The 144,179-nt window shown below is 44.9% G+C and overlaps 1 non-coding gene across 1 annotated transcript; it reads left to right on the top strand.

The window, feature by feature from the left end:
* The first annotated feature begins 136,770 nt into the window (after positions 1-136,770).
* On the top strand, positions 136,771-136,968 carry LOC122933581. Its single transcript, XR_006388519.1, has one exon. It is a non-coding gene; the product is annotated as a U2 spliceosomal RNA (small nuclear RNA).
* The last annotated feature ends 7,211 nt before the right edge of the window (positions 136,969-144,179 follow it).

Raw genomic sequence — 144,179 nt, 5'->3', positions numbered from 1 at the left:
ACCCAGCGGACTCGCGGACGCGGAGGCAGAGCGTGCAGGGCGGGCGCAGGCTGGCTGAGTGTGGCAGCCGCAGAGATGAGTTGACGACTTGACGTCACAGTCGTCAACAAGTAAAGCTGCGCTGCTGCGTGCCTTCCCGGTTCCCGCCCGCCCGAACAGACTTTGCAAACTGCTGCGCTGCCAAGTGCCACAAGTGAGTGAGTAGTGTTCTCTCTGCTCCTGGACCTGTCCTGCGTGCTGCGTCACTCTGCTAGGCTAGCTACTAGTGACTTCTTAGACTGTGTTGTGATTGTGAGCCAGCGGCTGTCTGAGCCCTCAGCCTGGCCCTGACCTCACCGGGCTGTCTTCTACAGGTGGTGCCCACTGTCTAGGGCTAGACGGCCTAGCCCCAGCTTGGACTGTCAGGAGAGGAGGAGGACTGGAGAGTGGAGACAGGAGTGGACTGTGGCATTGCAACCTCTCAACTCTGCCTGAAAAAGTAAGAATAAAAAGTTAAAAAAAAAGTATGTACCCATTTATCCCCACTACCTCGCCTTATGGCCTGCCCTGAGCCCTCCCTCCTTCTTGGTTTGCGCCCAGCCCCTCCTCAACCTGTCCCTGATACGGTTACCCCTATAACTTAGGGTATCATGGTACATTATACAGGGGTAATATAACTAAGGACCCCTGTATAATGTCCCCACTCCCCTGATGGCACTGAGTCCTCCTCAGTTATATTACCCTTGTATAATGTACCCTGATGATACCCCTTAGTTATATTACCCATAATGTCCCCTGATTGATACCCCTCAGTTATATAACTTAGGGTAATCAGGGTACATTATACAGGGGGTAATATAACTTATATTACCACCGTTCCACTGTATAATGCCTGATAGACCTACTGAGTTATATTACCCATGTATAATTATGTACCCGGATACCCCTTAGTTATATGATCTCGGCGGGGTCATATAACTAAGGGGTATCAGGGTACATTTATTATACATGGGTAATATAACTCAGGAGGCCTATCAGGCATTATACGGTGGTAATATAGCTTACATTACCCCTGTATAATGTCCCATGATAGCCCTCCTCAGTTATATTATCAATACCCTTGTATAATGTACCCTGATACCCCTCAGTTATATTACCCCTGTGTAATGTACCCTAATATCCATTAGTTATATAATATAACTAAGGGGTATCAGGGTGCATTATACAGGGGTAACATAACTGAGGAGTGCTATCCTATCAGGGACGTAATACAGGGGTAATGAAAGCTATATTACTAGGCGGCGCAGGCGAGTGACGTCAGTGAGTGAGCGCCGCCCGCCCGCACTGCCTGCTGTTACCATTGCCGGAGCTAAGACAGAGTAAGGTATCCAAATCCAATCCAAGTAAAGAGATCAGCAATGTCAATGATTAAAGTTAAAGTTACTGATTAGTTTATAAATGTACTTCTGTGAGCGTCGGGGAGGGGGATCTGTGGATGGCACTGGGGGGGGCCCATAAAATTATTTTTGCTATGGGGCCCATGCATTTCTAGCTACGCCCCTGATGTTACCCGTCTAGTTCTGACTGGTTTTGAGCCGCCATGCTATTCAGTTAATGTTTAGAAAAAATATATATGGATACAGAGTTATCATTGTGACTGTTTGCAAAAGATGCAAAAAATAAATTACAAGTACACTTTAGTCCCCTGGTGGCATACAAATTCACGGAATATGATTTTGACAAATGGTGTGTGACATTTTGTAAATTTGTTGCAAAAAAAGATTTAAAAAACAAACTCTCAAAATTGGAAGCTTACTCCATCTATAGGGTTAGTAAACCTGCTCCAGTGAACTACAGTAGATGGTTTCTGTCACTTTAAATAGTAATACCTAGGGGTTACACACACACTGGCACTTGAACAAAGTAATGTATTAACACATTACCCCCTTTACTTTACCCATTTTTATTTTGTGCCATAGTTATGAACAGTGCGTTATTTGTTTAAATGTTTCATAAATTGTGAATGATGCGTTAAAGGTTGTTAAATGCGCCCAGGATTGGGAAGATCTTTTCTCAGTCTAAGGCAGTCTGTAGAAAAGATGTGACACACCGTACTGCACCATATGGCAAAACACCACAGGGATGCCAACACAGATATGGAATTAGACCACATTTTTAACACTATTTTACACCATTTTTTATACCACCTTGGAGCTGGTATATTTTTTGATACAGCATGACCTAGGCAAGGCCAGGACTTGGCACAAATTATGTGTAGATAAAAAAAGGTCAGAAAAATTGGCTTGAATAAAGGCATGACTAATATGGAGCACTTCACAGCACTTTTAGAAACAGCACTTTAATATATGCCATGCAACAGACAAACGACAAAAAAACAGGCACAATGGCCGATGGATTCCAAACAGAAGTACTATAATATGTCTGCTCCACTGTATTCACAAGTTGTTATTCACAATCTACTTGTACTGGAGATTGAAAGGGGTTGTTCACATTCAGAGCTCTTTTGAGCAGACCACAAGTGAGCAGACCTGCGGAGGAAAGTATACTTACCTGGACCCAGCCACAGGATTTTGCCTTCTTCACTTCCTTTCCACTGCTTTCTTGCTCAGGTCCCCATGTGTCAACATCCTGTTTGGCCATTCAGGTAAAGACTGACCGCAGTGGGGACGTTACCCCAAGCGTCAGGCGATCCAGTGACTTAACACACATGGGACTTGTCACAGGTTCAGGGGGGGGGGGGGGGGGTCGAAGGAGACGGAACCCAGTGGCAAGGAGAAGGCAAGTATGCTTCCCTCTGCAGGTTTGGGCATGTGGGGGTTAGGGTTACTGGCAGAAAGGCTGACTTCTGCATAACGGATACCTGACAGATCCATCCGAATGCTGGCCATTGACTTCTATTATGATGGAATGCATAACAGAATGCCTCTACAGGTGTTCCGTTATGCATTCCATCATGGAATTATGTTATGGTCCGTGGTAACGGAATCCATAACGCAATTTATCATATACGCGAACCCAAACTTCAAAAGTTGGCTTATCTCTACTTATAAACACTGTGTATAGAAGGGAACACCCATGGTCATGTACAACCCCATTTTCTAAGAAATTTATTTGCAAATTTATGAGGAACCAAGAAATGTCCTTATATGATGCTTACATAGCATTTTTTATTATTGGCCACTGAAATGTGTTGCGAGAGGTATTTTTTGTCCCTGAAGTGGCAGCTTAAATCTTGGATTCAATCTGAATGGGCGGTAATATCCTGGCAGGGAGATCGCTGTGAGTGAGAAGTTCATCGCTTGCAAACACAGTAATTACTTTTACAGATCATGGATAACCTACGACATTTCATGCTTGGGTTTTCTTTCTTAAACATGAAGGCTTGGACAAATGTATTATTTATCAAGTAGCAATCAATAAGAAAAGGCTCCAAAATGTGCAGCAATAACACAAATCTGACTGATCATACTCCCCGCTGTTTTACTATATAGAAAGAAAATGTATACAAAGCAATTCTTACGGCGTTTGCCCATGGTCTAAATTCCAGAGTGAAAAGTGGTAAATAATAACCCTCTTTAGGACTCTTGAACCTGGACATATCACTGCTTTGTACCTACCGTTATATGGTGTCTATGGAGCTATACTGTAGCTCTGTATGCCACTGGCATAAACCTGACATTCCTGTATTGTATTTTTTAACCTAGTAACAATTGCCACGGCTTGGGAGGAGCAGAGTGGAAGATGGGAGTGGTAATGGCTCTAGCTGCAACAGTTATTCACATAAATCACAGTGGCAATCCTCACACCTATGTTCCCTAATAGTGTTGAGCAAATCGAAGTTCACTTTCCAAATTTCAGGAAAAATTTGATTCGCCACAAAGCCTAATTTCATCATGAATCTCGGTAGCAAATCAATTTTCCATGAAATGGAATTAAAAAAATTATACTAACATACTACTCCATCCATTTGTTTGCTGGATCTTAAAGCTAAATGGCCTGGCCATTTAGCTTTAAGTTCCCACGCGAAATCTCGTGTGTGGTGACATATGGCGTCACCTTGCCAGCCGATGTGATGACGTCATCACGGGGCACGCAAGATTTCACGCTGGATCTTAAAGCAAGATGGCCACGGCGGCCTCTTTACGATCAAATGGATGAGGTAAGTACAATTTATTTTTATTGCAAACACTAAAATACTTTAAAATGAATCTCAGTTGCAGCGATCAGCGATGAACACGTCATCTGAGGGGTTCAATGACGGGGAGCGGCGCAATCGCAGTTCCCTGTCATTGCACCCACTATTTACAAAGAAATGCAGCTAAACAACCAAATAGAATTTTAGAGAACTTTTTTCATCTCTAATCTCTAAGGCCAGGCAGCGAAAGGAGGGTGCACCCTTTCTTCTCTCGGGGCACATCCTGATGTTGGGACTCCTGTCTGATGGTAGTTTGGGGTATCCGCCGTGTTATGCATTTGGTACGGATGTAAAGCAGGAGATGTAGGTGCTTTGGCCGGCGAATGGTGCTGGAGTCAGTAACCAGACCAGTTGTAGAAGCAATCTGGCCTGAGTTAACAGCCTTTAGAACTATTCTATGCCACCCTGGACCATCGACACAATAGGCTGTAGGGAAGGCATTGACTAGTTTTCTAGGCATGCTCTGTGACCGGTGCACAGTGTCGGAGTGGGATGCTTAGGACCCACTAATTCTCGGGCCCACTGCTGAATTACTCTTGACTTAAACTACAATCTTCTTAGCTATATAAGACAGGGGCAAATGTTCAGTCAGCATCAGATTGCAGCCTACAAGATGATTAAAGAGAATCTGTCAGCTCCAAAACACCCCCCAAACTAGAGGAAGTAGTGTATAATGTAAGTGGGTCTGACTGTGTAAATTTCATCTTCACACTTGATTGCATTCTGACACCGTGCTCCCACCGACCAGCAGTAAATCAATATTGAGAGGACTCCACTCCATTTTGTGCATGAGAACTGGAGGGCATTTTACTTTTTATATAGATGGGTAGGCTGATTAAAGAATATCTGCAGAGAAAACTTCATCATGCCTGGCTCGGTCAATCAAAGTGGAGAGGGTGAGGCAGTGTAACGGCAACATCCCACTTGTTCCTAAAGGCTCATTTGCATTAATAAAACGTAATTTTTCTCAGCAATGAGGGCTCATATGAACATGGGACCAACACAGATGTCTTCTGCTTACAAGCGCACATGTAACAGGTCAGCCAGTGTCATAGGGACAAATCTGCTCACAGATGACCTTAAAGGTGTTTTTCTCTGTCTATCTATGTAGTCCGTCTACTATGCCATGGACCACTTGTGCAGGGGGTGGGGGATTAGGGCCCCCATTCTAGCACAGGGGCTCATGTGGGGATTTACCCACTTTCCTGTAGGCCAGTCTGAGCCTGAGCGCAGATGTCATTGTACAAGGAAGGTAGGGATCGGAAGTACCGATATTATCAGCCGATATTCAGGATTTTGTACATTATCGGCATCTAACCTTGCCGATTTACCAATAATGCGTATAAAGCGAATACTAGTGAGCTACACACTAGTATGCATCAGGTGCCGGGAGTGGAAAAGATACTCACCCTCCCATGTCTTCTTTGATGGCACCCCGAACAGCATCAGGACGTAGTGCGCGCGTCGATGTTAGGTGACAGTGCATCGTGGGCCAGAGAAGACAGGGGAGCGAGACACCGGATCCGGAGATGAATAGGAGCCGCGGCGCAGGAGAGGTGAGAAGTTTTTTATTTTATTCATTTTGTTCACTGATAGGGGTTAATAAAGGTCTGATCTGAGGTCTGATAGAGGTTAATAAAGGTCTGATCTGAGGTCTGATAGGGATTAATAAAGGTCTGATCTGAGGTCTGAAAGGGGTTAATAAAGGGCTGATCTGAGGTCGGAGAGGGGTTGATAAAGGGCTGATCGAAGGTCTGATAGGGGTTAATAAAAGGCTGATCTGAGGTCTGATAGGGGTTAATAAAGGGCTGATCTGAGGTCTGATAGGGGTTAATAAAGTCAGTGAGGAGGGGGGGGATGGTGTGGAAATTGGCATTTTGCACTAGTATATTATAAATGTAAATTAGAAATTGACTACCAACTAAGGGCTTTATAAATTTATTTATAATATACTAGTGCCAAATGCAAATTTCCACCACCTCAGTGACTACCAATTAATATAATATATATTATGAGATATAAAATATTGGTATAAATTATCGGCTATCGGCCTGAAAGTTCACAGATTATCAGTATCGGTTCTAAAAAATCTATATCGGTCGATCACTAAAAGAAGGAGTAGTTAAGATGTGACCTTTTTGAATGGTGGATCCCATGTTATCTGTATAAAAATATATATATATAACTTTTCAGCATTCACCTCATTATCATAATAGGCAGGATTAAAATGACCGATTTTATATATATATATATATATATATATATATATAATTGTAATCTTGCCTATGATGAGATCAAGAAGTGCCACCTATTATTCGGCTTAGTGGTCAGTGTGAAAACTGCAGGATTTTAGGATTTCTTTAAAACATAGCGGCATGGAAAATAATAAAAACATTCCTAAAAAGTCTTTAAAAATATGCCAAAATCAGAAGTGTTCTGATGTGACAAATACAAATTATAATAGCGCAGTGTGTACAGATATATGTTGTCAGTTATATATTATGATCATTGTGTGAGATAGATGACATAATAGTGGTTGTTAATGTCTGCAGTACTATATATTATGAGTAAAAATAGGTAATGGGGTGCAAATGAAGAGAACGGAGGAAGACCTCCTCTTCCTCTTACCACTCCACTCTTGCTTCTCCAAGCTGCTGGAGGATGAAGGACCTGTGATTATGATCTGTGCAGTCCCTTTACTAGATGTACAAGACCTGTGATGATGATGTCATCAGATATCCTGGCAGATGCTCCTATCTAACCTGGGGACTACACCATGCTCTATGCAGTTCCTTTACTAGATGTACAGGACATGTGATGAAGCCTTTTTTTTTGTTTTCCGGCATTGAGTTCCATCACAGGGGCTCAATACCGGAAAAGAACTGATCCGTTTTATCCTAATGCATTCTGAATGGAGAGCAATCCGTTTAGGATGCATCAGTTCAGTCCCTTTTACATTTTTTGGCTGGAGAAAATACCGCAGTATGCTGCAGTTTTCTCTCCGGCCAAAAATACTGATCAATTGCCGGAATTCTGGATCCGACATTACGTTACATTGAAGTGTATTAGTGCCAGATCAGGCATTAAGTGATCTGGCAAAACGGATCTGGCTTTCCGGTCTGCGCATGCGCAGACCTTTAAAAATACAAAAAATATTAATACCGGATCCGTTTTTCCGGATGACACCGGAGAGACGGATCTGGTATTTCAATGCATTTGTCAGACAGATCCGCATCCAGATCCGTATGACAAATGCCATCTGTTTGCGTTCAGATTGCCGGAATCCTCTGCCACAAGTGTGAAAGTACCTTAATGGATGATAAAAAAGAAAATGGCTGCACACCATTATACATACAAACAATAGAGCTAAAAGAGATATCATAGGCTACTTTCACACTTGCGGCAGGACGGATCCGACATGCTGTTCACCATGTCGGATCCGTCCTGCGGCTATTTCGCCGTGCCCGCGGACCGCCGCTCCTTCCCCATTGACTATAATGGGGACGGGGCGGAGCTACGGCGCAGCACGGCGGTGCACGGCGAAAGGCCGCCGGACTAAAATTACTGCATGTAAGGCTTTTTAGTCCGGCAGCTTTCGCCGTGCACCGCCGTGCTACGCCGGAGCTCCGCCCCCGTCCCCATTATAGTCAATGGGGACGGAGCGGCTGTCCGGCGGCACGGCAAAATAGCCGCAGGACGGATCTGACATGGTGAACGACATGGTTGAATGAGTCAATGGAAGCTCTTAGTGCACATATTTGATCAAACGTGTGTCGGTACCATAATGAGTGTAATTAGGGGCCGGGGCCTTTGGTTCACTGCCGACCCTTTTCCCCACAGACCCTATAGTAGCTGCGTGGTCTGCTCTATTGGAGGTACGCCACTGTTCACCAGACAAACAAATGTAGTGTTTTTTAATGTTTAAATATGCATTACCCATGTGCTGAAGGTCATGCCATTTGCATGGTTCAACCATAGACTTTGCACTTTAATTGGTGGCCTTCTAGTTCTAACGTATGGCTAGAAATCCCCTTTTTAGTCTCTTGAAGTAATGCATACACAAATAGATGTGGCTAAACTCCCTGAGAGCATCCAACCAAGGACTACCGAGGACAAGTTAGAGACCCACTACACAGTGGAGGTACCAAGTGGATCAAGTTGAAACTTACTGGAACCATGAGCTAACTAAAGTCACACCTGTCCGTAATTGCCAAACAAGCTAGAGGACCTGTGAAAGCTATTGTGGAACCACAAGTACCAGCCACATGCTGATAAGTAAGCAAGCAATCACTCTGCATTAGAAACATTATTATGCAATGAGAGACTACCTTTTTATTGGAAGATTGGATGCCTCTGTAATTAAAAGGGAACCAATACTCTCTGTGCACAAATATATAGATTTACTCAGTTTCTCCAGCTTCCTTTTCATTTGGATGGACCCATCAACAACACCTGCCAGAAACAGTCCAGCAATGAGTCATCGCCATCCACAGAGCAGAGAGCCGGAACAATCGGCCATATTGGACACTTAGATAAAAAGTACCTAAGGGAGAATATCTCCGTAAAACATACAAAATGAACTGACGGGAAAGCTCTGGAGGCAGCTCCTCTGATCACTACCGAAATGGCTGTATTCCACCCCTTTCCGGAGACTGTAATAATCATGATTTTTCTCTGTTGAGATGAAACTGAGCACAAGCAGGCAGGAGACATTTTTCAGATGGAGCTGTGAAATTGTCCAATGTCCCTCCAGACACCAATATATCAAAGAAGAAAGGAGTTTACCATCATCCACTTCACATGTAGCACCACGTATTGACCCACACAGTTTTAGGGTGCCTTCACAGGCAATACATTTTGTTGCAGAAACATTCTCCCACTAAAATTCTGTTTCATTCATCTGAATGGGGCTTGCAGATATTCCATCTGTTACCCGCCCAAAAAAAAACATTCAGAAGAATGGAACTGCAATTTTATAACAAGACACGGAGGCTCATATTGCATCTCTTCCTTTACTGAAAATCCATAGCAGCAAGAAGAGTAACCATGGTAACATAAAAGAAACACCCCAAAGGGTAACCCCTCCCACCAACCAGTCCATAAATAGTCTCTCTTCAGTGACATCTTCCTCTTTCTTTGCTGCTCCATGGCAGATAAGTAGTCTTGGGTTATTATAATATATATATATTGCTCTTCTTATATTCTTCCCATTTTATTTCTTCCCTTTTGTCTGGGTGGTCTCATCCCCCCCCCCCTTTTTGCTGGGTCGGTTGGTTCCCTTATTGTTTTATTTCATTTCTCTATATTTTGTCCGTGCCGCGTTTCCCGTTATTTCTTCAGGTTCTAATCTCCCTGCGGTATCGCCGCAGGCGCCTTGCCCTTTCCCTCACCCTTCTCCACGCTCCGGCTCGTTTCTTACTTCTCTTTTGGGAGTTCGGCGCCATTTTCCCCCCTCCTGTGGTTTGGTCAGCCCGGTCTCCTTGTTGCGTCCAAGACCTCACGAGTTGCGGGATTCCGGGCGCCATCTTGGATTTCCTCGGCAGCACTCGGGAGTCGCTTCCCGGGGCGGTGTCTTCTTGGGGGCGGCTCCAGTCTTCTCTCCCTCCGATTGGCTCCTTGTTGGGGTGGGGGGCGTGTCCCCCCTGCATTTCGCGGCCGCTCACCTTTGTCAGTCACCATTTTGTCTGTTCCTCATCTTCTTTTCTCTTCTGGAGTGACTAACTCCTATCGGTCAGACCATGTCTCATCCTGCCCAGGATTCTATCCCCTCAGTGGTCAGTTCTCTAGTCCCCATAACCTAGGGTTCTTCCCATGCCCCTGGTGCTTTGGCTATGCCCTCAGCAGATGCCCAGGCTTTAGCCTTGCAGCAGTCAATATCCCAGGCCCTTGCTTCTGCTATGGGATCTATGTCCTCAATTATCTCCCAATCCATTTTGCAGGCCTTGATCCCTCTGGGCTCCCCCAACATTCCCCCACCTGCTGCTGCTGCCTCCAGAAATCCAGTTAATGATAGCGCAGTTCTAGCAAAAGAGCCTGTTCACACCAGGCAGAAAAGTCGCGTCCGTGGAAGTCTGCTCGCACTCAGCCCGAGCATAGTTCTAACTCTGAGATGGAGTCTGATGGAGTCTGATGAGGAGGCATTGAGTTACCACCTGGGTGGTTCAGATAATGAGATTGAGGGCATTATGGTGGATCCTGATGTGGACGATGACGTCTTTTTGTCCCGGCCTTCTACTAGTGGGGCCACGGGTGCTGCCCCTTTAGGTGATGCTCCCCTTACTGATCCTACTGGGGAATCCCTGTTTGATCCTGATAGTCTGCACCATCCTAGGTCTGCAGAGTGGATCCCCGCCCCACATGTGGCCTATTATCTAGAGGCCAGAATTAGAACGCCCTTATGTAAGGAGACCCGTAACAAGTTAAGGGCGGAATGCCCGCGCCCCGTAATACCTAATAAGGTCTGTGAGACCCCTAATGTGGACCCTAAAATGGTCCAATTTCTGGCCAAGACAGGCTTTAACCCCCGCAGGGGCCTAGATTCGGCGCTTCACGCTTGCCAAGATAAGCTCTTGGATATCTTAGGACCGCTTACTAAGATTTTTGATCTTGCGGAATCTGCTAGGGTGGACGGCACGCCGATTGACCCAGAGAAGCTCAGGGGATGGGTGCAGCGTGCTTTGCGGGGAACGTAAATATTTCCCTTGCTATTGAGATGAGGAAGGCAATCCTCATGAAGATAGAGCCAAAACTGGTCACGGTCCCTTTAACCAACACCAAGCGTTTCAAGACCAGAGACAGCAGTCTTCTTTCTTCCCATCCAGAGGCGCCTTCGGAAGGTCCAGAGGTTTCAGAGGAGCTCCGGGTTCCCGACGTCCTTTTGGTAAGTCCTCAAACTCTCCCTCTGTCTTCTTCCCTTTGCATAGGAGGCAGACTCCAACATTTTTTACATGCCTGGTCTCTCATCACCTCCGACCCGTGGGTCCTGTCCAGGTCTTCTCAATGTCCACGCGGATTGGAGTTCTCGTTACATCTCGGACTTCAGCGACTGGAGATTGGAGTCGACGGTGTTCTCCTCCATCGGGTCCCTTTACCTTGGACCTGTTTGCTTCACGTTGGAACGCCCAGTTGGCCAGGTATTACAGTTGGAGGCCGGACCCTCAGTCGGAGGCAGTGGACTCACTTCTCCAGGATTGGTCAGGCACCCTCTCTTATGCTTTTCCACCCTTCGCTTTGATTCCTCGGGTGCTATCTCAGGTACGTCGCCAAGCGGCGGAGATAGTTCTGGTGGCCCCCTTCTGACATGCCCAGGTATGGTTTCCCCAGCTTCTGGAGCTGTTGATCGCAGACCCGTATCTTCTTCCGCCACTGCCGGATCTTCTTTTGGGCCCGATGGGTCAGCACCACCCCCTCTTGATGGACGGCTCGCTTCGTCTTCTGGTGTGCAAGGTCTCGGGGGTCGCTGGGACATCGCTGGAATATCGGAGACAGCTAGATTCCTCCTGGAGAGTGCTTGGGCCCCCGGTACCAGACGGGCCTACCGGGTGGCCTGGGGATCTTGGTCTTGTTAGTGCTTGGAACGGAACCTGGATTCCGTTACGGCACCTGTAGAGGATGTTTTACAGTTCCTGTCCTCTCTTTTTGAGGACGGCTAGGCGTATCGTACTATTAATTTGTACAGGTCTGCTATTTCCTCCAATCATCAGGGTTTCTCTGGTTGCCCGGCGGGTCAGCATCCACTGGTGCGCCGTTTGCTCAAGGGTTCTCGTCTCTCTAGACCTCCTAGGCCCCGGTTCTCCTCTTTGTGGGACGTGTCTTTGGTCATTGATTTCCTTTCTCATTGGCCTCTTAATTCAGATCTTTCTCTAGGTCAGCTTTCGGCGAAACTCTTCACTTTATTTTGCCTGATGTCTTGTAAACGGGTTTCTGATGTCCGCGCTTTGGACTTTGACGCAGTTTCCTTCACCCCCGAGGGGGTATCTTTCAACATTGCTCGCCGTATTAAAACCGGTATTACTTCAGTCTCCTACCCTGCCTTTCCTGAGTCCCCCGCAGTTTGTCCGGTTTCATGTTTCAGGGAGTACCTTTCCCGGACTGCGTCCCTGCGTCCCGCGGACTCTCCTCAACTTTTCCTTTCCTTTCTTAGACCTTTTACTCCAGTTGCCAGTGTTATCTCGCTGGGTCAAGTGGATTCTGTCTTTCGCGGGCATCGATACTCCTGTCTTCACGGCCCTTTCGGTTCGGGGTGCTTCGGCCACGTCTATGGCAGTCTCGGGAGCCCATCTGGAGGATATTTTGAGATTAGCGGACTGGTCCAGGGCCTCTACGTTTAGGGATTTTTATTTTAGACCTTGTCCTCATGCTTTTTCGTCGGTTATTTCTCCGCTTTGAACTTGCAATATGAGCCTTCGTGTCTTGTTATAAAATTGTATGATTTTCCTAGTTTATGACGTAAAGTCATGATTTTATTAAAGACACGGAGGCGAGTATTGCCCTCCCGTCCCTCCCTGGGGTTGCTGGGTTCCTGCTATTTTTCTCTTGGAATGTGTATTTCTAGTTCTTATTTATGGTGTTATGTTCTCTTTTAGAGTATGCAATTATATAAACTATATTTTGCCAATCTTTGCCACAGTTATGGTATTGTTTATTTTACTTTATTTTTTGTTCTCCGTTTTTTCCTTAGGTTGAGTCCCCTGGTTCCGGAGCATATCCGTACAGTTCTATACAGTCATGTTTCATGACGGTCACTACAGTTTGGATCGGGGTTATAATTGTCTCCCGTTGGAGTGCACAGGTTTGTGAAGTTCCAGTGGCTCGTTTGGGGTCCGTTAGTGCTACAGTTGGACAAAGAAAGAGGAAGATATCACTGAAGAGGGCCTATTTATGGACTGGTTGGTGGGAGGGGTTACCCTTTGGGGTGTTTTATGTTACCATGGTTACTCTTCTTGCTGCTATGGATTTTCTGTAAAGGAAGAGATGCAATACTCGCCTCCGTGTCTTTAATAAAACCATGACTTTACGTCATAAACTAGGAAAATCATACAATTTTCTGCAACCAAATTTGGTGTGTCAAGGTGCCCTTAAAAGTGCAAATTTCTCTGTCAATTGACTCCCATTATTTATAGCTATCAATAAGCAAATACACCCTGCTGTACTATTTTAATAGACAATTCATATAGGAAGTTTGCGTCTCTAATATAGTCACCCCAAAGAAGGTTTTATACATACAAAATAAATAGCTACAATATTTTTTTAAAAAGTAACCAATCACATTTACTAAGATTTAGACAGCACACATTTAGGACTAGAAAATCAAAAAATGTGCAGATTTTGCAGTGGCTGATGTTCTGCCACAGTTTTGTCTATTATCTATCTATCTATTTATCTATCTATTTATCTATCTACTGTATCTATCTCTACTTATCTACCTATGTACAGCCATTGTTTATTGTTTTTTGTCTATATAGTATTTGCTTGAGGGAGTGGCTGTCACGGAATGTGTACAGGTAACAAGGCAAAGCAACATGTATAAACGACTCGCTGGATCCAAAAACTAAGGAACCAAGGGAGACCCCTGCAGAAGACCTGGCACTTTCCCTGGCTGCTCAGCCTATGCAAAGATCCTAATGGTGGAGGTTTGCATATCCACGAACCTTGACTATAAAGCCCTGAGCACCCTACTATAGTGAGGGGACACGACCACCGGCTCCCTACACAAGACACGGAGGGAGTCAGGGTCATCTGGGATCCAGCAAACAGATATTAACATATAAAAGTACACTTAGCTTTGAAGCAAACAGGAGGACAGATCAGCGTGCACACACACTCCAGGAAGAAATATAAGCCGCCCAGAAAAGCATTCTGGGGAGGCATTTAAAGGGAAGCAATTAAGACATGACAGCTGAGAGAGGCTGACGAGAGGAGGAGCTGAATACCACAACACAGAAATTCAAGGAGGAGGTTCTGAAAGGCCTCTGTCAGAGCTTCTCAGCTGTCTGGTTGTGACAGTACCCCTCCCTCTACGAGTGGACTCCGGACACTCAGAGCCCACCTTCTCAGGATGGGACCTATGGAATGCCCTGATGAGACGAGAGGCCTTAATGTCCGTCACTGGGACCCACATCCTCTCCTCAGGACCATACCCCTCCCACTGAACAAGGTACTGAAGAGAACCGCGGACAAGACGAGAATCCACAATCCTAGAGACCTGAAATTCAAGATTCCCATCAACCATAATCGGAGGAGGAGGCAAAGGCGAGGGTACAATGGGTTGAACATAAGGTTTCAATAAGGACTTATGAAAAACATTATGGATCTTCCAAGTCTGAGGAAGATCAAGACGGTATGCAACAGGATTGATGACAGACAGGATTTTGTAAGGCCCAATAAACCTAGGACCCAACTTCCAGGAGGGAACCTTCAATTTGATATTCTTGGTAGACAACCACACCAGATCACCAACATTCAGGTCCGGACCAAGCACACGTCTCTTATCAGCCACACGCTTATATCTCTCACTCATGCTCTTTAGATTATCTTGAATCTTTTGCCAAATAGATGACAAAGACGAGGAGAATCTGTCCTCATCAGGTAAACCAGAAGACCCCTCTCCCGAGAAAGTCCCAAACTGTGGATGAAACCCATATGCACCAAAAAATGGTGACTTATCAGAGGACTCCTGACGACGGTTATTTAAAGCAAACTCAGCAAGGGACAAAAAAGAACACCAATCCTCTTGATTCTCCGCCACAAAACAACGCAGATATGTCTCCAGATTCTGATTGACGCGCTCTGTCTGGCCATTCGACTGCGGGTGGAAAGCAGAAGAGAATGACAACCGAACCCCCAAGCGAGAACAGAAAGCCTTCCAGAATCTGGAAACAAACTGCGTGCCCCTATCAGAGACTATGTCTGAAGGAATACCGTGCAACTTGACAATGTGATCAACAAATGCCTGCGCCAGCGTCTTAGCATTGGGCAAACCAGGAAAAGGGATGAAATGCACCATTTTGCTAAAACGGTCCACCACCACCAGAATCACAGTCTTCCCCGAGGAACGAGGCAGGTCCGTGATAAAGTCCATGGACAGATGTGTCCAAGGACGGGAAGGAATGGGTAAGGGAAGGAGAGGACCTGATGGCCGTGAATGAGGGACCTTGGCACGAGCGCAAGTCTCGCAGGCTGCCACAAAACCCTCAACCGACTTACGAAGCGCAGGCCACCAGAATCTCCGAGCGATGAGATCCAGTGTGGCTCTTACCCCCGGGTGCCCAGCAAGGACCGTATCGTGGTGTTCTTTAAAAATCTTGTGTCTTAAAGCGAGAGGCACAAACAACCTCCCAGGAGGACAAAGATCAGGAGCCTCTGACTGGGCTGCCTGCACCTCTGCCTCCAATTCAGGAAAAAGAGCAGAGACCACCACACCTTCAGCCAAAATGGGACCCGGGTCTTCAAAATTCCCGCCTCCCGGAAAACAACGTGACAGGGCATCTGCCTTCACATTCTTAACTCCAGGGCGGAACGTGACAACAAAATTAAACCTAGAAAAGAACAACGACCATCTGGCCTGTCTCGGGTTCAGACGCTTGGCTGACTCCAAGTAGGCCAGATTTTTATGGTCGGTAAATACGGTAATAGGATGTCTGGCCCCCTCTAGCCAATGGCGCCATTCCTCAAAAGCCAACTTGATGGCCAACAATTCCCTATCTCCCACATCGTAATTTCTCTCTGCGGAGGAGAGTTTTCTTGAGAAAAAGGCGCACGGTCGCCAATTGGCAGGAGAGGAACCCTGAGACAAGACCGCCCCCACACCCACCTCAGAAGCATCAACCTCAACTATGAAGGGTAATGAAACATCAGGTTGCACCAAGATGGGAGCGGAAGCAAAACTCTCCTTGATATCAGAAAAGGCCTTACGCACCTCTACTGACCAAGAAGAAAAATCTACCCCCTTTCTGGTCATATCAGTGAGTGGTTTAACAATAGAAGAATAATTCAAAATGAACTTCCTGTAATAATTGGCAAAGCCCAAAAAACGCATCAGCGCCTTTTGATTCTCAGGAAGCTCCCACTCAAGCACAGCGCGGACCTTCTCGGGGTCCATGCGAAAACCAGAAGCGGAGAGAAGAAACCCCAGAAATTGAATTTCTGGAACCGCAAACACACATTTTTCCAGTTTCGCATATAATTTATTCTCCCGCAGGATGAGCAAGACCTGACGTAAATGTTCCTTATGAGTTTTGAAATCGGGAGAAAAAATCAAAATGTCATCCAAATACACCAATACAAATTTTCCCATCAAATGATAAAAAATGCTGTTCACGAAATGCTGAAAAACGGCTGGGGCATTCATCAACCCAAAAGGCATAACCAAATTCTCAAAATGGCCCTCAGGGGTATTGAAGGCCGTCTTCCATTCGTCCCCTTCTCTGACCCTGACCAGGTTGTATGCCCCTCTTAAATCTAATTTGGAAAAGACTTTAGCCCCAACAACCTGGTTAAACAGGTCCGGGATCAGAGGAAGCGGATAAGGGTCACGAATTGTGATATTGTTCAGCTCCCTGAAATCCAGACAAGGTCTTAAAGAACCATCTTTTTTCTTAACAAAGAAAAAACCAGCGGCAACAGGTGACTTTGAGGGTCGTATGTGTCCCTTTCTCAGACTCTCAGAGATATAAGTACGCATAGCGATCCTCTCAGGTTGGGAAAGATTGTATAAACGAGATTTAGGCAGCTTGGCGTCTGGGATGAGATTAATAGGGCAATCGTACTCCCTGTGCGGGGGCAAATCCTGAACTCCACTCTCAGAGAAGACATCCGAAAATTCAGAGAGAAAAGATGGTACAGTCTTAGTAGCAACCTCAGAAACAGATGTCGTGAGGCAATTCTCTCTGCAAAAGTCACTCCAACCATTTATTTGCCTTGCTTGCCAATCAATGGTGGGGTTATGTTTAGTGAGCCAGGGTAGCCCCAACACTAGAGGAGTCGGCAAACCGCTAAGGACGAAACATGACACATCCTCAACATGAGCATCACTCACAATTAAACGGATATTGTGAACTATGCCCTTTAATGACTTCTGAGAAAGTGGAGCGGAATCGATAGAAAACACAGGAATATCCTTTCTCAAAGCGCACACCTGGAAACCATGAGTTATCGCAAAGTGATTATCAATGAGATTAACCGCTGCTCCACTATCCACAAAAATCTCACAAAAAATGTTCTTGCTCTCTAGCGCCACCCTAGCCGGCAGGACAAAACGGGAACTACAAGCAAACGGAAAATCTTCAATTTCCGCCTCAATCCTGCCAATAGTAACAGACGGAACATTTTTCAAAGATTTTTTCCTCTTTGTTTCTTTATTATACCCAGAGAACTGCCTGAATCTCCTAGAGGGACAAATATTTGCCAAATGATTAATACCTCCACAACAAAAACAAACCCTCTCATGCGGGCTGAATCTTCTATTGTCAGAAGCAATCAACCCCAGCTGCATGGACTCCTGCTCAGAAGGGGCTGACAGCGACTGAGACCCCTGCGCAGAGAATGGGACTGCTGCACAGTCCTGGGACCGAGTATGACAGGAAAGAGAGATCTCTCCTCTCTCTCTAAGACGCCTGTCAATACGAACGGCCTGAGACATAGCAGAGTCCAAAGAAATAGGCCTTTCATGAAAGGCAAATGCATCTTTCAATCCCTCTGAAAGACCATGGCAAAATTGACTTCGGAGCGCAGCATCATTCCAACCAGTATCAACTGCCCATCTCCGAAATTCTGAGCAGTATATTTCTGCGGATTGTTTACCCTGGCATAGGAGACGTAGTCTAGACTCCGCCAGAGCAATACGATCCGGATCATCATATATCTGACCCAGGGCTAAAAAGAATTCATCCACTGAACGGAGGGGCCGTGCCCCCTCCGGCAGCGAAAAGGCCCAGGACTGAGCGTTACCCCTGAGCAGCGATATAATGATCCCCACCCTCCGTTCCTCATCACCAGAAGAATGGGGAAGAAGGCGAAAATGGAGTTTGCAAGCCTCTCTAAAACGCACAAAATTCTCACTACCCCCGGAGAACGTATCCGGGAGCGAGATCTTAGGCTCAGAACAAGCTCCATGAACGCAAGCTGAACCGGTCACTTGAAGCTGAGACAAAGTCTTACGGAGGTCAGCTACCTCCAATGAAAGACCCTGGAAGCGTTCAGCCAAAAGTGAAACCGGATCCATGCTTAAGACGGTTTTGGCGGCTTATAATGTCACGGAATGTGTACAGGTAACAAGGCAAAGCAACATGTATAAACGACTCGCTGGATCCAAAAACTAAGGAACCAAGGGAGACCCCTGCAGAAGACCTGGCACTTTCCCTGGCTGCTCAGCCTATGCAAAGATCCTAATGGTGGAGGTTTGCATATCCACGAACCTTGACTATAAAGCCCTGAGCACCCTACTATAGTGAGGGGACACGACCACCGGCTCCCTACACAAGACACGGAGGGAGTCAGGGTCATCTGGGATCCAGCAAACAGATATTAACATATAAAAGTACACTTAGCTTTGAAGCAAACAGGAGGACAGATCAGCGTGCACACACACTCCAGGAAGAAATATAAGCCGCCCAGAAAAGCATTCTGGGGAGGCATTTAAAGGGAAGCAATTAAGACATGACAGCTGAGAGAGGCTGACGAGAGGAGGAGCTGAATACCACAACACAGAAATTCAAGGAGGAGGTTCTGAAAGGCCTCTGTCAGAGCTTCTCAGCTGTCTGGTTGTGACAGTGGCACCTTCAAGTGTGAATGCGCACCTATTTTATCTTGGGTGTAGCATTCCTCTGCACTTTTGCCCTTCCTATCCAATAGAGCGCCTTAATTAGGTGGTATATATGGCTGTGCTTGCTCCTCCTCCCATCGGTTGCTTGATGCACATGGAGGTGACTAGGAGCAGCACACCATATGTGCGGCATCTGCGCTCCTGAACATAGAAGCCCAACGGCTTAGGTAGGTTTAGCGTAGGACCCGTCTGACCTGAGACAACCTTGGCGTTCGGTAGGCGGGCTTAGATGTGTTTTGATCAAAATATATCGACTAAGTGTGTCAGATATTATCATATCAGAGTGAGGACTTTGTCCATATATAGTGCTTGCATCTACTTTACTAAGTGCATTATTATCTTATTTCTGTGGTTTATTTCAATAATATGGCCAGGGACATCCGCACATTTGTATTATATCGTGCAGGATGTTTTTATCTTAGTTTTTTATTGTTGCTCACCCAAAATAAGCTTTCCATGGCAAGTGTGGTGGATAAATAACAGGAAGAAAACAATGTGGATGGAATGTAGAAATATAATTTTCTATCCTGTTCAGACTGACAACTATGCCTTTCATTTAATTATTGGAAGGTGTCTTTCATCTGACTTCATCTCCCAGAAGAATGGTCCACTGATTTAGAAGCCAGAAGCAGCTTGACTGTTCCTCTGCTTCTTCCGTTCCTAAGCCAATTGCCGTTTCTCCCCTCACATGGCAAAATACCATATCTCTCGTTTTATTTCAACCTTCCTCTTCTATAAGGAGCAAGACATGTATTATGGACACAGAGCCAATGATTTGTCATTGCCAGCTTTCTACAGCACTGATCAGGACGGTTATGTTCCTGTCTTCTAAGCCATGGCTAGGAGACATAGAACAGTTAGTTTTTAGACAAAATTAATACAAGTAGCAGTGTTTGGGCATATTGTCATGAGAGAATACAATTGGTGGTGATTCATATCTGGAAGAAGCCACCTTGGGACATTAAACAAAGCCAACAAAAACAGATGGCTCGGAGCAATTCTCAACCTACTGTAGGTAGGGTGGAAGCTACGAGAAGGAGATGTATTTTTTGTTTTGTCATAATAATTATATAAAATAAGAACTATATTACATATATCTATTTTAATATAAATAGCTGGAAGGCTATCTCAAATATCTGTCAAGTAAACTTTGGCAGGTTACCCAATCATAGGTTCTTTATCACTTTTTGGTCTTCCTCCTTATCTGTATCAGCAATGCCTCTGGATATATAATACATTCGGAAATTCTTCACACCGTTTCACTTATTTCACATTTTGTTATGTTGTGGCCTTGTGCTAAAATAAAAGTTCAAATTATTTCCCATCATTCTGCACTCAAGACCCCATAATGACAAAGTGACAAACAGAATGTTAGAAATTTTTTGCTAATTTATTGGAAAGGAAAAATGAAAATCTTGCACTGACATAAGTATTTAGACCCTTTATTCAGGACTTAGTTAAAGCACCTTTGGCAGCGATTACAGCCTCAAGTCTTCTTGGGTATGATGCCCCAAAGTTTGCACACCTGGATTTGGGGATTTTCTGCCATTTTTTTCTACTGATCTCAACAAGCTCCAGCAGGTTGGATAGGGACAGTCAGTGGAGAGCCATTTTCAGGGATTTCCCTCACCTCTGACCAGTCTCCCTGTCCCAGAAGCTGAAAAGACACCCCCACAGCATGATGCTGCCACTACCATGATTCACTGTAGGGAATGTATTAGACAGTGCCTGGTTTTAGAACTGAGGGCAAAAAAAAAAATCCTGGTTTCATCAGACAACAGAATTTTGTTTCTCACAGTTAGAGAGTCCTTTAGGTGCTTTTTTTTTTTGCATATCTTCATGTGTCTTTTACTGGGAGTCTTCTTTGGGACATTCTGCCATTAAGCCAAGATTGATGGAGTGCTCCAGTGATCGCTGACCTTCTTGAAGTTTTTCCTATCTGCACACAGAATCTTTGGAACTCAAAGTGACCATTGGGTTCTTAGTTACCTTTCTTACCTAGGCCTTTTACTCTGATTACTTAGTTTAGTAGGGCAGCCAGCTCCAGAAAGAGTTCTGGTTGTTCCAAATTTCTTCAATTTATTTATGGATGGAGACCTTTGTAGTCTTGGGAACTTTCAGTGCTGCAGAATGTTTTTGTAACCTTCTCCAGATCTGTGCATCAGCACGATCCTGTCTCTGAGCTCTACAGGCAGTTCTTTCCTCTTCAAGGCATGTTTTTGCTCTAATATGCATTGTCAGCTACGAGACCTTATATAGACAGTGCTGTGTCTTTCTACATCATGTACAATCAACTGAATTTACCACAGATGGGCTCCAGTCAAGGTGTAGATACTTCTCCAAGATGATCAGGAGAAATGGTAGGCCCCATGAGCTAAATTTCAAGTGTCATAGCAAAGGGTCTAAATACTTCCGTGCATGCAAAATTTCAGTTTTTCCTTTTAAATAAATTTGCAAACAGTTCTAAAATCTGTTTTTACTTTCTCATCATGAGAGATTGAGTGCAGATTGATGGGGAAACTTAGATAAAAAAAAAAAAAAATTGCACAAGACTGCAGCATAACAAAATGTAAAAAAAAAAGTTAAAGGGTGTGAAGACTTTCTGAATGCACGTAGCTTCGCCGAGGAGTTTGGGTAGTGAACATGTGCACACATGATAGCAAAAATAATTTATTTTAAGTTAGGTACTAGAACCCCATATTTGTTTATGATGAAAACATTCTTCAAATATATATTTTCAGTACCCTTACACAGCGACATCCCCAGTGCTGGGATAACTGCATATGTCACAATAAATGGAAAAATGAAAAGATCAAGGGTGTCAAAAATGAAAGTTCACTAATTATGCCCATGACTGAGAATAAAGTTTTTTCAGCTGGAAATGCATAAGCATCTCTTTAGGATGTCCTTCTGTACATTGCACTTTTTAATGTAAACAAAGAAATTTAATTGGTTTTATTTCCCCTCTTTAGATAAATGCTGGATATACTTCTTTTAGATCTGAGCACAATACTGTGATGCAGTGCTAGCCACAGACATTTTATAGTAGACACAATGCATTACAAAATGTTAGTGAGTTTAATGACCTTGTCTATACATCTGCATTGACTAGTTAAGAGAGAGCCCTAAATTTCTGACCTTGTGGTACTCTGACATACAGTACTATCTGGACTCATTGTATGGCATAATTTGCTTATCTGATCAATAGTGATGGACGAACATCGCCCAGGACGATTCACGAACGCGAGTTCACGATTAAATGTTCACAAACCGCACGTTCGCGGCGGGCCCTATTCACTTTAATGGCAGGCGAACCTGAAAAACCTTCAGCTCATATTTGCAGCCAGCAAACACTTGCTAGAAGTACACAAATAGTCCACAACATGGACAGTGATATACCAGAGGGGGATCATTGGCAAAAATTCCCACAAAAAATATGTATTTTAATCCAGGTCCATTTTTATGCGTCTTAAAGGGAAACCTTAAAGAATGTGCCCTGCTGGAGCCTAGAAGAATGTTATTTCCTATCGGTTCGATGTATACAAATGTACAGCACTCCACGTTTTTGTATCCTGCAGAGTCCATTAAAAAAATGCATATGTTAACGTAATTTTTTTTTCTACCATGGAACTGTATGGTGAACAGACGCCACTATACGGCATCAGTCTGAGGCATCTGTTAACGCATACATTTCTGGTATACATTAAATAGATGGCAAAAATAGGATGTGAACCCAGCCCTAGTGTCAGAATAAGCACCAGTACACAGCGGAGCAGCATGGCGGAGAGGGGAGGCCGCCATGTACTGACAGAGCGCTAACTGGTCCTAGTGGTCAGAGATGAGGTCTGTGTTTCCCAAGGATCATTTTCTACTGGGAAATACAGGACACAGTATAATACACTAGAATCTATATAATATAAAGATATTACCCTACCCCCGAATAATAATACAATTAGGTGGTCATTTATTATAGAGAAATACGTCTATGTTAGGTGCATTTCTGACACAGATTGTGGCGCAAAGGTCCTTAGCACTGCAAACTGCATATTTTTCCCGCTCATGCCAAGTCTAAAAAAGGATGGCGTGGGCAGGGAAAGGGATACAGTTATGGCCATCCAGTTATTGGCTACCACCCCCAAACATTGACCTGATAAAAGGATATAAGAGTGCACAGTCCGGGGTGAGGGGTACAGTACAGGGTGGGGGGCACAGTCACATGACCCTGTGACAATGGAAGGTCCTTATGGTGAATGCGGGTCATACGCCACCATAATGAGAGGCAGAGTGACATAGGGGTGTGCTTATGTGGCTAGAGACAAAAATGGAACTGTCGGCCAGTACAGGCCCCAAAAATTAGGCAATAGGCATTCACCTGACAGCAAAGAACTTTGGATTCTGTGGATGGAGTTACATTAGGCGGTCACAGGATAAATATGTAACTGTCGGCCAGTACAGGCCCCAAAAATGAGGCATTCACCTGACATAAAAGGCCTTTTATGCCGCTGTATATACATAAAGCAAGGACCATTCTTTGTTCTGTGATGACCAATTACATCTGGTTATCACAGGTGTTGAATTCCTCCGAGATACATTCCTCATTAATTTTAAAAAATGTGAGGTAGTCCACACTGTTGTGAGCTAGGCATGTGCGCTTATTGGTCATGATCCCCCCTGTTGCGCTGAACGTCCTTTCAGACAGGACACTTGACGAGGGGCAAGCCAAGAGTTCCATGGCAAATTGTGCCAACTCTGGCAGCAGGTCAAGCCTGCACCCACAGTAGTCAAGGGGTTCCTCACTTCTCAGAGCGTCCACATCGGACAGTTAATCCGATTTAGTCGGACACCTGTCAGTCTAGGCGTTCCCTGAGGCTGGATCCAGAGGGCGGCTGTCGATGGGTTGGCTGCAAGAATGATCTCATATCCGAAGTGACCAACACATCTTCAAACCGCCCTCTTTTTGAAGGCGCGGTATGATTGGTACCCGCACCTGTTTTGCTCTCGCTGGAAATTTCTCTGCCAGTGCCCGCAACCGCATAATGCAGCATCTCTCACAGCAAGGCCTGGAAATGCTGCATTCTGACAACCCACTGTGATGCTGGTAACATGTCCGCCATTTTGTGTTTGTACCGGGGGTCTAGGTACAGTACAGGTCCTTGCCCTTTATGCTTTTTATACGGGGGTCCATCTAAAAACACTGGAGCATGAAGGCCCCTATTTGTACTAAATTGGAAGCAGTGGAGCGGCCTGGCTCCTGCTCCTTCTCCCAGGAAATTGTTGTCCTCGGTCTCCTCCCCCCAGCCACGGACAACACCAGGGATCCCCGAAAAGTGTTAAGGCTGCTCTTCTTGCTCCTCCTCCTCCTCCCAGCCACCATCCTCCTCTGACTTCTCTTCAGACTGCTGCTGACTTGTCCCTGGGAATTCATTCAGCCTTGCGACTTCCGCATCTTCCAGCTCCTGCTCCTCGATGGCCTGATCAATGACACAATGCAATGCATGCTCCAGAAAGAAGGCGTAAGGTACAATGTCACTGATGGCGCCCTGGCTACGACTGATCAGTTTGGTGATCACATGAAATAGCCACAGAAGTCTGTATGCATCGTGCATAAGCAGCCACTGGGGCGGTGAAAAGAAACCAAGCTCCCAAAGAACCTGTCCTGCCACAGAGTTCGCACAGGTAGTCACTAATGCCATGTTTCTGCTGGAGCAGTCTATCAAGAGTATACAAGGTGGGGTTCCAGCTCGTCGGACGGGCAAGTGGTGTCACCGCTGAACGTCAGCAAGGCGAGCCATGGCCGTGTAAGACCTTCTAAAATGGCCAGAGATTTTCCTGGCCTACCACAAGACGTCCTGGACCCCGGTGGGTATTTGGCAACGAATCACTGCACGACTAAGTTCAAGACGTGTGCCATGTATGGCACGTGTGTCATTTTGCCCTGTTTCAGCACGCATGTCGAATAGGTTCTGGGGAGCTTGGGGGTGCAGCGGAAGAGGTGGTAGCAGTGGAAAAGAAGGAGTCAGGCGAGGAGGAGACAGAGGATGGAGTAGGAGGAAGAGAAGAAGAGTCCGGTCTGCATGCAATCCGTGGCGGTAACACCAAATCCACACGGGTGCCACGGGTTACATGCTTGATGGCCGTCAGAAGGTTCACCCAGTGGGCAGTGAAAGATATGTACCTTCCCTTCCCGTGTTTGCTAGACCACGTGTCTGTGGTCAGATGTATCTTGGCACCGACACTGTGTGCCAGAGATATATTAACTTTCCGCTAAACGTGGGCAAATAGTTCAGGGATGCCCTTCCAGGAGAAATATTTCCTTCTGGGGACCTTCCATTGCGGTGTGCAAATGGCCACAAATTTTCTAAAGGCCTCCGAGTCCACCAATTTATATGACAGTAGTTGGAGAGCTAGCAGTTCCGACAAGCCAGCGGTCGGCCGTTGGGCAAGAGGATTATCCGGCACCATCTATTTTTTTTATGCTCGAACATTTGGGCCATGGAAGCTTACCTTGTGCCAGATGAACGCGATAAAGGAACGTTGGAAGGTGGAGTGGAGGACAAATGGGAGGAGAGAGGAGAAGGAGAAGAGGCACGATGTGGCACTCCGGGAGTGTGGCTTTGTGGGTTCTGACGGCGTTGCTCCCACTGGGTTCGGTGATAGGAGGCCAGGTGCCTTCTTTAGGCGGTCATCCCTAGGTGAGTGTTGGGCTTAAAGCGACATGCGTTGACAGCACAGGTTGCAGATGGCAACACTATTGTCAGCAGCTGACATGTTAAAAAAGCCCACACTGCGGAGCGATGTGCCAGCGTCCTGGGAGCACCAGATGTGACCGTGCATGGTGGATGGCTCGCTCCCGATACATTTGCAGTTTGCTTTTTGCCTCCTGTGCACTGCGAGTTCTGCCTGCTTTTCCTCCCTATCTGCTGCTCTGTCTCTCCTTATGAACTCCCCTCCTCTTCCTCTGTTGTGGGCACCCACGTGACATCCATCGTCACGTCATCATCGTCACCTTCACCACCACTGACATTAGAGATCTCAGAGCTGGCAGCAACAGCGGGGACCACCCTCTGTGTACTGTTGTCAGACCGCTGGGTGGTGGCCGTTGCTACCTCCTCTTCCTCATCCGATGCCAAGAATGGCTGCGCATCGGTAAGGTCTGGGAATTGATGGGAAAATAATTCCTCTGACTCGAGTGGAGGGGCTATGGTAGTGGTGGTGTCTTTGGGGGTGCACACAACAGAAAGTGAGGAGGGTGCAGATACAGAGGATGAGCAGGGTGCAGAGGAGGAAGGCTGAGTGAGCCACTCAACCAACTCTGGTGCATTCTTTGACATAATCGCACGCACCTTCTCCAACTTCCCACTTAGGCTCCGGCCTGGGGCACCTGCCCAACCCCTACCACTCCTGCGGAACGGCCTGCCTCTTTCTCTGCTTTCTCTGCTTTCCCTGTGCCAAAGTCCCTAGAAAAGAGCAGTATTTAGTTGAAGCAGGTATATTACCCTCAAGCAGTAATTTTGTGGACGCTGGTATATGGAAAACCTTTATCACTATTTTGTGGCAGCTGATATATGGCAGGCCTCAATCAGTTGTTAGTTGAAGCTGTCATATCACCCTCAAGCAGTAATTTTGTGGACGCAGGTATATGGAAAACCTCTATCACTATTTTATGGAACCTGATATATGGCAGGCATCAATCAGTTGTTAGTTGAAACAGGTATATCACCCTCAAGAAGTAATTTTGTGGACGCAGGTATATGGAAAACTTATATTACTATTTTGTGGAAGCTGATATATGGAAGGCCTCAATCAGTTGTTAGTTGAAGCTAGTATATCACCCTCAAGCTGTAATTTTGTGGATGCAGGTATATGGATAATCTCTATCACTATTTTGTGGAAGCTGATATATGGCAGGCCTCAATCAGTTGTTAGTTAAAGCTGGCATAACACCCTCAAGCAGTAATTTTGTGGACGCAGTTATATGGAAAACCTGTATCACTATTTTGTGGAAGCTGATATATCGCAGCACTCAATCAGTATTTTTTGGAAGCATACAAATGCACTATGATATACTTTCTATGTTAGATAGTAAATTATAAGTATATCACACCCCTCTGTGTATCACACCTATTGATAGCACAAAGTTACCAGTCCTTAAAAAGATTTTTGTGGCCCTATAAGCTAGCGTTTGGTGTCCCTAAGTTCCTAACAGCCTGTCTCTGCTCCAAAACGCGACGTCTTCCTACAATGGCAAAACACATAATGTAAAATGGCGGCCAGATCAGGCTCTGTAATAGGGTTGGGGGTGTGTCCATGTGCTGAAAGGTCTCAATTGGCTGTCCTGTCCCACCTGATGGATGTGTCATGGTTCAGAGGTCGGCGCGCGTGGACATCGCCATATGTTCGCATGTTCAGCTGATCGCGAACGCGCAAAGTTCGCCGCAAACCGACCGCCGGGCGAACCGCAAGGCCATCACTACTGATCAATACTTTTTAAACTTGTCCTTTGAATGTATAGAAAATCTGTTACAGTCTATATCCAGGTGTATAGACTGTAACACCTGTACAAAGTATATTAATAAATTGGCAAAATGTATTGCAAATAGTTACTAACTGTGTGGAAGAACTAAATCTAAAAATCACTTTCAATTAAATTTTGTCTTATTTTTGCCTAAATTTATTATTTAAAAAGGGTTTTCTGGGAGTACAATATTAATGTTACAGCCTCTGTTGTGTTCGCCGTGAAATGGTTGCCGAGCATGCTGTTGCCAGCGGCAACGTGTTGATGTTGCAGCATGTTGGTTCATCCTCCTTTCTCCTCGAGCCTTCCCTGTCTGGTGCTGGAGGGGTTAATTATCTGTCTGGTGGGGATCTAGGTGTGTCCTGGGTGTGGCCTCTTGGCTCTTCATGTTGTGGAGTTTAGAGTCTGAGGTCAGTTGCCATTCAGCCTTTGTGTGAGCTGGAGTGCTGCTCCTATCCTGCAGATACCATGTGTTCAGTGGGAGGGCCTCCTTGCTAGGCATACTGTCACAGTGGGGAGTGTGGGTAACTCCCCACCATACAATTAGGTGGGTATATGGGAATATAACTAGGCCTGGATGCTGGGATCATGGAGCAGGAAACCTCCTAAAGCCGCCCTAATCCTGGCCCTGACTCCTAACAGTATAAGCAGACCCAGATAGTAGGTGGGCTCATACAAAGGAACCTAGGACCCTGAGTCGCCCTGAAGATCCTTAAAATAAGGTTATGAGACGCGGGTGAACAGGAGTCTCCACCAGCTTAGCTGCAAGGAAAGGGACAGCCAGTGAACAGCCACGGGATCAGCAAGTAAGAGCCCAGAAGCAACACGTACCTACCTGCCACTGCCACAATGACGACCGGACTGCCATACAGACAGGAAGCATGGCGGACCCCGACAGAGCTGCTCACCTAGTGATTCTCCCGCCAGGGAACCCGGACACCCCTTCCAGAGGTACAACAGACAGGGGAAATGTCTAGCAACCATGCTGGATTACAACACCAAACATACCGGACATGGAACACCACACTAGACATTACAACACCAACCATACAAACCACACCACACATATAAGAGGGGAAGAGAAGGGAAAGTAAAGACATAGGGAACATAGGGGAGACATCATGGTGACATTGGTGTCTAGCAAGAAGGCCCTCCCACTCGACAGATGGTATCTCCAGGATAGGAGCAGCACTCCAGCTCACACAAAGGCTGAACGGCAACTGAACTCAGACTCTAAACACCACAATATGAAGAGCCAAGAGGCCACACCCAGGACACACCTAGATCCCCACCAGACAATTAGCCCCTCCAGCACCAGACAGGGAAGGCCCCAGGAGAAAGGAGGAGGAACCGACATGCTGCAGCAACAACACGTTGCCGCTGGCAACAGCATGCTCGGCAACCATGTCACGGCGAACACAACAGAGGCTGTAACATTAATATTGTACTCCCAGAAAACCCTTTAAAATAATACATTTAGTTTAAAATAAGACAAAATGTAATCGAAAGTGATTTTTAGATTTAGTTCTTCCACACAGTTGGTAACTATTGGCAATGCATTTTGCCAATTTATTAATATACTTTGTACGCCTGGATATATTTTTCCCCCAAAAATTTTTTTCAATGTGCATTTCTGATTTGCAGTGAGGAACTTTCTTTGGTGCCCTAAGTGAAATCTTGGACTAAAGTTCATGCTTAATTTATGAGGCTTATCATCAGGATACAAATGAATTTTGGGAAGTTAATCCTTTATGCTGCACACCCTGTTGGAGGACTAAACAGCCAAAAGATACATTCCTTGGCCTTGTAATTTATGGATTATTTTGATTTACTTGTGTCTCTGATTGATTTTCCATAAAGATGATCTAGAAGCAGGAGTAACAAACAGCTTCGTGTTCATCCTCTGAGACACTTCCATAATCACATTCCAGACAGTGCACTTTGCAACAAAGAACTCATAAAACATACACTAGCAAAAAATGTTTATATTTTTTTTGTAGTCAAGGGATCCTCCATGATTTGCATCATATGCCTTGTTTAAGAAATGGTGATTAATACATCTTTAAGGTTGGAGGAAAGATCTAGTATATATGAAGGGCTTCTATGACAAGCATGGGTTCGTTGAGGTTTTCTTAGGCTTAGATGTTGACACCCCCAATCTGTAGACACCCAACGCTCTCTACAGAACCTTTGGCATGCAATGGGGTTCTTGTTAAATGTTTCTGCAAATTCTTGGGCTTAGGGGTGCAGATTTAATATTTGGCTCTAACAGCAGTAAGGTCTTTCCGCATCAAAATAAAAACAACATTGCATAATACCAAGCTTACTAACTCCAGCTCATGTCCTTGTAGATTCTGGACCTTCTGATGTTCCTTCTCTCTGGAGCACTTTTGATGATAAAGTTGCTCCATTGTGCAGTACACCAAAGCTGGGGGTACATGTGATTGTTATGAAATGTTATATTAAAGGGGTAAGCCAACACTAACAAATGCTCTCCCATCTGCCAGGCCCTTCACACTGATTCTACTTACCTGGATGCCCACTCTCTGCGCTGCTCCTGGTCTCCGCACCACCACAGCTGCTTCTCCCCATGCGTGGATGAAAACATCTGGTGGGGGGGGGGGCAGCCAATGGCAGGCGGTGACGAGATTCGCTAGTATCGAAAGGGACACTATAGAGGCTCGTCCCCGTCACCACCTGCCATTTGCTGCCACCCCCCCCCCCCCCCGGCACTGGATGTTTTCATCTCCGCGCACAGGGAGTAGCAGCTGCGGCGGTGCGAGGGCCAGGAGCACCACAGGGAGTGCGGAGCCAGGTAAGTAGAATCAGTGTGAGGGGTCCAGCATATGGGGGAGCATTTGGTAGTGTTGGATAACCCCTTTAATGTTATGCCATGTATGCATACCAGCATGTAGAGGTATGGTTGTCAGTTAACCACCTTGTTCCTCCTCTCTTGAGCTGGTCCTGTTTCTGCTAGCAGGGAGAGTTCTAGCTAGGATTGTAAAGAGGAAGGAAGCACGTCTAATTGCACTGACTCCAAGGGTCTAACGGACCATCAAGTGACCCTTGTTCCTGTGAGGCTACTACTGCAGAGAGACTGCAAGAGCAACTAGCTTTCCCAATGGCTACAGTGTTTTTTAGACCGCAGAGTTACCAGCAAGTCACAGATTTTGCTGCAGGTGAGGGAATACAGTTTGGACACCTATCATAGGCCAGAAGAGCTCCGGGCTCGCATTATGCAGCACCTATAACCAAAAGTACCAGCTTATAGCTGTTAGCCAGACGTGCAAGGGAGAGTCATTGGCAAGATAGCTAATCTGACTTTTTTATACTTTTACTTCTGGCCTTATTCTTCAAACCACCTTTCCACTGCACTGACCCAAAGGAAGCAATGGTCTAAGGGAGTACAACATCTCATCAGGGTCACTACTACTCCCATCCTCTGTACCAGCTCCCCAGGGGCTCCCTGCACTTGGCTGTAGAAGTTTTAGAAATGAATGTTTAGTGGGCTTGGGTCTATCTCTGAGGAGCTTGCTCATGTAGATGTAACGGGCAGTGGGTGTGGGCCCACTGTGCTAACTAACCACTTTGACTTTGGGCTAAACCTAAGGACGTTGTCTTTGTGGTTTCATGTTTTTCAGCCTTTAGTCCCTGTACAGGGATCTGGACTTAGCCACAGGGACCAACCAGGCCGCTACTTCCTGGAGTAGTCCTGGTTTAGTTAGCTGCTAACCCACTAGGGTCAGAGACACCGGTGAAAATAACAAAGGAATCAGGCTAAAGACGTAGTCTGAATACAGTCCAAGATCTGGGTAAGCTGAGTATGTGTTGTAAGGAACTGTACTCACTTGACCAGTATACAGAGGCAGGGACACCACAAAGTTCATCAAAGTGTTCTTTATTTAGAATTGTCCAAATACCTACAGCCGATAAATCCGGATCACAGCCGGGTCCAACAAACACAGCACATACTGACAGTGTTACCTCACACTGTATACCTTCTTCCCCAGACTGAGACACACCTAAGTCCAGCAGCAGGATTAAATAGAATTCCTGAACATGAGCATGCCCCAAGTCCCTGACTGGAGCATGGAGAACAGGCACCCACCCAGCACATTGCCTGTTCCCCGAAAAAGGCCGACCCGGACTAGCTAGAAACCAGCTATGCTATCTATCATGGTGTCCACCAACTACCTTAGTGGACACCTAATCTAGGGGCTTCCTGCAGCATTCTGGGTGACACATATCTCCCATCATAAATGACTCCTGTCACTGCCTCACAGGGTGCATTACAGATAGCAATTCCAAGTTCAGGGCAGCCAGTAAGGAGCATAATTGATAGTCAGGCAAGGTACAGTACATGGGTAGTCAGATGAGAGAACAAACCTTTGAGGTTACTAGACACTAGACATGCTCAAAGCTCATACCAGGAAGTGAATACAGAGCTCAGCTAAATAGGAAGGTTGATTATATCCTTAATCAAAAGCTGGGCTGGGAGTACTAGAAGAAGATTAACTCTCACCGTGCTGAAAGGAAGTTCATTCAGAGCTAGTCTCAATACACACAGGGAAGGTACAGCAACATCTGTGCCTGCCTGGGACAGCAAGACAGCAGTGGGCAAGGATCTTCATTGTTCCTCAAGGAGAACTATACTGACTAACTATCTTTACAGGGGAAGAGCCAGGTCCATCTCATGGCAACCTACCAGGCGTTAAGCCTAAATTGTCCATGCAAGTCCATGCCATTAAGTATACAAATAGAACAAATCACATAGAAGCCAGAGAACTGCCGTATATATGATAGTAAAGGACCCCCTAAAGCTTGTTTTAGGAATAGGCTATCAATGTTTCAAGCTAGCCATACACGGCATAACATTGGCCCAACCTGCCGATTTCACCAGATTAGCTGACCATGTAATGTTCATGGGGTCCTTCCAACTTTCCACTGACGACAACTATCAGGGGAAAGAAGAGCTGTTGGATTTCAACCTGTCTGATCCCTTTGTTCTCAGGGAATATAAGCTGCCACTTTTCCCACTAGATGTGTCTAGCAGTTACTTATTCCACTCTGCCCATAGAGAATGCGTGCATGCCAAGCCAAACACACTTGGCATGCACGCCATATTTTATACTACATAGTAATTGATAAAATTGCCATTTCAATTTATAGCAGAAAATATGTGTATTTTAATTAACACTGGTTAGTCTGGAATGAGTTTTGACAGCTACGGTATAATTTTTGATTAGAGGGTAGTTGATGTAATGTGTTAAACAATACATTAGTTGTTTGTTACTGCACTGCTTTAATTAACGGGGCATGATGTTAATATAAAATGACAGTTGCCTAACAAATAAAGGAAGGGGTTTGACATAAAAGTATATAAAGCACCTAATTCAGATTGATTACAAGCTAGGTTTCTTAAAAGCACATCCGTGATTTTTAGGTATTTGCTACTTTTCTGAAAGCAGCAGAGTATTAGAGTAAAGTTACATTAATGCACCTAATAGGATTCAGATGCTAGACTAATGATAAATTCTATGTATGGACCACTATATCATGTTATGCCTTTGTATCACAGTGCATTATGAATGTAATATTATGGTTTTTATTTTTTTGTAATTATTGGAACTCTTTTTCATTGCCCATTAGAATCCCAATGAAGACACATAATTGGAAGATGCAGCATCGTATGAGTTGGTAAAGGAGTTGTTTCCTCAAATTTAAACCAGATTTAGTGTAAGTCGATCCAAAAATAAGCTAGGGGAAGCTGATTCTGTAGTGTTACAGGTTGGCCATTGAAATTATGGTCTTTCTATGAGCACATTGGAGACCTCAAATATGCTAGCTTCTTCGAATATTGTTTACAAACAAATTTAAAGTGGTTGTGTCACAAAACATATTCTAAGTTTTTTCAAACCAGTACCTGAATCTGGAAACTTTTGTAATTGCATGTAATTACAAATGTAGTATAGCCACTAAGCTATTCAATAAAATGTATCTGTATAGCGCCACCTGCTGTTTGTTCTTTTACTTATTTTTTTGTTTTTTTTTGCCGAGCTGGTCGAACATGCTCAGTTTAAATCTTCAACTGTCACCGGCCATATGCTCTGTTAGAAACTGTGTCAGATACAGGGAATGAGCTGCAGCAGAAAGGACATGCCTCCCTAAGATACCAAGCTGAAGATAATCTAGCAGAAGAATAAGAGCAAGGAATTGGGAGATCTCTGTCCGGTTTTAGCTTTGTTAGAAAGAGATAGTCATGTACTATATTATGTCTGATTTTCATTTTTACATCAATCATGGCATAAACCCTTTAATGATAGAAATGTGGCAGATGTTATGGGCACAAACACCGTGAAAAGTCAAATCTAGCTCTGCTACATCTGCATCTTACGTGACAAGCTGAAAAATAGTAATAACGTGAGGAGTCTCATTGCTGTGATGTTCAAGGTTTTCTACAATTTAGCAATTTTATAGTATTTAAATATATAATATGAGTTTCAAGAGAGTTCTAAAAATTCAAGCCAAAAGTAGTCTGATTTTACAAGGCACGTCCAATCATTTTATATGCTTTAAACCGCTTACTTCCTTTAAGCACATGGAAAAAAAGCACAAAAAATGAATTTGCACTAGTTAATTAAGCTTGAACTGGTGTGTTCCCAGCTGGCATTACGGTGACTGTGAGTCAACATTAGTCGAATGACCTCATCATCAGGGTTTTGTGCTTCTTCTGCTCAGGCTTACAGTAAAGTAGGATTCACACAGCTGGGAGTTGTTTCTGTTTGCTTTCTATTTGCTAAAATAGTATACAGAGACGTTACAATGAAGCACATTAAACAAGACAACCCCCTATTATATTAATTGTAAAACATACTAATTAGAGATGAGTGAATCAATTCTAAACTAAAAAAACTCATTATGAATTTCCCATAAAAACTGTATTCTAGCAAGCTTTTATGATTCGTTTTGGACAAATCGCTCCAAATGGCAGCCTCCATTTTACAGCTCAGAAGAAAGAGAGAGGAAGGAGTCTGTTATCAAAAAGGGATATTTTTTGGACTGTTTTTCAATTAAAAAATAGCAAAATAAGACCGTCCCCTGTTATTTAGGAATTCCATTATGACGAAATTTTAGGTCCTAATACATGTCTATGGGCACATATAGCAGTTCCATTTTGTTCCATTATACATAATGGAAAAAATAGTTCTGTCAACTGGAACCTATAATGGAATTCCATAATTCCAGTGTGAAACTGCCCTGAGACTGTTTGTTACCACCTCCTCCCATCCGTTTACCCATAGATATATATGTCACTGTCACTCTGATATTACTAATACTGTAAAAGGGGTTGGATACAGTCCTAGGAGACCTAAAAATATCATACACAAATTATTAGGGCCCTTGGGGCACTTTCGATTCGGGCTGAATTTATTCAGACCCAAATCGAATCTGAAGACTGATTCATGTAAATCAGGGCCAAGATGAATTTGAAGAAATTCACACATTGCTAATACTAATACTAATCTTAAATATGCCCCTTAACTAAGTGGCTCAGTTGACTGGTTGCCGAAAAAGGCATACTTTCTTTTGTCACTGCAATTTAGGACAAGTCCCAAACTATGGGACTTCACCTGGTTGCCTGTGGGATTCAAATTAAGAATCAAACAGCAAGACACCATGCTAATTAAAGGATTCTCTGCCTGGTAACTCCCATAGAGCCAATTTTATTAGTTGTACATTGAGAATCTAGCCACCACCCCTTTAACCATCATTTTTATTATGACCAATCAGAATCATTTAATAAAGTAACCAATCAGAAATAAAGAGACAGAATACAGAAATAAATTCAGACACCTACATGCTAAAATATAAAATCTAAATATATATGTTCTGAAATATTGCTGTCTCAAGCAGGTTCTTCCTATTTGCAAAATTCAAGCTTGATTTATTGTTCCTATAAATGATAGTTTCATAATTGGTTAATGAAAAACAACAAACTCTTTACTTCAAAAGTACCAATACAAAATGGGGAAGGAGACAAAATGGATGTCTCTTGAAGTACAACTGTGTTCAACTCAAACCATTTTCTCTCACACTTTTCATTTCAATAAGCATTGTGTCTCTACTCAAAGGACTGTCCTCTTTATTGGTAATGTAAACTAATATATATTAATGATTATTATATGTTACTCTCTACTACGCTGTATCTAAAGTTCTGTCTGCTTGCATGGCCAGCCTTCTGACCTGTCTAGACATTGCTCATGTCTAGGGATGAGCGAACTCGAACTGTATAGTTCGGGTTCGTACCGAATTTTGGGGTGTCCGTGACACGGACCCGAACCCGGACATTTTCGTAAAAGTCCGGGTTCGGGTTCGGTGTTCGTCGCTTTCTTGGCGCTTTTGTGACACTTTCTTGGCGCTTTTTGAAAGGCTGCAAAGCAGCCAATCAACAAGCGTCATACTACTTGCCCCAAGAGGCCATCACAGCCATGCCTACTATTGGCATGGCTGTGATTGGCCAGAGCACCATGTGACCCAGCCTCTATTTAAGCTGGAGTCACATAGCGCCGCCCGTCACTCTGCTCTGATTAGCGTAGGGAGAGGTTGCGGCCTGCGACAGTAGGGCGAGATTAGGCAGATTAACTCCTCCAAAGGACTTGATTATTGATCGATCTGCAGCTGTGGGTCATTGAGCTGCTGATACTCAATTGCTCACTGTTTTTAGGCTGCCCAGACCGTTTGTCAGTCACATTTTTCTGGGGTGATCGGCGGCCATTTTGTGTCTTGTGGTGCGCCAGCACAAGCTGCGACCAAGTGCATTTAACCCTCAATGGTGTGGTTGTTTTTTGGCTAAAGCCTACATCAGGGTGAAGCTGTCACACCAAGTGCATTTAACCAGCAATAGTCTGTTTATTTTTTGGCCATATACTACATCAGGGGCAAGCTGCGCCTGTCACCAAGTGCATTTAACCCTCAATGGTGTGGTTGGTTTTTGGCTAAAGCCTACATCAGGGTGAAGCTGTCACACCAAGTGCATTTAACCAGCAATAGTCTGTTTATTTTTTGGCCATATACTACATCAGGGGCAAGCTGCGCCCGTCAACAAGTGCATTTAACCCTCAGTAGTGTGGTTGGTCAAGCTATCACACCAAGTGCATTTAACCAGCAATAGTCTGTTCATTTTTTGGCCATATACTAAATCAGGGGCAAGCTGCGCCCGTCACCAAGTGCATTTAACCAGCAATAGTCTGTTCATTTTTTGGCCATATACTACATCAGGGGCAAGCTGCGCCCGTCACCAAGTGCATTTAACCCTCAGTAGTGTGGTTGGTCAAGCTGTGACACCAAGTGCATTTAACCAGCAATAGTCTGTTCATTTTTTGGCCATATACTACATCAGGGGCAAGCTGCGCCCGTCACCAAGTGCATTTAACCCTCAGTAGTGTGGTTGGTCAAGCTATCACACCAAGTGCATTTAACGAGCAATAGTCTGTTCATTTTTTGGCCATATACTAAATCAGGGGCAAGCTGCGCCCGTCACCAAGTGCATTTAACCAGCAATAGTCTGTTCATTTTTTGGCCATATACTACATCAGGGGCAAGCTGCGCCCGTCACCAAGTGCATTTAACCCTCAGTAGTGTGGTTGGTCAAGCTATCACACCAAGTGCATTTAACCAGCAATAGTCTGTTCATTTTTTGGCCATATACTAAATCAGGGGCAAGCTGCGCCCGTCACCAAGTGCATTTAACCAGCAATAGTCTGTTCATTTTTTGGCCATATACTACATCAGGGGCAAGCTGCGCCTGTCACCAAGTCCATTTAACCCTCAGTAGTGTGGTTGGTCAAGCTATCACACCAAGTGCATTTAACCAGCAATAGTCTGTTCATTTTTTGGCCATATACTAAATCAGGGGCAAGCTGCGCCTGTCACCAAGTGCATTTAACCAGCAATAGTCTGTTCATTTTTTGGCCATATACTACATCAGGGGCAAGCTGCGCCCGTCACCAAGTGCATTTAACCCTCAGTAGTGTGGTTGGTCAAGCTGTGACACCAAGTGCATTTAACCAGCAATAGTCTGTTCATTTTTTGGCCATATACTACATCAGGGGCAAGCTGCGCCCGTCACCAAGTGCATTTAACCCTCAGTAGTGTGGTTGGTCAAGCTATCACACCAAGTGCATTTAACCAGCAATAGTCTGTTCATTTTTTGGCCATATACTACATCAGGGGCAAGCTGCGCCCGTCACCAAGTCCATTTAACCAGCAATAGTCTGTTCATTTTTTGGCCATATACTACATCAGGGGCAAGCTGCGCCCGTCACCAAGTGCATTTAACCCTCAGTAGTGTGGTTGGTCAAGCTGTGACACCAAGTGCATTTAACCAGCAATAGTCTGTTCATTTTTTGGCCATATACTACATCAGGGGCAAGCTGCGCCCGTCACCAAGTGCATTTAACCCTCAGTAGTGTGGTTGGTCAAGCTATCACACCAAGTGCATTTAACCAGCAATAGTCTGTTCATTTTTTGGCCATATACTACATCAGGGGCAAGCTGCGCCCGTCACCAAGTGCATTTAACCAGCAATAGTGTGGTTATTTTTTGGCCATATCCCAGTCTAATTCTGTCACTAAATCTATACCGGTATCTGTGAAGAAGTGAGGAACCGCACTCTCGAATGTTGATACCGGTGCCAATCAAGGGCTTATTAGGCCGTATCCAGGTAATTAAATATTGAGGCACTCAGTCTGGAACTTATGCAAATAAAGTAATTTATTCTTTCATTTTTTCTATGCCATCCATAGGCCCGTTATATGTTAAAGGGTAACAGATTAATTTCTGACCAGACGTTTCGGTCATGGTAGACCTTCCTCAGTGGTCATGTTATCTGGAACATTATCAAATACATATATATATATATAAGGTACTTTTACACGGATGGCAGAGTATGAAATTACATAGATATAAACAAAATAAATAATAGGACAATGAACAATATACAAGTAATATGCGATATTTGATAGCACTCTAGCAGCAGAGTAAATAGGGGTCCAGAGATTACATATATATATAAAAAAATTATATACACATGTATAAATTCATATTCACAAACATGAATGTATGCAAGGAAAACATGATTCTATGTCAACGTAAAAAATGGCAAAATTATACTTATTGTCAACACATGATATCTACATAGAATATGGAAAATTACATAAATGAATTAATAGACATGATTGTATAGGTAAATGCAAGGAAAAACATGATTCTATTGGGATTCCCTGAAAATATAGTTTAGAATGTGGTTGCGTCGTCTATGTCCACCACACTTGGTATTAGCATAGAATGTGGCAATGTTTGCGGAGGTTTACTAGTTAAAATTGTATATATCGGACTCCATGATTGTTTGTGTGGTTGGCATAGACGATTAACCACACGCTAACGACATTTAAAGCTGATAGGAGAGGAGCAGAGAGGTTACTACATAAATCGGTTGTCATATGGATATAAAGGAATACTGAAGACAATAGCTAAAGACTCATATGGTATAATCTGCATATAGGAGTTGGCAGGCCTGGAGATATCCCATGATATTACTATGGCCGCATAGCTGATCAACATAGTCAGGAGAAATGACATCATTATGGCAACCTGTGAGAGAAGGAGTAGAGGTGGTTAGTTACCTGTGTGTGAAGAGTATGGGTTTGCCTGGGCGCTGGATGCAAAGATGTGTAGGTTCTGGGACGCTATTTAAGTACCATGCTGGCCGGTGTGAGGGGTCACATGACGGGAAATTGTGCGCTGTGCGGAACGCACGTTTGCGTTTCACAGGGCGGAAGTACTGGATAATGTACTGGAACTTGGTGATTCCGGTACCCTGGCCGGAAGTGGTGCATGTTGTGTGGAGCGCACGCATGCGTTCCACCGCACGGAGGTGCTGGCTGATGCAGTGGGGGATGGCAATTCCGGTCATGTGACCGGAAGTGGTGTGATCTAGTGGTGTTCATGCGTTCCATGTGATGTCATGTGAGTGGAGTCAGTGTAATTAATGCGTTCCACAGTGGATAAAACAGAGTCTACAGGTCCTTCTAAAAAAATTAGCATATTGTGATAAAGTTCATTATTTTCTGTAATGTACTGATAAACATTAGACTTTCATATATTTTAGATTCATTACACACCAACTGAAGTAGTTCAAGCGTTTTATTGTTTTAATATTGATGATTTTGGCATACAGCTCATGAAAACCCCAAATTCCTATCTAAAAAAATTAGCATATCATGAAAATGTTCTCTAAACGAGCTATTAACCTAATCATCTGAATCAACTAATTAACTCTAAACACCTGCAAAAGATTCCTGAGGCTTTTAAAAACTTCCAGCCTGGTTCATTACTCAAAACCGCAATCATGGGTAAGACTGCTGACCTGACTGCTGTCCAGAAGGCCATCATTGACACCCTCAAGCAAGAGGGTAAGACACAGAAAGAAATTTCTGAACGAATAGGCTGTTCCCAGAGTGCTGTATCAAGGCACCTCAGTGGGAAGTCTGTGGGAAGGAAAAAGTGTGGCAGAAAACGCTGCACAACGAGAAGAGGTGACCGGACCCTGAGGAAGATTGTGGAGAAGGACCGATTCCAGACCTTGGGGGACCTGCGGAAGCAGTGGACTGAGTCTGGAGTAGAAACATCCAGAGCCACCGTGTACAGGCGTGTGCAGGAAATAAGCTACAGGTGCCGCATTCCCCAGGTCAAGCCACTTTTGAACCAGAAACAGCGGCAGAAGCGCCTGACCTGGGCTACAGAGAAGCAGCACTGGACTGTTGCTCAGTGGTCCAAAGTACTTTTTTCGGATGAAAGCAAATTTTGCATGTCATTCGGAAATCAAAGTGCCAGAGTCTGGAGGAAGACTGGGGAGAGGGAAATGCCAAAATGCCTGAAGTCCAGTGTCAAGTACCCACAGTCAGTGATGGTCTGGGTGCCATGTCAGCTGCTGGTGTTGGTCCACTGTGTTTATCAAGGGCAGGGTCAATGCAGCTAGCTATCAGGAGATTTTGGAGCACTTCATGCTTCCATCTGCTTAAAAGCTTTATGGAGATTAAGATTTCATTTTTCAGCACGACCTGGCACCTGCTCACAGTGCCAAAACCACTGGTAAATGGTTTACTGACCATGGTATTACTGTGCTCAATTGGCCTGCCAACTCTCCTGACCTGAACCCCATAGAGAATCTGTGGGATATTGGGAAGAGAAAGTTGAGAGACGCAAGACCCAACACTCTGGATGAGCTTAAGGCTGCTATCGAAGCATCCTGGGCCTCCATAACACCTCAGCAGTGCCACAGGCTGAATGCCTCCATGCCACGCCGCATTGAAGCAGTCATTTCTGCAAAAGGATTCCCGACCAAGTATTGAGTGCATAACTGAACATAATTGTTTGAAGGTTGCCTTTTTTTTTTATTAAAAACACTTTTCTTTTATTGGTCGGATGAAATATGCTAATTTTTTGAGATAGGAAATTTGAGTTTTCTTGAGCTGTATGCCAAAATCATCAATATTAAAACAATAAAAGGCTTGAACTACTTCAGTTGGTGTGTAATGAATCTAAAATATATGAAAGTCTAATGTTTATCAGTACATTACAGAAAATAATGAACTTTATCACAATATGCTAATTTTTTGAGAAGGACCTGTATGTATATATACATGTTTTATTTAATTAGTATGTTGTTAGATTGTGCTGTAACATCCGGTTTGGGATGGGGAATAAGGGGAATATGGGAGATATGGTAAAATCTGGAGGGGGGGAGTGGCGTAAGTCAGGGATTAGATGTAAATAATGGATATTGGGTGAAAGTATAGTACTAAGGGGTGGTAGGTGGCTCACTTGGTTTTAATTATATAGTTGACTCTCTCGGCTCTTTATGAAGAACAATATCATAGTACATTGTAAAATATAATGTTATCTGGATAAGAAAAGGTTCCGAGGGAGAGGGGGGGGGGGGGTTGGGGGGGTTGTGTTAAGGGGGGGGGGGGAAGGGAAAGGTTGGAGAAGGAACGGTTGGAGGGTTGAGGGGGGAATGGAAAGGGAAGGGGAGGAAGGAAGGTGGGGTAGCGGGGAAAAAGGGGGAAGAGGGGGGGGGGGAAAGGGGGGGAAAAAAGGGAGAGGGGGGGAGGAGAACATGAAGGGGTCATTGGGAACAGGGGCCAATACATCACCCTCACCCGTTGTAGACAATTCAATGCGTCTGTAAAGAAAGTGAGAGACATATATGTTAATATACATTAATATTGTTACAGGTTTATAAAGAAGTCGCATTCACGATTCAGGCCAAGACGAGGAGGACCAGGAGGGGCGGGAGGAAATCAAGAAGGACGCATCCAGACACGCTCCCAGGTAAGGAGGACAACCTAGTTATCAACATTTCATCCTCTAACCTATCACCGACACAAATCACAATTCTGCAGAAGGGTCTATCATTCTGTCCTACACCTTTATTCAATACGTTCTCACTAGAACAAGAGTTGCAAAAGTTCTACCGAACTATAAGGCTAAAAGCCCATTTTCAAGAACTAAGACCAGAACAATCGACCCTTGATACCACATCAGGACCCCTCTCAATCAAAAATCTGGGACTCAGGAACAAAAGTTCCTACATGCCCCCTAAGAACAAACATCCAATTGAGACATATATTTCTCTCTCCCAGAAACTAGTGGGTGACATCCTCACAGCAAACATAGAGGGCCATTTCAAACACACTAACAATTTGTCCCAAGAAGAGAAGATAGCATTAAACTCATTACAACAAAATAAGGACATAATTATCAAACCGGCAGATAAGGGTGGGGCCCTCGTGGTCATGGATAAAAAGGATTATCTTACAGAAATCTACAGACAACTGTCTGACACTGAGACGTATGAAATTTTACCCAGAGATCCCACACCACAAATACAGGAACTTATCACACACACCATCAATTCATACTCAACCGCAGGCATTTTAGATCCCAAAACTGCCAGTTTCTTAACGAAACAGGACCCCATCACCCCGGTATTTTATACTTTACCGAAAATACACAAAGATCTAACTAAACCACCAGGGCGTCCTATTGTGGCTTCTACCGAATCTATCTTCTCTCCCCTAGCAATTTATTTAGAAAAAATCCTGACCCCCCTGATCAAAACGTCTAAATCATTTATATTAGACACCTCAGATTTTTTACAAAAACTACACAATATGGATGTCCCAATTGATTGTAACCTGCTGACATTGGATGTTAATAGCCTCTATACATCCATTACTCATGAGAAAGGCATACAGGCCACAGCCAATCTCCTTACCAAACATTCTACCCTCAGCAACACACAACAAGAATGTTGTTTAAAACTACTTGAAATTTTACTGACCAAAAATTTTTTTCTCTTTGGGGACACTTATTATGGCCAGAAGAGGGGTACCGCCATGGGGTCAAATGTGGCCCCTCCATATGCAAATGCATTTATGATTAATTTCGAGGAAGACCACGTCTATACACATCCCCTGTTTCAATTACATGCCCACATATAACTCCGTTTTATAGACGATATTTTTTGCATTTGGAAAGGCCCAACCTCCACCATAGACAGTTTCATCAAAGATCTCAATCACATCCATAGCGAACTAGGATTCACCTCACATACCAGCCAAAAGGAAATCAGTTTTCTCGACACCCTTGTTAAAATAGACCAGCCAGGGTCACTTAATATAGACCTCTACCATAAACCCACAGACCGTAACAGCCTCCTCCTCTACAATAGCTGTCATCCAAGAGCCACCAAAAAATCACTACCACGGTCACAATTTGCTCGGGTCAATCGGATAGTCACAGACACTACTACAAAAAACATCAGGTTCGACAACATGACCGACAAGTTTATACAAAGAGGTTACCCAAAAGCCATGCTAGATAAATCTCTCCAGGATCTCAAAAACCAATCTATGTTACCCCAAACCAAACAGGATAAATCCAAAAGGATAGCTTGCATAACCACCTATCATCCCCTTATGCCCAAAATACAGCAGGCCCTCAAAAGGAACTGGTCATTACTTTCCAAAGCCTATCCTGACATTTTAGAATTCCAACAATATCCATTGACTTGTTACAAAAGACCAGCCAACATTAAGGACAAACTGATTAAAGCAGATGTAGGCAGTTTCTTAAGACCCCCGAAACAAACATTTTTACGCAGTAGAAGACAAGGGACATATCCATGCCTACACTGTGCCCACTGCTCAAGCGTGATTAAAGGTGAATACGCCACGCACCCACGCACCGGAAAAACTTTGGCAATTAAAGGTTTTTACACTTGCGAATCAAGCTTTGTGGTTTACTTAATAAAATGTCCCTGCGGCCTTGGATACGTCGGCGAAACGACTCAACACATCAGGGATCGGATAAGTAAACACAAGTCCACTATCAGACTAGGCCATACTTTTCTTCCCATACCTCAACATTTTTTGGAAAAGAAACACCAGATTTCCCAATTGCGCTTCCAGATCTTGGAACAAATCGATCCACCAAGGAGAGGAGGAAACCGTATACTCCTCCTGAGACAGAGAGAGGCCTACTGGATTCATAAGCTGGGGACACTAACACCACATGGCCTGAATCGTGAATGCGACTTCTTTATAAACCTGTAACAATATTAATGTATATTAACATATATGTCTCTCACTTTCTTTACAGACGCATTGAATTGTCTACAACGGGTGAGGGTGATGTATTGGCCCCTGTTCCCAATGACCCCTTCATGTTCTCCTCCCCCCCTCTCCCTTTTTCCCCCCCCTTTTCCCCCCCCCCCCCTCTTCCCCCTTTTTCCCCCGCTACCCCACCTTCCTTCCTCCCCTTCCCTTTCCATTCCCCCCTCAACCCTCCAACCGTTCCTTCTCCAACCCTTCCCTTCCCCCCCCCCCTTAACACAACCCCCCCAACCCCCCCCCCCTCTCCCTCGGAACCTTTTCTTATCCAGATAACATTATATTTTACAATGTACTATGATATTGTTCTTCATAAAGAGCCGAGAGAGTCAACTATATAATTAAAACCAAGTGAGCCACCTACCACCCCTTAGTACTATACTTTCACCCAATATCCATTATTTACATCTAATCCCTGACTTACGCCACTCCCCCCCTCCAGATTTTACCATATCTCCCATATTCCCCTTATTCCCCATCCCAAACCGGATGTTACAGCACAATCTAACAACATACTAATTAAATAAAACATGTATATATACATAGACTCTGTTTTATCCACTGTGGAACGCATTAATTACACTGACTCCACCCACATGACATCACATGGAACGCATGAACACCACTAGATCACACCACTTCCGGCCACATGACCGGAATTGCCATCCCCCACTGCATCAGCCAGCACCTCCGTGCGGTGGAACGCATGCGTGCGCTCCACACAACATGCACCACTTCCGGCCAGGGTACCGGAATCACCAAGTTCCAGTACATTATCCAGTACTTCCGCCCTGTGAAACGCAAACGTGCGTTCCACACAGCGCACAATTTCCCGTCATGTGACCCCTCACACCGGCCAGCATGGTACTTAAATAGCGTCCCAGAACCTACACATCTTTGCATCCAGCGCCCAGGCAAACCCATACTCTTCACACACAGGTAACTAACCACCTCTACTCCTTCTCTCACAGGTTGCCATAATGATGTCATTTCTCCTGACTATGTTGATCAGCTATGCGGCCATAGTAATATCATGGGATATCTCCAGGCCTGCCAACTCCTATATGCAGATTATACCATATGAGTCTTTAGCTATTGTCTTCAGTATTCCTTTATATCCATATGACAACCGATTTATGTAGTAACCTCTCTGCTCCTCTCCTATCAGCTTTAAATGTCGTTAGCGTGTGGTTAATCGTCTATGCCAACCACACAAACAATCATGGAGTCCGATATATACAATTTTAACTAGTAAACCTCCGCAAACATTGCCACATTCTATGCTAATACCAAGTGTGGTGGACATAGACGACGCAACCACATTCTAAACTATATTTTCAGGGAATCCCAATAGAATCATGTTTTTCCTTGCATTTACCTATACAATCATGTCTATTAATTCATTTATGTAATTTTCCATATTCTATGTAGATATCATGTGTTGACAATAAGTATAATTTTGCCATTTTTTACGTTGACATAGAATCATGTTTTCCTTGCATACATTCATGTTTGTGAATATGAATTTATACATGTGTATATAATTTTTTTATATATATATGTAATCTCTGGACCCCTATTTACTCTGCTGCTAGAGTGCTATCAAATATCGCATATTACTTGTATATTGTTCATTGTCCTATTATTTATTTTGTTTATATCTATGTAATTTCATACTCTGCCATCCGTGTAAAAGTACCTTATACAGTCATGTGAAAAAATTAGGACACCCTTTGAAAGCATGTGGTTTTTTGTAACATTTTTAATAAAAGGTTATTTCATCTCCGTTTCAACAATACAGAGAGATTAAAGTAATCCGACTAAACAAAGAAAACTGAAGAAAAGTCTTTTCAAGATCTTCTGTAAATGTCATTCTACAAAAATGCCTATTCTAACTGAGGAAAAAGATAGGACACCCTTGCCCCTAATAGCGAGTGTTACCTCCTTTGGCTGAAATAACTGCAGTGAGACGGTTCTTGTAGCCATCTACCAGTCTTCGACATCGGTCTGAGGAAATTTTACCCCACTCCTCAATGCAGAACTTTTTCAGCTGTGAGATGTTTGAGGGGTTTCTTGCACGTACAGCCCTTTTCAAGTCACCCCACAGCATCTCAATGGGATTCAAATCTGGACTTTGACTTGGCCATTCCAGGACTCTCCATTTCTTCTTTTTCAGCCAATCTTTGGTTGATTTACTAGTATGTTTTGGGTCATTGTCATGTTGCATGGTCCAGTTCCGCTTCAGCTTTAATTTTCTAACTGATGGTCTCACATGTTCTTCAAGCACCTTCTGATACACAGTAGAATTCATCGTGGATTCTATGATGGTGAGCTGACCAGGTCCTGCTGCAGCAAAGCAGCCCCAAACCATGACACTTCCACCTCCATGCTTCACAGTTGGTATGAGGTTCTTTTCTTGGAATGCTGTGTTTGGTTTACGCCAAACATGTCCTCTGCTGTTGTGTCCAAATAATTCAATTTTGGACTCATCTGTCCAAAGAACATTATTCCAGAAGTCCTGGTCTTTGTCAACTTTATCTCTAGCAAATATCAGTCTGTCCTCGATGTTTCTCTTGGAAAGCAAAGGTTTCCTCCTTGCACACCTCCCATGCAAGTTAAACTTGTACAGTCTCTTTCTGATTGTAGAGGCATGTACTTCTACATCAACAGTAGCCAGAGCCTGCTGTAGTTCTCGAGATGACACTTTAGGGTTTTTGGAGACCTCTTTTAGCATCTTGCGGTCTGCTCTTGGGGTGAACTTGCTGGGGCGACCAGTCCTGGGCATGTTGGCAGTTGTTTTGAAAGCTCTCCACTTGTAGACTATCTTCCGGACAGTGGAATGGCTGATTTCAAAATCTTTTGAGATCTTTTTAAATCCCTTCCCAGACTCATAGGCTGCTACAATCTTTTTTCTGAAGTCCTCTGACAGCTCTTTTGCTCTCACCATGGTGCTCACTCTCACTTCAACAGTCAGGAGCACACCAAACTAAATGTCTGAGGTTTAAATAGGGCAAGCCTCATTCAACATGCAGAGTAACGATCTACTAATTATGTGCACCTGGTGTGATATACCTGTGTGAGATCTGAGCCAATTTAAGAGGGAATACATGTGAGGGTGTCCTATCTTTTTCCTCAGTTAGAATAGGCATTTTTGTAGAATGACATTTACAGAAGATCTTGAAAAGACTTTTCTTCAGTTTTCTTTGTTTAGTTGGATTACTTTAATCTCTCTGTATTGTTGAAACGGAGATGAAATAACCTTTTATTAAAAATGTTACAAAAAACCACATGCTTTCAAAGGGTGTCCTAATTTTTTCACATGACTGTATATATATATATGTATTTGATAATGTTCCAGATAACATGACCACTGAGGAAGGTCTACCATGACCGAAACGTCTGGTCAGAAATTAATCTGTTACCCTTTAACATATAACGGGCCTATGGATGGCATAGAAAAAATGAAAGAATAAATTACTTTATTTGCATAAGTTCCAGACTGAGTGCCTCAATATTTAATTACCTAAATCCATACCGGTCACCCAGCGCCTAAATACTAGGCCTCAAATTTATATCCCGCTAAATCTGTCGTTACCGCTGTACTGTTGTGGCTGGGCAAGTTATTTAGTGTCCGTCAAAGCACATTTTTTGTTCTGGGTTGAAATACAATTCCCAATTTAGCAATTTCATAATTTAGTGGTTTCTGCTATATCAGAGCTATTTGAAATCTATCCCTAAAAGGGTATATAATATTCAAGGTGCACATAGGGTCATTCAGAATAACTTCACACACACGCTACTGTGCATTTCCAAGTCTAATTCTGTCGCTAAATCCATACCGGTCACCCAGCGCCTAAATACTAGGCCTCAAATTTATATCCCGCTAAATCTCTCGTTACCGCTGTCCTGTTGTGGCTGGGAAAGTTATTTAGTGTCCGTCAAAGCACATTTTTTGTTCTGGGTTGAAATACAATTCCCAATTTAGCAATTTCATAATTTAGTGGTTTCTGCTATATCAGAGCTATTTGAAATCTATCCCTAAAAGGGTATATAATATTCAAGGTGCACATAGGGTCATTCAGAATAACTTCACACACACGCTACTGTGCATTTCCAAGTCTAATTCTGTCACTAAATCCATACCGGTCACCCAGCGCCTAAATACTAGGCCTCAAATTTATATCCCGCTGAATTTGAATACAATACATTGGGCCAAATAATATTTTTGTTGTTGTGGTGAACGATAACAATGAGGAAAACATCTAGTAAGGGACGCGGACGTGGACATGGTCGTGGTGGTGTTAGTGGACGCTCTGGTGCTGGGAGAGGACGTGGCCGTTCTGCCACATCCACACGTCCTAGTGTACCAACTACCTCAGGTCCCAGTAGCCGCCAGAATTTACAGCGATATATGGTGGGGCCCAATGCCGTTCTAAGGATGGTAAGGCCTGAGCAGGTACAGGCATTAGTCAATTGGGTGGCCGACAGTGGATCCAGCACGTTCACATTATCTCCCACCCAGTATTCTGCAGAAAGCGCACAGATGGCGCCTGAAAACCAACCCCATCAGTCTGTCACATCACCCCCATGCATACCAGGGAAACTGTCTCAGCCTCAAGTTATGCAGCAGTCTCTTATGCTGTTTGAAGACTCCGCTGGCAGGGTTTCCCAAGGGCATCCACCTAGCCCTTCCCCAGCGGTGAAAGACATAGAATGCACTGACGCACAACCACTTATGTTTCCTGATGATGAGGACATGGGAATACCACCTCAGCATGTCTCTGATGATGACGAAACACAGGTGCCAACTGCTGCGTCTTTCTGCAGTGTGCAGACTGAACAGGAGGTCAGGGATCAAGACTGGGTGGAAGACGATGCAGGGGACGATGAGGTCCTAGACCCCACATGGAATGAAGGTCGTGCCACTGACTTTCACAGTTCGGAGGAAGAGGCAGTGGTGAGACCGAGCCAACAGCGTAGCAAAAGAGGGAGCAGTGGGCAAAAGCAGAACACCCGCCGCCAAGAGACTCCGCCTGCTACTGACCGCCACCATCTGGGACCGAGCACCCCAAAGGCAGCTTCAAGGAGTTCCCTGGCATGGCACTTCTTCAAACAATGTGCTGACGACAAGACCCGAGTGGTTTGCACGCTGTGCCATCAGAGCCTGAAGCGAGGCATTAACGTTCTGAACCTGAGCACAACCTGCATGACCAGGCACCTGCATGCAAAGCATGAACTGCAGTGAAGTAAACACCTTAAAACCAAGGAAGTCACTCAGGCTCCCCCTGCTACCTCTTCTGCTGCTGCCGCCTCGGCCTCTTCTGCTGCTGCCGCCTCGGCCTCTTCCTCCGCCTCTGGAGGAACGTTGGCACCTGCTGCCCAGCAAACAGGGGATGTACCACCAACACCACCACCACCACCTCCGTCACCAAGCGTCTCAACCATGTCACACGGCAGCGTTCAGCTCTCCATCTCACAAACATTTGAGAGAAAGCGTAAATTCCCACCTAGCCACCCTCGATCCCTGGCCCTGAATGCCAGCATTTCTAAACTACTGGCCTATGAAATGCTGTCATTTAGGCTGGTGGACACAGACAGCTTCAAACAGCTCATGTCGCTTGCTGTCCCACAGTATGTTGTTCCCAGCCGCCACTACTTCTCCAAGAGAGCCGTGCCTTCCCTGCACAACCAAGTATCCGATAAAATCAAGTGTGCACTGCGCAACGCCATCTGTAGCAAGGTCCACCTAACCACAGATACGTGGACCAGTAAGCACGGCCAGGGACGCTATATCTCCCTAACTGCACACTGGGTAAATGTAGTGGCAGCTGGGCCCCAGGCGGAGAGCTGTTTGGCGCACGTCCTTGCGCCGCCAAGGATCGCAGGGCAACATTCTTTGCCTCCTGTTGCCACGTCCTCCTTCTCGGCTTCCTCCTCCTCTTCTTCCACCTGCTCATCCAGTCAGCCACACACCTTCACCACCAACTTCAGCACAGCCCGGGGTAAACGTCAGCAGGCCATTCTGAAACTCATATGTTTGGGGGACAGGCCCCACACCGCACAGGAGTTGTGGCGGGGTATAGAACAACAGACCGACGAGTGGTTGCTGCCGGTGAGCCTCAAGCCCGGCCTGGTGGTGTGTGATAATGGGCAAAATCTCATTGCAGCTCTGGGACTAGCCAATTTGACGCACATCCCTTGCTTGGCGCATGTGCTGAATTTGGTGGTGCAGAAGTTCATTCACAACTACCCCGACATGTCAGAGCTGCTGCATAAAGTGCGGGCCGTCTGTTCGCGCTTCCGGCGTTCACATTCTGCTGCTGCTCGCCTGTCTGCGCTACAGCGTAACTTCGGCCTTCCCGCTCACCGCCTCATATGCGACGTGCCCACCAGGTGGAACTCCACCTTGCACATGCTGGACAGACTGTGCGAGCAGCAGCAGGCCATAGTGGAGTTTCAGCTGCAGCACGCACGGGTCAGTCGCACTACAGAACAGCACCACTTCACCACCAATGACTGGGCCTCCATGCGAGACCTGTGTGCCCTGTTGCGCTGTTTCGAGTACTCCACCAACATGGCCAGTGGCGATGACGCCGTTATCAGCGTTACAATACCACTTCTATGTCTCCTTGAGAAAACACTTAGGGCGATGATGGAAGAGGAGGTGGCCCAGGAGGAGGAGGAGGAGGAGGAAGAGGGGTCATTTTTAGCACTTTCAGGCCAGTCTCTTCGAAGTGACTCAGAGGGAGGTTTTTTGCAACAGCAGAGGCCAGGTACAAATGTGGCCAGCCAGGGCCCACTACTGGAGGACGAGGAGGACGAGGATGAGGAGGAGGTGGAGGAGGATGAGGATGAAGCATGGTCACAGCGGGGTGGCACCCAACGCAGCTCGGGTCCATCACTGGTGCGTGGCTGGGGGGAAAGGCAGGACAATGACGATACGCCTCCCACAGAGGACAGCTTGTCCTTACCCCTGGGCAGCCTGGCACACATGAGCGACTACATGCTGCAGTGCCTGCGCAACGACAGCAGAGTTGCCCACATTTTAACCTGTGCGGACTACTGGGTTGCCACCCTGCTGGATCCACGCTACAAAGACAATGTGCCCACCTTACTTCCTGCACTGGAGCGTGATAGGAAGATGCGCGAGTACAAGCGCACGTTGGTAGACGCGCTACTGAGAGCATTCCCAAATGTCACAGGGGAACAAGTGGAAGCCCAAGGCCAAGGCAGAGGAGGAGCAAGAGGTCGCCAAGGCAGCTGTGTCACGGCCAGCTCCTCTGAGGGCAGGGTTAGCATGGCAGAGATGTGGAAAACTTTTGTCAACACGCCACAGCTAACTGCACCACCACCTGATACGCACGTGTTAGCAGGAGGCAACATTTCACTAACATGGTGGAACAGTACGTGTGCACACCCCTCCACGTACTGACTGATGGTTCGGCCCCATTCAACTTCTGGGTCTCTAAATTGTCCACGTGGCCAGAGCTAGCCTTTTATGCCTTGGAGGTGCTGGCCTGCCCGGCGGCCAGTGTTTTGTCTGAACGTGTATTCAGCACGGCAGGGGGCGTCATTACAGACAAACGCAGCCGCCTGTCTACAGCCAATGTGGACAAGCTGACGTTCATAAAAATGAACCAGGCATGGATCCCACAGGATCTGTCCGTCCCTTGTCCAGATTAGACATTAACTACCTCCCCATAACCATATATTATTGGACTCCAGGGCACTTCCTCATTCAATCCTATTTTTATTTTCATTTTACCATTATATTGCGAGGCTACCCAAAGTTGAATGAACCTCTCCTCTGTCTGGGTGCCGGGGCCTAAATATCTGCCAATGGACTGTTCCAATGTTGGGTGACGTGAAGCCTGATTCTCTGCTATGACATGCAGACTGATTCTTTGCTGACATGAAGCCAGATCCTCTGTTACGGGACCTCTCTCCTCTGCCTGGGTGCTGGGCCTAAATTTATGAAAATGGACTCTTACAGTGGTGGGTGACGTGAAGCCTGATTCTCTGCTATGATATGAAGACTGATTCTCTGCTGACATGAAGCCAGATTGTCTGTTACGGGACCTCTCTCCTCTGCCTGGGTGCTGGGCCTAAATATATGCCAATGGACTGTTGCAGTGGTGGCTGACGTGAAGCCTCATTCTCTGCTATGACATGCAGACTAATTCTCTGCTGACATGAAGCCAGATCCTCTGTTACGGGACCTCTCTCCTCTGCCTGGGTGCTGGGCCTAAACTTATGAAAATGGACTCTTACAGTGGTGGGTGACGTGAAGCCTGATTCTCTGCTATGACATGAAGACTGATTCTCTGCTGACATGAAGCCAGATTGTCTGTTACGGGACCTCTCTCCTCTGCCTGGGTGCTGGGCCTAAATATATGCCAATGGACTGTTGCAGTGGTGGCTGACGTGAAGCCTCATTCTCTGCTATGACATGCAGACTGATTCTCTGCTGACATGAAGCCAGATTGTCTGTTACGGGACCTCTCTCCTCTGCCTGGGTGCTGGGCCTAAATATATGCCAATGGACTGTTGCAGTGGTGGCTGACGTGAAGCCTCATTCTCTGCTATGACATGCAGACTAATTCTCTGCTGACATGAAGCCAGATTGTCTGTTACGGGACCTCTCTCCTCTGCCTGGGTGCTGGGCCTAAACTTATGAAAATGGACTCTTACAGTGGTGGCTGACGTGAAGCCTCATTCTCTGCTATGACATGCAGACTAATTCTCTGCTGACATGAAGCCAGATTGTCTGTTACGGGACCTCTCTCCTCTGCCTGGGTGCTGGGCCTAAATTTATGACAATGGACTGTTGCAGTGGTGGGTGACGTGAAGCCTCATTCTCTGCTATGACATGAAGACTGATTCTCTGCTGACATGAAGCCAGATCCTCTGTTACGGGACCTCTCTCCTCTGCCTGGGTGCTGGGCCTAAACTTATGAAAATGGACTCTTACAGTGGTGGGTGACGTGAAGCCTCATTCTCTGCTATGACATGCAGACTAATTCTCTGCTGACATGAAGACAGATTGTCTGTTACGGGACCTCTCTCCTCTGCCTGGGTGCTGGGCCTAAATTTATGACAATGGACTGTTGCAGTGGTGGGTGACGTGAAGCCTCATTCTCTGCTATGACATGCAGACTAATTCTCTGCTGACATGAAGCCAGATTGTCTGTTACGGGACCTCTCTCCTCTGCCTGGGTGCTGGGCCTAAATATATGCCAATGGACTGTTGCAGTGGTGGCTGACGTGAAGCCTGATTCTCTGCTATGACATGCAGACTGATTCTCTGCTGACATGAAGCCAGATTGTCTGTTACGGGACCTCTCTCCTCTGCCTGGGTGCTGGGCCTAAATATATGCCAATGGACTGTTGCAGTGGTGGCTGACGTGAAGCCTCATTCTCTGCTATGACATGCAGACTAATTCTCTGCTGACATGAAGCCAGATCCTCTGTTACGGGACCTCTCTCCTCTACCTGGGTGCTGGGCCTAAATTTATGAAAATGGACTCTTACAGTGGTGGGTGACGTGAAGCCTGATTCTCTGCTATGACATGAAGACTGATTCTCTGCTGACATGAAGCCAGATTGTCTGTTACGGGACCTCTCTCCTCTGCCTGGGTTCCGGGGCCTAAATATCTGAGAATGGACTGTTCCAGTGGTGGGTGACGGGAAGCCAGGTTCTTTGCTATGGGACCTCTCTCCAATTGATTTTGGTTAATTTTTATTTATTTAATTTTTATTTTAATTAATTTCCCTATCCACATTTGTTTGCAGGGGATTTACCTACATGTTGCTGCCTTTTGCAGCCCTCTAGCCCTTTCCTGGGCTGTTTTACAGCCTTTTTAGTGCCGAAAAGTTCGGGTCCCCATTGACTTCAATGGGGTTCGGGACGAAGTTCGGATCGGGTTCGGATCCCGAACCCGAACATTTTCGGGAAGTTCGGCCGAACTTCTCGAACCCGAACATCCAGGTGTTCGCTCAACTCTACTCATGTCCAAATGATGGGTGAGGATGAAGGAGTATTTGATGAGACACATCATTCCACTTTTTACACTCTATCATGTCTCATCACATGTCCTGTCATCTGCAGCCATCTTATACATAGGAGCACCATCTGAATGGGACACAAGGAGTGACTTCAAAAAGTGGAACACAACTTCAAAAAAGCAAATCAGCAAGTAGCATAATTTTATCATTAACTTACACCAGTTTACATTAGCAATGAAGTGGCCAACAGCTCCAAAAAGTTCCACATTTTGTAGTGGCCATGGCGTCAGACCAAAACTGTGATCAGCAGTTACCATTGGACAGCTACTTCTCAGTCTATGTTGCTTGAATGGAGAGAGAGCAAAATGTCGATATCAACGTGTTCTCTCCATTTACAAAAAACACGAAAAGTAAGAAAATACGAAATAAAGATACTAAAAGGAAATGAAAGAAAACAAAAAGAAAGTAATAAAGGAAGGAAGGGGAAAAAAGAAAATAAATTAGCAAGAGAAAAAAGAAAGGAAAACAGGAATAGAAAAAATTAAGAAAACAAATAAATAAAAAGAAAAAAAGGAAGAAAATACAAAAAGAAAAAAGAGAAAAAGAATAGCTAGATAATAGATGTTGGTCAGGTGAACATTTAATAGAGTGAAGTATTTTTGGACTTGTATATCTTTGGTATCTGGTGCATAATCCACTGCATTCAATATTTCAGATAAATTCTATGCATGTGAAAGTCCGTTGTAATGGGAAATATGTAAGACTAACATTAAAGAAAATAAATGATGTGACTGAGTAAAAACTTGGTTATTTTCTAATGTACCCAGGCTTTCTACTGTGATAAAAATTGGCTCTTCTACTGGAATGTAATACTGGTGAGAACATTCTTCAAAGCCTGTTTTAGAAGCACAGCCAAATATTCAGAGAATGTATATTTTCATCTTTACATTCAATAAAAAGCCATCAAAAACATGTAAAAATATTAATTGACAGCCACATAATATTTTTCCCTAGATATAAAATGAGATAATTAATGCTCGATTATTACTTGCATTTGTATTTTCCACTAATGTGCTCCACCACACCAAAACACAATACACAGCATACAATTGATCTAAGGAAATATTTTATTCATCACATATAAGAAAGATAAATATATGAAAAAGTAGCAGTGGCATACAAACACAGAAGAGAAAAAGAACCACAAATAATAAGTCAGACCCCTAGATAAATGGTGCTGGTATTAAATCTCTCTTGCCCACAGTAAAGGATAATGAAAGTATCACGAATCACAGTTGCAAGTGCAAGTTTTACATATTCCAAATGGAGAAACACACAAATTACGGGAGAAAATCCAATTACCACAAACAATGTATAAATCCAAAGTGCCTAGTGCCATACATCCTATACAAAATCCATCAAGGAGTACTTAGTGGAATAAATAATACTGACTAGTGTGGTTCAGACCCGACGCGCATTTCGTGTTTCACTTCCTCAGGGAATTAGTGCATACTGTGCTCACTGGCCTTATATACCATGCCAATTAGTGTAAGCTAAAAAATCTGTGAAAATACCTCTACAAATTTGGCCCCAAATGTGCCTCCAGGCTGTTCATGGCGTGCTCTCCACACTGGAACACATGACATCACATCCTAGTAGGGACCTCCTACATGCTCAACTAACCCTGTTTGGCAAAAAAAAATCAAAATAAGAATTAACATATATAGAGAACAGGGAAGAGAAGGACAATACATACACCCATGTACAAAAAAAACTGTACCGACAGATGGGAGCGATTATAGAGTTATGGCCGGACTGAGGGGCGCAGCCTTAGGGGAGGGCATCATGACGGGGGTTTGGTTTAGGGAGACCCCAGTTAGTTGGTTAGGTGGTGTTTTTAGAGGTGATGGGAGGAGTAAGGTGTGATGAGGGATGATTGGGTGGTTTAAGTATAGGGGTGTGGTTAAGGGGTTAAATAGGGAAGCTGAGGGGAGACCGGGGGCCATTTTGGGTGAACCTGAAAAGAGCTAGTACCCGTTACCTGTACTGAGCTGGCGAGCGTGATGGAGCAGCTTGAAGACACCATCGCGCGGTTGAGGGCGGCAGCGGAGGTCTGCGGCGCTGACTGGGTCCAGAGGCAAGTGCAGCAGATGCTCCAGGGGGCGGCTGAGGCTCCGGCCGGGCCTCAGCCAGTTTTGAACCAGCCGCGGCGGGGCAGGCCGCCGGCGCGCTACAGCCCGCAGGCTTTTCAGTCTGCCCAGCCCCCTTCCAAGGCTCGGCGCCGCAAACGGAGCCCCTCCAGGGACCCTCCACGTCGGGGGTCGACGGGGACCGCTTCCTCCAGTACTCCCCGGCGTGGGAGGAATCCGGCGAGTAGGCGGAGCCTGCGAGGTGGCCGGGCCCGGTCACCTCGTTCTGCAGTGACGGACGGCGTGGGAGAGGGACCAGGAGCGGGGGTATCCAGCCCAGGATCGGAGGCTGAGACCCCCCAGCGTGAACGGGACGGCGGGAGGAACGGGGCTGCTGCAGTCGCATCGGGGTTCGGCAGCAGGCCCCTGTCTTCAGGGATCGCAGCGCATGGAGGAAGAAGCCCCGCCCACTCACTCGCAGCCCGGGAAGATGGAGAGCTGGACGTCTCTAGCCTGGGCCTGGCTAGGGGACTGGAAGATGAGGCGGCGACGCAGAGGAGTGTGCAGCTGGGATCCGGATCGGCGGCTGGTGGGGACACAGCACCCAGGCAGCCAGGTGAGGCCTCTTGGGGAACGTTAGCGCAGTTTGCTGGGGGGGCTGGGTGTGTTAGGGGGTCCCCAGTGGATGTTAGCAGGGGTTTAGGGCAACTGTTGGGGGGGTTAGCAGGTTTGCTGGCGGGATGGGGGATGGGGGGAGTGTCTCCGTTGCCGGCGTGGGGGGTGTCCGGGCCCTCTGGGGGTGCGAGTGCGGCTGGGGGGGCCGGTGCGAGTGTGGGGTCTGCGATGGCGTCGGTGCAGACGCAGGCGGGGGGCACGGTGGAGGAGGAGACGGTTCGGATGGACGATAGCGCAAGGGGGGAGGTGTATGTCTGCTTTGAGGGCCCATTGGGGGCACATTTGAAGCAGGAGGTAAGGGAAAAAATTTGGAGGGGGGAGTATGTGGAGATTTTTTCTTTGCTTCCGTTAGACAAATTTAATCTTGATAGGGTGAGACGGGATGAGGGTAAGAAGGAGGAGGAAGAGAAGCGGAGGTACCGCCTGATACCGCGGACGTTTGCAAACTGGCTGCAGGCATTCGCGATATTAGCGAGTGTCATTGGGGAGAAGGCGCCGGAGTGCTGTTCGGCGTTGTTCTGTTATTTGGATGCGGTGGGGGAGGCGTACAGGGTGTATGGGGGGATAGCGTGGCTGCGGCCTGAAATTAAGTGGGATCACAAGGACATTGCTTTGTGGTTGAAGGTTACGGCGCCGGTGAGACAGGGCCAGTCCTTTCGGGGGGAGGCAAGTGGTAGCGGGCAGCCCAATGTGGCGTCAGCTTCGGCGAAGGGGTTGTGTTTCGCATTTAATGACGGAACATGTAAATTTGGAGCAAAGTGTAAATTTAAACACGAGTGCTCGGTGTGCGGAGGTTCACATGGGGCAGCGCGGTGCTTTAGGGGTAATAGACAGAGGGGGGGGGATTTTAATAGCAAAGGGGGAGACTCCGGTGCATCTGGAAAGGATGGGCCCGTTTCTCGACAGGTATCCGGATAGGGAGGCGGCTGCGTTGTTGCGGGACGGTTTTTCAGTTGGTTTTCGGATCCCGTTTGTTCAGTGTGAGGCGGTGTTGGTTAGGAAAAATTTGAGGTCGGCGTTGGAGCATCCGGAGGTGGTGGCTGAGAAACTGGCCAAGGAGGTTAGTCTAGGCAGGATGGCGGGCCCGTTTTCGGCTCCACCATTGCCGAGCTTACGGGTATCACCTTTGGGGGTGGTTCCGAAGAAGGAGACGAATACGTTTCGGCTTATTCATCATCTGTCTTTCCCGAAGGGCTCGTCGGTCAATGATGGTATAGACCCCGCCTTATGTTCGGTGGTTTATACCTCATTTGATGCGGCAGTGCAGTGGGTTAAGAAGTTTGGGAGGGGGGCGCTATTAGCTAAGACTGATATCGAGGCTGCGTTTCGGTTGCTGCCAGTTCACCCTGATTGTTTGCACTTGTTGGGGTGTTGTTGGGGGGGGGAGTTTTTTGTGGATAGGTGTTTGCCTATGGGCTGTTCCCTGTCCTGCGCGTACTTTGAGGCGTTTAGCTCATTTTTAGAATGGGCGGTGGCGGATTCGTCGGGGTGTGAGTCCATTATTCATTACTTGGACGATTTCCTTTGTATTGGTCCGCCGGGTTCTAGGGTGTGCGCCTTGTTGTTGCATACGTTGGAGTCGTTGTTTGGGGTTTTTGGGGTCCCGTTGGCCGCAGATAAGACGGTGGGGCCGGTTACGGAGTTGAGTTTTTTAGGGATAGTGATTGACACGGAGAAGATGGAATGTAGGTTGCCCTCAGATAAGTTGGAGGATTTAAAGGGGGTGGTGGCGAGGGCGTCTCGTTTAAAAAAACTACAGTTGCGGGAGCTGCAGTCGCTACTTGGGAAACTCAATTTTGCGTGCCGGATCATGCCTATGGGGAGGGTGTTCTGTAGGAGGTTGGCTATGGCAACGGGGGGGGGGGGTGGTTTCACCGCATCATTATGTGCGCTTAGGGAAGGAGTTGAGAGCGGACTTGAGGGTGTGGAGTTCCTTCTTGGAACGTTATAACGGTCGCTCGTTGTTTATGGGGGATGTGGTGAATTCTTTTGATTTTGAGTTGTTTTCGGATGCAGCGGGCAGCGAGGGTTTTGGGGTCTATTGCCGGGGGCAGTGGTGTGCGGGTCGGTGGCCGGACAGTTGGGTGGAACGAGGTTGGGTGAAGAACGTGGCTCTGTTGGAACTGTTTCCTATTGTGGCGGCGGTGGTGTTGTGGGGGGATGTGTTCCGGGATAGAAAGGTTAGGTTTCACTGTGATAACCTGGGGTGGTGCAGGCGATAAACGGGTTGTCAGCTTCGTCAGAGTTGGTGGTGCGGTTGTTACAACGGTTGGTGTTGGAGTGTCTGTTGATCAACGCATGGGTGGTGGCGGTTCATGTGCCGGGAGTGGATAATGGCATAGCTGACTCTCTTTCTCGTTCACAGTGGATCCGTTTCCGGCAGTTGGCTCCAGACGCGGAGGAGTTTGGGAGGGAGTGCCCGAGTTGGCTTTGGGAGGTACTGGAAGAACGGTAGCAAGTCTCATTCAGGCATCGCTGGCACCTAGGACGTGGGAGTTGTATCAGAAAGCGTGGCGGTACTGGGAGGATTGGTGCAGTAAGTTGGGGGTTGGGGACGGGGAGTTAGAGGTTCCGATGTTGTTGTTCGTGGGTCACTGTAGGGATGAGGGCTGGTCTGTGGCAAGGATGAATAGCTGCATGGCCGGGTTGGCGTTCGGGTTTAAGTGTAGGCAGAGGCCAGATGTGACTAAGTCGTTTTTGGTGATGCGGGCGTTGAAAGGGTGGCGAAGGGCGTGTACGGGGGGAGATAGTAGGAGACCCGTGTCCTTCGGGTTATTGTTGAGGCTGGGGGTGCAGCTGGGGGTAGTGTGTTGTTCTGCCTTCGGTTGTTTCGGTTAGCCTTTTCGTTGGCGTTTTTCGGGGCGTTACGGGTAGGGGAGTTGGTGAGTCCGTCGGGGCGTAGGGCTGGGGGGTTGCAGAGGGCGGATGTGGAGCTCTTCCAGGACAGGTTGGAGTTCGTTATTCGCCGGTCCAAGACGGATGCGGAAGGGCGAGGGAGGAGAGTAGTGTTGTTTGGGGTCCCGGATTGCGCCATGTGCCCGGTGGGGAGTTTGCGGGATTATTGGAACGGCAGGAGGAGCGGGATGTTGCCGTTGTTGGTGCATGAGGATGATTCCTTTTTGTCGCGTTTTCAGTTTGCGGCGGTTTTTTCAAAGTGTTTGGTTCGGTTAGGTTTGGGGCCTGAGGGGTACTCGAGTCATTCTTTTCGGATAGGGCGGCAACGGAAGCGGCAAGGTGGGGGCTGGGTGACGAGATTATAAAGCGGATTGGGCGATGGGAATCTAGGCGTTTTAGGTCATACATTAGATTGCACAGTTTGTAGGGGATGGATGGGGGGGGCAGGTAGGATGGGACGATGGTGTTGAAAGCAATGTATTATTGTTTGTTTTTGGGTTTTGTTTTTCGTTGCAGATGCAGTGCCGGCCCTAGTGTGGATCCTCGGACATTCCTATGTCTTTTGGGGGGCTGTCCGGGCAGCGGTTCGGCCGGATAGTCAGCAGCTGGGGTTCTCGAGGTACGTGGCGGTGGTGAGATGGCTAGGGCGGAGAGGTATGGTTTGGGCCGGGGTGTTACCGGAGATTCACAGGTTTGTGAGACAGGATAGGGCACCCGAGGTTCTGGTATTGCATGTGGGAGGGAATGACCTGGTGGTGCGCCCGTTCCGCGAGCTGTTGCAGGGTATCAAGTTTGACTTGCTGCGGATATGGGCCTTGTTCCCGCAGATGGTGACGGTTTGGTCGGACATAGTTCCTAGGATGGTGTGGAGAGAGGCACGGTCGGTGGTGGGTGTGAACAGGGCACGTGTTAAGGTGAATAGGGCTATGGGTCGGTTCATGGCAAGGAATGGAGCGGTGGCGGTGCGGCATTTGGAGCTTGAGAAGGGAGTTGGGGGGTTCTGGCGGGCGGATGGTGTGCATTTGAATGCAGTGGGATTGGATATGTGGAGCCTTGCGATCCAGGAGGGGATTGAAATAGCCTTACGTTTGTGGAGGAACGCGCAGGCTTAAGGTGGTCAAGTCTGCGCGTTGGTGGCGGGGGGAGGTCCTTGAAGTTGGTCTGATTCACAGAGGAGGATGCTGGGAGGGCTCCATGGTTGGGGCTGGACTCCCAGTGGTGACGGATTTTAAAGGGGCCATTCAGTGGTGCTTCTGAGCTGAAGGGCAACGGCTGGAAGCAAGATGGCTCACCCACTGGGGTATTTGCGGTTGTTTGGGGGCTTCAAGGACCTCCCCTCGGGGGGGGGGAGAGAATTGTTATTTATTATATGTTATGTTTATGTTGATAAAAGACGGCTGCTGTGGCCGATTTATTCCAAGCTCGGTGTCCGTGTGTCATTTTGGGGTGTGCTGGTGAGAAGAGGGTTATGGGTGGAGGTAGAACACGTGGGTTTGGGGGGAAAAGAGTGGGTAGGTATAGGGGTCGGACGGCTGATAACCAATACCACCGTCAAGTTATGGCCGGACTGAGGGGCGCAGCCTTAGGGGAGGGCATCATGACGGGGTTTGGTTTAGGGAGACCCCAGTTAGTTGGTTAGGTGGTGTTTTTAGAGGTGATGGGAGGAGTAAGGTGTGATGAGGGATGATTGGGTGGTTTAAGTATAGGGGTGTGGTTAAGGGGTTAAATAGGGAAGCTGAGGGGAGACCGGGGGCCATTTTGGGTGAACCTGAAAAGAGCTCCCGCCCACCCTCCCTTTATGTATTTCAAGGGATTGGGGGGTGAGGTTGCACAGGGTCATGTGGCCGGTGGGGTAGTGTAGGTGTCACGGTGGCTGTGGCGGGGGGAGGTCCTTGAAGTTGGTCTGATTCACAGAGGAGGATGCTGGGAGGGCTCCATGGTTGGGGCTGGACTCCCAGTGGTGACGGATTTTAAAGGGGCCATTCAGTGGTGCTTCTGAGCTGGAGGGCAACGGCTGGAACCAAGATGGCTCACCCACTGGGGTATTTGCGGTTGTTTGGGGGCTTCAAGGACCTCCCCTCGGGGGGGAAGAGAATTGTTATTTATTATATGTTATGTTTATGTTAATAAAAGACGGCTGCTGTGGCCGATTTATTCCAAGCTCGGTGTCCGTGTGTCATTTTGGGGTGTGCTGGTGAGAAGAGGGTTATGGGTGGAGGTAGGACACGGGGGTTTGGGGGGAAAAGAGTGGGTAGGTATAGGGGTCGGACGGCTGATAACCAATACCACCGTCATGGGAGCGCGAACCGTACAGCCGGATATCCAGCATGCGCTCCACGCTGGCGCCTGTGGAACGCATCCCGGAAGCTCATTTGTATATGCACAGCATCTATCCAGTTTGGAGCTATTGCAATTTTTGTGTAGATTTTATACTAATGTGTTGCCCAATGTTATATCTTCCTAGAGAGGCAATGATAGAGCTGCAATGCTGATTCTGACTTAAGAATTTTAAAAGTAATTCAGAATAAAATATGTGTATAGACAGTCTGTTTAAAACGTACTTCTTTAAAAAAAAATTATAACTTTGCAGTGCTTAAATCCTCACGTATGGAGCATATCTCATTTTCTCCATTGGTGCCGCTACTTCTCTTGTCTCCAAGTTCGCTAGTAGGAAGTTATCATTGTCTGCTATGTTGTAGATACAGTAGAGCTGCAGCCCAGTCATGGTAACTGTGACTACCAGCCTGTCAGCAAACATTAAAACGACCCTCCGACTCCAAAAAACATCACATTAACTGCGAAATGAATAGAACACTTATCTGGTGACCTCTTTGTCATCTTTTCAGCTAGAGATCCTTGAATTCCCATGTTCCTCTTCTTCCATTCAAAATGGCTGTACCTCTTCTCAGACTACCTAGTACATACTGTGCTGGCCTCAGATTGGCCAGAACTGTTTACAGGAGCAGTGCTGGTCATTCCAAGAGCAAGGCGAGACAAGCAGGAAGTGTCTTGGACTACTGATGAACATTGTGCACCATGTAGTCTGAGAAGCGGTTCCACCATCTTGGATGATAGAAGAAAAGCCATCAAAATCGATGGATCTGCAGCAGAAAATATTAAAAGGAGGTCACAATGTAAATGTTCTGATCATTTCCCAGTAAGTGTAATTATTTTTTCTTGAACCGGAGGGTCGCTTTAACACTTTTGCTGTCAGGTGTTATAAGACATTTTGCACGTCTTGTAGATACTTTTCACACGTTTCACAAGCACAAATAAACTGTAAAAAACAACAGAAAAATATCATACTACTACTAACCTAAACATACCTATATATTCTCTGAAAGTTGATACCTAGTACATTGTCAAAATGCCACTTAGCACATATACACAGGCTTTTTCATGAATTTTGTGCCAAATTGTACATTTTCATAAACATCACATAAAAGTTATTAGCAGACAAAATTCTGATCCAAGCAGAACATTATATGCAGCACACATATTAAAAAGTATAAAATCAACATATATAGAGTTCATACATTACAATAAGGCCTAAATTTACCTGCAGATATCTTCATAAAATCACCAGAACTGGAAATACTAACAATCTGTTTTCAAGCAGAGATTAATAGAAAGGTAAAAACCTATAAAATACAGTGATTACATACATGGAAAAGTAACTGATTGCCACCAACCTATATATTTTCGGAAATCCTACAGCCTGATGATTGCAAATGCCCTGATGGGCTGTTGACTGCCATGTCCACCTTCATGTAAGTTTGTGATTAAAGATGAGAGAAGTTTAGAAAAGTTTGATTTGGCAGCTTGGCGAAGTTTGACAAGAAATGTGATCTGTTTGATTGGAATTAATTTGTTATGATTCGCTATGTTAACTCCCCATTCATCCTATCAATCAATGGGACAGTTTTTAACAGCTGCTTACAGAAGTGCACCCGTCTAACGGCCGTTAAAAATGGTAATACGCTAGTGCAATATGGCCTTTTGGGTTTAAAAAAAGAGAAAAAAAAAATCACTCACCCTATCCATTTGCTCACGTAGAGGCAGTCTGCTCCTCTACTGATTGAAGGACCTGCGCTGAGCGCAATGACGTCACCAGACGCACCCAGCGTGAGAACTTGGTGACGCCATTCTAGGAAAAAATGGTTTGTTACCACGAAGTGCTAGGAAATTCAGGTTAGTTTAGAAAAAATAAATCCAAATTCCACTTCGGGTGCTTTGCTTCACTCAAAACAATTTGTGATAACCAGGAATTATTTAACAAAAAAAACCCATCAAATCAAACAATGCACCTGAGACTCATATCCAAGCAGAAGTTTACATACAAAAACAATGTAAAAATAATATGTAATGGGCAGCACAGTTTATATACCGTATACCACAAGCACATGTGTCAGCATCAGCTTGTCCTCTCAAACACGCAGATACAAAGGCCATTCAATATTTGGCCATCATCCACAAATGTGTTCAAGATGAATGCTGTAAATGTGTGTTACCAAAATCTACATTATAACAAATCACACAGAGTACCCAGTATAAAAATAATAATTGCACACACAACCACCTTCATGCAACTTTGCAGTGATCAGTAAGGTATAAGCAAAAATTGCCTGAAAGTTTAGATTTGCAAAGAAAACCTGTAATCTAGTAGAGTTGTAAAATATACTCTGCAAAAAATGCTAGATGTGAGGAGTTCATACCACATGTCTACATTTACCGCTGCAAGTGTTGAAGAAATGCAAGAATCACAGAAGTGTGCCAACCAACTTTTGCATACAAATATATAGGTATATAATTTTCCATCCCCCTATATGCAAAGAGGTATCTTCCAGGGAAAGAGAACCATCTCATTAGCACCACCTTCTAGAAATTGCTCCCTATGAGTCAAAGTCCACCTTTTCAAAAAGCTTTGGAACATGACAAAAGAAAATATCCAAGCCAAATATCCATCCATAGACAGCAGTTTGGGGGTGTTTGCCCCTTATCAGTACAAAGTAAGATTCTGTCTGGCTAAGTGCGATGACTTGAAGATAGCTAAGACAGGGTACTGGATCTCCTTAAAGAGACCAGTTGTGTATGGATACTTATTGGCAATGCTCCATGGGAAAAAATATTCAAAGAGGTATCTCCCAGGGAATGGCTCCCAATCTCACTAGTGTCACCTTCTGGAAGTGGCTGCCTATGAGTCAAAGTCTGACTTTTTAACAGGAAGGAGCAATCGGTTTTCCTGTATAGTTTGCTAGAAACTGGATCAAAATCCTCCAAAATGATGCAAAATGAAGATTAGAAATATGATGCGGCCATTATAGAAAAAGCAAGTCCTTATAAGGAATATATAATATATAAATTCTGGGAAAACTGCTCGAAGCTGCATATCAGTTTCTATGTAGATAACAGGAGCTTCTTCAGGGTCCCGTAGAGCACAAATAATTTTAATAAAAAAAGGTGCTGCCCTCATTTGGTGTCCAAAGGAACAGCACAGATAAAGAACAGTAAAGAATATGTAGTACTTGCTGTATTGTAAAGAAGTTCTACTAGACAGCCAATTAGTGCATCACTTCAGTAATACAGGGGTTTTACCAGTGAAATAAATTAAATCTTTCAATCACATGTGGCTCAGAATGGCACTGTTACAATGGGCCGGGAAAGTCCATTATTTGCCTAAAATTTTGTAACATGAGGACGTTATAACTTGAGGAAGCACAATGCATTCTTAATAGTAATTGTCGTATGTTGTAGAATCCATTCTACCTTCATGCTTTATCAACCATTGTTACCATTCTTGTTACCAAGACTAGTTTCACACTTTTTCTAACGCAATTTGACAGGCTGTTCTAATAGAGGAACAGCCTGCTGGAGTTCGCCAGCATAGCCGGTTAGAACCATGTGCACACTGGACCCCATAGACTAAGGGCCCTATCCCTGCTGCTTCTGGTCATTTGTGGATTGGAAGTGTTATGTCCTGTCCCTCATTACATGCATCTTTGCCGCCCTTCACTGGGCTCAGCAGTGATGTGTCCCTTAGGTTTCGTTCACATCACCGTTCAGCCTTTCCGTTCTCCTGCTCCGTTTAGGAGCAGGAGAACGGAAAGGACGGAGAAGGCACATAACTGAGCCAAACAGAGCCCTTAGGATCCCATAGACTATAATGGGGTCCGTTAAGTTTCCGCTCAGAAGATGATTTTGAAGCGGAGACAAAAGTCCTGCATGCACAACTTTTGTCTCCGCTCCAAAATCATCTTCTGAGCGGAAAGATAACAGACCCCATTATAGTCTATGGGGTCCTTAGGCTCCATTTGGCTCAGTTATGTGCCTTCTCCGTCCTTTCCGTTCTCCTGCTCCTAAACAGAGCAGGAGAACGGAAAGGCTGAACGCTGATGTGAACGAAGCCTAAGTGGCACATTACTGATGAATGTGTAAACTGAAAACGGGTTGCTGGTGGCTCACCTGGCCAGTACAATGTGTAGGTGCTCTAGGTTTGACTGATTTACCCAATCAGGAAGCAAGAGTATGCAATAAGGCTAGTTTCACACTGAAGGGGCTCACGAGCGGACCCGAACGCTTCCGTCCAGCCCTGATGCAGTCTGAATGGATGCGGATCCACTCAGACTGCATCAGTCTGGCAGCGTTCAGCCTCCGCTCCGCTCAGCAGGCGGACACCTGAACGCTGCTTGCAGCGTTCGGGTGTCCGCCTGGCTGTGCGGAGGCGTGCGGATCCGTCCAGACTTACAATGTAAGTCAATGGGGACGGATCCGTTTGAAGATGCCACAATATGGCTCAATCTTCAAACGGATCTGTCCCCCATTGACTTTCAATGTAAAAGTCTGGACGGATCCGCTCAGGCTAATTTCACACTTAGCTTTTTTTTGCCAATATAATGCAGACGGATGCGTACTGAACGGAGCCTCCGTCTGCATTAATATGATCGGATCCGTTCAGAACGGATTCGATCGAACGCTAGTGTGAAAGTAGCCTAAAATGTATGTGGAAAACCGGCACTCTTCTCCTGGTAGTGCACTACAAAGAATTTATGCACACGATCCCCCCTCCCATTATATTATATACATCTTATTAGTGATATTGATATTTAATAAATACATATTTTTACCCATCAACCTGTCTACATTGCTCTTTGTAGTGCACTACCAGCTGAAGAGTGCAGGTTTTCCACATACACATTACTGATGAAGCCAATGAATGGCTCCAGTGGTGCATGTGATGAGGGATGGAAAATCTCAGTTCTCGTCCATCCGGTTCAGAAAGGAGAAGACTAGAGATGAGCAAATTGATTTGTATGACAGGACTGGACATCTCATTTGCACTGCTACTTGGAACAGCAACACAGCCATGAGACAAGACCTTTGACACTGGAACAGGGCACCAGTAACTATATAAGGTTTTCTTTTTGGCAGAGCAGTTTCAGGACCTCAACTGCAATCGTAGTGAGGGTTGGACAACCCCTTTAAGAACTCAATAGCATTACTGTGCATCCCCACTCTAACTCCCACTCTCAATCCTGGTCACAGCTCTAATGTCTCCTAGTGATGGATATGGGCCTTAATATCTCTCTTCTTGAAGTTGTAGATCTTGCAAACTCATCACTTCCTCCTTGCTGCTCCCTCTTGGGGACAAGAAGCCAGTCACTACCTCTTTTAGTCACTCCTGAGCTAAGAACCACTGATCTAATTCCCAATAAACAACCTAGAATAAAGTCAGTCTATTACTTTTCCAACATCACAATGTGGCAGAATAGATGCAAGGACCTACACTGTTTATAGGGATGTAGAGGGAAGGTGATTATCAAATTCATATATTATAATTTTTTTATCTCCTGGGCTTTTTATTACAATGTTAACATAAGCTTTTTTTATGTGTATTTCTGGTAATTCCACTTTTTGTTTTTGTTATATAATAACTGGCAACACAAATTTATCAAAACAAGCCAGAAATCTTGTCATCCATATTGTTATAATATAAGCTGTGGCTGAACTTCCCTTTAGAAGTGACAGCATTGATTTATTTGGACCTACTGTATTCATATAGCCTGTCACTAAAAACAGGCATCTACATGGCTGCAAGTTAGACTAGGGTGACCATAAATCTGCCACTGCCAAAAACAGGCACCATCCATCTATTTATATTTAACAGAACTGTTCACAACCAGTAGAAGTCAGACGATTGTGTTTATTCTCATGCCAGAATCTGTTAGCAAACCCATTCATTCTAAAAGCAATAGAGGTTCATTGAAGCGGTAAATACACTGCCTACAAGAGAATGCGAAAAAATATTAACAAAGAGCAGGGAAATAAAAAAAGGCAAATATATAGGAATGTGTCATTCCTCCACTGGTTTTGTAAATTTTTACCTGTTTACAGTGTTAAGCTGTAGTGTCTAGGGCCCACCACTGAAACACAATTTGGGGACCCATGCAAATATCATCTGACCCCCATTTGTAACTTCTTAAAACTATGGCAAATAAAAAATGTCAGTAGTAGACCACTGCCTAGCCTGTGCCTCCAACTGTTCTGTCCTGTAGCCTACTGACTTTTGCGTGTACCAACAGTGGTCAAAACAAGGACAGTGGTAGGCAAATGAATCAGTTGTTAATTGGCAGGATGTAAAAAACATTTTTTTGCCATTTATTAATGGGGCTCCAACAAATCAGTGGCATGTCACTCAAAATTTAGAATGTAGTTTTACTATGGAATCTTTCACAGTGTCGTTACCAAATTGTGCTTAAATAAATAATGCTGTTTATTACAAAAAAGGTCCATTTAGAGAGGGCTATTTGAAAGCTAAGGAACTGCAGTTCTTGAAATCTCTAAAATTGCCCTCCCCTCCCACAACAGATTATTAGTGTTACATCTGCAGTCTGTGTCCGTCGCTGCTCTACCACTTTTGTTAAGAACATTATTAATTGAACTACTACAACTCCCATTCTTGCCTTCACTACTGCTACACTCTCATCCTTGCTCTATGTGCTGCTACACAGCTGTTTCTAATAAGCTTCTGCTATAACTCTGTGATGCTGACCTCATTTCCTTGCCTGAGCAATAAGGTTTCTAGCTTGCTAGGTTCCTTACAAAGCTGTGCTATTTACTGTTGTCTGCCCTTTTAACAACCTGTGCCTGTTTATTGTTGTGATTACCTGCTGCCAGCCCTGACGTTGGACCTGTTTCACAAATTCGCACAGACTGCATGCCCTGACCTTGGCCTATTACTTGTTACTTTGTTGCATTGCAATGGTATCTCTGATCCCCGTAGTTCAGCTGTCAACCACATTGGGACCAGTCCAAGAGGTAGCAGTCTGGTGCTTCCCTGCAGCTAATTCCGGATTCCTGTATAGGGACAGAAGGTGAAAACCAGGGAGCCGCCAAGATAACACCCTTAGGTTTAGCCCAAAGTTAAAACTGGTTGACATAGAGGTTCCACACCTATTGCTATAACAGCTGGCTATATTATACATCAATCTATAGACTGTGAATTAGCTAATAAAGCTCCGTCTGACAGAGGAGGGAAATGGAAAATTTTGATATACTATAACAGTGCTTTGAGCAAAAGTATTCTACTTTGGGTAACAAAACATGAACCCATTATTACTCAAATCTTCAAAGTGTACTGAAGCTTTTAACAAAAATTCCCAAGAGTATCCCTGATAAAACATTAATTTTTTTAAATGACAATGGGATCATTCAGTTAAAATGACAAAGGAAAGATTCAGTTTTTTTTTGTGACTACTCCTGTCACAAATGGAATTATTATTTCTCTGTATTATTTGCTTGCTTTTTTTTTTTTTTTTACTAATCGCTATTTACTATATTTTTCTATGCCATTAGCTTTTTACCTACATTGGGTAAAAGAGACTTTCTGATACATGGTTTCAGTTAATGAAGGAAAAAGTTTGGGAAATACTGGGCAGAAACATTGTTACATAGACCATTTTTAGGGGAGTATTATAAAATGTGTGTTTACATACATATTTTTACTATTTTTTACATACATATTTAACACATTTTTCTAGTGTATGTGTTTTTATTTATTCATATGATTTTATCAATGTCTAAAAATTATATTTTTATATTTGTCATTTCATGAACATTTTCAAATATACTCACAGAAAAGTAGATAATATCTTTGGAAAAGCAAAAGATTTTTTCACATTATCAGAGTTTATTAGACCACCACCATTGCAAAATAGTTGAAATATTCTTGGAATGGGAAATGTATGTTGCATTTCTGGGGATCATTTTCCTGGTCATATCAATGTTCCTTACTTTTGATGAGGACAACTTTTAACTGTTTTATGACATTATTTTTTCCATTCCTCCTTTCTGACTTAGGCCTAAAAAATAGATTTCTTTCAATAGAAATAATAAATCTGAATAATTGTAGAAGTTGCAGTTTCTAATCAAAACACCCTTATTACAATCAACACCTTATTTATTTTCATCGGATTTCTTTGTTAAGTGGACACAGCTGTAAGATGTAAGGTCTTCCAAAAACCCCAGGGTGGTCTAGCAGAAATTATACAAAAGAAGAAAATAAGAAATTAAATGAATTACAAAAGGTTCCTCATTTGTACATTTCTACAGTCCGTGATAGAGAATATTCTGTGTGAAGTTTATGTTAGTTTTAAGCCAGAATCCTGAGAAAATATTGAAAGATTATGTTTATCCTTGGTGAAAGTCTGAAGTTTCAAAATTCCTTTGGACATAGCAAACTTGGTTTCATTTTACTTCTCTTAATTTCTAAGGAATTATTCTTGGAAACATCTAGTGTGTTCTGTAGTTAATATTTATATGTAGATTGCTGGGCTGGGTGCAATTCATGTGAAACTAGACATGCTACAAGGGACCTAACAGTTTGGAGAAGAAATTATGGACAATTTAATTTTTTTAATTAAATTTTAAGTTGAAATTTTAACTTATGGCAGTAACATGGAGAGTTAAGAATTTATTGGTGGAAATGTCAGTAAAGTAGCCCATCTCATACAGTTCATTGAATCTAAGCCAAGGTCTCATACACAATTTCTTTTGGCTTTGTATTATGTCCATAGTTAGTCGGTGCCTAATATGGAGCCAAGCTTAATGTATCCAGCTATGCATAGCTTGTATAGATATCCACACATGTATATATATTTTTTCATTATGCAGCATGTCCCCATGGATGCTGAATTACAAAGTTTATTCCTCATAGATGCACTGTTTTGAGAGCTTCTAAGAGGAAATGGCACCAGATTAGGGAAGCACATTTCAATCTGGTAATGGTATGGCAGGAAAGTAAGCAAATGAAGAAAATACCTGGAAAGCTTTATAGTGTCTAAGGTATAAATGAAAGATAATGTATTTAAAATCTGTACTTTATAGTACATTAAAGAAGCTCAATTTCAAGATGTGACAGAAAGAAAGGATAAAATAATGGTAGAACTGCAACAGAAACTACCAGTGATTTTACAGGGAAATTAAATATTTGACAAAAAGAAGTTTCAGACTGGTCCACCAAAGGACTATAGATTATCCATGTTGGGCCATAATTCTTATATATTATATGAAACCAATGACAACCATTTGTAATGCTCTTTTCTCACAAAGAGACTCAAAGCATAGGGATAGTTGCTTGGCGGGGGTGACTCGCTGGGAAGTCAATGGCTGCCATATAGGTGCTCGACCTCAGCACACAACACACACCCTAGTAATTTCATAAAAAGCCAATTTGCATATGCGCATAATTTTTGGAGCGTAATAGAAAACCATAATACTTAGAGGAAACCCGTGCAACTGTGTGGACATACAAACTCCATGCAGATGTTGTCATTGGTCAGATTTAAACCCAAGACTAATTGTCACAACCTGACAGCTGAGAAGCTCTGACAGAAGCCTTTCAGAACCTCCTCCTTGAGTTGCTTTGTTGTGATGTTCAGTTCCTCATCTCGTTAGCCTCTCTCAGCTGTCATGTAGTTGGACTAATTGCATCCCTTTAAATTCCGCCCCATAATGCATTACTGGGCGGCTTATACTACTTCCTGGAGTGTGTGTGCATGCTGATCTTGTTTTCCAGTCTGCTACAAAGTTAAGTGCTGAACATTTATCTGTTATTTTCTGTTTGCTGGATCCCAGGTGACCCTGACTCCCTCCGTGTCTGGTGTAGGGAGCCGGTGGTCGTGTCCCCTCACTATTGTAGGGTGTTCAGGGGTTATATAGTCGAGGTACGTGGATATGCAACCATCCACCTCTGGGATCTTTGCATAGGCTGAGCAGCCAGGGAAAGTCTCAGGTCTTGTGCAGGGGTCTCCCTTTTGGTTCCTTAGCTTTGGATCCAGTGAGTCATATATGCATGTTGCTGTGTCTTGTTTCCTGTACACCGTCCGTGACATTATAAGCCGCCAAAACCGCCTCAAGCATGGATCCGGTTTCACTTTTGGCTGAACGCTTCCAGGGTCTTTCATTGGAGGTAGCTGATCTCCGTAAGACTTTTTCTCAGCTTCAGGTGACCGGTTCAGCTTGCGTTCATGGAGTTTGTTCTGAGCCTAAGATCTCGCTCCCGGATACGTTCTCCGGGGGTAGTGAGAATTTTGTGCGTTTTAGAGAGGCTTGCAAACTCCATTTTCGTCTTCTTCCCCATTCCTCTGGTGATGAGGAACGGAGGGTGGGGATCATTATATCGCTGCTCAGGGGTAACGCTCAGTCTTGGGCCTTTTCGCTGCCGGAGGGGGCACGGCCTCTCCGTTCAGTGGATGAATTCTTTTTAGCCCTGGGTCAGATATGATCCGGATCGTATTGCTCTGGCTGAGTCTAGACTACGTCTATTATGCCAGGGTAAACAATCCGCAGAAATATACTGCTCAGAATTTGGGAGATGGGCAGCTGATACTGGTTGGAATGATGCTGCACTCTGAAGTCAATTTTGCCATGGTCTTTCAGAGGGATTGAAAGATGCATTTGCCTTTCATGAGAGGCCTATTTCTTTGGACTCTGCTATGTCTCAGGCCGTTCGTATTGACAGGCGTCTTAGAGAGAGAGGAGAGATGTCCCCTTCCTGTCATACTCAGTCCCAGGACAGTGCAGCGGTCTCATTCTGTGCGCAGGGGTCTCGGTCGCTGTCAGCCCCTTCTGAGCAGGAGCCCATGCAGCTGGGGTTGATTGCTTCTGACAATAGAAGATTCAGCTCGCATGGGAGGGTTTATTTTTGTTGTGGAGGTATAAATCATTTGGCAAATGTTTGTCCTTCTAGGAGATTCAGGCAGTTTTCTGGGAGTAATAAAGAAACAAACAGGAAAAAATCTTTTAAAAATGTTCCGTCTGTTACTATTGGCAGGGTTGAGGCGGAAATTGAAGGTTTTCCGTTTGCTTGTAGTTCCCGTTTTGTCCTGCCTGCTAGGGTGGCGCTAGAGAGCAAGAGCATTTTTTGTGAGATTTTTGTGGATAGTGGAGCAGCTGTCAATCTCATTGATAATCAATTTGCAATAACTCATGGTTTCCAGGTGCGCACTTTGGGAAAGGATATTCCTGTTTTTGCTATTGATTCCGCTCCACTTTCTCAGAAATCATTAAAGGGCATAGTTCACAATATCCGTTTAATTGTGAGTGATGCTCATGTTGAGGATGTGTCATGTTTCGTCCTTAGCGGTTTGCCTACTCCTCTAGTGTTGGGGCTACCCTGGCTCACTAAACATAACCCCACCATTGATTGGCAAGCGAGGCAAATAAATGGTTGGAGTGACTTTTGCAGAGAGAATTGCCTCACGACATCTGTTTCTGAGGTTGCTACTAAGACTGTACCATCTTTTCTCTATGAATTTTCGGATGTCTTCTCTGAGAGTGGAGTTCAGGATTTGCCCCCGCACAGGGAGTACGATTGCCCTATTAATCTCATCCCAGGCGCCAAACTGCCTAAATCTCGTTTATACAATCTTTCCCAACCTGAGAGGATCGCTATGCGTGCTTATATCTCTGAGAGTCTGAGAAAAGGACACATACGACCCTCGAAGTCACCTGTTGCCGCTGGTTTTTTCTTTGTTAAGAAAAAAGATGGTTCTTTAAGACCTTGTCTAGATTTCAGGGAGCTGAACAGTATCACTATTCGTGACCCTTATCCGCTTCCTCTGATCCCGTACCTGTTTAACCAGGTTGTTGGTGCTAAAGTATTTTCCAAATTAGATCTAAGAGGGGCATACAACCTGGTCAGGGTCAGAGAAGGAGACAATGGAAGACGGCCTTCAATACCCCTGAGGGCCATTTTGAGAATTTGGTTATGCCTTTTGGTTTGATGAATGCCCCAGCCGTTTTTCAGCATTTCGTGAACAGCATTTTTTATCATTTGATGGGAAAATTTGTATTAGTGTATTTGGATGACATTTTGATTTTTTCTCCTGATTTCAAAACTCATAAGGAACATTTACGTCAGGTCTTGCTCATCCTGCGGGAGAATAAATTATATGCGAAACTGGAAAAATGTGTGTTTGCGGTTCCAGAAATTCAATTTCTGGGGTTTCTTCTCTCCGCTTCTGGTTTTCGCATGGACCCCGAGAAGGTCCGCGCTGTGCTTGAGTGGGAGCTTCCTGAGAATCAGAAGGCGCTGATAAGTTTTTTGGGCTTTGCCAATTATTACAGGAAGTTTATTTTGAATTATTCCTCTATTGTTAAACCACTCACTGATATGACCAGAAAGGGGGTAGATTTTTCATCCTGGTCAGTAGAGGCGCGTAAGGCTTTTTCTAATATCAAGGAGAGTTTTGCTTCCGCTCCCGTCTTGGTGCAACCTGATATTTCTTTACCCTTCATAGTTGAGGTTGATGCTTCTGAGGTGGGTGTGGGGGCGGTCTTGTCTCAGGGTTCCTCTCCTGCCAAATGGCGACCGTGTGCCTTTTTCTCGAAAAAACTCTCCTCCGCAGAGAGAAATTACGATGTGGGAGATAGGGAATTGTTGGCCATCAAGTTGGCTTTTGAGGAATGGCGCCATTGGCTAGAGGGAGCCAGACACCCTATTACCGTATTTACTGACCTATAAAAATCTGGCCTACTTGGAGTCAGCCAAGCGTCTGAACCCGAGACAGGCCAGATGGTCTTTGTTCTTTTCTAGGTTTAATTTTGTTGTCACATTCCGCCCTGGAGTTAAGAATGTGAAGGCAGATGCCCTGTCACGTTGTTTTCCGGGAGGCGGGAATTTTGAAGACCCGGGTCCCATTTTGGCTGAAGGTGTGGTGGTCTCTGCTCTTTTTTCTGAATTGGAGGCAGAGGTGCAGGCAGCCCAGTCAGAGGCTCCTGATCTTTGTCCTCCTGGGAGGTTGTTTGTGCCTATCGTTTTAAGACACAAGATTTTTAAGGAACACCACGATACGGTCCTTGCTGGGCACCCGGGGGCAAGAGCCACACTGGATCTCATCGCTCAGAGATTCTGGTGGCCTGCGCTTCGTAAGTCGGTTGAGGGTTTTGTGGCAGCCTGCGAGACTTGCGCTCGTGCCAAAGTCCCTCATTCACGGCCATCAGATCCTCTCCTTCCCTTACCCATTCCTTCCCGTCCTTGGACACATCTGTCCATGGACTTCATAACGGACCTGCCTCGTTCCTCAGGGAAGACTGTGATTCTGGTGGTGGTGGACCGTTTTAGCAAAATGGTGCATTTCATCCCTTTTCCTGGTTTGCCCAATGCTAAGACGCTGGCGCAGGCATTTATTGATCACATTGTCAAATTGCACGGTATTCCTTCAGACATAGTCTCTGATAGGGGCACGCAGTTTGTTTCCAGATTCTGGAAGGCTTTCTGTTCTCGCTTGGGGGTTCGGTTGTCATTCTCTTCTGCTTTCCACCCGCAGTCGAATGGCCAGACAGAGCGCGTCAATCAGAATCTGGAGACATATCTGCGCTGTTTTGTGGCGGAGAATCAAGAGGATTGGTGTTCTTTTTTGTCCCTTGCTGAGTTTGCTTTAAATAACCGTCATCAGGAGTCCTCTGATAAGTCACCATTTTTTGGTGCATATGGGTTTCATCCGCAGTTTGGGACTTTCTCGGGAGAGGGGTCTTCTGGTTTACCTGATGAGGACAGATTCTCCTCGTCTTTGTCATCTATTTGGCAAAAGATTCAGGATAATCTAAAGAGCATGAGTGAGAGATATAAGCGTGTGGCAGATAAGAGACGTGTGCTTGGTCCGGACCTGAATGTTGGTGATCTGGTGTGGTTGTCTACCAAGAATATCAAATTGAAGGTTCCCTTCTGGAAGTTGGGTCCTAGGTTTATTGGGCCTTACAAAATCCTGTCTGTCATCAATCCTGTTGCCTACCGTCTTGATCTTCCTCAGACTTGGAAGATCCATAATGTTTTTCATAAGTCCTTATTGAAACCTTATGTTCAACCCATTGTACCCTCGCCTTTGCCTCCTCCGCCGATTATGGTTGATGGGAATCTTGAATTTCAGGTCTCTAGGATTGTGGATTCTCGGCTTGTCCGCGGTTCTCTCCAGTACCTTGTTCATTGGGAGGGTTATGGTCCTGAGGAGAGGATGTGGGTCCCAGTGACGGACATTAAGGCCTCTCGTCTCATCAGGGCTTTCCATAGGTCCCATCCTGAAAAGGTGGGCTCTGAGTGTCCGGAGTCCACTCGTAGAGGGAGGGGTACTGTCACAACCAGACAGCTGAGAAGCTCTGACAGAAGCATTTCAGAACCTCCTCCTTGAGTTGCTTTGTTGTGATGTTCAGTTCCTCATCTCGTTAGCCTCTCTCAGCTGTCATCTAGTTGGACTAATTGCATCCCTTTAAATTCCGCCCCATAATGCATTACTGGGCGGCTTATACTACTTCCTGGAGTGTGTGTGCATGCTGATCTTGTTTTCCAGTCTGCTACAAAGTTAAGTGCTGAACATTTATCTGTTATTTTCTGTTTGCTGGATCCCAGGTGACCCTGACTCCCTCCGTGTCTGGTGTAGGGAGCCGGTGGTCGTGTCCCCTCACTATTGTAGGGTGTTCAGGGGTTATATAGTCGAGGTATGTGGATATGCAACCATCCACCTCTGGGATCTTTGCATAGGCTGAGCAGCCAGGGAAAGTCTCAGGTCTTGGTTCCTTAGCTTTGGATCCAGTGAGTCATATATGCATGTTGCTGTGTCTTGTTTCCTGTACACAGTCCGTGACACTAATGTTGAGCGAATCAAAGTATCTGAAGTGGACGTGTTTGTCACCTCACTGGCCGGGCGCGGTGATGTGATGAGATGACTTGATGAGAGTTTTTTCACAATGTCCTCAATCAAGATGGTTGTGAAAAGATGTGTATTTTTTATTTTTTATTGGTTTAGATCCTGAAAAGCCTTAATTTTAATCTCAGATGCCGTGATCAGCGATGAATGCAGCATCTGAGGGGTTCAATGATGGGGGTGGCACAATCGCTGTTTCCCGTCATTGTGACCGCTACATTCAAAGGAATGCGCTTAGTGACTAATGAGTAATTTGTCACAAATCGAATTTCTTTGTGAAATTTGTTGAAATTCGGTGAAGCAAGCGAATCGAATTTTTCATAACTTCACTCATCTCTACCCAAGACCCCAGCACTGCAGGGAACCAGTGCTAATGACTGAGCACTAAGAAGGTCACTTGTTGATATGTTCTGTCATTTTCTTTAGGCTAATTAAAAAATAATACATAGTGATATTGCTTATGTGCAATGTTGGCAAAATATGCTAAACCTGGACATCAAATTATTAAAAATATGAAAAATCACTGCCAATAAAATACGGTCCAAGGTCTAATAGTGTTTTGATAGCGTTTTTTTTTTTAAATAAAAGCGTTGTGGACTATGAAGGACCATGGATAAGAAGTAATTTTACCTTGCAGTTTTCGAAAATTAAAGGGATTGTCTACCTTGGACAATTGTTTATTATCATAAGGTTCTTACAATGAAATAATCATTACAGGGTTTGCTGCTAGGACACCTAATGATCAGCTGCAATCTGTCAACAGATTTTATAGTATATGCTCAATTTCCCTGCAGTAGTGACGGAAGAACATCAGCCAGGATGGTTTGCGAATGCGATCGCGCAAGTTTGCGGCGGGCCCCATTCACTTTAATGGCAGGCGAACTTGAAAAACCTTCAGCTCATATTTGCAGCCACCAAATACTTAGTAGAAGTGTACAAATAGTCCCACAACATGGACAGTGACATACTAGAGGGGGATCAATGACAAAAATTCCAACATAAAATCTGTATCTTAATCAGGGGACCTTTTTTTAGCATCTTAAAGGGAAATTCTCTGAAATGCGCCATGTTGGAGTCTAGAAAAACACAAATACATATGTTTAAATGAACTAAAAATATAAAATTGTATTAAAAATATGGCCTTCTTGAAAAAAAATCTAATAATAATAGTTGAAATTCGATAACACGTGGTCGCCACTGGTGTTGAATTCCTCCGAGGCCGCAACAATTATTGATTCACAGTACAGAAAAGAACAAGCAACTATGTGGCTGGAGGTAGATTACACCGTCATTGGATATCAATTTTCCAGCAGGCAAGTGTACTACAGGCCCCAAAAATTATGCATTCAGCGAACATAAAAGAACAAGCAAGTATGTGGCTGGATGTACATTACACAGTCATTGGATATGAATTTTCCAGCAGGCCAGTGTACTACAGCTCCCAAAAATTATGCATTCAGCGTACATAAAAGAACAAGTAAGTATGTGGCTTGAGGTAGATTACACGGTCATTGGATATCAATTTTACAGCAGGCCAGTGTACTACAGGCCCCAAAAATTATACATTCAGCATACATAAAAAAACAAGTAAGTATGTGGCTTGAGGTAGATTACACGGTCATTGGATATCAATTTTACAGCAGGCCAGTGTACTACAGGCCCCAAAAATTATGCATTCAGCGTACATAAAAGAACAAGTAAGTATGTGGCTGGAGGTCTATTAGACGGTCAATGGATATCAAATTTACTCAAGGCCAGTACAAATAGAAGTCAAATACATATGTTTAAAATAACTAAAAATATAAAATTGGATTAAAAACATGGATAACAAAATCCCCCCTCTTGAAAAAAAACCTAATGATAATAGTTGAAACACGTGGTCATAACAGGTGTTGATTTCCTCCGGGGCCCAAAACATTAGACATTCAATGGACAGAAAAGGCCTTTTATGATGCTGTATTTACCTAAGACAAAAACCAATATTTGTTCTGCCTGGTGATAAATATTTGTGGGCTGGCATGAGGAAATTCAATTTAACGTGGTCGTCAGAGGTGTTGAATTCCTCCGCGATCCATGCCACATAAATTTTTAGAAATGTGAGGTAGTCCACACTGTCTTGAGCTAGGCGAGTGCTGTGTTGGCTGCAAGAATGATCTCATATCCGAAGTGACCAACACATCTTCAAACCGCTCTCTTATTGCATGCGCTGTTGGATTGGTACCCGCAACTGTTTCTCTGTGAGTGGAAATTCCTCTACCAGCGCCCGCAAAAGCAGAATGCAGCATTTCTCGAAGCAAGGCCTGGAAGTTCTGCATTCTGACAGCCCTCTGTGATGATGGTAACATGTCCACCATTTTGTGTTTGTATCGGGGTCTAAGTACATTGTCACCCAGTATTGGTCCTTGCCCTTTATGCTTTTTATACGAGGGTCCCTCTTCAAACAATGGAGCATGAAGGACCCCATTTGCACTAAACTGGAAGCAGTGGAGTGTCCGGGCTCCTGCTCATCGTCCAGGATAATGTCATCCTTGGTCTCCTCCGCCTATCCATGGACAACACCAGCGATCCCAGAAATGTTTAAAGCATGCTCTTCTTGCTCCTCCTCCACCCCGGCACCATCCTCCTCTGACTCCCCTTCAGACTCCTGTTGACTTGTCTCAGATGGAGTAGCCCCCCCCCCTGGAAATTCATTCAGCATTGCGACTTCCTAATCTTCCTGCTCCTGCAACTCGACGGCTTGATCAATGACACGATGCAATGCACACTCCAGAAATAAGGCGTAAGGTACAATGTCACTGATGGCGCCCTGGCTGCAATTGACCAGTTTGGTGATCTCATCAAATAGCCGCAAAAGTCTGCATGCATCGTGCATGAGCAGCCACTGGCGTGGTGAAAATAAAACAAGCTCCCCAGAACCTGTCCTGAGTTCATACAGGTAGTCGTTAACGGCACGTTTCTGCTGGAGCAGCCTTTCAAGTATATACAAGGTGGAGTTTCAGTGTGTGGGGCAGTCACAAATCAGACGTCTGACAGGCAGGAGGTGTCGCCGCTGAACGTCATCAAGGCGAGCCATGGCCGTGTAAGATCTAAAATGGACAGAAATTTTCCTGGCCTGCCGCAAGACGTCCTGGACCCCAGAGTATTTGGAAATGAATCGCTGCACGACTAAGTTCAGGACGTGTGCCATGCATGGCACATGCGTCATTTTGCCCTGTTTCAGCACGATGAGCAGATTGGCCCCATTGTCGCACACCACTTTACCAACTGTCAAATTGAGCAGGGTTAGCCACTGAAAGGCTTGTGACCGCAAAGCTGAAAGGAGTGCAGGGCCAGTGTGGCTCTTTGTTTCCAGGCACAACAGTTGCAGCACATCATGGCAATGTCTCACCTGGCACGTCAAATAGGTTATGGGGAGCTTGGGGGGCGCAGCGGAAGAGGCGGTAGCAGTGGAAAAAGAGGAGTCAACTGAGGAGGAGATGGAGGATGGAGTAGGAGGAGCAGAAGAAGAGGCAGACCTGCATGCAATCCGTGGTAACTCCAAATCCACATGGGTGCCATGGTTTGCATGCTTGACCCAGTTGGCAGTAAAAGTTATATACCTTCCCTGCCCGTGTTTGCTAGACCATGTGTCTGTGGCCAGATGCATCCTGGCACCGACACTGTGTGCCAGTGATACATTCACTTGTTCACTTACCGCTGAACGTGGCCATATAGCTCTAGATGACCTTCTGGGAGAAATATTTCCTTCCGGGGACATTCCATTCTAAAGGCCTCCAAGTCCACCAGTTTATATGGCAGTAGTTGGTGGGCTAGCAGTTCCGACAAGCCAGCAGTCAGCCGTTGGGAAGAGGGTTATCCGGCGTCATCATCTTTTTTTGCTCGAACATTTGGGCCATGGAAGCCTGCCTTTTGCCAGATGAACGCAACATCGGCACAGTGGAAGGTGGAGTGGAGGACAAATGGGAGGAGAGAGGAAAAGGAAAAGAGGCAGGACGTGGAGCACGGGGAGTGTGTCGTTGTGAGTTCTGACGGTGTTGCCTTCTAAAGGCGGTCGTTCCTAGGTGAGTGTTGGGCTTACCATGACTTATGCGTTGACAGCACAGGCTGCAGATGGCAACACTATTGTCAGCAGCGGACACGTTAAAAAAAGCCCACACTGCGGAGCCATGTTTCGGCTTCCTGGGAGCACTAGAAGTGACCGTGCATGGTGGATGGCTCATTCCAGATACATTAGCAGTCTGCTTTTTACCTCCTGTGCAATGCGAGTTCAGCCTGCGTCTCCTCCTTCTCCTCCCTATCTGCTGCTCCATCTCTCCCTCTGAACTCCCCTGCTCTTTCTCTCTTGTGGGCTCCCATGTGACGTCCATCGACACGTCATCATCGTCACTTTCACCACCATTGACATTAAAGATCTCGGAGTAGGCAGCAACAGCGGGGACCACCCTCTTTGGGCTGATCTGGGTACTGTCGCCAGACTGCTGGGTGGTGACCGTTGATACCTCCTCTTCCTGATCCGATGCAAAGAATGGCTGCGCATCAGTAAGGTCTTATAATGGATGGGAAAATAATTCCTCTGACGTGAGCAGAGGGATGGTGGTGTCTTTGGGGGTGCACACAGCAGAGAGTGAAGAGAGTGCAGATAGAGAGGATGAGGAGGGTGCAGAAGCTTAAGGCTGAGTGAGCCACTCAACCAAGTCTGTTGCGTCCTTTGACGTAATCGCACGCACCTTCTGCAACTTCCCACTTATGCTCTGGCCTTGTGCACCTGCCAGACCCCTATGACCCCTGCGGAGTGGCCTGCCTCCGTCTCTGTCTGTAATTTTCAAAATGACCCTGTGACAAAAGTCCCTAGAGAAGAGCAGTATTTGTGGAAGAAGGTATATTACACCCCTGCTTCAATCAGATTTTTTGGGGGGCAACTGGTATATCACACCAGTTGAAATTATTTGTTCCAATAGCGTTTGTCACTATCTGTAGCTCCGGTAACGCAGCAAAACCGCAAACAAATGCTGCACTACCCAAATGCACTATATAGAAAGTATATAATTTGTATATAGCACCCCAGCTTCAATCAGTTTTTTTGGGGGGGCAACTGGTATATCACACCAGTAGAAATTATTTGTTCCAAAGGCGTTTGTCACTAACTATGTGTAGCTGCGGTAACGCATCAAAACCGCAAACAAATGCTGCACTACCTAAATGCACTATATAGAAAGTATATTATTGGTATATAACACCCCTGCTTCAATGCTGTTTTTTGGGGGGGATGACGAATACCATCCCTTGTGCCCGCTTGACGTCAACTATGTCGAGCTCACGAGATACGGTATGGTCACTGGTTACTAAGGCGTGATGTTACACTCTTCCGGAGGAGCGGGTAAGGTCAACTTGGTAGAGTTTACACCGACTCCTCCTGTCAACACGGGCACAGAGAGGCAACAAGCGCTTCCTCAGCCCGGAAAATCTGCCTCCAGCTTCTCGTTTGATATAAGCCCGGTCCGCTAACGGGATTATATAGGGTGAGAAACCAACCCGCAGTAGGTTACAACTACTCGTGTGATATACCAGTTGCCCCCTGTCAGGAATATGGATTATCGTTTAATGGCAGCCATGATTTTTATTTAAATCACCTTGGTTAGTGTACATGCAAAATAAGTTCTCACTTCAACCCTCGGCTTGTCAGATAGCAGAGGTAGTAAACTCCACAGGCGTCCTGGCTTCAAGCAAGCCACTTGTTTACAAATTCACACGTCCTCCAGTCAGCCAAGAACCAAGCTGATGTAACAGGAAGAATCTCTCAGCATGGGGTCTTAGCCCCTGCCCAGATCTATCATTTCCCCCCAGACATCATGGAACCGGCAGTTCGATAAGGAATTATGAATCGTCTGTCCATCGCAGGCATGAGTCAAATATATATTTGCGATCCTGTGACCAAGACGGTCAGTCTCCTACTCTTAGCTTGGTAATAGGATGCCTGGGAGGGGAGATTTACAAACCAATGCTACACTACCCAAATGCACTATATAGAAAGTATATAATCGGTATATAACACACCTGCTTCAATAAGTTTTTGGGGAGTCAACTGGTATATCACACCAGTAGAAATTATTTGTTCCAATGTCGTTTGTCACTATCTGTAGCTGCGGTAACGCAGCAAAACCGCAAACAAATGCTGCACTACCTAAATGCACAATATAGAAAGTATAATATTGGTATATAACACCCCTGCTTCAAACAGTTTTTTGGGGGGGCAACTGGTATATCACACCAGTAGAAATTATTTGTTCCAATGGTGTTTGTCACTATCTGTAGCTGCGGTAACGCAGCAAAACCGCAAAAAATGCTGCACTACCCAAATGCACTATATAGAAAGTATATAATTGGTATATAACACCCCTGCTTCAATCAGTTTTTTTGGGGGGCAACTGGTATATCACACCAGTAGAAATTATTTGTTCCAATAGCGTTTGGCACTCTGTGTAGCTTCAGTATCGCAGCAGAACCACACACAACTGCTGCACAATAAAAATGCACTATAATATATTCCCTAGAGCAAAAGAATCTCTTTGAAGTTGCTGTCTGTTCTGGTTTAGAAAATGATGCTGTACAAACACATACATTTTATTTAGTTAAACGCTCTACATACAGTACCATCATAATGAATCAAATAATAAGTAGGTAAAAATTTATAATCAATATAGTTATGAGGTTCTAGACATTGACAACACATAGTGTTGCTCTCTCTCTCTCTCTCTCTCTATATATATATATATATATATACTGTATACACATTCTATGTCATTTTCAGACTAACAAGCAGAAACAATCTGACAATCAACAATCTACTAAGTGATTTAATATTGTACACCAGGAGACTAAGAGCAGGATATGCAAGTGCCCCCAATCACATTAAACCTTTCAACAGGAAATATCTGTCACTTCAGACAACATGAAGTTGTTAATTCTAGCAATCATATGGATTCTTGCTGCTAAAAATATATATTGGGCCAATTTTAAAATCACAGTTGCCATATTTAAATGATCACAAACTTTTCACATACCTTTGCATAAACCATTAGTACAAGTAACTTTAAGAAATTTTATAATATATCTTAGCAGAGAAAATACCTTAGTCTAGAGTGATCAATTGTTTCTTTCCTTCCCCCTTTTCTAAAATGATAAAGAGGTGTGGCTGTGGCCTTACACAGTCTAGCCTAGTCAGCAACACTGATTGGACAATGTCTGATCCAGGTGTCAATTTATTTATAAATTCCGAATAGGAATAATACAGTAATAGTATAGGAGTATATGCTTCAGAATTTATATTTCATGGGGAACCCAACAATGTTATCCAACAAGATATGTCAGGAGAAGTGACGGGTCATCAGTAATTCGGAATTGCATACTTTCATAAAAGACACTGTTTTAAGGTAAGGTTCTATGTACAGGGAAAAAAACTTTTTATTAATTATGTTTAAAAGGTTAAAATATAAAAAAATACGCAATTGTAGAAATGAGCAAGTGAAAAACTTTATATTTTTAATTTTCACAATTTTCTTACTTCTAATGAAATGAAAAATAACATATCAGATGGAAATAGACATGAGGAAACAAATATGGGAAAACATGAGAAGTAATCAGAATGAAAAAGGAAATAGATTGTTTTTCTTTCTTCCAGGCCGTCTCTCCGGTACTTGACATCAGCAAAATTGAGGGAAATATGTTCCTAATTGTAGGGCAGTAGTTGTTTACCTAAAGTGGTGACATGATCTGTCACTCAAGTCATGTTTACCTAGCCCCTTTATGATAATTCTCACAATTAAATTGGTTACTTATGTGGTGTTAAAGGAATACATCCTTAATTAGGAAACCTACCATGGGTTGGATCCCCCTTCAGGGACATAATTTGATGAAAAAGACATTTTCCAGTGAATAGTGTTATTTATTTTGGAGCATTATGATGCGGTTAACAGAAGCCTAATGTTCAAAAATGATGTGTCAAGAGCATAATAAAATTCACATTACTGTGATAGAAAAACAATACTTTTAATACATTTTGCTTTAGGAGGAAGTGAAACATTACTGATTATTATTTATTTAAGAATTCCTATGATATATTGTAAAATCCATTTGTCTAGCGTCTCACATTATTCGTGATTATTAAGGAAAATGCAGAGCTTGGAGAAATTTTTGTAAGTCAAGAGTTAAGACCAACATCCTACATTTTGCCTCCAGCTATTTCATTTCACGGAATTAAATAAGTCTGCCTCTGGGTCCTTAATACATTCTTACATGACTTTGTGAAAGTTTTCTTTGTAAATTTTTTTTTAGAAATGAATATTTATGACACATATTAGAGGTTAGCAAATGAGGATGAACTTTGACATGAAGAATAATTCAATAAGATAAAGGACATGGTAAGAACACACAGCAAGGCAACCTTAACATTACAAAGAGGGTGGAGATAATTTATCATTTCATCAAGACGTGTATTCTTTTTTTTATTGCAAATTTTGGAGCAAATCCTTTTTGCACAAAAATATAGACTATTTGTAATTTTGTATTATAGAAACATAGATGGGGTTAGTTATGACAATTCCATATACTGTATGCCATATTTATCAACTGCAAGGTCACAAAAAAGTCACAATCTTACACCAGTAGGGGGTTGGTGTAATATAAAATGGAGAAACATTTCTAAAGTTAAAAAAGTATGCAAATCTATCAAACTACATGTAATGTTTAATACATTTGGCGCATATTGCATAAATGCAGACTCCAGCAAAACTGAAATTTGACTCATGATAAATTCATGGTATTTACAGTGGTGTAGCTATGGCGGTGGGGGGGGGGGGGGGCTCAGATGTAGCAGTTGCATCCAGGCTCTGGCATCTAAGAGGGCCTAAAGGGCCCTCTGCTACATAAGAAATCTCCAGTATTAAAGACTATGCTGTAACTAATGCCTGGGCATAAGCAATGATATATAAGAATATCCAATATTCCAATGCATTATAGTTAAAAATATAAGATCAAAATTCAAAGTCCCCAAACAAGACTCATAAAAGTATTGAATTAAATAAACATTGTGAAAAAATGGCAATAATTAGCACAATAATAAACACAATTTCTTTTTATTAAATACCTTTATCAGAAAAAAGTTATTTAGTATGATAACTAAAAAGAAAGCTAATATATATATATATATATATATATATATATATATATATATATATGTCCTTCATTGGCTTTCCTCTGGGCATTATATATGCTGGGAGGTATGAGATGCATTCTGAGGTTAAAGGGGTTCTTAAAGGGGAATTAGTTAAAGGGGAAGTTAAAGGGGAATTAAGAAAATGAAAATACTTAAATATTACTTTATTATAAATAAATATATTCCCAAATACCTTTCATTAGCTATACTGGTACGTTTGGTCTGGGGAGCAATCATTAGGAGAAATAAATTGGCCGCTATCCTATTAGTACACACAGAATGCCTCAGAATGCATCTCATACCTCCCAGCATATATAATGCCCAGAGGAAAGCCAATGAAGGACATATATATATATATATATATATATATATATATATTAGCTTTCTTTTTAGTTATCATACTAAATAACTTTTTTTCTGATAAAGGTATTTAATAAAAAGAAATTGTGTTTATTATTGTGCTAATTATTGCCATTTTTCACAATGTTTATTTAATTCAATACTTTTCTGAGTCTTGTTTGGGGACTTTGAATTTTGATCTTATATTTTTAACTATAATGCAAACAATACTTGTCCTAGTCAAAACAGAAGGCCAAATTACTGACAACGTTAAGCTGAAGAGCTGCCTCATCCTCCTCTCTACTCTGCTTGTCAGGGATTATAATCCTGAATATAGCTGATAAGGTCTTTAGCTGAATGTCTGAAGGAAAGGAGCTCATGAGCAGGCATGAAGTACAGAGAGGATGGCCAGGACAGACTGCGGTAATCTCAGGCTGTGGTAAAGGACACTGCATACAAATGCTGCTGCTCATTACTCACATGCTGACCTCCTCTCTGCACTTCATGTCTCCTCATGAACTCTATTCCTACAAAGATTCAGCTGAAGCTTGTATTAAACTGTATTAAGGATCATAATCCCTTACAAGCAGAGCAGAGAGGAGGATTAGGCAGCTCTTTAGCTCAGTGTTGTAAAGTAACTTGACCTGTTGTGTTATTAGGACAGATTTTTGGTGTACTAATAGGACAGCGGTCATTTTGTTTCTGCTAATGATTGCTCCCTAGAAGAAAAAAAAGGCATTATAACTAATAAAAGGTATTTGGGAATATATTTATAATAAAGTATTATTTAAGTATTTTCATTTTCTTAATTCCCGGAGAACCGATTTAACAGCATCTAGAAAGCATTAAGAAATTGCTTTATGGCAGCCTGATGGGCCACAGACACATTAGTCAGGAGGGGACCTTATTGACTTCTATGGGAAATTACTTTGTGCGCATTCCATGTCTGTATGTCTGCATGGTCATTTCGCAAATAAATTGAGAATGTCCTATTATTGTCCACATTATGATTATTGTCCACATTATGAATAAGAATAAGACTGTTCTATTAGAGGCCGTCCGTTCCATTCCACAAAATGCGGAATGCACACGGGCCGGTATCTGTGTTTTGTGGATTTGCAATTTGCAGACCGCAAAACACCCAACGGTTGTGTGCATGAGCCCTTAGAATGACAGATAAGCAGATAACTACAGTAAAGTGATCTGTTCAGACCAAGAAGTTGCGTCTACAGTATTATTAGTAGCCAGTGTGAAAACTGCAGGATTTTATGGCATTTGTTTAAAGTAGCTCTGTCACCAGGATAAATCCTTTTATGTTTCAAAAGATTTATTGAAAATTTATAGCATCATAAATGTATCGTGAGATATCTATGGTATAAACATTTTGTTCATACAAAGAGTAGAAACAAATAAATAAAATAAAATTACATTAACAAAAATCAAAAGGAGATCCTATAACAGTTACTTGCAAGGTGATTGGTACAGAGTATAACAACCAGTCATGTTCAAGTGGTCAATAGGCCTCACATACTTGAGGCCTCCATACAAGATTCATCTGATATTACAACGATATACTGTGTTGTATATTGGTGGAGTAAAGGGAGGAAACTCAGGGCTCCCATAATTTTTCAAAAGCCTCAAATGTGTCCATATGAATTGCTGAAAGTTTTTCATAAAATAGAATCCTATTGATTCTATCTATCTATAACTGCCTGAAAACTTAACGTATCAGATTTCCATTTATACGCAATATGGATTCTGGCAGCCAGTAGTATATGTTGCGATAGTTTGAACTTGGCAAATGTCAGCCAAGGGGGCTTATCCCCTAAGAGACATAAAGAGGGAGTGGGCTGGTAGTTGCTTCCTAATACTGTAGAGATCAGTCTGCCTATTTTGGACCAGAACAGCCAGACCTGGGGGCATGTCCACCAGATATGGTAGACTGTACCATCCTTGTCACACCCTCTAAAACATGGCGGTGATACTTCTGGGTATATACGGTGCAAGGGTACTAGATGGGTCCTGTGAAGGACTTTAACAGAGGTTTCTGCCAATGTAGTTTGCCAAGAGTTTTTGGTTAAGGTCTGGGAACGGAGAAGCCACTCGGAAAGTGGGCATTCTTCCTGCATATCCCTCTCCCACTCCACCATATATGAAAGTTTAACTCCCTCAGGTGAGGCATCGAGAATTCCATATAGTCTAGATAGTAGTCCCTGCTTGTACAAAGAAAAAGTGACAAAGCGTTCAAAGGGGGTAAAATCTAAGCTCAAATTGTTAATCTTCAGAGAGTGGAGGAATGAGAATACTTGATTGGCTGCAAATTACACTAGTAGGGAGATCAAACCTATCCTTAAAGTCAGTCAGTGTGATCAATTTTCCCCTGACCAAGAACTTATGCAACGTTGTACATTTGTTGTTGATCCACCAACTGAAATCAGCTGTCCTAAGCCCTGGTGGGAAGGCAGGGTTGCCCATTATGTGGAGAAGTGGTGTGTATTTAGACTGAAGCCCCAAGTTAAATCTAACTGATCTCCACATCAATAGAGCTTGATAGGATAGTGGCGAGTTGGAACGAACTGCTGTTGGTATAGGTAGGGTAGTCCAGAGTAGGGCTCTCCACGACCAAGGAGCAAGAAGTGACTGTTCTATCGAGACCCATTAGGGGGTGTGTCTCTGGTTTCAAATGCGTCATGAATAACTGAGCTAGTCTAGCTGCTGTGTTTTATGCCGACACATAGTAGCCCGAGCAATAGGGGCACGTTTATTACCCCAAATGAATTTCATTACATCCTTTTGTAGGTCATGGAGATCCCGACTCGGGACTTGCAATGGTATAGTACGAAAAAGATATAGGAGCCTAGGCAGGACGACCATTCATATTATGTGTATCCTCCCTATCCATGATACTGGTAATATGCTCCAGGTCTTAAGGTCTTCCCTAATTGTACGGTATAAAGGAGTATAGTTCAACTTCACATCAGGTGAGGTTGGGTGGGCACTACAGTACCTAAATATGGTTAGGTAAATGTTGGAACTGGAAGTTTTGTAATAGGAGTGACATTAGTGATGGGGAGGCATTGTATAACATAAGCTCTGATTTTTGATGATTGACCTGAAGCCCAGAGGCTTCTGAGAAAGACTTCAGGATTTGTAAAAGGTTTGGTAGTGACACATGGGGGTTTGTAAGGAATAAGAGGAGGTCATCCGCAAACAAGCTAAGCTTGTATTCAGTGTTTCCTACCTTGATCCCCGTAACTTTCTGGTCATTCCCGATATGAATGGCAAGAGGTTCCATTGCCAAATCAAAGAGAGACGGGGAGAGGGGGCACCCCTGACGCGTACCCCTAAGTATTTGGATGGGAGCAGGATGTAGGGACGGAAGCTTAAGGTAGGCAACCGGAGTGGAATAAAGGACCCTGACTGTCTTCACAAATGGACCTTTAATACCCATAGCATGAAGGACTTGATGTAAATAATCCCATGTGATAGAATCAAAGGCCTTTTCTATGTCGAGAGCCAGGACAGCTAAAGGAGTGATCTGTTTATTTGCGACCTGGATCAGATTAAGGATTTTTCGGATGTTATCGGGGGCTTCTCTGCTGGGAATAAATCCTACCTGGTCTTTATCAATTAGACCAGGGAGAAGATTATTGAGTCGCCTAGCAAGGATGGATGTGAGAATTTTTGTATCCAAGTTCAATAATGATATCGGCCTATAATTAGACGGAGATAGGTGATCCTTCTTGGGCTTGGGAATGACCGTAATGTTGGCAGCTAAGAAGTCGGGGTGAGGAATATTACCTTGCATAATATGATTGCAGAATTTGGTGATATGGGGGGTCAGCAGTGAAGCAAATTTTTTATAGTAGAGGGCCGATAGACCGTCTGGGCCAGGGGCTTTACCCACTTTTAAGGCCTTAATTGTGAGTTACACTTCCTCGCCCACTATTGCTTTGCTTAGGTCATTTACTGTTTCGGGAGATACCTGTGGCAACCTGATGTCGTTCAGGAAGTTACTATCCACCTGTCCATGTCCACTTCCCGGCTTAGCATAAAGTAGTTGGTAAAACTCGTGGAAGGTTTTGTATATGGTTACTGGGTTGGAGGTTACCTGTCCTGACCTTGAGCGAATCTGAAACACCTGGTTGATTTTTTGTCTAGCTTTAAGTTGACAAGCTAACATCTTGTCAGGTTTGTTAGCGTATTTATAGTAATAGGATGCGGTCCAACGTGAAGCTTTCTCCAGATGGTTTGTGAGAATCATGTTTATTTGTAGTTTGGCGTTTTTTATTTCTCTAAGTAGGTACAGTGAGGGGGACCTTTGATGGGCCCTTACTAGTCTACTGTTACGACCAGAGGATGTGGATCCTCTGTGTCAGCTGATAGAGGACTGGGATTAGTCCAATATCGCAGACTGCTGACTCTCAGAGACAGGACCCTGGTGTCTGCACCTGTTACCTTGAATGCAGCTACCTGCAGTAGTGTGAACAGAGTCCAACAAAGGCAGAATAAAGTAACAGATGGTCTTTACTGGCAGACAGTATACAAAAAGTCACTTGACAGGTACAGGCAACACAAAGTTCAGAGCAATATAGCATGCAGATATAAGCAGTCTCAGAGGCAGCGCAGGGTCTGGATCCAGGCAGACTTTACATGGGCAGATGCATAATCAGGCAGTGCAGATATAAGCAGTCTCATAGGCAGCGCAGGGACGGGATCCAGGCAGACTTACTGGAAGAGATGGACTGATGCGTTGTCAGGCAGTGCAGAGGTCTATAATCCAGGAGGTCCAATAAACAGACAGCAGGCAGATGCGTGGTCAAATGAAGCGGAGGTCAGAATCCAGGAAATCCAACAAACAGACACAGTGGAGTGCTTCAGCGGGAGTCCAGAGGTACAACAACCACGCTTGGGCACTTCATGATGAGTGAAGCTGCCTTAAATACAAATAGTCCCGCCTCCGGGTGGGGATGGTAATCAGGAACCAGCTGCCTACTCCTATAAGAAAGGGAGAGGTGCGCGCGCGCGTGCTATAGCTCATCAGATGACACCTGGCAAAGAGGACGGATGCGACGGTATGCTGGCGGGCACCTGCGTCTCCTACAAGGTAAGCCAGTACTGGGACCCATAGTGCTGCAATGTGTAGACAGCGATCTGCCACCCTGCAGTGGAGATGCAGATCCCATACTGACAGTACCCCCCCTCTTACGCCCCCTCCTCCACACGGCTGACCTGGAGAGAAATTTCTTCAGCAACAGAGGGGCATGAATATTCTCTGCAGATTCCCATGACCTTTCTTCAGGCCCGTAGCCCTTCCAGTCCACCAAATAGAAGGTCTTACCTCTGATAATCCTCCTGTCTAGAATGTCCTTAACTTCAAACTCATCATCCATAGTGACAGGAGGAGGGTTCTGTGAAGTGCCTTTGCAAAACCTGTTAAAGACAGCTGGCTTAAGTAATGAAACATGAAATGAGTTGGGAATCCGCAAGGTAGCAGGTAGTTTGAGCTTGTAGGCAACAGGATTAATTTTCTTGATCACAGAAAAAGGTCCCAAGAATCGCGGAGCCAGTTTGTAAGAGGGAAGTCTGAGACGGATATTCTTAGAAGAAAGCCATACCTTGTCTCCAATGGCAAACTGAGGAGGAGGTCTGCGCCTCTTATCCGCAGACCTTTTCATCTGGTCCGCTGTTCTCCGAAGCGATACTTTAGTGTCAGACCAGACCCGAGACAGCTGCTCCACACAGGAATCTGCCGCAGGAACTCCAGAAGAAGGCCGCACAGGAAGAGGAACACTTGGATGTCGTCCATAGACCACAAAAAATGGAGATTTACCTGTGGCTTGGTTGACTCTATTGTTATGAGCAAATTCTGCCCAGGGAAGATGCTTCACCCAGTCATCCTGATGGGCATTGGTGAAATGTCGCAGGAAGCTGACCAATATTTGGTTCATGCGTTCCACCTGGCCGTTAGTCTGTGGATGATAGGCAGAAGAGAAGTCCAAAGAGACATTCAGAGACTTACATAAAGATCTCCAGAACCGGGAGGTGAATTGTACTCCTCTATCCGAGACGATATGGAGGGGAAATCCATGAAGGCGGAAGATATGTAAAATAAATAGCTCAGCAAGACGAGGAGCAGATGGCAGACCTGGAAGCGGAATAAAGTGCGACATCTTAGAAAAACGGTCAACGACAACCCAAATGACTGTACAGCCCTCAGAGACAGGTAAATCGGTTATGAAGTCCATACCAATATGCTGCCAGGGGACCTCAGGCACCGGAAGAGGCAATAATAAACCTGCAGGTTTCAGTCTGGGAGACTTATTCTGGGCACACAAGGTACAGGAAGCCACAAAGTCTACAATATCCGCTGTTATGGATGGCCACCAGTAATGTCTGGAGATGAGATTCAAGGTCCCCCGTTGACCTGGATGGCCGGCAATCTTGGATGCATGCCCCCACTGTAAAACCTTCCTTCGTTTAGATTCCGGAACAAAGATCTTACCTGGGGGAACCTTGGACAGGTTAACTGGAGCCACTGGGACTACTTTATTTGGTTCAATGATAAACTGGGGTTCGTCTTCTGAATCTGTGGTTTCAAAGGACCTGGAGAGAGCGTCCGCTTTGATATTTTTGTCAGCGGACCGAAAATGCAATTGAAAATTAAATCGGGCAAAGAAGAGAGACCAACGGGCCTGACGAGGATTAAGTCGTTGAGCTGTCTGCAAATAGGTGAGGTTCTTATGATCGGTGTAAATTATGACTGGTAGGCTAGAACCCTCCAGAAGATATCTCCATTCCTCTAGAGCCAACTTAATTGCTAGGAGTTCCCTGTCCCCAATAGAATAGTTTTTTTCGGCAGCGGAAAATAACTTAGAAAAAAAACCACAAGGAGACATACGACCTGAGGCATTCTTCTGTGACAGGACGGCCCCGGCTCCCACAGAGGATGCGTCCACCTCCAAGAAGAACTGTTGGTTGGGTTCTGGGCGTCTAAGGACTGGAGCTGAAGAAAAGGCTTGCTTGAGGGAGGAAAATGCTGTCTCTGCTTCAGGGGACCATAGTTTGGGATTGGCACCCTTCTTGGTCAGGCCAGAAATAGGAGCTGTTAGGGTAGAAAAATTACGGATGAATTGACGATAATAATTGGCAAAGCCCAGGAACCTTTGTATTGCCTTCAGGCCGGAGGGACGGGGCCAGTCGAGCACTGCTGCCACCTTTCCAGGATCCATTTTGAGACCATGATCCGAGATGATGTACCCCAGGAAGGGCAGGGACGACTTTTCAAAGACACACTTTTCCAATTTAGCGTACAGACGATTCTCTCGTAAGCGTTGTAAGACCATCTGCACATGCCTGCGATGAGTTCTGATGTCTCTGGAAAAAATAAGAATATCATCCAAATAGACAACAACACAAGAATAGAGCAGATCTCGAAAAATGTCATTGACAAACTCCTGGAAGACAGCAGGGGCATTACTGAGCCCGAAGGGCATCACGAGGTATTCATAGTGGCCATCCCTGGTATTAAAAGCTGTCTTCCATTCGTCACCCTCACGAATCCGTATTAAATTATATGCCCCCCGCAAGTCCAACTTAGAGAAGATCCGAGCCCCACGGAGTCTATCAAATAATTCAGAAATTAACGGTAAAGGGTATTTATTCTTGATGGTGATCTTATTCAGACCACGGTAGTCTATACAGGGGCGAAGAGACCCATCTTTCTTTTTCACAAAAAAGAATCCTGCCCCTGCAGGTGAGGAAGACTTCCTGATGAAACCCCTCTCAAGGTTCTCCTTAATGTAATCTGCTGTTGCCTGCGATTCGGCAGGGGACAGAGGATAAACACGACCCCGAGGAGGAGAAGTCCCAGATAGTAAATCAATTGGGCAGTCATAGGGGCGATGGAGAGGTAGTGTCTCAGCCTCTTTTTTATCGAACACATCCGCAAAGGAATGATAGACCACTGGCAAGGCCTCCAGGTTTTTAGGGGGGGATATAGAGACCCTTCGTTGAATGGAACATAAGCACTTGCCTTGGCACAGCTGTCCCCATTGAAGAACCTCTCCAGAGCTCCACTCGATTACTGGATTGTGCATCCTAAGCCAGGGCAACCCCAGCAAAAGAGAATGGGACAGTTCAGGGAGCACATATAGAGAAATCTTTTCAACGTGTAACCACCCTACCTGCAGTTCCAACGGCTCAGTGATGAACCGGACTGGATCCGTCAGTACTTGTCCACTGACGGCAGTCACCAGCAGGGGATTTTGAAGCAGGCGTACAGGAATGTGGTATTGACTCACCATAGCTTGGTGAATGAAGTTCCCCGCAGACCCGGAATCCAAGGAAGCAGATATGGAGACCTTGATGCCCCCAAGAACCAGAGTCACAGGAATTTGGAGAGTGGAGCAGTTTTCGCCTAGAGCCGCCTCTCCCAAAGACCCTAAGCATTGGAGTTTCCCGACTTCTGGGGACAGTTGCGGACACGGTGACCCGAACCACCACAGTAGAGGCAGAGTCCAGAAGACATGCGAAGACGACGTTCCTCATCCGAGAGCCGAGTGGAATTCACCTGCATGGGTTCAGGATCCGAAAAGGAGGTGCGTAATGGAGGTTGAGACATATTAGACTTAAACAGTTGTTGTGGAAGTCTTTTCTCTTGACGGGCCTCCCGAGCTCGCTCCGAAAACCGTATGTCGATTTTAATAGCCAGAGAGATCAGAGCCTCAAGGGAGGTAGGCACATCACGACCTGCAAGTTCATCTTTAATACGTCCAGACAACCCTTCCCAAAAGGCCGCCACCAAAGCCTCCTCATTCCACAAAACTTCAGACGCTAAGGTGCGGAACTGAATGGCATATTGGCCCACCGACCAGCTTCCTTGACGGACGTGCAGCAGAGAGGAGGCCGCAGAAGAAGCTCGACCTGGCTCCTCAAACACCTTCTTAAAAGAGCCCATGAATAGTGCCACATTATTGGTGATAGGACCAGATCTCTCCCATATTGGATTCGCCCAGGCCAGAGCCTCACCCTCGAGATGAGAGATAATGAACGCCACTTTGGCGCGGTCTGATTGAAAGTGATGAGGAAGCAGTTCAAAGTGAATTGTACACTGGTTAAGAAACCCACGACAGGCTTTCGGGTTGCCGCTGTAACAGGGGCGGAGCAGATAAACGTGGTCCAGAAATGCTTGGCAGTGCTGCAGCCGCAACAGGGACAGCAGGAGCAGTAGGAGCCTGTGCAGACTGTGCTGTAGCAAGGGAGTCCAGGCGAGCAGCTACATGCTGCAAGTAATTTATCACCTGTTTCTGGGTGGTACGCTGTTGTTCAAGTTCATGTAGTACTTCAGACATTCCTGGTTTAGAGCCAGCGGGATCCATGGCCCAAGCGTACTGTTACGACCAGAGGATGTGGATCCTCTGTGTCAGCTGATAGAGGACTGGAATTAGTCCAATATCGCAGACTGCTGACTCTCAGAGACAGGACCCTGGTGTCTGCACCTGTTACCTTGAATGCAGCTACCTGCAGTAGTGTGAACAGAGTCCAACAAAGGCAGAATAAAGTAACAGATGGTCTTTACTGGCAGACAGTATTCAAAAAGTCACTTGACAGGTACAGGCAACACAAAGTTCAGAGCAATATAGCATGCAGATATAAGCAGTCTCAGAGGCAGCGCAGGGTCTGGATCCAGGCAGACTTTACATGGGCAGATGCATAATCAGGCAGTGCAGATATAAGCAGTCTCATAGGCAGCGCAGGGACGGGATCCAGGCAGACTTACTGGAAGAGATGGACTGATGCGTTGTCAGGCAGTGCAGAGGTCTATAATCCAGGAGGTCCAATAAACAGACAGCAGGCAGATGCGTAGTCAAATGAAGCGGAGGTCAGAATCCAGGAAATCCAACAAACAGACACAGTGGAGTGCTTCAGCGGGAGTCCAGAGGTACAACAACCACGCTTGGGCACTTCATGATGAGTGAAGCTGCCTTAAATACAAATAGTCCCGCCTCCGGGTGGGGATGGTAATCAGGAACCAGCTGCCTACTCCTATAAGAAAGGGAGAGGTGCGCGCGCGCGTGCTATAGCTCATCAGATGACACCTGGCAAAGAGGACGGATGCGACGGTATGCTGGCAGGCACCTGCGTCTCCTACAAGGTAAGCCAGTACTGGGACCCATAGTGCTGCAATGTGTAGACAGCGATCTGCCACCCTGCAGTGGAGATGCAGATCCCATACTGACATCTACTAAGTTTAGACTCTAAGTTTAACAGGGTAGCATTTCTCTCTCTTTTTAAAAGTGAAGCTTCCTTGATAATTTGGCCCCTCATAAAAGCTTTGTGAGAGAGCCAGAATACAACAGGGTCGACATCTGGATCAGTGTTTTCCAGGAAGAACTGCCTTAAATTATCTTGGAGCCAATCACGTATGGCAGGTCTGGACAATAATGATTCATTAAGTCTCCATGTGAAGAGACGGCTTGTAGGAGTAGATGGGGTGATGTCTATGATAACCATGTCGTGATCAGACCAGGACACCACTTGATGTCTGCAATAAGCTAAAAGCGGTAGGAGGGAAGTTGAAATCAGGACCAAGTCGATGCGGGTATATAGGTGATGGGCGGGTGAATAGTAAGTATAACTTCTCTGAGTGCTGTTGTGTTCCCTCCAGGAATCAGCAATGGAAAGGGATTTCATAACATTCATAATCTGGGTTCCCTGAGCAGCGGGGCGTGGGGTGTTAGGAGGAGCGGAGCGATCCAGTAAGGGATTTATTGCAAAGTTGAAATCCCCTGCCCACAGTAATTCATCATACCTTAGTGGTTCAAGTATGTGATACATTTGAGTGAAAAAATGAATCGGGTCGTCAGTTGGAGCATACACATTCACTATACACATTGTTTTCCCCTCAAATTCACCCATTAAAATAACATAGCGCCCCTCATGGTCAGAGATATGATTAGTTATCTGGAACGGAAAGGAATTCCGCAATAGAGTGACTACTCCCCTACTTTTAGTACGAAACGTGGAAGAGAAAAACCTATATGTATACATATTATATCTGGATTATGCCTAAGATAGGAGGTAAGGGCCGTTTTGCGTTTCCTCTGGGAATTCAGACCCCGTACATTGTGTGATAGCAACTTAAACATAATCCCAATAATATATAGTGAAGCTTAGCATATGGAATTGTATAAACCAATTAATGTAGCTAACGGTGAGAGCACAATTAAACTGACAAACATAAATGCTGTTAAACAGCAGGAATAGCTGCGCCCAAGATGGCCAGCGAAAATAAGTGGGTCGGATGCGGGTGTCAGGGGAATAATATCTATCCCTGAATGCACAAAAAAGAATCCAACAATGGTAGGCAACCTGAAAATCCGAATCGCTGTGTCCCGATCGGATAACCTGAGCAATATTCGCGCAGGCAACAAAAATAAAAAAAACAATACCAGGCTGCACGGAGGGCCCAGTGAGGGAATGATCACAAGTGACAACACGCCACGCAGGAATAGTGTCCCGTTCTTCCATGAGCATAGAGGCATGACTCTGGCTGGGCGCTGGGGCCTTGGAGGTGCAGTCGGTCTCTCCATGCGATCCACCCTTATTCCAGCTTGGTGTAACTTTTCAATCCCTTCGTCTGGGGTATGAACTGTATAAGAGCGAGAGTTCAGTTGAAAAGATAGGGTGAAGGGGAACCCCCATCTATAGCGCACTTGCACTTGTTGTAGCGCCTGTGTCACAGGCCTCATTTCCCTGCGCTTCCGTAGCGTTGTAGGCGCTAAGTCCACATAAAGATGCACCGTGGGTGGGAGATCAGGCAGGGTTGACATATTTCTTGCGGCATTAAGAATCATGTCCCTCACCTCAGGGTGGTGGAATTTTAGAACCACATCTCTAGGGGTGTCCGGGACGTGCAGTTTTCCCAGGGCCCTGTGTATTCTGTCCATCCGCAACTGACTCGGTTGGGCCTGGGGCAGTAAAGAGGCAAATAGTGAACCCATAGTGGTTGGGAGGTCCTGGAAGGACTCAGGCAAACCTCGGATCCGCAGGTTCCCTCTCCTGGACCTGTTCTCCAAATCTTCAAGCTTCGATTCAAGTGCTTGTAATTGGAGAGAATGTGAGTCAATGTCTTCCCTGACAGCGCCTATGGCGTCAGATAGTTCGTCCGCTTTGGACTCCAGGTCCGAGACCCTGTTACCCAAGTCATTTATCTGGCGGGAGAATTCCGCAACCGCCTGGAAAAGTTCGGTTCTAAAGAGGTTTGCTATGTTAGCATACAGATCTGCCTGACCTGTTTGTGAAGTCGCAGTGTCTGCGCGAGGTTCGCTCCCAGTAGAAGAAGCTGGGCTCGCCGGGGATACTGTCTTGTCCGCCATGATGGAATGCCTCGTGCTCCTGAAGATCTCCGGTAATGTCTGCGATGCAGCCGGTGTTCTCGGGATTTTAGCTCCTCTCTTGCCTCGGGCAGCCTTCTGTGACCCCTGCATGAGTGCTCAGGGCTTGTGGAGCTGATTAAACGGCGCTGTTGTAGTAAAAATATCCGCGGTCGGAGCGGAGCTCACAGAGCCATGTCTTCCCTGCAAGCCACGCGCATGTGCCCCCCCAGGATAAATCCATTTAAACCAGACATACTGCCTGGTAGGCCTCATCATGATGATTAAAACAATATTTTTCTTTTGTCTGTATGTTAAATGGCTACATTGAAATCAGTGTTTTTATTCATATGCAAATGAGAATTTAGAGCACTAAGAGGCGGGGCTGGATCCTCTGATCACTGCTTTGTAACACCCCCTCAAATCAAACACTATCATCCAGCACTAATCCCCACACTCAATGCATTAGCTCATGCGGCTCTGTCTCCTCTACTCTATTTAGTACACTTTTAGTACAAAGATGGCTGGACCACTTTACCTTTTGTGTCACCCTATATATTCATAGATTGTTAACTCTTGCAAGCAGGGTCCTCACAATAATCCTGTGATGTTTTATTTTGGTTTATATGCACCCTCTGAATTGCGGAATTGAGGAATACAGTGGTGCTACATTAATAAAGTTTATTAATATTATGAATTACAACTTCCTCTCCCGTTCACTACAATGGGACAAACAGCTGTAATTATATTGCACCACCACTACAATGTAGACTGGTGTAAAGTAGAACTGACTTACTTGCCCATAGCAACCAATCAGATTGCTAGAGAGGAGCTAGACAGCTTCCTAAAGCAGATTAAAGAGAACAATAGGAATCTTGTATTTTCCCCCAATGTAAGCCCTAAGGAAGTAGAATTCCTAGATTTGGACATAAAAATCGATGGGAATAAATTAACCTGCAGTACCCATTTCAAACCAGTCTCTAAAAATAGCTTTATTAGATTCTCAAGCTGCCACCTACCACGGTGGCTTATCAACGTACCTATGAGCCAGTTTAGAAGATTAAAGCGAAACTGTACAGTAGAACAAAAATTTGAGCAGGAAGCTGAGCTCCTAAAAAACCGACTGGTAGAAAGGGAATAGCCACTGAAAGTCATTGATAGGTCCCTTGAAAAAGTGAGGAAGATGGAGAGGAAATAATTTTTCTTGAAGAAGGAGGCCCCCATAGATGAAGATACCCGCAAACTAATTTTATCGTTTAACTCCCAATATCGCACAGTAGAAAAAGTTGTCAAAAGACATTGGAACCATCTACTAAAGGATAAAATCATAGGGACTTATCTCCGCGACACCCCGAATATTATGTACACTAAAGCAACAAATTTAGCGGAGATGTGATATACCTGCTACAATGCGGGTGTAACAAGCAATATATAGGAAGGACCAAGAGGACTCTCGAAAAGAGAGTATCGGAACATATAGCCAACATTAAAAAGGGCTATGAGGCACACTCACTCTCAAAACATTTTAAACTGGTACATGGGTGTGACCCCTCAGGACTAATGTTTATAGCTATTGAGAAAGTAAAGAGACCGTGGAGGGGGGGAAATCACGTTGCACACATGTCCAGACAGGAGTCAAGACGCATTTTTGAGTTTGAGACCATGATACTGGGGCGTTTAAATGCCGAGTTGGAGTTATTTGGTTTCCTGTGAGGGCGGGAGGCCTGTTGGGGATGGGACATTGTAGTCTGGTCGTGTTATCGACACTCGGATCTCCTCTCCCTATATGTCTCCCTCCGCCTTTTACCATCTCCACACTGGATGCCATCCCACTCAACAGTCAAGTACCCTCCCATGACCAAACAAACCAACTCCGCGTCCTAATTTGGGATATATTGTGTGAATAAAATAAAATATATTCTTTCCATGAAGGACTATCCCCTATAACGAATTGCTATTAATGTTGCTATAATGTAAAAATCCTGTGATGAGTTGCTACCAATGAGTTGCTACCAACGGCTTGGGTATAAACAACATATATATTTTAATGGTTTTAATTCTAATTTTAATTATATATTAAGCATTGTTATTAATATGTACACTGCCAAGGGTTCCAGTCCGGACTTTGGATATGAACCACCAGCATGACTGATTGACAGGCAACAGCCTATAAAAAAACAGAACCAATGCTCACTTCTGATATCCACTGAAGAAGGGGGTTGTCCCCGAAACGCGTTTGGTCCCAGCAAGTGAGCCGAATCCCCAGATGTACACGTAAAGATCAGAATACAGAATCTAGAACGACAGGCCTGTCCGTGAACAATTTCAGTATAACCAGGACCCCTATCAACATCAACGCTATCAGCTGACCGGCAAGTAACTCCCCTTCCGGGTCACGTGAGATGCCGCGCCGATGCTCGTATCACCACGTGGGACGCCACGTGTATGGTGAGGTGCAGGGCAGCGGGGAACGCTGTGTATCGGGAGGCCGGCAAGAGACGCTGTGTATCGGAGGGCTGGTAAGAGACGCAGTACATCGAGAGTTTGGTAAGAGACACTTACCTTTCAGGTCCGGACAAATAATACATTATACGGCCGCCAGGCTGGTACAAGCACAAGAGTACCCAGCGCTGCGAAATTGAGCATTACACCTTAGCAATTAAGGCCGGACTGTTTGTCCAAAGCTGCTTGGATTGCGCATTACACAAATTGCACGACTGCACTACTGCACTTTAAAAAATCAAGTTGATACCAAAAATATTGAACAGTACATTGTGGAATCTCATTTTGGAACTGTATTGTTATATCCAACCCAAAGGAGAAGATATATACAGCAGACGTTTTCCTCTCTAGTGTTTTTTATGATTAGCTGATTTTATGATAAATTGTTTGATTTTATTTAATTTAATTTATGGGATTGTATTTTAGAGATTATAGTATTTGTTATTAAATGAATTTCCCTCCCATTGGGTCATATCAACTGTTTGTGTGATCCCATATGTAGAGAGTGCCCCTCATATCTCTATAGTTTTACATTTTGCAACACAGGCCTAGGGTGAGGCCTTTAGAGGTGAGCACCTCTGATCTATTTTTTGCAACCAATCAGATTACTTCATTCATTTTTCATAGCTTCTTTGGAAAATAAAAGGTGGAACCTGATTGGTTGCTATGGCCCACTATGCCAATTTTCCTTTGCACCAGTTTTGATAAATCTCCACCCAATGTGTTTAGCCTCTGTACACATTGGGTGCCCTTTTCTTTAGATATTCCTTATGGGGATGTGACTTGCCTGTGTTCTCCAGCAACAATGTGGCTTGCATACTCCTGGACTCCTTTAAACGGGTTGTCTCATCTGAAACAATGGGGGCATCTCGCTAGGATATGCCTCCCTTGTCTGATAGGAACTGGGACCCTCACCCACCTCCTAAATGGAGCCCTGAAAGTGGTGGAGGGTGCACAGCGTATGGGCAGCTGCTCTCCGTTCATTTCTATGGGGCCACCAAAAATAGCCCTTGGTGGTGGCCAGACCAGAGTCCTCCAGCCACCACTTTGGCCCTCTCTGTTCTCGATTTAGCTGCGGGTCCCAGTAGTGGGACCTTCACCTATCAGACAATTGGGACACATCCTAGCAATATGCCCCCATTGTCTCAGATAATACTACCCCATCAAGCTCCACTTGCCACCAGTTGCCATTCTGCCAGTTGCCATTCTGCTCTGCGCCAAAACCATGATGCCATAATGTCTGTAGTGTCTCTGGTTTTCCACCCTGGTTGCTCTCGTACACAGGTTCTGGATCTGAGTTATACCCCCTGTCCCTGGACAAACGTGCACACACTGGAGCAGTATTCTCTACCTACTACCTGCCTTGGTTGTATCTCCTTCCATGACCAATGAACTAGCTCCCTCTGCTGGAGCTAGATATTACAGCGGTGTCTCCATGTGCTACATAATGAGGCAGAAGTGCATTGTTTTATTGTAATCTCCCTAATGAGCTGTCTCTGTATGACATTTCCGGAAACCATAACCTTAAAATTGATCCCTATTGGTTCACTCACTGGTTAGGCTCATTAAATGTATACATCTGTGCTGTCTGTAGACTGCTAAAGCCACTGGCGCTGCCTAAAACGTGTCAAAATTCAGCTATTGTTACCTTTTAAAACTCTACACAGAGTAAATAAAGTTATTACACCTGATAGAATGGTGTCCTTTGCTCTGCAAGTCACCATTCAGTCTTATAGGTTTAGCGTCCCGAAGATCCATGAGCCATTGCAGCTGGCAGTCATAAGTCACATTACACTCTTCTTTCTTGGTAATTTTGACAACCTTACTATTAACTGACACGAGGAAACGAGGTAATGATTTCCCCAGTGTTACAACAATTTATACAGTTTCCAAAAGTTTTATGGACTTAATGGCTGATAGCAAACCGCAGAAAACATAGTTTTACTATTATTCTTATTAGAACATGTGTCTTATATTAGTCAGAGACAGAACACGGCTGAGAACGAAACTGGCTCTAAGTTCTATCAGAAGTAATGACCAATGTTGTCCATCTGGTCTTCTGAAATGTGTAGCATCATGTATGGCTATAGATTAATCAGCAAATCAATATCAGAACCAGAGGTTGACTGGAAACTTAAAGTGGCCTCGGAAAAACCTAACAGTGGCCCCAAAGTTGTAGGTAGGTCCAAATTGACAAAAGGTGGGGCAACAAAAGTAGGGCCAATACAAGTTCGCAGGGTCTATAACAGTGTTTCCTAACCAGTGTGCCTCCAGCTGTTGCAAAACTACAACTCCCAGCATGCCCACACAGCCAAAGGCTGTCCAGGCATGCTGGGAGTTGTAGTTTTGCAACAGCTGGAGGCACACTGGTTGGGAAACACTGGTCTATAATATCATAGTACAGCACAGAATACCATTCCCCACAGGGGTGCACAACCTGCGGCCCTCAATACCATTCTATGTGGCCCCCAGCCATCTAGTAGCAGACATGTATGTGTATGTCTTGTGGCTGCTCACATGAATCTTTTTATGTATTGTCCCATTAGATGGGAGTACTAGAAGTGTAACTAGACATTTAGAATATATACTGTATGTTCAATACATCGCTTCTGCACTGCTTTCAGCTCTGCGGTCACAGGCCGACCTTGCTGACGTTCAGCGGCGACACCATTTGCCCGTCAGACGTCTGATTTGTGACTGCCCGATGCGCTGGAACTCCACCTTGTATATGCTTGATAGGCTGCTCCAGGAAAAAACGTGCCGTTAATGATTACATGTACGAACTCTGCAGCAGGACAGGTTCTGGGGAGCTTGTTTTTTTTTCACCGCACCAGTGGCTGCTAATGCGTGACACATGCAGACTTCTGCGGCCATTTGATGAGATCACCAAACTGGTCAGTCGCAGCCAAGGTGCAATGTATATGACTTTAGGAGTAGTGTTGTTCGCGAATTTTTGTTATGCAAATTTTCGTAATGCGAATTTTCATAATGCAAATTTTCATAATGAGAATCAATGAGATTGTGAAAACTCAGATCCGATGGTATATTCTAACCCCCAGGCATTCACATGGTGACGTGGACGCTTGTCGGGGAGGAGTATGCCAAAGTAGAACAACAGTATTAGAATATTTGTAATATTCAAAAACAAGAATATATAGCAATAAAGCAAATATTCAAAAAAAAACTAATATAGAGCAATTTAGCTAATATGGTGCTATAACTTAAAGGGAACCTGTCATGTGTATATTTTGATTATAATCTAACTAATTATATACAATCAATAACTACTAAAAAGTACCTTAGATGTATTCACTTACTGGTGTGACAGATGGTTACCTCATAATATACACACAAAGATGCCGCATGCTAATGAGCTGATTTGAGTCCAGCGTATATTTAATTCAGAGCTATAGCCACTCCCCTGCCCACCTGCTGCTGATTCATATGGAAAAAAACTGATTCAGCAGCAGGTGGGCGGGGAGAGTCAGAAGCTCATGAATATTCAAGACTCATCATTATCAGCTGGAGCTTTTCAATACAAGATGTTGGCAGATTGACTGGGTCAATTAAAGAAAGTGACCCAGCATTTTGCTAAGAGAATCAGTCACTTATTTATGTTGCCCTTAGTTAGGACACCATAAAACTGGTGACAGGTTCCCTTTAAGCAGTGAGGGATAATGACTTCAGATGGAAAAAAAGATGAATATTCTGAAAAATGAATATATTCGATATAGTGCTATATATATTCGTTTTTGGAATATTCGTAATATTCTAAAACAAGAATATATAGCAATATAGCGAATATATAAAAAAAAAACTAATGTAGAACAATTTAGCTAATGTAGTGCTATAATGTTTTTTTTTTTATAGTTGTAATTTTTTTCCAATCTGAACTTCAGATGAGAAAAAAATTGCAACTATTAGACAAAGAAGATTACAGCACTATATTAGCTAAATTGCTCTATATTTTAATTTTTTTTTTAATATTCGCTATATTGCTATATATTCTTGTTTTTGAATATTACAAATATTCTAAAAAACAAATATATTCATTTTCTAGAATATTCATCTTTTTTTTTTATCTGTACAGTTGTTCCACTTTGGCATACTCCTCCCCGACAAGCGTCCCCGTCATCATGGGAATGCCTGGGTGTTAGAATATACTATCAGATCTGAGTTTTCACGATCTCATTGATTCTCATTATGAAAATTCGCATCACGAAAATTCTCATTATGAAAATTCATATTAACACTACTCCTAATGAATATTAAAATTAGCGAATATTCGAAAAAATATTCTACGAAATATTTGCAAATTCGAATATGACCCCTGCCGCTCATTACTATCGAGGAGCAGGAAGATGAGGAAGTCACAATGCTGAATTAATTCCCAGGGTGCAACTCCATCTGAGACAAGTCAACAGGAGTCTTAAGAAGAGTCAGAGGAGGATGGTGCCTGGGGAGGGGGAGGGGGGAGGATAAGGAGAAAGAAGAGCAGGCTTAAACTTTTATGGGATCCCTGGTGTTGTGCGTGGATGGGGGGAGGAGACCGAGGCCAACATTCTCCTGGGCGATGATCAGGAGCCAGGCCGCTCCACCTCTTCCAATTTAGTGCAAATGGGGGCCTTTATGCTCCAGTTTTTGTAGAGGGACCCCCGGATAAAAAGGATAAAGGGCAAGGACCAGTAATGGGTGGCAACGTACTTAGGCCCCAGGTACAAACACAAAATGGCAGACATGTTACCAGCATCACAGAGGGCTGTCAGAATTCAGCATTTCCAGGCCTTGCTTCGAGAGATTCTGCATTCTGTTGTTGCCCGGGCGCTGACAGAGGAATTTCCACCCACAGAGAAACAGTTGCGAGTACCAATCGTACAGCGCATGCAAGAAGAGGGCAGTTTGAAGATGTTTTGGCCACTTCAGATATGAGATCATTCTTGCAGCCAATCCATCGACAGTCGCCCTCCGGATCCAGCCTGAGGGAATGTTTAGACTGACAGGTGTCTGACTACATCGGGTTAATGGCCGATGTGGACGCTCTGAGAAGCGAGGAACCCCTTGACTACTGTGTGTGCAGGCTTGACCTGTGGCCAGAGCTGGCACAATTTTCCATGGATCTCTTGGTTTGCCCCTCGTCCAGTGTCCTGTCCGAAAGTATGTTCAGTGCAGCAATGGGGATCGTGACTGATAAGCACACTCGCCTAGCTCACGACAGTGTGGACTACCTCACATTTCTAAAAATGAATGAGGCATGGATCTCGGAGGAATTCAACACCTGTGACTACCACATTTAATTGAATTTCCTCATGGAAGCCAACACATATCTGCCACCATCCAGAACAAATAATGGTCCTTGTCTTATGTAAATACAGCGCCATAAAAGGCCCTTTCTGTCCGGTGAATGCCTAATGTTTGGGACCTCGGAGGAATTATACACCTGTGACGACCACGTGTTATCGAATTTCAACTATAATCATTTGGTTTTTTTTTCAAGAGGGGGGATTTCGTTAGCCATGTTTTTAATCCAATTTAATATTTTTTGTTCTTTTAAACATATGTACTTGACATGTATTTGTACTGACCTGCAGTAAAATTGACATGCAATGACCATCTAATATACCTCCAGCCACATAATCACTTGATGTTTTCTGTCCGGTGAATGAATAATTTTTGGGGCCTGTAGTCCACTGGCCTGCAGTAAAATTTATATCCATTGACCGTCTAATACACCTCCAGCCACATAATCACTTGATCTTTTATGTACGGTGAATGCATAATTTTTGGGTCCTGTAGTCTACTGGCCTGCAGTAAAATTGATATCCAATGATCGTCTAATATATCTCCAGCCACATAATCACTTGATGTTTTCTATCCGGTGAATTAATACGTTTTGGGGCCTGTAGTCCACTGGCCTGCAGTAAAATTGATATCCATTGACCGTCTAATATACCTCTAGGCACATAATCACTTAATATTTTCTGTACGATGAATGCATAATTTTTTGGGCCTGTAATCTAACTAGCCAACAGTAAAATTATTACACTGTGACTACCTAATGTACCTCCAGCCACATTATCAATTGTTCTTTTCTGTCCAGTGAATGAATAATTTTTGGGGCCTTTCGTCCATTTGCCTGCAGTAAAATTGATATCCATTGACCATCTAAAATACCCCCGGCCACATTATCACTTGATCTTTTATGTACGGTAAATGCATAATTTTTTGGGCCTGTACTCTAACTGGCCAACAGTAAAATTGTTATACGGTGACCACCTAATGTACCTCGAGCCACATAATCAATTGTTCTTTTCTGTATGGTGAATGAATAATTTTTGGGGCCTGTAGTCCACTGGCCTGCAGTAAAATGTATATCCATTCACCGTCTAATACACCTCCAGCCACATAATCACTTGATCATTTATGTATGGTGAATGCATAATTTTTGGGTCCTGTAGTCTACTGGCCTGCAGTAAAATTGATATCCAATGATCGTCTAATATACCTCCAGCCACATAATCACTTGATGTTTTCTATCCGGTGAATTAATACGTTTTGGGGTCTGTAGTCCACTGGCCTGCAGTAAAATTGATATCCATTGACCGTTTAATATACCTCTAGGCACATAATCACTTAATATTTTCTGTACGATGAATGCATAATTTTTTGGGCCTGTAATCTAACTAGCCAACAGTAAAATTATTACACTGTGACTACCTAATGTACCTCCAGCCACATTATCAATTGTTCTTTTCTGTCCAGTGAATGAATAATTTTTGGGGCATGTCGTCCATTTGCCTGCAGTAAAATTGATATCCATTGACCATCTAAAATACCCCCAGCCACATTATCACTTGATCTTTTATGTACGGTGAATGCATAATTTTTTGGGGTCTGTACTCTAAATGGCCAACAGTAAAACTGTTATACGGTGACCGCCTAATGTACCTCCAGCCACATAATCAATTGTTCTTTTCTGTATGGTGAATGAATAATTTTTGGGGCCTGTAGTCCACTGGCCTGCATTAATATTGATATCCATTGACCGTCTAATAAACCTTCAGCCACATAATCAATTGATCTTTTCTGTACAGTGAATGCCAAATTGTTGGGCTCTTGGAGGATTTCAACACCTGTGAAATTTACCTATTATTATTTGGGGTTTATTCAAGAGGGGGGATTTCCTATCCATGTTTTTAATCAAATTTTATATTTTTAGTTCTTTTAAACATATGTATTTGACATTTATTTGTACTGGCCTGCAGTAAAGTTGATATCCAATGACCGTCTAATAGACCTCTAGCCACATAATCACTTGTTCTTTTCTGTACATTGAATAAATAATTTTTGGGGCCTGTATTCCCGTGGCCTAAAATAAAATTTTTCTAGGCTCCAGCAGGTCACATTTTTGACAGTTTCCCTTTAAGAAGCATAAAAATGCCCCCGGTTTAAAATACATATTTTTGTGGAAATTTTTGCCATTGACCCCCCTCTAATGTCACTGTCCATGTTGTGGGACAATTTGTGCACTTCTTGTAAGTATTTTGTGGCTGCAATAATGACCTAAAGGTTTTTCAGGTTCGCCTGCCATTAAAGTGAATGGGGCCCGCCGCAAACTTGCGGTTCGCTTCGCGAATTGCCCCGGCTGATGTTCGTCCATCACTAGTTGGCAATGACATAGTCTCAAACTTAAAGGGGTTTTTCCACTTCAGAAAATAACATTTATTATGCAGAGAAAGTTTCCATGGTTACGACTAAGCTGCAGTCCAGCAGCATGGCTGTGCTTGCACACTATAGGAAAAGGTACCAGCCTACGTGAGCTCCCATGGTCCCGGCCACCAGAGAGGCTGGCAATTTTTGTTATAGTGTGGAAGCACAACCACCACTGCAGGATTGTAGAGTGGTTATAACCATGGAAACAAGCAGTGCATAATGTGATAGAAAAATGAACCAAGCCAGCAAAGGAAGCAATATGCATAATAACTGTACATTAGTAAGTGGCTTGTATTAACTTTCTCTACATGATAAATACCACTTGCTGAAGTGAGACAACTCCTTTACCACCGCCCCCGGTCAACTATCAGTGACTGAGAGCTATTTCTCTACATAACTTTCTCTTGTAGAGAAAGTTAATACAAGGCACTTACTAATGTATTGTGATTGTCCATACTGTCTCCTTTGCTGGCTTGGTTTGTTTATTCGTAACATTATAACCTGCTCGTTTCCATGGTTACAACCTTCCTGCAATTCATCAGTGGTGCTCTTGCTTGCACACTATAAGAAAAAATTCCAGCCTCTCTGGTGACCGGGACCATGGGGGCGCCCCGTAAGCTCACTAAGCTGGTGCTTTTTTCCATAGTGTGCAAGCACGACCACCGTTGCTGTGAGCACCGATGGATGATACCACAGTTGTGTGGCCGATAACTGGGCATCTTTTATCCCAAGCATTTGCTTGTTCATCGGCAGATCAAATGCTCGTTCCCAATAATGGGCCAGAAATCGTGCAATCTCATAGGGGCTTGGAGCTTCCAAATCTGTCTATGTTGGGAATTTAGAGCTTTGTATCAGAATAACAGACTCCTTCTTCTTCTGACCTTTTTAAAGATATATGCATTGTAACCTATCTATCTATCATTAACTATGTGTCCTATTTAGCTATCTATCTATCTATCTATCTATCTAAAGTAACATAGTAACATAGTAACATAGTACATAAGGCCGAAAAAAGAGATTTGTCCATCCAGTTCGGCCTGTCATCCTGCAAGTTGATCCAGAGGAAGGCAAAAAAAAAACTGTGAGGTAGAAGCCAATTTTCCCCACTTTAGGGGAATAAAAATTCCTTCCCGACTCTAATCAGGCAATCAGAATAAATCCCTGGATCAACGATCTCTCTCTAGTAGCTATAGCCTGTAATATTATTACGCTCCAGAAATACATCCAGGCCCCTCTTGAATTCCTTTATTGTACTCACCATCACCACCTCCTCAGGCAGAGAGTTCCATAGTCTCACTGCTCTTACCGTAAAGAATCCGCTTCTATGTTTGTGTACAAACCTTCTTTCCTCCAGACGCAGAGGATGTCCCCTCGTCACAGTTACAGTCCTGGGAATGAATAGATGATGGGATAGATCTCTGTACTGACCCATGATATATTTATACATATTAATTAGATCTCCTCTCAGTCGTCTTTTTTTCTAAAGTGAATAACCCTAATTTTGATAATCTTTCAGGGTACTGTAGTTGCCCCATTCCAGTTATTACTTTAGTTGCCCTCCTCTGGACCCTCTCCAGCTCTGCTATGTCTCCTTTGTTCACTGGAGCCCAGAACTGTACACAGTACTCCATGTGTGGTCTGACTAATGATTTGTAAAGTGGTAGGACTATGTTCTCATCACGGGCATCTATGCCCCTTTTGATGCAACCCATTATCTTATTGGCCTTGGCAGCAGCTGCCTGACACTGTTTTTTGCAGCTTAGTTTGCTGTTTATTAAAATTCCTAGATCTTTTTCCATGTCAGTGTTACCGATTGTTTTACCATTTAATAAGTACGGGTGACTTGCATTATTCCTTCCCATGTGCATAACTTTACATTTGTTAGTGTTAAACCTCATCTGCCACTTATCTGCCCAAGCCTCCAATCTATCCAGATCCCTCTGTAGTAGTATACTGTCATCTTCAGTGTGAATTACTTTACACAGTTTAGTGTCATCTGCGAAAATTGATATTTTACTATGCAAGCCTTCTACAAGATCATTAATAAATATATTGAAGAGAATAGGGCCCAATACTGACCCCTGAGGTACTCCACTAGTGACAGTGACCCAATCTGAGTGTGTACCGTTAATAACCACCCTCTGTTTTCTATCATTGAGACAGTTACTTACCCACTTACAGACGTTTTCTCCCAGTCCGAGCATTCTCATTTTATATACTAACCTTTTATGTGGTACAGTGTCAAATGCTTTGGAGAAGTCCAGATACACGACATCCATTGATTCGCCGCTGTCAAGTCTAGAATTTACCTCCTCATAGAAACTGATTAAATTTGTTTGACATGACCGATCCCTCACGAAGCAATGCTGATATGGCGTTATTTGCTTATTTCCGTTAAGATGCTCTAACATAGCATCTCTCAGAAAACCTTCAAACAGTTTACCCACAACAGATGTTAAACTTACTGGCCTATAGTTTCCAGGCTCTGTTTTTGGACCCTTTTTGAATATTGGCACCACATTTGCCATGCGCCAATCCTGTGGGACATTCCCTGTCAATATAGAATCTGCAAATATCAGAAATAAGGGTCTGGCTATGACATTACTTAATTCCCTTAGGATACGGGGGTGTATGCCATCCGGTCCTGGCGATTTGTCTATTTTAATCTTTTTAAGTCGCTGTTGCACTTCTTCCTGGGTCAGACAGGTCACTTTTAATGGGGAATTTATTTTAACATTCGGCATGTCATCTGACAATTTATTTTCCTCAGTGAATACATTGGAGAAAAAAATATTTAACAGCTTTTCTTTCTCCTCGTCGCTCTCTGCGACTCCCCCCTCATTACTCTTTAGTGGGCCGACACCTTCAGATTTATACTTTTTAACATTTATATAATTGAAGAACATTTTAGGGTTAGTTTTACTCTCTTTGGCAATTAATCTCTCGGTCTCTAGTTTGGCCGCTTTTATTTGTTTTTTACATGTTCTATTTTTTTCCTTATAGTTTTTCAGTGCTTCCGTGCTACCCTCCTGTTTTAGCGTTTTATATGCTTTCTTTTTGTCATTTATTGCTTTCTTTACAGTTCTGTTTATCCACATTGGTTTCTTTTTGTTCCTTAACCTTTTATTCCAGTACCTCTCACAATGAGATTTTAGGATGCTTTTAAAGATATCCCATTTTGTGGCTGTATTTTTATTTGTGAGGACTTTATCCCATTTAGTTAGGCCTATGGCCTCTCTAAGTTGGCTAAATTTAGCTTTTTTGAAGTTTGGTATTTTTGTTCCTCCCTGTAGAAACGCTCTCTTGAATGATAATTGGAAGGTTGTTACTTTGTGGTCACTATTTCCCAGGTGTCCCCCAACCTGCACGTCTGTTGTTCTGTCAGGCCTATTGGTTAATACTAAGTCCAGTATGGCCGTCCCTCTAGTCGGGTCCTGAACCAGTTGGGAGAGGTAATTGTCTTTGGTTATTGCCAAGAACCTGTTTCCTTTATGAGATATACAAGTTTCAGTTTCCCAGTCTATATCTGGGTAGTTGAAGTCCCCCATAACCACCTCATTATGATTTGCTGCCTCGTCTATCTCGTTTAGTAGTAGATTTTCTGTGGACTCTGGTATATTAGGTGGTTTATAGTAAACTCCTATTAGTAATTTATTGTTGTTTTTAGCGCCATGTATCTCTACCCACAGTGACTCCACATGTTCATGTCCCTCACTTATATCTTCACGGAGTGTGGTCTTTAGACCGGACTTTACATAAAGGCAGACCCCTCCCCCTCTCCGGTTTTGACGATCCTTTCTAAACAGACTGTAACCCTGTACATTAACTGCCCAGTCATAGCTATCATCCAGCCATGTCTCAGTTATTCCCACTATGTCATAGTCCTCCTCACACATCACTAATTCCAGTTCACCAGTTTTATTAGTCAGGCTTCTGGCATTAGTATACATACATTTGAGAGGTTTATGTATATTTTTTACTCTACACCTTTCCTTCTGAACTGTTCTAGTCCCTCCTTCCATTCCTCCCCCAGTCTCACTACCTTGCCCCCGGTCTCTATCTGCACTATCTTCCCATTCTATAACATAATTACCCTCCCCCCAGTCCCTAGTTTAAACACTCCTCCAACCTTCTAGCCATCTTCTTCCCCAACACAGCTGCCCCTTCCCCATTGAGGTGCAGCCCGTCCCTACGATAGAGCCTGTAGCCGATAGAGAAGTCGGCCCAGTTCTCCAGGAACCCAAACCCCTCCTTCCTACACCAGTTCTTGAGCCACTTGTTAATTTCCCTAATCTCCCGCTGCCTTCTCCAGCTTCTCCCAGTAATCTGTCAACCCGATCCGCGATGTGTCGAACTCTAGCGCCAGGAAGACAGCACACTGTTCGGCGATCACGGTCTTTGTGACAGATTTCCCTATCTGTTCCCCTAATAATTGAGTCTCCCACTACCAGCACCTGTCTGGCCTGCCCTGCTCTCCTGGTCCCCTGCTTACCGGAGCTGGCATTCCCCTGACTGGCAGAGAAAGTGTCTGGCTGCGGCAGTGCCATCCCTGGACTGACATCCCCCTCATCTGCCAAACGTGCAAACTTGTTGGGGTGTGTCAGATCAGGGCTAGCCTCCCTGGCACTCTTCCCTCTACCCCGCTTTCTAACTGTTACCCAGCTAGCTACCTCACTTTCTTCAGCCTCCTCTCTGTCACCCTCCCCCTCATCTACCCCAAAGAGTGCTTGCTTGGTGAGAAGCAAACTCTTTTGCAAATTGTCAATGCCTCTCAGTGTTGCAACTTGCCCATTTAGAGACTCGATTTGCGATTCCAAATGGGTAATTTGCTCACACCTTGAACATAGATATGCACCCTTGAACTCCTGTTCCAGGACTGCATACATCATGCAAGATGTGCACTGGACAAAGTATCCTTTTTTTTTTTAAAAAAGGTCCTTTTTATGGTTTGATGTTTGGTTACTTCTGAACTGCTGCCACTCCGCTTACTACCACACCGACATTACTGCCCTATTTCTATATGACTAACTATTGTTTCATGTATTTTAAGAAAATATTAACACTCACACTAGCATTAGCGTCCATGCAATGGAAATTATCCTTGGTTGTTGTTACATTTTAATGACCAAAATAAATATTCACAACTTCAGCTGCTCCCTTTTCATTGTCCCCTCTCGCACACAGAGTATTATACATGCTGCACATTTCTACCATGTTAAACACCATATTGTAAGCAAGTGGTAAAGAGCTCATACCCTCAGCCCAGCAGTAGTCCTCTCCGAAGAGTTTTTCTCTGTTCAGCCCTCCTTGTAAACTGCATACTAAAATTTGGCATTTTATAATTTCTGAAGTTGTGGCTGAAGTTGTGATCTGAGAGGTCCGAGGGGTTTCTAAGTGTCTATTTCATCATTTTAATTAATAAAAGTTTTGGGAGCTTGAATTACAACTGGAAAATCATTGTTCGGTATGTGCTAATGTGAAAATCTGTGCTCTTATGTGAAGATCACGCCTGTAAGATGATCAGATCAATTATAGGTTCAACTAAGTAAAAATGTTGGCAATGCAACACCCGCCATTCTTATGGACCTGTGTCTCACAATGCTATGTGTGTCAGGAAAAGACTAACTGGAAGCAAGTCAGGAAATGTAACTGATGGTTTAGTTGTATCTGTCATGTAGCATTCAGATGACTAACAGTTACATCTAATTCAGGATTGCTCAAGGGCAAGGCAATGGAGGCCACTGCCTAAGGCTACAGCATATTAAATACTCAACTGTTTTAGATATATGGGAATAGAATAACTTGACACTATGACCCTCAAGGGTGTAACTGATCGGCATCCTCTAGGATTGTAGTATGCTCATTATTGTCTGCACTCATAGTTATGGTTCCCACATTTCTAAGTGATAATAAGTATCATATCGATAATAAGTATCATAAGTAAAAGTATTGATTTTTGTTAAAGAAAATTGGTAAATCAAACGCAAAAATTATAGATAGTCATACAAAGGGTCAACAGTTGACTTTTTCTCTAGAAATGGATTGCTATTAGGTTAAAATTTGCATTTAGAGATGTCCTCGTACATATGGTTCTTGCAGTGATGGGTTGTAATGTTTCTGTGATTTTTGGCTTATTTTTATGACTACTGTACGTTTTCCTCCTTGCCTGCACTCAGCCCAGGCTGGAGGATCTGCCAGACCCATAGACTTTGACACTTTCCTCTGTGTAAGGGCTCATGCACACGACTGTTATTGTTTTCTGGTCTGCAAATTGCATTTCCACATTTTGCAGAACAGAACAATCGTCTCATATTGAACAGTCCTATATTTGTCTGTAATGCGGACAATAATAGGATGTGTTTTTTGCGCAACGGACATGCAAACAACAGAATGCGGACGAAGTAATTTTTGCGGCACTATTGAAGAGAATGGTTCTGCATACGGGCCTAAAAAAATGGAACGGACACTGACAAAAAATATGTTCATGTGCATGAGCCCTCACTGTGTAAGGGCTGTGTAAGGGTTCACCTACTGTCAGGTCACAGTACAGCGCTGCAGGAAGAAGACCAGGGAGGGTAAGTGAATCTGCCAACAGGCAGTGCCGTCCAGAGCTGGAGAAGTAAGTTTATGTCTTAGATCTGATTGGGTCTGATCTGAAGCTAATGGAGGTTGGGGAGGGTCTGATCTGAGGCTGGGGGGTCTGACCGTTGGCTGGGGACCTAGGGTCTGATCTGAGGCTGGGGGGGTCTGATGGGGTCTGATCTGAGGCTATGAAGAGTCTGATGAGGACTAATCTAAGGCTGGGGGTCTGATCTGGGTCTGGTCTGAGGCTGGCGAGGTCTGATCTGAGGCTGGGGATCTGATGGGAGTCTGATCTGAAGCTAGGGAGGGTCTAATTGGGGTCTAATTTGAGGCTGGGAGGTCTTATAGGAGTCTGATCTGAAGCTGATGTAGGCTGGGGTGTCTGATAGAAGGCTGATTTGAGGCTGATCGAGGTGGGGGGCAGATCTGAGGCTGACAAAGGGACAAAGGCAGGGATGGTTACGAAGAAAAAGGCAGTAAGATTGAAAGCTGGGTGAACCCCTTTCTAGACGCCCCTGGGATGAGCTTTCTGCCATTAATACCTTAAGGACCTTGCCATTTTTAACCTTAAGGACCAGGCCATTTTTTGCAAATCTGACATATGTCACTTTACGTGGTAATAACTTTAAAACGCTTTTACTTATCCAGGCCATTCTGAGATTGTTTTCTGTTCACATATTGTACTTCATGACAGTGGTAAAATTGAGTAAAAAAATGTCATTTTTATTTATTAAAAAATGACAAATTTACCAAAGATTTAGAAAAATTAGCAAATTTCCAAATTTCTATTTCTCTACTTTTATAATAGATAGTATTAACTCCAAAATAGTTATTACTTTACATTCTTCATATGTCTACTTCATGTTTGGATCATTTTGTGAATGCCATTTTATTTTTTAGGGACGTTAGAAAGCTTAGAAATTGTTCAGAAAATTTTCAAAACCCACTTTTTAAGGACCAGTTCAGGTCTGAAGTCACTTTCTGAGGATTACATAATAGAAACCACCCAAAAATGACCCCATTTTAGAAACTACACCCCTCAAGGTATTCAAAACTGACTTAACAAACTTTGTTAACTCTTTAGGTGTTCCACAAGAATTAATGGAAAATGGAGATAAAATTTCAGAATTTAACTTTTTTGGCTGATTTTCCATTTTAATCAATTTTTTTTCTACTAACAAAGCAAGGGTTAACAGCCAAACAAAACTCAATATTTATTGCCCTGATTCATTAGTTTACAGAAACACCCCATATGTGGTCGTAAACTGCTGTATGTGCACGCATCAGGACGCAGAAGGAAAGGAACGCCATATGGTTTTTGGAAGGCAGATTTCACTGGGATAATTTTAAGTTGCCATGTCACATTTGAAGACGCCCTGATAAACCCCTAGAGTAGAAACTCCCAAAAAATTACCCCATTTTGGAAACTATGGGATAAGGTGGCAGTTTTGTTAGGGTACATATGATTTTTGGTTGCTCTATGTTACGAATACCACCCCTCGTGCCCGCTTGACGTCAACTACGTCGAGCTCACGAGACGCGGTATGGTTCCTGGTTACCAAGACATGACGTTACGCCCTCCTGGAGAAGCGTGTAAGGTCTGCTTGGTACAGTTTACACAGACACCTCTTGTCCACGTGGGCACAGAGAGGCAACAAGCTGAGAGAGCCTTTTCACTGCCGCAGTGAAAATAGCGCTGTCTCAGCCAGGGTAATCTGCCACCAGCTTCTCGTTTGCTATAAGCCCGGTCCATTATATAGGGTGATAAACCACCCCACTGTAGCTTGTAACTAGGCCGAAACACAGACGCGGGAATTCGTGATCGAGATACAAGACAGCACAAGATTAATATATATATTTTTTTGCCTTAAGGGCACACTAGATATAACACTATACACACAGAATATATAGAGTGGTCTGAGGTTAAAAATACAGGTAATATGGTACACACAGGATTACACAGAGTACAAGTCAGTTACCAGGTAGATGAATGTTCCTTTGGGTTAGGATGGTGTAATAGTCCTTGGCTGCGGTCATGTGGGTGGCAGTGATGTCAGCTGTTTCAAAGTCTCTCCAAACACATGGCATGATGTGACCTCAAAAAAAGACACGCCCGCTTGCTGGCACAAGCCTTTTAATCTGTAGTCGGCCCCTCCCCTCCCGGCCTCTGGGAGTGGTCCTCCCCTTCCTGCTGATACTGGCAGCTCAATGAGCAACAAAACCCTTTAGGTTTCATAGCTCGACCATAACGTCACAAGGGAAAGGTTCTGGGACCAACAGATCTGCCTGGGTTCCGGCTACAACTAGAGTCCAAACATGGTGCCGCTATTTGGTTTCTGTGGGGAGATATGTATATCTCCACTCCTGGGCATCCTACCACCAAACTAAGACCATGGGCATGTTCATCGTGGCCACCGGGACGCAAATATTTATCCGGTTTGCGCCTGTGATGGCCGGGTGATTCGTAATTCCTTTTAAATCGCCGGTTCCATGCTGTCTGCTAGATTTGATTGAACTGGGGAATGGCTTAGACCCACTGCAGGGAGGTTTTCCTGCAGGATCCGTGTTGTCTGAATGGAGGTGTGAAATCTAACCAAATGTGGCCTGCTAGGAGTTTTCTGCTATCTGGCTGTGGAGTTCACTACCTCTGCTACCTTTCATCAAATGGTGGGTGTGAGGACATGGCTGTCACGGACGGTGTACAGGAAACAAGGCAAAGCAACAAGCATAAATGACTCACTGGATCCAAAAGCTAAGGAACAAAAGGGAGACCCCTGCAGAAGACCTGAGACTATCCCTGGCTGCTCAGCCTATGCAAAGATCCAAATGGTGGAAGTTTGCATATCGCCGTACCTTGACTATATAACCCCTGAGCACCCTACAATAGTGAGGGGACACGACCACCGGCTCCCTACACAAGATACGGAGGGAGTCAGGGTCACCTGGGATCCAGCAAACAGAAAATAACAGATAAATGTTCAACACTTAACTTTGTAGCAGACAGGAGAACAAGACCAGCATGCACACACACTCCAGGAAGAAGTATAAGCCGCCCAGAAAAGCATTCTGGGGAGGAATTTAAAGGGAAGCAATTAGTCCAACACATGACAGCTGAGAGAGGCTAACGAGATGAGGAACTGAATACCACAACAAAGAAAGTCAAGGAGGAAGTTCTGAAAGGCCTCTGTCAGAGCTTCTCAGCTGTCTGGTTGTGACAGTACCCCTCCCTCTACGAGTGGACTCCGGACACTCAGAACCCACCTTCTCAGGATGGGACCTATGGAAAGCCCTGATGAGACGAGAGGCCTTAATGTCCGTCACTGGGACCCACATCCTCTCCTCAGGACCATACCCCTCCCAATGAACAAGGTACTGAAGAGAACCGCGGACAAGACGAGAATCCACAATCCTAGAGACCTGAAATTCAAGATTCCCATCAACCATAATCGGAGGAGGAGGCAAAGGCGAGGGTACAATGGGTTGAACATAAGGTTTCAATAAGGACTTATGAAAAACATTATGGATCTTCCAAGTCTGAGGAAGATCAAGACGGTATGCAACAGGATTGATGACAGACAGGATTTTGTAAGGCCCAATAAACCTAGGACCCAACTTCCAGGAGGGAACCTTCAATTTGATATTCTTGGTAGACAACCACACCAGATCACCAACATTCAGGTCCGGACCAAGCACACGTCTCTTATCTGCCACACGCTTATATCTCTCACTCATGCTCTTTAGATGATCCTGAATCTTTTGCCAAATAGATGACAAAGACGAGGAGAATCTGTCCTCATCAGGTAAACCAGAAGACCCCTCTCCCGAGAAATTCCCAAACTGCGGATGAAACCCATATGCACCAAAAAATGGTGACTTATCAGAGGACTCCTGACGACGGTTATTTAAAGCAAACTCAGCAAGGGACAAAAAAGAACACCAATCCTCTTGATTCTCCGCCACAAAACAGCGCAGATATGTCTCCAGATTCTGATTGACGCGCTCTGTCTGGCCATTCGACTGCGGGTGGAAAGCAGAAGAGAATGACAACCGAACCCCCAAGCGAGAACAGAAAGCCTTCCAGAATCTGGAAACAAACTGCGTGCCCCTATCAGAGACTATGTCTGAAGGAATACCGTGCAATTTGGCAATGTGATCAATAAATGCCTGCGCCAGCGTCTTAGCATTGGGCAAACCAGGAAAAGGGATGAAATGCACCATTTTGCTAAAACGGTCCACCACCACCAGAATCACAGTCTTCCCCGAGGAACGAGGCAGGTCCGTTATGAAGTCCATGGACAGATGTGTCCAAGGACGGGAAGGAATGGGTAAGGGAAGGAGAGGACCTGATGGCCGTGAATGAGGGACTTTGGGACGAGCGCAAGTCTCGCAGGCTGCCACAAAACCCTCAACCGACTTACGAAGCGCAGGCCACCAGAATCTCCTAGCGATGAGATCCAGTGTGGCTCTTACCCCCGGGTGCCCAGCAAGGACCGTATCGTGGTGTTCTTTAAAAATCTTGTGTCTTAAAGTGAGAGGCACAAACAACCTCCCAGGAGGACAAAGATCAGGAGCCTCTGACTGGGCTGCCTGCACCTCTGCCTCCAAGTCAGGAAAAAGAGCAGAGACCACCACACCTTCAGCCAAAATGGGACCCGGGTCTTCAAAATTCCCGCCTCCCGGAAAACAACGTGACAGGGCATCTGCCTTCACATTCTTAACTCCAGGGCGGAACGTGACAACAAAATTAAACCTAGAAAAGAACAAAGACCATCTGGCCTGTCTCGGGTTCAGACGCTTGGCTGACTCCAAGTAGGCCAGATTTTTATGGTCAGTAAATACGGTAATAGGGTGTCTGGCTCCCTCTAGCCAATGGCGCCATTTCAAAAGCCAACTTGATGGCCAACAATTCCCTATCTCCCACATCGTAATTTCTCTCTGCGGAGGAGAGTTTTCTTGAGAAAAAGGCACACGGTCGCCAATTGGCAGGAGAGGAACCCTGAGACAAGACCGCCCCCACACCCACCTCAGAAGCATCAACCTCAACTATGAAGGGTAAAGAAACATCAGGTTGCACCAAGATGGGAGCGGAAGCAAAACTCTCCTTGATATCAGAAAAAGCCTTACGCGCCTCTACTGACCAAGAAGAAAAATCTACCCCCTTTCTAGTCATATCAGTGAGTGGTTTAACAATAGAAGAATAATTCAAAATGAACTTCCTGTAATAATTGGCAAAGCCCAAAAAACGCATCAGCGCCTTCTGATTCTCAGGAAGCTCCCACTCAAGCACAGCGCGGACCTTCTCGGGGTCCATGCGAAAACCAGAAGCGGAGAGAAGAAACCCCAGAAATTGAATTTCTGGAACCGCAAACACACATTTTTCCAGTTTTGCATATAATTTATTCTCCCGCAGGAAGAGCAAGACCTGACGTAAATGTTCCTTATGAGTTTTGAAATCGGGAGAAAAAATCTAAATGTCATCCAAATACACCAATACAAATTTTCCCATCAAATGATAAAAAATGCTGTTCACAAAATGCTGAAAAACGGCTGGGGCATTCATCAAAACAAAAGGCATAACCAAATTTTCAAAATGGCCCTCAGGGGTATTATAGGCTGTCTTCCTTTCGTCCCCTTCTCTGACCCTGACCAGGTTGCATGCCCCTCTTAGATCTAATTTGGAAAAGACTTTAGCCCCAACAACCTGGTTAAACAGGTCCGGGATCAGAGGAAGCAGATAAGGGTCACGAATTGTGATACTGTTCAGCTCCCTGAAATCCAGACAAGGTCTTAAAGAACCATCTTTTTTCTTAACAAAGAAAAAACCAGCGGTAACAGGTGACTTCGAGGGTCGTATGTGTCCTTTTCTCAGACTCTCAGAGATATAAGCACGCATAGCGATCCTCTCAGGTTGGGAAAGATTGTATAAACGAGATTTAGGCAGCTTGGCGTCTGGGATGAGATTAATAGGGCAATCGTACTCCCTGTGCGGGGGCAAATCCTGAACTTCACTCTCAGAGAAGACATCCGAAAATTCAGAGAGAAAAGATGGTACAGTCTTAGTAGCAACCTCAGAAACAGATGTCGTGAGGCAATTCTCTCTGCAAAAGTCACTCCAACCATTTATTTGCCTCGCTTGCCAATCAATGGTGGGGTTATGCTTAGTGAGCCAGGGCAGCCCCAACACCAGAGGGGTAGGCAAACCGCTAAGGACGAAACATGACACATCCTCAACATGAGCATCGCTCACAATTAAACGGATATTGTGAACTATGCCCTTTAATGATTTCTGAGAAAGTGGAGCGGAATCGATAGCAAAAACAGGAATATCCTTTCCCAAAGTGCGCACCTGGAAACCATGAGTTATCGCAAATTGATTATCAATGAGATTGACCGCTGCTCCACTATCCACAAAAATCTCACAAAAATTTTTCTTGCTCTCTAGCGCCACCCTAGCCGGCAGGACAAAACGGGAACTACAAGCAAATGGAAAACCTTCAATTTCCGCCTCAACCCTGCCAATAGTAACAGACGGAACATTTTTAAAAGATTTTTTCCTGTTTGTTTCTTTATTACTCCCAGAAAACTGCCTGAATCTCCTAGAGGGACAAATATTTGCCAGATGATTTATACCTCCACAACAAAAACAAACCCTCCCATGCGAGCTGAATCTTCTATTGTCAGAAGCAATCAACCCCAGCTGCATGGGCTCCTGCTCAGAAGGGGCTGACGGCGACTGAGACCCCTGCGCACAGAATGGGACCGCTGCACTGTCCTGGGACTGAGTATGACAGGAAGGGGACATCTCTCCTCTCTCTCTAAGACGCCTGTCAATACGAATGGCCTGAGACATAGCAGAGTCCAAAGAAATAGGCCTCTCATGAAAGGCAAATGCATCTTTCAATCCCTCTGAAAGACCATGGCAAAATTGACTTCGGAGTGCAGCATCATTCCAACCAGTATCAATTGCCCATCTCCGAAATTCTGAGCAGTATATTTCTGCGGATTGTTTACCCTGGCATAATAGACGCAGTCTAGACTCAGCCAGAGCAATACGATCCGGATCATCATATATCTGACCCAGGGCTAAAAAGAATTCATCCACTGAACGGAGAGGCCGTGCCCCCTCCGGCAGCGAAAAGGCCCAGGACTGAGCAGCGATATAATGATCCCCACCCTCCGTTCCTCATCACCAGAGGAATGGGGAAGAAGGCGAAAATGGAGTTTGCAAGCCTCTCTAAAACGCACAAAATTCCGGGCCTCTGAAGTCCTGTTGTTGGTGCATTTATCGGCCAGGGCTGCTGTTGCGAAGACCCCCTTTGGCTTCCGGTCATGGAGGTACTGCTGTAGGTCCTCCGGGCAATTCCACAAGAACTGCTCTGTGGCGATGAGCTCCTTCAGCTGCTGGACGGTGGTGAGCTCCAATCCTGTGGTCCATTGGTCGACCACTCTCAGCAAGGCCCCATGTGATCGGCCCAGCTCTGGGTAAAGCCCCTCTGCAAACTACAGAGTTTTTTTCAGTATGTCTCAGGGGTCAGGTTGTACTGCCTTACCAGTGCCTGCTTGATATCCTTCTAGCTCAGGATGGTCTCGCTGGGCAGGTACCCGAAGATTTCAAGGGCTTTTCCCCTGAGACGTGGCGTGAGGAATCTGACCACTGGTCCTCCGGCGGCTGGTACTGATGGCAGACCGTCTCAAATGCCATCAAAAAGGTGTCCAGGTTTCCATCTTTGTCCAGTAGGGGAAAGTCCTCTGCCTGCAGTTTGGGAATCTGGACCTTTGGAGACTCACATCGGGCTGGAGAGGGCTGCTGGAGTTGGAGCTGGAGCACTTGCAGCTGATGCTCATGCTCGACCTGCTCGAGTAGTTCTGCAGCCTCTGCTTGCTGGCGATACTCTGCAGCCGCCACGAGGAGCTCAGAGGCTGCCTGGTCTCCGGCCTGGAGACGGTCCAGGGCAGCTTGTAGAAGAAAAGCCGAGCCTGCAAGGCTGGGGGGATGGGTAGGTGGAGTGAGGCTCACCGCGGACCTCATCGCCAGCAACTGGCTCCTTGAGGAGCTTTGTCTGTGCCCCCCCTCTCCTGGAAGAAAGTCACCTTCCACCTCCTCTCGGCCCCCTATCTGGACTGAGTCCTCCCCGCCATCATTCATAGCCTCGGCCATCTCCTTTGCCTTGCTTCTTGTGTAACTAGCCATTGCCACGGATGATCACTGACACAGACTGAAACCTGATGCACACACACACCTTATTGTATTTGCACTCTGACTGTCTAGTGTTGATTTGATCTTAAGAATCCAGCGGCAAAAGCTACAGCTGGTAGTCTTTAGTGTCTGGGAGTATGGGTCTCACACTCACACACACTAGTATCTCGATCCCACTTTGCTGCCACCAATGTGTGACGAATACCACCCCTCATGCCCGCTTGACGTCAACTACGTCGAGCTCACGAGACGCGGTATGGTCCCTGGTTACCAAGACGTGACGTTACATCATTTTTTGCGGGACGAGATGAAGGTTTGATTGGCACTATTTTGGGGTACATATGACTTTTTGATCGTTTGCTATTACATTATGACACAGTTTTTTTTGTTAGTTTTTCACGGTGTTCACCTCAGGGGTTAGGTCATGTGGTATTTCTATAGAGCAGGTTGTTACAGATGCGGTGATCTAATGCCTACTTTTTTATTTATTTTACATTTAACTAGAGTTGAGCGAACACCTGGATGTTCGGGTTCGAGAAGTTCGGCCGAACTTCCCGAAAATGTTCGGGTTCGGAATCCGAACCCGATCCGAACTTCGTCCCGAACCCCATTGAAGTCAATGGGGACCCGAACTTTTCCGCCCTAAAAAGGCTGTAAAACAGCCCAGGAAAGGGCTAGAGGGCTGCAAAAGGCAGCAACATGTAGGTAAATCCCCTGCAAACAAATGTGGATAGGGAAATGAATTAAAATAAAAATTAAATAAATAAAAATTAACCAAAATCAATTGGAGAGAGGTCCCATAGCAGAGAATCTGGCTTCCCGTCACCCACCACTGGAACAGTTCATTCTCAGATATTTAGGCCCCGGAACCCAGGCAGAGGAGAGAGGTCCCGTAACAGAGAATCTGGCTTCATGTCAGCAGAGAATTAGTCTGCATGTCATAGCAGAGAATGAGGCTTCACGTCAGCCACCACTGCAACAGTCCATTGGCATATATTTAGGCCCAGCACCCAGGCAGAGGAGAGAGGTCCCGTAACAGACAATCTGGCTTCATGTCAGCAGAGAATCAGTCTTCATGTCATAGCAGAGAATCAGGCTTCACGTCACCCACCACTGTAAGAGTCCATTTTCATAAATTTAGGCCCAGCACCCAGGCAGAGGAGAGAGGTCCCGTAACAGAGGATCTGGCTTCATGTCAGCAGAGAATTAGTCTGCATGTCATAGCAGAGAATGAGGCTTCACGTCAGCCACCACTGCAACAGTCCATTGGCATATATTTAGGCCCAGCACACAGGCAGAGGAGAGAGGTCCCATAACAGAGAATCTGGCTTCATGTCAGCAGAGAATCAGTCTGCATGTCATAGCAGAGAATCAGGCTTCACGTCAGCCACCACTGCAACAGTCCATTGGCATATATTTAGGCCCAGCACCCAGGTAGAGGAGAGAGGTCCCGTAACAGACAATCTGGCTTCATGTCAGCAGAGAATCAGTCTTCATGTCATAGCAGAGAATCAGGCTTCACGTCAGCCACCACTGCAACAGTCCATTGTCATAAATTTAGGCCCAGCACCCAGGCAGAGGAGAGAGGTCCCGTAACAGAGGATCTGGCTTCATGTCAGCAGAGAATTAGTCTGCATGTCATAGCAGAGAATGAGGCTTCACGTCAGCCACCACTGCAACAGTCCATTGGCATATATTTAGGCCCAGCACACAGGCAGAGGAGAGAGGTCCCGTAACAGACAATCTGGCTTCATGTCAGCAGAGAATCAGTCTGCATGTCATAGCAGAGAATCAGGCTTCACGTCACCCACCACTGCAACAGTCCATTGTCATAAATTTAGGCCCAGCACCCAGGCAGAGGAGAGAGGTCCCGTAACAGACAATCTGGCTTCATGTCAGCAGAGAATTAGTCTGCATGTCATAGCAGAGAATGAGGCTTCACGTCAGCCACCACTGCAACAGTCCTTTGGCATATATTTAGGCCCAGCACCCAGGCAGAGGAGAGAGGTCCCGTAACAGACAATCTGGCTTCATGTCAGCAGAGAATCAGTCTGCATGTCATAGCAGAGAATGAGGCTTCACGTCAGCCACCACTGCAACAGTCCATTGGCAAATATTTAGGCCCAGCACCCAGGCAGAGGAGAGAGGTCCCGTAACAGACAATCTGGCTTCATGTCAGCAGAGAATCAGTCTTAATATCATAGCAGAGAATCAGGCTTCACGTCACCCACCACTGTAAGAGTCCATTTTCATAAATTTAGGCCCAGCACCCAGGCAGAGGAGAGAGGTCCAGTAACAGAGGATCTGGCTTCATGTCAGCAGAGAATCAGTCTGCATGTCATAGCAGAGAATCAGGCTTCACGTCACCCAACATTGGAACAGTCCATTGGCATATATTTAGGCCCCGGCACCCAGACAGAGGAGAGGTTCATTCAACTTTGGGTAGCCTCGCAATATAATGGTAAAATGAAAATAAAAATAGGATTGAATGAGGAAGTGCCCTGGAGTCCAGTAATATATGGTTAAGGGGAGGTAGTTAATGTCTAATCTGGACAAGGGACGGACAGATCCTGTGGGATCCATGCCTGGTTCATTTTTATGAACGTCAGCTTGTCCACATTGGCTGTAGACAGGCGGCTGCGTTTGTCTGTAATGACGCCCCCTGCCGTGCTGAATACACGTTCAGACAAAACGCTGGCCGCCGGGCAGGCCAGCACCTCCAAGGCATAAAAGGCTAGCTCTGGCCACGTGGACAATTTAGAGACCTAGAAGTTGAATGGGGCCGAACCATCAGTCAGTACGTGGAGGGGTGTGCACACGTACTGTTCCACCATGTTAGTGAAATGTTGCCTCCTGCTAACACGTTGCGTATCAGGTGGTGGTGCAGTTAGCTGTGGCGTGTTGACAAAAGTTTTCCACATCTCTGCCATTCTAACCCTGCCCTCAGAGGAGCTGGCATTGACACAGCTGCCTTGGCGACCTCTTGCTCCTCCTCTGCCTTGGCCTTGGGCTTCCACTTGTTCCCCTGTGACATTTGGGAATGCTCTCAGTAGCGCGTCTACCAACGTGCGCTTGTACTCGCGCATCTTCCTATCACGCTCCAGTGCATAAAGTAAGGTGGGCACATTGTCTTTGTAGCGTGGATCCAGCAGGGTGGCAACCCAATAGTTCGCACAGGTTAAAATGTGGGCAACTCTGCTGTCGTTGCGCAGGCACTGCAGCATGTAGTCGCTCATGTGTGCCAGGCTGCCCAGGGGTAAGGACAAGCTGTCCTCTGTGGGAGGCGTATCGTCATCGTCCTGCCTTTCCCCCCAGCCACGCACCAGTGATGGACCCGAGCTGCGTTGGGTGCCACCCCGCTGTGACCATGCTTCATCCTCATCCTCCTCCACCTCCTCCTCATCCTCGTCCTCCAGTAGTGGGCCCTGGCTGGCCACATTTGTACCTGGCCTCTGCTGTTGCCAAAAACCTCCCTCTGAGTCACTTCGAAGAGACTGGCCTGAAAGTGCTAAAAATGACCCCTCTTCCTCCTCCTCCTCCTCCTGGGCCACCTCCTCTTGCATCATCGCCCTAAGTGTTTTCTCAAGGAGACATAGAAGTGGTATTGTAACGCTGATAACGGCGTCATCGCCACTGGCCATGTTGGTGGAGTACTCGAAACAGCGCAACAGGGCACACAGGTCTCGCATGGAGGCCCAGTCATTGGTGGTGAAGTGGTGCTGTTCTGTAGTGCGACTGACCCGTGCGTGCTGCAGCTGAAACTCCACTATGGCCTGCTGCTGCTCGCACAGTCTGTCCAGCATGTGCAAGGTGGAGTTCCACCTGGTGGGCACGTCGCATATGAGGCGGTGAGCGGGAAGGCCGAAGTTACGCTGTAGCGCAGACAGGCGAGCAGCAGCAGGATGTGAACGCCGGAAGCGCGAACAGACGGCCCGCACTTTATGCAGCAGCTCTGACATGTCGGGGTAGTTGTGTATGAACTTCTGCACCACCAAATTCAGCACATGCGCCAAGCAAGGGATGTGCGTCAAATTGGCTAGTCCCAGAGCTGCAACGAGATTTCGCCCATTATCGCACACCACCAGGCCGGGCTTGAGGCTCACCGGCAGCAACCACTCGTCGGTCTGTTGTTCTATACCCCGCCACAACTCCTGTGCGGTGTGGGGCCTGTCCCCCAAACATATGAGTTTCAGAATGGCCTGCTGACGTTTACCCCGGGCTGTGCTGAAGTTGGTGGTGAAGGTGTGTGGCTGACTGGATGAGCAGGTGGAAGAAGAGGAGGAGGAAGCCGAGAAGGAGGAGGTGGCAACAGGAGGCAAAGAATGTTGCCCTGCGATCCTTGGCGGCGGAAGGACGTGCGCCAAACAGCTCTCCGCCTGGGGCCCAGCTGCCACTACATTTACCCAGTGTGCAGTTAGGGAGATATAGCGTCCCTGGCCGTGCTTACTGGTCCACGTATCTGTGGTTAGGTGGACCTTGCTACAGATGGCGTTGCGCAGTGCACACTTGATTTTATCGGATACTTGGTTGTGCAGGGAAGGCACGGCTCTCTTGGAGAAGTAGTGGCGGCTGGGAACAACATACTGTGGGACAGCAAGCGACATGAGCTGTTTGAAGCTGTCTGTGTCCACCAGCCTAAATGACAGCATTTCATAGGCCAGTAGTTTAGAAATGCTGGCATTCAGGGCCAGGGATCGAGGGTGGCTAGGTGGGAATTTACGCTTTCTCTCAAATGTTTGTGAGATGGAGAGCTGAACGCTGCCGTGTGACATGGTTGAGACGCTTGGTGACGGAGGTGGTGGTGGTGGTGTTGGTGGTACATCCCCTGTTTGCTGGGCGGCAGGTGCCAACGTTCCTCCAGAGGCGGAGGAAGAGGCCGAGGCGGCAGCAGCAGAATAGGCCGAGGCGGCAGCAGCAGAAGAGGTAGCAGGGGGAGCCTGAGTGACTTCCTTGGTTTTAAGGTGTTTACTCCACTGCAGTTCATGCTTTGCATGCAGGTGCCTGGTCATGCAGGTTGTGCTCAGGTTCAGAACGTTAATGCCTCGCTTCAGGCTCTGATGGCACAGCGTGCAAACCACTCGGGTCTTGTCGTCAGCACATTGTTTGAAGAAGTGCCATGCCAGGGAACTCCTTGAAGCTGCCTTTGGGGTGCTCGGTCCCAGATGGCGGCGTTCAGTAGCAGGCGGAGTCTCTTGGCGGCGGGTGTTCTGCTTTTGCCCACTGCTCCCTCTTTTGCTACGCTGTTGGCTCGGTCTCACCACTGCCTCTTCCTCCGAACTGTGAAAGTCAGTGGCACGACCTTCATTCCATGTGGGGTCTAGGACCTCATCGTCCCCTGCATCGTCTTCCACCCAGTCTTGATCCCTGACCTCCTGTTCAGTCTGCACACTGCAGAAAGACGCAGCAGTTGGCACCTGTGTTTCGTCATCATCAGAGACATGCTGAGGTGGTATTCCCATGTCCTCATCATCAGGAAGCATAAGTGGTTGTGCGTCAGTGCATTCTATGTCTTTCACCGCTGGGGAAGGGCTAGGTGGATGCCCTTGGGAAACCCTGCCAGCGGAGTCTTCAAACAGCATAAGAGACTGCTGCATAACTTGAGGCTGAGACAGTTTCCCTGGTATGCATGGGGGTGATGTGACAGACTGATGGGGTTGGTTTTCAGGCGCCATCTGTGCGCTTTCTGCAGAAGACTGGGTGGGAGATAATGTGAACGTGCTGGATCCACTGTCGGCCACCCAATTGACTAATGCCAGTACCTGCTCAGGCCTTACCATCCTTAGAACGGCATTGGGCCCCACCATATATCGCTGTAAATTCTGGTGGCTACTGGGACCTGAGGTAGTTGGTACACTAGGACGTGTGGATGTGGCAGAACGGCCACGTCCTCTCCCAGCACCAGAGGGTCCACTAACACCACCACGACCATGTCCACGTCCGCGTCCCTTACTAGATGTTTTCCTCATTGTTATGGTTCACCACAACAACAAAAATATTATTTGGCCCAATGTATTGTATTCAAATTCAGCGGGATATAAATTTGAGGCCTAGTATTTAGGCGCTGGGTGACCGGTATGGATTTACTAACAGAATTGGACTTGGAAATGCACAGTAGCGTGTGTGTGAAGTTATTCTGAATGACCCTATGTGCACCTTGAATATTATATACCCTTTTAGGGATAGATTTCAAATAGCTCTGATATAGCAGGAACCACTAAATTATGAAATTGCTAAATTGGGAATTGTATTTCAACCCAGAACAAAAAATGTGCTTTGACGGACACTAAATAACTTTCCCAGCCACAACAGGACAGTGGTAACGAGAGATTTAGCGGGATATAAATTTGAGGCCTAGTATTTAGGCGCTGGGTGACCGGTATGGATTTAGTGACAGAATTAGACTGGGATATGGCCAAAAAATAACCACACTATTGCTGGTTAAATGCACTTGGTGACGGGCGCAGCTTGCCCCTGATGTAGTATATGGCCAAAAAATGAACAGACTATTGCTGGTTAAATGCACTTGGTGTCACAGCTTGACAAACCACACTACTGAGGGTTAAATGCACTTGGTGACGGGCGCAGCTTGCCCCTGATGTAGTATATGGCCAAAAAATGAACAGACTATTGCTGGTTAAATGCACTTGGTGACGGGCGCAGCTTGCCCCTGATTTAGTATATGGCCAAAAAATGAACAGACTATTGCTGGTTAAATGCACTTGGTGTGATAGCTTGACCAACCACACTACTGAGGGTTAAATGCACTTGGTGACGGGCGCAGCTTGCCCCTGATGTAGTATATGGCCAAAAAATGAACAGACTATTGCTGGTTAAATGCACTTGGTGTCACAGCTTGACCAACCACACTACTGAGGGTTAAATGCACTTGGTGACGGGCGCAGCTTGCCCCTGATGTATTATATGGCCAAAAAATGAACAGACTATTGCTGGTTAAATGCACTTGGTGATGGGCGCAGCTTGCCCCTGATTTAGTATATGGCCAAAAAATGAACAGACTATTGCTGGTTAAATGCACTTGGTGTGATAGCTTGACCAACCACACTACTGAGGGTTAAATGCACTTGGTGACGGGCGCAGCTTGCCCCTGATGTAGTATATGGCCAAAAAATGAACAGACTATTGCTGGTTAAATGCACTTGGTGTCACAGCTTGACCAACCACACTACTGAGGGTTAAATGCACTTGGTGACGGGCGCAGCTTGCCCCTGATGTAGTATATGGCCAAAAAATGAACAGACTATTGCTGGTTAAATGCACTTGGTGTCACAGCTTGACCAACCACACTACTGAGGGTTAAATGCACTTGGTGACGGGCGCAGCTTGCCCCTGATGTAGTATATGGCCAAAAAATGAACAGACTATTGCTGGTTAAATGCACTTGGTGACGGGCGCAGCTTGCCCCTGATTTAGTATATGGCCAAAAAATGAACAGACTATTGCTGGTTAAATGCACTTGGTGTGATAGCTTGACCAACCACACTACTGAGGGTTAAATGCACTTGGTGACGGGCGCAGCTTGCCCCTGATGTAGTATATGGCCAAAAAATAAACAGACTATTGCTGGTTAAATGCACTTGGTGTGACAGCTTCACCCTGATGTAGGCTTTAGCCAAAAAACAACCACACCATTGAGGGTTAAATGCACTTGGTGACAGGCGCAGCTTGCCCCTGATGTAGTATATGGCCAAAAAATAAACAGACTATTGCTGGTTAAATGCACTTGGTGTGACAGCTTCACCCTGATGTAGGCTTTAGCCAAAAAACAACCACACCATTGAGGGTTAAATGCACTTGGTCGCAGCTTGTGCTGGCGCACCACAAGACACAAAATGGCCGCCGATCACCCCAGAAAAATGTGACTGACAAACGGTCTGGGCAGCCTAAAAACAGTGAGCAATTGAGTATCAGCAGCTCAATGACCCACAGCTGCAGATCGATCAATAATCAAGTCCTTTGGAGGAGTTAATCTGCCTAATCTCGCCCTACTGTCGCAGCCGCAACCTCTCCCTACGCTAATCAGAGCAGAGTGACGGGCGGCGCTATGTGACTCCAGCTTAAATAGAGGCTGGGTCACATGGTGCTCTGGCCAATCACAGCCATGCCAATAGTAGGCATGGCTGTGATGGCCTCTTGGGGCAAGTAGTATGACGCTTGTTGATTGGCTGCTTTGCAGCCTTTCAAAAAGCGCCAAGAAAGCGTCACAAAAGCGCCAAGAAAGCGACGAACACCGAACCCGAACCCGGACTTTTACGAAAATGTCCGGGTTCGGGTCCGTGTCACGGACACCCCAAAATTCGGTACGAACCCGAACTATACATTTCGAGTTCGCTCATCCCTACAATTAACACAATAAATGCATTTTTAAAACAAAAAAAATCATGTTTTAGTGTCTCTCTAGTTTTTTTTTTTTGGGTGATTTTCTTAGGTAGGGGCTCATTTTTGTTGCAGGATTTTGGGGGGCATACGCCTTTTTGATTGCTTGGTTTTGCACTTTTAGTGATGTAAGGTGACAAAAAAAATAATAATTATCACAGTTATTATTTTAGTTTTTTGACGGTGTTCATCTGAGGGTAATGTGATATTTTTATAGAGTCGGTCGATGCGGATGCGGCGATACCTAATATGTCTACTTTTCATTTTTTTCCCAATTTATTATGATTTTTTTTAACTTTATTTTGGGAAAAGGACCCTTTTTTTTATATTTGAAACTTTTAATTTTTTATTTTTTTTACTTTATTTTTTGACTTCTTTTTTCAGTTTATTTTTTGTCCCACTCTGGGACTTTAACATTACAGGGTCTGATCCCTGTTTCAATGCAGCACAATACATCTGTATTGTACTGCATTGACTATCGGTGTATTACACAGTGCAATATACTGATAGTTTGCCTATGAGATCCAGACTGGGGGCTTGGCCCTTATAGGCCTCCGTACATGTCGGGCCCCAAGGCCTTGGAATGACTTGGGACTGCCATGGCAACCATCGGTCCCCGCCACAGCAGCACAGGGACCCAATGGCTAAGGTGAGGGAGCACAAACTTCACATATGCCGCTGTCAGTGCTGACTGCGGCATATGAGGGGTTAATCCACAGCCATCGGCGTTATTACCGATGCTGGTGGATGCAGTAAGGATCCGGCTGTCAGTAACAGTCGGATCTCTGCCGCTGATCGCGGCACCGCACGTGGGGCAAGAGAAGGACCGCAGGACTAGAATGCTCATCCTGGGGCGCAAAGTACCGGTCCTTTAGGACGAGCATTCTCGTCCTGGATCCTTAAGGAGTTAATGCCAAATAAAGAACTAAATAAGTAACATTCTGAACTTAAAAATTAGACTGCTGTGTGTGGTCAAAATGGTGCACTTACTATATGTAATATACAGGTCCTTCTCAAAAAATTAGCATATTGTGATAAAGTTCATTATTTTCTGTAATGTACTGATAAACATTAGACTTTTATATATTTTAGATTCATTACACACAACTGAAGTAGTTCAAGCCTTTTATTGTTTTAATATTGATGATTTTGGCATACAGCTCATGAAAACCCAAAATTCCTATCTAAAAAAATTAGCATATTTCATCCGACCAATAAAAGAAAAGTGTTTTTAATACAAAAAAAGTCAACCTTCAAATAATTATGTTCAGTTATGCACTCAATACTTGGTCGGGAATCCTTTTGCAGAAATGACTGCTTCAATGCGGCGTGGCATGGAGGCAATCAGCCTGTGGCACTGCTGAGGTGTTATGGAGGCCCAGGATGCTTCGATAGCGGCCTTAAGCTCATCCAGAGTGTTGGGTCTTGCGTCTCTCAACTTTCTCTTCCCAATATCCCACAGATTCTCTATGGGGTTCAGGTCAGGAGAGTTGGCAGGCCAATTGAGCCCAGTAATACCATGGTCAGTAAACCATTTACCAGTGGTTTTGGCACTGTGAGCAGGTGCCAGGTCGTGCTGAAAAATGAAATCTTCATCTCCATAAAGCTTTTCAGCAGATGGAAGCATGAAGTGCTCCAAAATCTCCTGATAGCTAGCTGCATTGACCCTGCCCTTGATAAAACACAGTGGACCAACACCAGCAGCTGACATGGCACCCCAGACCATCACTGACTGTGGGTACTTGACACTGGACTTCAGGCATTTTGGCATTTCCCTCTCCCCAGTCTTCCTCCAGACTCTGGCACCTTGATTTCCGAATGACATGCAAAATTTGCTTTCATCCGAAAAAAGTACTTTGGACCACTGAGCAACAGTCCAGTGCTGCTTCTCTGTAGCCCAGGTCAGGCGCTTCTGCCGCTGTTTCTGGGGAATGCGGCACCTGTAGCCCATTTCCTGCACACGCCTGTACACGGTGGCTCTGGATGTTTCTACTCCAGACTCAGTCCACTGCTTCCGCAGGTCCCCCAAGGTCTGGAATCGGTCCTTCTCCACAATCTTCCTCAGGGTCCGGTCACCTCTTCTCGTTGTGCAGCGTTTTCTGCCACCCTTTTTCCTTCCCACAGACTTCCCACTGAGGAGCCTTGATACAACACTCTGGGAACAGCCTATTTGTTCAGAAAATTCTTTCTGTGTCTTACCCTCTTGCTTGAGGGTGTCAATGATGGCCTTCTGGACAGCAGTCAGGTCGGCAGTCTTACCCATGATTGCGGTTTTGAGTAATGAACCAGGCTGGGAGTTTTTAAAAGCCTCAGGAATCTTTTGCAGGTGTTTAGAGTTAATTAGTTGATTCAGATGATTAGGTTAATAGCTCGTTTAGAGAACCTTTTCATGATATGCTAATTTTTTGAGATAGGAAATTTGGGTTTTCATGAGCTGTATGCCAAAATCATCAATATTAAAACAATAAAAGGCTTGAACTACTTCAGTTGGTGTGTAATGAATCTAAAATATATGAAAGTCTAATGTTTATCAGTACATTACAGAAAATAATGAACTTTATCACAATATGCTAATTTTTTGAGAAGGACCTGTATATAGTGCAGGTGCCATTTGTGCTGCAAAATACAGCGCTTTAGATTTTTTTAAATTAAAGCGCAATTTCTGTAACTTACCCCTAAGTCAATTATATGTTTGACAAAATACAGTTGAGAATTTTGTATGGCCAGTGAATGATGTTACAAATATCCAAATGGCCCTCGCCAGCAAAAAGGTTCCCTATCCCTGCTCTAAAGGAACAACTTTTAGCAAATGAAGCAGTGGAAAAAATGACCCACAGGTCAATGAAAGGGGTTTAAGTGGAAACCCTTCTGTCATGTGTGGGGGACCTGGTTTGATCCTGGCTATGGGGCCCGTACTTCTCTATGTACGCCACAGACTGCAGCTTTTTTTCCCCACAGTTATTGCTGAGGTTTCTAAAGCCACAACTACTTCAGGTTGCCTTACCATCTAGACAACCCCTTTAAATAATTGCTAACAGGTTCACATCATCTGATTACCATACTTGTTCTCATACACAGTATGTTATACAATTGCATTTCCTCCACAGATATCTTCCTTGGCTTAAATGTATGTATTTCCGTTGTTTGTCCATATGTATCTGTTGACAGCACAAGCTAATGACAAAACAGTCACAGCTGCAGAAGCCATTAGGCTGCAGCGCCAAAATCTAGTTTCAAGGGGCTTAGTATATAATAGATTTCTATATGTATAGCAGACATACTGGAGTCTTTCCAGACAGTCATCCAATGATATCTGGAACACACACACCGTACACCGGACATCAGTGACCATTCCCAGACAACTGCAATTCCATCCCAGGGAAGAGAAACTGATAGAAAAATCTATCTAATCCATCCATCCATCATCTATCTCTTTAACTATCTATCTATCTACATATGAAAAGATGGTGCAAGACCTAGGAAACCCATTCGTGTGCTTCTGGGTCCGTGCTACCACACCGCAAAAGAGACAGGACATGTCCACAACATGCGGATTGCGGACCTATTGAATTGATGCAGTATACACATGGCCAGTACCTGTGTTTTGCGGATCCACGGCCGTTAGAGATGAACGAACCGAAGTTGACGAAGTGGAATTCGATCCGAATTTCAGGAAAAATGCGATTCACACCGAATCCGAATTTCCTCACGCTTCGTGGTAAAGAATCAAATTTTTTCCTAAAATGGCTTCTGAACATGTTAGGACATGGAGCAAGGAACATAATGCCATGCATGCAGCCAATCAGCAACTGGCCAGCCCTGTGATGTCACAGCCCTATAAATAGCAAATTTTTGAATGGGGCCCCCCTCCCCCAATAATTTTTTTGAAACCCCCTTCCTTTCATGCCGCCCCCATTTTTGTGGCTAGTAAAGATTGCTCTCTCAGACCAGGCCCGGCAGCTGTTCCATCCGTTTCCTACACTGTCTATACTGTCATTGTGTAATACTGTTGAGGGGGCCCTGACAAAATCTTTTAGTCCTCCTCCTCCTGGATGGGCCCTTTTTGGGTCAGGGCCCCAAAGAAGCCGCTTCCCCTGCTTCCTCTATAGCTACGCCCCTGGTCATCAGGCGTGAGGTGAACGCATTGCACCCGCACTGAATCCGGACCCATTAATTTCTATGGGGCTGTGCACATGAGCGGTGATTTTTACGCATCACTTGTGCATTGCATGAAATTCGCAGCATGCTCTTTTTTGTGCGTTTTTCAAGCAACGCAGGCCCCATCTAAGTGCGCTTCTCGGCCTTTTGGCTAAGATCAAGTGTAGTATCTGTTCTTAAAAAAAAATAATAATAAATCGCAAGCATCCACAAGCAAGTGCGGATGCAGTGCGATTTTCACGCACGGCTGCTAGGAGACGATCGGGATGGAGACCCAATCAATATTATTTTCCCTTATAACATGGTTATAAGGGAAAATAATAGCATTCTTAATACAGAAAATAGGTCTGGAGGGGCTAAAAATAATATTAATTTAACTCACCTCATCCACTTGTTCGCGCAGCCCGGCTTCTCTTCTTTCTTATTCTTTGAGGAAAAGGACCTGTGGTGACTTCACTGTGCTCGTCACATGGTCCGTCACATGATCCATCACCATGGTGATGGATCATGTGATGGACAATTTGATGAGCGCAGTGATGTCATCAAAGGTCCTTTACCCAGGTCCTGAGGAAAGAAGATAAACCGGGCTGCGCGAACAAGTTGATTAAGGTGAGTTAAATTATTTATTATTTTTTGTTAACCCCTCCAGACCTATTTTACTAAGCATTCTGTATTAAGAATGCTATTGTTTTCCCTTATAACCATGTTATAAGGGAAAATAATTACATCTACAGAACCTGGATTGCATCCGCGCAATAAAAACTGAACAACGGAATGCAATCGCAGTAAAAACTGACTGAAATTGCGTACCTACTCGCGCAGGTTTGCTGCAATGCACCCGGAACGCATCCTGAGTCAAAACGTGACACCCGTGTGAAAGAGGCCTAAAACTTTTATTTTGCTGTATAGAAGTTCTGGGAATGGATAGGGAGGAATCATTCCACAGTATTGAAGAAGAACAGGGTTCAGTAGGGTAGGGTACAGACTGGGTAATAGGAACAATCCTATTATACCTTGCTGCACTGACTGGGTATTCAAATTGCCATTATAGAGCACTGTAATTCCAGCAAACCAATCTTGATATTGGGGTGCAAGTGCTGTTTGACACAGTCATTAACAGGGTTTATTACAAGGAAATATTTCTTCATCTTATTTGCCCATGTTCGGTGCAGTTACAGTATATGTTCTATAGCATTTTTTGGCTTGTATCACTGGGAAAAAAGGTCTTATTAGCTGTTGTGTGGTGAAGTGCGAAAATTACAGCCCTTTTTTGCCTTATATTAGTGGCAAAAATATATAACAGCGGTGCAGTTATACGTTCTAAAGCCTTTTGTGGCGTGTATAAGTGGAAAAAAATAAGGGCCTATTTGCCGTTCAGCGATGCAGTTATATGTTCTAAAGCCCTTTTTGGTATGAATTAGTGCCAAAAAATATATATTTGCAATTCAGCAGTGGATTTGCATGTTCTAAAGCCATTTTTGGCATGTATTAGTGGAAAAAATATATATATATATGCCTTTTTAGCGGTGCAGTTATTTGTTCTAAAGACTTTTGTGGAGTGTATTAGTGGAAAAACAAAAATAGGCTTATTAGCCGTTGTGTGGTGAAGTGTTTTAATTTCCTTTTTATTTATTTATTTGATCTAACAGTATGCCAGACAGAGAAGTGCCAGGCCCTGCACAGGCAGAGACCTAAATGTTTCTGGCGCAGGCACAGGTCGCAGCAGAGTAAGGGGGCGTGGCAGCAGGAGTCACAGCTAGAGGGCTAGGCTTCCGGTGTCATTTAGCGGTCGTGTCTTGACCAGCAACCCAGCGGTTCTTGAATGGTTGATTCGGTCATCCACTTTTTCCCAAGTGACATCAGACACCCCCAGCCAGGAGTCGTGGGTTCGTCAGACACAACGCTTAGTTGGCATGGCCCGGGAGCAGACCATGTGCCCTCACCTTCCTCAACCTGCCTCTGTCCTTTTCTGTTCCCTCAGCCAGAGAAGTAATATATGCTTGTTGGCTCAGCTCCACTATACAGCGAGGACAAGCTACTAGAGGACAGTCAGCAGCTACTGGCCAGCCAAGATGTTAAGGAGACATCCACTGCTTCCTCCGGTAGGCGGGCAAGTAGTGATGAGGAGAGTGGAGTTGGAGCTGGTGTTGCGAGCGGTCAGGCTCCTGACCCAGACCGTTGAGGAGGACATCAGTGACGAGCAGACAGTACTCGTTGATGATTATGTAGCTGATCTCCGGGTAAATAAGGGGCTTCATCATCATCGGAGGAAGAGGGTGGCAGATTGCCCATGAGGCGCCGGAGGAGCCAGCAAGTCGCTAGCGTGGCCGGGAGTCATCAGGGTGACAGCAGTGGGAGGTCGAGAGCCAAATGTGCCGGAGGTAGACCACCCGCTTCGTAGGAGCAGTTTCTTGTTAAACCACCAGGGGAGGTGAACATGGCCATTTGTAGAATCTGTGGGCAAAAGGTGAAGCGTGGCCAGGGTGCCAATGTTGGCACTACGACCCTGCGTCAACATATGCAGCAGCATCATAAAGTGGCCTGGGAGAACCGTGGCTCCGATGTGGTGGTCCAGCCTGCTGCAGCAACCGCTGCATCACTCAGTGGCACACACCCAATTTCAGGCAGTCAAGGCTCCACCACCTCAGTCAAAGGGAACTGTCTGTCCTTTCCATCATCTGCTGGTCCTGATGCTCCTACTCCTACTCCTACTCGTCGTCAGTTATTCTGCAGCAATTGATCACCGAAGTGATTGCCAAAAGACAACAGTATGCGTGCACTCATCCAACAGCGCAGAAGCTGAATGAGCTCCTGGCCAAGTTGCTGGTGCTGCAGTCCCTCCCTTTCCAAGTGGTGGACTGCACCTTTCAGAGAACTTAAGTCAAGCCAAGGTGGAGAGTCCAAAGCCGTCATTTCTTTGCCAAAAAGGCAGTACCAGCCCTGCACACGTATATAGAACAGAAGGTGGGCCAGTCCTTGAGCCTGTTGGTGTCTGCCAAAGTGCACGGCAGCGCCGACGTTTGGAGCTATAACTACTGTCAGGGACAGTACATGTTTTTTACTGCCCACTGGGTGAATGTGGTTCCTGCACAGCCACACCAGCAACTTGGCCAGGTGACGCCGCTTCCGCTTCCACGTTCTCATGTTGTTGATCCTGCGACAATGTCCACCTCTGCATCCTCATCCTTGACCGTGTCCTCAGCCTCCACTGCAGGGATAATTCACAGTGCCCCTCCAGCATACCAAATATGCAGGGCACAGTGGTGTCACGCTGTTCTGCACCTTGTTTATCTGGGCGAACTGAGTCACACAGGTGAGAAATAGCTCCGTGTCCTTCATCAAGAAATTGAATCCTGGCTTTCTCCGCGACAACTCAAAATCGGAACCATGGAGGGCTGAGCCATGCGTCCTGCATGGCACACATGTTCAATCTGGTTAGCAAGCAGTTCCTGAAGCCTTCCACTCATCTGCAAGACATCCCAAAAATGTCCAGGAAACTTTGCATGCACTTCAGCCATTCGTACACTGCAAAGCACGTCCTCCTTGAGCAGCAGCGGCAGAACGGCATACCCCAACATAGGCTGATATGCAACATTTCCACCCATTGGAATTCCACCCTCCATATGTTGGACCGATTATACGAACAGAGAAAGGCCATAAACGATTTTTTGATGATCCAAGCGGACAGTAGTACTTCCCTGTGTAACTTCGATGTCAGCCAGTGGCAGCTCATGCAAGACGCCTGCTGTTTGCTCAGGCCCTTTGAGTAGGTCTCGTTTTTGGTCAGTCGCCAGGACTACGGGATGAACAATGTCATTCCACTGCTTTATGTCCTGGAACAGATGCTGGTAAATCTGGCTGGTCAGGGAAGTGATTTGCCTGGTCACATGACCCTCCATCAGTAGCCATCTTAGGGACAGGACCTCTGTGTGGACAACAGAAAAGACCTGGCAAACAAGGGGGCATACCTTATGAAATATAGAAAATGGTGCAGAATTGCAACAAAGGCTATATTAGTAGGTGCCATATAATACTCTCACAGTAAACAGAAAGTGGCCAACCCCTTTAAATTTGTCACAGGGGATACTGGTGCATTATTCAGACTGAAGTTTAATCAAATTTATTACAAAGGCTCTGTCAGTTTGTATGCCACTAGGGGACTAGAGTACACTTTTTGTGACTTAAAAAAAAACACACTAAATATAAATTTTAAGATTTTATGGTTGAATAAAGTACCACCAACTCCAGATATAGAGAGTGCCCAGCCTTTTCTTGACAATTAAAAAAATAGTTGCCATGATAAATCTAACTAACAATGTAGTCCTTGCCACAAAATGTCTTGCCGTATCTTTGTAAATGAAAACTGGTGGGCATGGCACAAGACACCCTAAAAATGGAGCAAATATGGCATAAATGTGGTGCACCTACAGTACTTCCCTACAAAACATGGAAAACCACTTCCTTTTTCTGATATATTACTCCCTGTGTTTATGCTGTCTATATTTAGATAAGATTAGTGAATCTGTCCCAATGGAGTCTTATTTTAGTGGCAACCTGTTTATCTGGATGGGAATTTTTATGCCAGTGTCAGAGGGGTTTTGGGTCTTTGGCCTTTTCAATATGCGAATTGGGTCATGGCTCATGGACCTTAATGACTTCTTCTGACTAGAATTTTCCAGGTTCAAGATTTCCTGAAAACCAGAAAGAAGAATCAATAAGTATAGGGTGAATTGCCATTTAACCTTCTGTAATAGTAAGCGCATTGTGGAGCGACTGTAGTGTAAAGTTTATATAGTAAATGTACAAGTGATAGCTGCCATGGGTAGTGAAAGATGGCAATAAATAATTCAGCAGTGACTACAGCTATTAGCCACTTGTTTTTCTTCAGCAGTTCAGCCACATATATGACCTAACACCAGGGAACTGTCACTGACGAGGACAGGAATGACATGTCAGCATTTACCAATGATTTGCAGTCATTAATGTTACATGCGAGAGCGACTTTTATTTCAAGTGTCTATGCTTTCCACAACAACACTATAGCGCCACCTAGTGTCCCCATCAAAAATATAGCAACTCCAGCTTCATTATATACGGTATAGGCATTAGTGATCTACACTGCATTTCTATCTTTTTGGCTATATAAGCAGTGTCCTAAGCAGACTCTTGGATTCTTGCCAGCACTGAATATTGAAGATCTCACACAGCTGCTGCTGAAAGACCTCATGGACAGACCCACCAGTTGCTCTCTGGAGGATAGATGATAGCCTGAGCAGGCCCTGGGCTCACTAATAACAGAAGCGAGGCAGTCTAACCATCAAGTCAATGTAACGTTTCATTTACAGTACATGAAGAAGAATCTAATAATACTAGCACAAGAATGACCTGACTGCCTGAATTTTAAAGGTGCGGCCACATGGTCCGGTTTCCTGATGCAGTTTTGGAAGTCAAAATCAGGAGTAGATCATAAAAGGAGAGAAAGTATAAAGGACAGATATGACTTCTCTTGTCTGAATTCATTCCTGGTTTTGGCTTACAAAACTGCATCAGGAAATCTTCCCTTTAAGGACTGTGTGGCCATGCCCTTAAAGGGAATGTGTCATCAGAAAATGACCGATTGTTTAAATCTCATTTTTGTGTTCAACATATTTTTCCAAATTTTTCGTGATTCTTGTTTTTCTTTGACTTTCCATGTTACTATCTATGTTTAAAGAGTAACTAAACATTAAACAACCTTTTTTAACGTTGCAAACATCTTAAAAATAATTTTTCTAAGGCTACTTTCACACTAGCGTTCAGTACGGATCCGTCTGCATTATTTTAGCATATAACAGCTACCGTAAGTGTGAAAATAGCCTCGTACGGATCCGTCCAGACTTTCAATGTAAAGTCAATGGGGGACGGATCCGCCTGAAGATTGAGCCATATTGTGGCATCTTCAAACGGATCCGTCCCCATTGACTTACATTGTAAGTCTGGACGGATCCGCACGGATCCGCACGCCTCCGCACGGCCAGGCGGACACCCGAACGCTGCAAGCAGCGTTCAGCTGTCCGCCTGTCCGTGCGGAGGCGAGCGGAGCGGAGGCTGAACGCCGCCAGACTGATGCAGTCTGAGCGGATCCGCTCCATTCAGACTGCATTAGGGCTGGACGGCTGCGTTCGGGTCCGCTCGTGAGCCCCTTCAAACGGAACTCACGAGCGGACCGACGAACGCTAGTGTGAAAGTAGCCTAACCTGCTTTATTGGTGGCTTTTGTCTTTTTGCCTAAACCTGAACCTTCTTTTTTAGGCCTTTCTACATGGCTTTTGCCTGAACTTCAGCTTTCTTAAAGGGCTTCTGTCACCCCACTAAAGTGTTTTTTTCTTTTTTTGGCTACTTTTAATACATATACTGCGATATTTCAATCTATAATGCTATTACTCATTTTGGTTCAGTAGTTAATAACAAAAACGGACTTTTATAATATGCAAATTACCTGTCTACCAGCAAGTAGGCCGCATCCTCCTTTCATAAAGACGCCCCCTCCTCATGTTGATTGACAGGGCCAGCGAACGCGCTCGTCCTCTGCTGGCCCTGTCTGCATTCAAAATCTGGCGCCTGCGCTGTACCTGTCTTCAGTCGGCGCAGGCGCACTGAGAGGAGGACGCTCGCTCGGCCGCTCCATCCTCAGTGTGCCTGGGCCGGGCGTAGCTGTGATGTCATCGGCGCAGGGGCAATGAGGATGGAGCGGCCGAGCGAGCTCCCTCGTCTCAGTGCGCCTGCGCCGACTAAAGACAGGTACGGTGCAGGCGCCAGATTTTGAATGCAGACAGGGCCAGCAGAGGATAAGAGCGCTCGCTGGCCCTGTCAATCAACATGAGGAGGGGGCGTCTTTATGAAAGGAGGATGCGGCTGCTACCAGCAAGTAACCGCCCTACTTGCTGGTAGACAGGTAATTTGCATATTATAAAGGTCAGTTTTTTTTTATTAACTACTGAACCAAAATGTGTAATAGCATTATAGATTGATATATCGCAGTATAGTGATTATAAGTAGCCCAAAAAAACAAAAAACACTTTAGTGGGGTGACAGAAGCCATTTAAGTGCTTTAGAATCAATACATTTGTTCACCACTGGCAAGTTAGAGGTGTGCACTGTACTGGTGGAATGGGGCTGCGATGTACGGATCTCTGTACGGATCTGCGATGTACGGATCTCTGCTCCTGCCTGTATGCACTGAGCTTGATTAAATCCTGGCACAATACTGATTGGAGCGGGGTTCCGCCTGAACCGTTCTGCTCAGCTGAAAACTCTTAGTTGCACATCGTTAAAGGAGAGCTTTCAACTGAGCCCAGGCAGGATGTCATGCAAATGCTTTCTGATAGTTTGTGTAGACACTGTTTGCTGCCCTAGGCTTGGGATCTGACATCCAATTTCACTTGCCATACAGAATGGATAACTACGCACCATTCTTCTAATCAGAGGATCCATCCATGCAGAGGCTTGCCTCTGTGCAACTTAACTTTTAATATACATAGATAAAAACATAAATTATAAAA

The sequence above is a fragment of the Bufo gargarizans genome, chromosome 3, assembly GCF_014858855.1.
Source record: "Bufo gargarizans isolate SCDJY-AF-19 chromosome 3, ASM1485885v1, whole genome shotgun sequence".
Classification (NCBI taxonomy): Eukaryota; Metazoa; Chordata; class Amphibia; order Anura; family Bufonidae; genus Bufo; species Bufo gargarizans.
The sequence above is the reverse complement of the archived record's forward strand: the minus strand, read 5'-3'. Positions and strand labels throughout refer to the sequence as shown.